The sequence below is a fragment of the Muscardinus avellanarius genome, assembly GCF_963383645.1.
Source record: "Muscardinus avellanarius genome assembly, chromosome: 18".
NCBI lineage: Eukaryota > Metazoa > Chordata > Mammalia > Rodentia > Gliridae > Muscardinus > Muscardinus avellanarius.
The window spans coordinates 43,593,631-43,717,279 of record NC_137804.1 but is presented as its reverse complement, the minus strand read 5'-3'; the positions used below and the strand labels follow the sequence as shown (position 1 = coordinate 43,717,279).

Sequence of the window (123,649 nt, the reverse complement as noted above, 5' to 3'; positions counted from 1 at the left end):
AGGCTGTCCGTAAACCCAGATTCTCCTGCCTCGGTCTCCCAAATGCTGGGATGACAAGCGTGCGCCCCATGCCCTCTTTATTTTGAAACAGGGTCTTACTAAGTTATGGAGGGCCTCAGTAGCCGAGGCTGTCTGTGAACCTGCGATCCTCCTGTCTCAGCCTCCCAAATGCTGGGATTACAAGTGTGCGCCACCACAGCTGGCTCTTTATTTTTTATTTTGAAACAGGGTCTGGCTAAGTGGCCAAGGCTGTCCTGCCTGAGATCCTCCTGTCTCAGCCTCCAAGTCCTGGTGTGCCGTCACGCTCAGTGTTCACGGGACCTTTCTGGTGCTTCCATATGTTTAGACAGACAACTTCTGTTGCCTTACAGTCGCCCACACGGTCCAGCACCACGCCTGGGCTTAGCCAGGGGCAGCAGCGCGGCCCTAGAGCTGGGTGAGGAGCAGGCTAGGCAGGCGGGCTTGCGCAAGTACGCCCCAAGCTGCCTACGCATGGAATCCCGCTCGGCGCAGTTCTCAGACGCCTTCCCACCGTTAGCGGAGGCAGGGGCCCCGCAGCTCCTCACGAAGGCTTTGGCTTGAATCAAGATGAGGGGGGGGGGGGATCAAATGAGGATCAGAACATAACCCTGTTGTTAACTGACTCACGACTGTGTTTGTGTGTGTTTACCGGGGATGAACCCAGGGGTGTTCCGCCTCTAAGATACAGCCCTAGCCCTTTTTATTAATTTAATTTAAATTTTGGTGGTTCTGGGGGTGGAACCTAGGGGCTTTCTACCTCCGGGCTATACCCCATAACTCTGTATATTTTATTTGGAAACAGGGTCTCACTAAGTTGCTGAGAGCCTAAGTAGCTGAGGCTGGCTTCGAACCTGTGCGATAATGTCCTGTCTCAGCCTCCCAAGCGCGGGGATTATGAGCGTGTGCCACCACGCCCGGCCCTTTTTACTTTTTGAAACAGAGTCTTGATAGTAGCTGAGGCTGCCCTCAGACCTGTGATCCCCCTGTCTCAGCCTCTCAAGTACTGGGATTCCAGGCATGCACCACCACACCTGGCTAGAAAAGCTCATTTTATTTTTTATTTTATTTTATTTTTTGGTGGAACTGGGGGTGGAACCCAGAGGCTTTCTACCTCTGGGCTAAACTCCCAGACCTTTTTTATATTTTATTTGGAAACAGGGTCTCACTAAGTTGCTGATAGCCTCACTGAGTAGCTGAGGCTGGCTTTGAACCTGTGCGATAATGTCCTGTCTCAGCCTCCCAAGCGCGGGGATTACGAGCGTGCGCCACACGCCCGGCAGAAAAGCTCATTTTAACCTGGCCTGGTCCGTTTCTGCAGCGCTGAGCTCCTGTGCCTGGTCCCAGGCTCTCCCTTCCCTTTCTCTAGCCACGGTGTCCACTTTAGCTTCAGGAGTGCCTCGGGGCCTTTGCAATGGTGTGTCCCCTACAGGAGCTCTCCTGGGCGCCCTCCTGGGCTGGCCTCCTCCTCAGCCTCAGCCTCAGCCTCAGCTCAACGACTTCCTTTCGGACCGACCCTTCCTCTCACGCCCAGTGCAACTCATCATACCCACAATTATTTAATGTCTGCTCTTGTTTGCTCGACAAGGAAACAGATGATGTTTATTTTGCTTACTGTAATCCCTCATTACTTACAGCATATTGATTCTTGCACTCAACAAATATTTATTAACCAACGGATATGTCAGGAAGTGGGGGTGAAGAACTGCACAAGACCGACAAGATTTCTACCTGGGGGCCTAAAGGAATCGTGGTATCAGATACACATAACGTGAAAGGAGGAGGCGAGGGGATAGAAGTGAAGGGAGCCCGCCGCGGTGGTGCACACCCGAAGTCCCAGTGATTGGGAGGCTGAGACAGGAGGGTCGCAGGCTCAAGGCCAGCCTCAGCAACTTAGGCCGGTATCAACCTAGTGAGACTCTTTCAAAATAAAAACTAAAAAAGGGTTGGGGTTCAATTCCCAGCACTTTAAACAAATGCTTTGGGTCTAGGGCGGTGCGTGCGGTTCCCAAGCCTTATATCTGACACCTGCGGACCCAGGGAGGGCATTCTCCCACCCGGCTTCCCCTCGTCCCCAGCTCAGTGGGAGGCTCCCCCGCTCCTCGGAGGGCCCAGGGCCGCCTTCACTTCGGAGGCGCTGCTGGTCCTCGCAGGCTCCCTCCGCAGTGTGCGGCGCGGCCTCAGGCCAGTCTGCAGGAGGCGCTGGCTGAGGACACGTGGCCGTCTGGCCGGAGGGGCCCTCGCTCAGGGGGCTCCAATTATGCGGCTGTAAAATGAAAGCGGAGCCAAACAACATAACCAACAAACCCCAATCCTAAGAGAAACAAAAACACTGGTGACCCGGGGAGAAAGGAGTCCCCCACGCCCGCGAGACACAAGTAGCAAAACAACAGGCCAGGGAGAGACAGCAGCGAAGCGATGCTCTGGTCGCGCCGGCCTCCGGGGCCTCCGGGGCCCAGCATCTGAGGGACCTGACGCGCCGCGGGCCTGACTTTGGAGTCTGGGGGCCGTTGGGGCTCGCGGGCGGGGATCTGGGGCGCCCTTGGGGTCTGGGGGTCATGGGCTCGCGGGAGGGGATCTGGGGCGCCCTTGGGGTCTGGGGGTCCTGGGCTCGCGGGCGGGGATCTGGGGCGCCCCTGGGGTCTGGGGGTCCTGGGCTCGCGGGCGGGGATCTGGGGCGCCCCTGGGGTCTGGGGGTCCTGGGCTCGCGGGCGGGGATCTGGGGCGCCCTTGGGGTCTGGGGGTCCTGGGCTCGCGGGCGGGGATCTGGGGCGCCCTTGGGGTCTGGGGGTCCTGGGCTCGCGGGCGGGGATCTGGGGCGCCCTTGGGGTCTGGGGGTCCTGGGCTCGCGGGCGGGGATCTGGGGCGCCCCTGGGGTCTGGGGGTCCTGGGCTCGCGGGCGGGGATCTGGGGCGCCCCTGGGGTCTGGGGGTCCTGGGCTCGCGGGCGGGGATCTGGGGCGCCCTTGGGGTCTGGGGGTCCTGGGCTCGCGGGCGGGGATCTGGGGCGCCCTTGGGGTCTGGGGGTCCTGGGCTCGCGGGCGGGGATCTGGGGCGCCCTTGGGGTCTGGGGGTCATGGGCTCGCGGGCGGGGATCTGGGGCGCCCTTGGGGTCTGGGGGTCCTGGGCTCGCGGGCGGGGATCTGGGGCGCCCTTGGGGTCTGGGGGTCCTGGGCTCGCGGGCGGGGATCTGGGGCGCCCCTGGGGTCTGGGGGTCCTGGGCTCGCGGGCGGGGATCTGGGGCGCCCCTGGGGTCTGGGGGTCCTGGGCTCGCGGGCGGGGATCTGGGGCGCCCCTGGGGTCTGGGGGTCCTGGGCTCGCGGGCGGGGATCTGGGGCGCCCTTGGGGTCTGGGGGTCCTGGGCTCGCGGGCGGGGATCTGGGGCGCCCCTGGGGTCTGGGGTCCTGGGCTCGCGGGCGGGGATCTGGGGCGCCTCCGGGTCTGAGCTGGGAGGCTGCGGTGCCTGGCTGCGCCGGGCGGGGATCTGGGCCGCCGCCGGGGCCTCCGGAGCTCCGAGGCTGGGGCTGCGGGGGCCTGGGGCGCGGGGCGGGGTCCGCGCGGCGAGTCGGGGCTGCAGGGGCGCGGGGCGGGCCGCGCCTGGCCGCCGCCCTCCCCGCCCCTCCCGGCCTCGCCCGGTCCCTTCCAGCCGATCCGCGCCGCCTTTTCCCGCGGCCGCACGCGCCCAGCTGCCGGCCGCCTTGTTTACGGCCCCGCGCCCTCCCGGGCCCAGGTCGCCAGAGCTCGAGGGGCCGCGCGGCTCGCCGACCGACGATCGGGGCCGGGGGCGCGGCGAGCAGCCCCCGCCCGCCCGTCCGTCCGTCCGTCGACCCCGGCATGGCCCGCGCGCGCTGACCGGCCGCAGCATGGGCGCCGGGGGCCGGCGGGGGGCCGCGCCGCTGCTGGTGGCCGTGGGCGCGCTGCTGGTGGGCGCCGCGGGCCACCTGTTCCCCGGAGAGGGTGAGTGCGGGGGGCGGGCGGCTGACCTTGGCTTCTGCCCGCCGGCCTCGGGCCGGGAACTTTGCCCCAGTGCCCGCGGCGCCGGCCTCGCTGCCGCCCGGGCCCCCGGCCGCGCCGTGTGCGGGAGGCTGGCCGCGGGGTCCGAGCCCGGCCTCTGCACCCCGACCCGCGGGCGCCGGGCCGCCCGCCTCCTCTGCGGGACCTCGCTGGACCCCCACGGCGGCCCTCGGGCGGGAGCCGCCGCGCCCCTCCCGCAGAGAAGTAACCGAGGCCCAGGCCGGACACAAAACTCACAGCCGAGAGGGGGTTGTGAAGGCCCGGCCGGCCCGGCGCCGGGGTCTCCCTGGACCCCCAGCCCTGGCCACTGCGAGGGGCTTTGACCTTGAGTCTTGGCGAGCCCCCTGCCCTCTGGGGCTCCGGTGGGGCTGTGTGGGGACAGAGGTAAGCCCCAGCCCAGCGTGGCTTTCGGGCTCGGTAGCTGGGAACTTTCTGCGCTTGGGACAAAGACCGAAGGATCGTCCAAGCGAATGCAGCTGGAGTTTCCCACCGCACCGCAGCCCGAAGCCCTGTTTTAAACAAATCTGTTGAAGTCCGGCGGGGGGGCACGCCTGCAGTCCCAGCGCTGGGGAGGCTGAGACAGGAGGATGGCACAGGTTCGAAGCCAGCCTCAGCTACTTAGTGAGACCCTGCTTCCAAATAAAATATAAAATTGGTCTGGGAGTGTAGCCCGGAGGTAGAAAGCCCCTGGGTTCCACCCCAGCACCACCAAAAAAAAAAAAAAAAAAAAAAAAAAAAAGCAGCTGGGGTGGGGTGCAGCTTGGAAGTAGAATGCCTGAGGGTTCAGTCACTAGTATCACACACACACACACACACACACACACACACACACACACACACAATCTATATATTTCTATCTCTATCTATCTATGGAGGTCAGGTGGGGTGGCACATGCCTATAATCCCAGTATTTGGGAGGTTGAGACGGATTGCAGGTTCGAGACCAGCTTAATTTAGACTCTCAGCAACTTAGCAAGAACTTGTTTCAAAATAAAAAGGGCTGGGGTGGTGGTGGTGGTGTATCTTGGAAGTAGAATGCCCTTGGGTTTAATCCCCAGTACCAGAAAGAAAAGAAAAAACCAATCTGTTGGGTTGCTTCTGTAGAGTTCTTCATAAAAGCAAAGTAATGAAGACGAGGAAGGGGTCGGAGAGGGAGGGAGCTGCTATGGCCGTGGGGCCTAGCGATGCCCCTCGCACAGCGCTCCAGGCCTGCGCTCCTGGGCCTGGCGCACAGTTGGTGAACGGAGAGGGGCATCGGTGCAGGTTCTTGTTAAGAAAATTCAAGCTGGTTTGTTGGCTGGATGCCAGGCTGTGCGTGCGTGTGTGAATGTGCACACGTGTTCTCGTGAACACGGACATGGTTCCGACCCTTCAGTTCCTAGTGGCTTTGGTAATTAAGTGTGGGCCTGTGCTTGGGCTTTTAGGGATTAGTAAACGGGTCGACCGTTTCCTTACGTGTTTAAGTTTCCACAAAGACAAGGGCTTGTTTATTCACCACTGTACTTCTAGATCCTAGAATAGCACCTAGCGTGTAGTAGGAGCGTGGCAAATGTTTGTTCCTGGATGGGACAGGTGGCTGGCCTTCTGGGTGGATTTAGCAAATGTATCTTTATTTCTTTGTTATTGATCGGGGCTGAACCCCGTGGCATTCGGACACTGAGCTACCATCCAACCCTTTTTATTTATTGTGTTGTTGGGAATTGAACCCAGGGGCATTCTACCTCTGAGCTAAAACCCCAGCCCTGTATTATTTTTTATTTTGGAACAAGATCTCTCTGAATTGCCGAAGCTGTCCTTGAACTTGCGACCCTCTTGCCTCAGCCTCCCGAGTACTGAGATTACAGGCCTGGGCCTCTGTGCCTGGCTAAATTTACCATTCAGGGTGCTCTTTATTCTGCGTGAAGTTTGTGTGTGTTTTGTATATAACCTCGGCGTTTCCCTTCTTTTTTTTTTTTTTTTTTTTACAAATAAGAAGACAGGATGATATTTGGACCTAGAGCCGGGTGATCTGGCATTAGGCTCCTGCCTAATCTGGCCCTCGAGTGTTGGTTTCTTTTCTTTTTCTTTTTTCTTTTATCTTACTGGGGATTGAGCCTGGGGCATGCTACCTCCAAGCTACACCCCCAGCCCTTTTTATTTATTTTGAAACAGGTCTTGCTGAATTGCTGAGGCTGGACTCATATGCAATCCTCCTGTCTCAGCCTCCCAATACTGGGATTACAGGCATGCTACCATGCCTGTAACCCCAGTATTACAGGCATGTTTCTTAACAAACAGCTTTCATTTGCGTCGGAGCCTCCCTACCCCTGCTTGGGTAAAATGGTTAATAAAATCCTACCAATAAACAAGATGTGAGGCCGCTCAGAGGCGTGGGGAGGAGCAGGAAACCTTCCAGATCATCAGTTGGCTACTCGGTGGAGTGTGGAGGGACGTCAGTAAGACTTCTCACAAAGGGCTTAGCCAGACACGGTGGGGCCTGCCTGTCTTGGTATTTGGGAGGCTGAGACAGGAGGTTGTAAGTCCGAGGACCGCCTCGCCAACTTAGCAAGACTGTATATAAAATAAAAATAGGGCTGAGGGTGTGGTTGGGAGGTAGAAAGCCCCTGGTTCAAGCCCTAGGGGGGACAGACAGACAGACAGACAGACACCCCCCCCCCACGGCCACCCCTCTTCCCAGAGTTCTGAGAGGGAGGTGCACCAGCCACCGGCCTCCGTGGAGTTTTCCTGGCTGCTCTGCATGGAGACGGGCTTTCCTCTCTGTTTCTCCAGCTTGCTTGACCACGCAGAGTGAGAAAAGGCAGCGTCACCAAACGGAGCCCACAGCCGTGGGGAGGAGCCCGTGCTGGGAGAGGCTGCTGGTGGTCACTGTGATGCGACCTGGGCCGCTTTTCCTGACCTTCTCTCCCTCCTGCCCGTCCCGAGAGAGCTTGGGGTGGGGGCTCCCTGGGACCCACACCCTCACCCTCCATCTTAGACTCCCATTCCTGTTCGGTTCCAGTCGGTTTTCTCCATCTTGGCCTTGGGGCTGGCGACCCCTCAGCTGTGGGGCTGTCCTGGCACAGTGGGTACTGAGTGGCACACTTGGCCTCCTTACGCGGGCCCCACTTGTGATGAGAAGGGTCTCTGGGCATCGCCAGCTGTCTGTGTGAGGCACTTGCCCATCAGCCTGGCTCTCCACTCTCTTTGCTAAGGAGCCCTCGATGGGGAAGGGCTCTTCTCTCTTCAGCCTCTAAACACAGAATGCCAGCAGGGCACAGTGACCACGCTTGCTATCTCAGTACCTGGAAGGCTGAGACAGGAAGATTGCTGGTTTGAGGCCAGCCCTCACAACTTAGCGAGACCCTGCTTCAAAAATAGAAAAGGAGCCGGGCGTGGTGGCACACACTTGTAATCCCAGCATTTGGGAGGCTGAGATTAGAGGATCGTGGTTTGCGGCCAGCCTCAGCTACTTAGTGAGGCCCTTTGCAACTCAGTGAGACCCCGTTTCAAAATAAAGAACAAAAAATAGAGTTGGGGTGTAGTTGGGAGGTGGAATGCCCCTGGGTTTCATCTTCAGTACCACAAAAGAAGTAGGGCCATAACAAAACACACAGCACCCTGGACCCCAGTGCCCACCCTTCTTGACCTCTGGCCTTCTGACCCCAGTGCCCACCCTTCTTGACCTCTGGCCTTCTGCGGAGCCCGCGCATCCCAACTCGGACTGACACAGGCCTCTCAGGTGGCCTCAGCGGATCCCTGGGGTGTGACAGGGAGGCAGTCTTGGTCTCCTTTCGCGCTGTGCCCTGTGCCTGGCTCCTGCGTTCTACTCTGGCTCCCTCTGCTCAGGTGAGGGTGGCAACCCTCTCTTCCCAGAGCACTGGCTTGCCCTTCCCTTTTCTCAGCCCGCTGTGTTTATATCCAGCCAGATCCTTCAGATAGAATGGGACTCAGTAAACCACGCTCTGGAGCCCAGTCCAGCCACCTGTGTTTGTAAATAAAGTTTTATTGGCACCGGGCCACTCTTACCTAGGGCTGCTTTGGTGCACAAACGCAGGTTTAAATAGTTCCAGCAAAACGATGGGGGTGTAGCTCAGTGGTAGAATGTCCCAGGCAAAAAAAATAATAATAAAATAAAAAAATAAAAAAAATATACATATATATATATATATGTATAAATCTATATACATAGGCCTCTCAGGCATGTCCAGGCAGACATATATAAATTATATATAAATATATATACATAAATCGATATATAATATATATGTATATATATTATATACATATGTTCAAAGACAAAAAAATTCCCCCTTCAACCTCTTGTTCTTAAACCACCCATTTCTGTTTCAGGGTATAAATAGCATATGTCTTTTTAACCTTTTAAAAATATTTACTTGCCGGGCCGTGGCGGCGCACGCTTGTAATCCCAGCATTCGGGAGGCTGAGACTGGAGGATCATGGCTTGCGAGCAGCCTTGGCTACTTAGTGAGGCTAAGGGGGATCGCGCAGGTTCGAAGCCAGCCGCGCGTGCGCTGGCTTAAGAGACCCTGTTTCCAAATTAAAAAAAAAAGTATATAAAAAAATAGGCCTGGGAGTGTAGTCCGGAGGTAGAAGGGTTTCCAGGAACCCCAGTACCACAAAAAAAAAAAAAAAAAAAAAAAGCCGGGTGTGGTGGCGCACGCTTGTGATCCCCGCCCTTGGGAGGCGGAGACAGGAGGATCACGCAGGTTCGAAGCCAGCCTCAGCTACTTAGTGAGGCTCTCAGCAACCTAGTGAGACCCTGTTTCCAAATAAAGTATAAAATAGGTCTGGCAGTATAGCCTGGAGGTAGAAAGCCCCTGACACACACACACACACACACACACACATCGTAGGGAAACCTGAAGGCCTGGGTGTGCGTGTGGCCCCTGCCATCCGACAGGAGCGCTCAGCCTGGCCGCGCCCCCACCGTCCCCCACCCTGTGACCACCAATCTGCCTTCCACCCTGGGAGCTTTCTCGAGGTCCCAAACCAAATCTTATGATTGGATTAATAAGTTCTCAAAACTGAATTTTGATCCTCTGATTCTCAGGCTCTGTTCAGCCCCCTGCTTACTGCATTTGTACCCCGCGCCTGCCGTCGGGCCGGCTGCGGTCATCTGAGGACAAGCGAGGCCGGTCTCCTCGTGACGCCCGTGGGGGCCGGTGCCGTCCTCACAGGGCCGGGACAGCTGCTCCTGGTGGTGCGTGCGGAGCCGTGCTTCGTAAAGCGTTTTTTGCTGATGGTTTGCCTGTTTGAAATGGCCCTCAGCACAGTGCTGGAGTGTCACCGTGTGGTCCCCAGGGCAGAAGCCTCTGCGGTGTCCCTCAAGTAGAAAATGCATTGCTAGACACGGGGTGCCAGGTGTGCGGCCGTCGCCCTCGCACTTGAGGCTGAGACAGGAGGATCACATATTCGAGGCCAGCCCCAGCAACTTAACAAGACCCTCAGCAACTTAGTGAGACCTGCTTTCAAGTACAATATGAAAAGGGCCGAGGGTGTAGCTGAGGTAGAACGTCCCTGGGTTCAGTCCTCTTCAGCAGCAGCCGCAGCAACAACCAAACCCCGAAACCAGCTAACGCAGTGAGCGGCCCCCCGGTAGAGGGCTTTCGTTTGGGTTTGGGTGCTGTTGCTTTCGGTTATGAGTTCCAATTTACGGAACCCAGTGTGCGTTAAAACAGGTGCCTTTGAACAGGAGCACAGCTCTGCTGGAAACCCTGCAGGCGGAGGCAGGAGGGTCCCACCCGCGGCTCTCAGGAGCTGTCCTCAGTACCTGTCAATCAATGTTCTCGTCTGTTCTTTAGAGCAGAATGGCACATATAACGGGAGTGGGCCGCGGGTGATTTCCTATCGATGTGGTTTAAAATTTGTGATCGTTAGTCGGGCCTGTAATCCCAGTACTTGGGAGGCTCAGAGAGGAGGATCACAGGGTTGAGGACAGCCTCAGCAACCTAACAGAGCCTTGTTTCAAAATAAAAAATAAAAAGGGCTGAATGTAGCTCAGAGGTAGAATGCTCCTGGGTTCAAGCCCCAGTATAAAAAAATAAAAAAAGAATTTGGGCTTGCTTGGCATTTAGACCCCCTGGAGTGCCGCTGTCTCTGCTGGTGTCCGCTGCAGATCCATGGTCGCCTCTGGGGAAGTTTGGCCCAAGTTTCCTCCAAGAGGTCAGACCCTGCCGGGAGCGGTGCGCAAGCCTGTCATCCCCGCGACTTGGAGGCTAAGGCAGGAGGATCACAAGTCAGAGGCCGGGCTGAGTAACTTAGTGAGGCCCTGTCTCAAAATAAAAGGAAGGAGGGCGGTGGGGCAGCTCCGTGGTAGAGAACTTGCCTGGCATGTCTGAGTACCATCCCCGATTCTGCAGAGGAGGGGCAACTCCAGTTTCTTTGTGAGGGAGTGTCCTGAGACGTTTTGTCTCCGCACAGCAAGATGTGCAGGTGTGGCCGCCTGCAGGCCCGCTCACGGCGTGGAGGAGACCTTCACCTCCGCTCTGCCCCCCCCCTTGTGGGGTGCAGAAAACCAGAAACGGCACTGGTTAGGAGCATGGGAAGGGTACGAGTCACACGGGAGGCCGGGAGCCAGGAGCGGCCAGCAGGCTTGTGTCCGCTGGGGAGGCGCTAAGTGCCGCCTTCCCTCGTCCATGAACAGTGCGCGGTGTCAGTGCTGCCGGTCACGGGCCCCTCTCGGCCTCCCCAGGCCTCTCTGGGTTGCCCTCTTCTGTGCCCTCACTCCTCTCTGTCCCTGCGTCGATGAAGAGGACTTTGCAGGGCGCAGTGGTGCACACTACTTGTCCTCATACTTGGGAGACCCAGTGCTGGGGAGGCTGACGCAGGAGGATCACAGGTGCGAGGCCAGCCTCCCCAACTTAGTGAGACCCTGTTTAAAAATAAAATTGGATTACCGGGCGTGGTGGCACACACATGTAATCCCTGCGCTTGGGAAGTGGAGACAGGAGGATCGCGCAGGTTCGAAGCCAGCCTCGCTGGCTTAAGAGATCCTGTTTCCAAATAAAAATATAAAAAATAGGTGTCTGGGAGTGTAGCCCGGAGGTAGAAGGGTTTTTTTTCAGGAATCCCAGTACCACAAAAAAAAAAAAAAAAAAAAAAAAATGGAGCCGGGCGTGATGGCGCACGCTTGTAAGCCCAGTACTCGGGAAGCTGAGACTGGAGCAGTGAGGCCCTCTGCAACTTAGTGAGACCCTGTTTCAAAATAAAGAATAAAAATAGGGCTGGGGGTATAGCTCCGAGGTAGAATGCCCCTGGGTTCCATCCCTAGTTCCTCAAAAAAAAAAAAAAAAAAGTAAAAAAATCCTCCTTGAGCCCGGTGTGGTGGTGCACACTTGTAACCTCAGGACTTGGGAGGTTAAGACAGGGGGATTGCAGGTTCGAAGCCAGCCTCAGCTACTTAGTGAGGCCCTCAGCAACTTAGACTCTAAATAAAATATAAAAGTAGGGCTGGGGGTATAGCCCGGAGGTAGAAAGCCCCTGAGTTCCACTCCCAGTACCACAAATGATAATAATAAAATAAAACATCTTCCTCTGTGATGCAGAGTTTGGCTCCACACGCTGCCTCCTTGACTGCCCGCCGCGCCCAGCGCCATGCAGGGTCTCGGGTCCTGAGGTCTGGGTGGAGACCCTGCTCCCGGCCGGGCCGACGCCCTGGCCCAGGGGCCTCGCCTGCAGTCACTGTCCCGGCTGGATCGGCCGTTCCTGATTGAGTGGGTCCCCAGTGCGTGGTGGCTGCGCTTCCCGTGTTTATGATTGGTGCTGGGTTGGTCTCCCCACTAGTGCCACACTGTGGTGTGCCCCTCTCCGTGGGCCCAAAAGAAAACTTGTAAAGTTTCTTCACCATTCCAGTGGCCTCGCTACTCACCTTCACATGTACACCATGCAGAGGTCTCAGGGACCGTAGCTGGCGGCTGCTCCTCGTCCTCCTCGTCCTCCTCCTCGTCCTCGTCCTCCTCCTCGCCCTCCTCGTCCTCCTCCTCCTCGTCCTCCTCGTCCTCCTTCTCCTTCTTCAATAGGGATGGAACCCAGGGGCATTCCACCTCCGAGCTGCACCCCCTGCCCTATTTTTTATTCTTTATTTTGAAACAGGGTCTCGCTGAGTTGCAGAGGCCTCACTAAGGAGCCGAGGCTGGCCGCGAACCGCGGTCCTGTGATCTCTGCCTCTCGAGTGCTGGGATGACGAGCGTGCGCCTCCACGCTGGGCCCGGCCGACTTCTTTGTGACATTTCGCTGTTCCTCTTACCTCCTGCACACCTGCTCTTCCACTTAACAGTTGTAGGAAAGTCAAAGCCCCGAGAGGCAGTGAGGCTGAGTCTCCATTCCGTTGTTGCGTAGGTCCGCCCTTTACTCTGATGGCGGCTTGTGGCGGTTACGTAGGTGTCTCGTGCCAACCGTAATGCCACAGTCTTACTTATCTTGCCCTATCTCCCGAGCCCAGGGCGATGCCTGGCATGCAGCCAGGTTCAGCCAGTGCTTGTTGAATGAATATGGGAATGGTTTTCACATGTTGGGCGGGTGGGCTCCAGAATCTGCTTTAGAAAACAGGTGTTGAGTGCTGCCGCCCGGACAGCCTCCTTGTCTGCAGAAGCCAGCTGCGAAGTGTCGCCTCTGAGCCACCCGAGAATCCGCGGGGAGTGTGGCTTGCCAGTGTGCCTGAGTTCTGCTTCCTGAAGCCCTGCTTCTGGGAGTCGGCCCCACGCGGCCCGACCCCAGGCCCGTCACTCGGCAGAGCTTACGTCATGGCAGCGCTGCCGCTAGCCGGCAAGAAAACGCAGGTGCACCGAGGGTTAGGGCGGCGCCCACCGCCACACAGCTGGCAGGAGGCCGGGAGGGCTGCGTGCCCGGGAACTGGCGTGAGGGCCACCCAGGCCGCGGCGCGGGGCTCTGGGCAGGCCCTCCTGACATTAGGAGGGGCGGTGCTAAGGCTGGACAGAGCAGAGAGGCGGTGCCGGGGTGGCCCAGGGAGCCATGAGGGACGGCTAAGGGTGACGCCTTTGCCACCGCAGGGCTGCGGGGTTTCCAGACTCTTCTCGATGCGCTGCCCTGCGCCCAGGACGTTCCCTTTGCGGTTTCCACGGTGGAGAGGAGGCCCGCAGAGGCCGCCGAGCAGGGCGGCCCTCGAGGCAGCCTCTCCTGGAAAATGCCGTTCCCTGGGACTTCAGGACCAGCGCTGTCCAGGGTGCGCTCTGCTCTGCCGGCGACGTGCGGCGTCCACGGTGCCACGGGGCGGCCCGTCCACTCTGCGCTAGAAATCGTGTCTGGAGGGTCAGAGCCTTCAGATTTCTCCAAAGTAAATGCGCCTGAACGTCGGCGTGAACTCAGGGAGGCTGGTACTTGAGGCTCTTGGTTTCCATTCCATCCTGGCCGACACCCCCGCCCCTTCTTTCTATTTTATTTATTTTATTTAATTTATTTTTTTGGTACTGGGAATTGAACCCAGTGGCATTCTACCTCTAAGCTACACCCCTAGCCATATATATATATATATATATATATATATATATATATATATATATATAAAATTTATTATTTTTTTGCAGGCCTGGGGATGGAACCCAGGAGCATTTGACCTCTGAGCTACACCCCCTGCCCTATATTTTATTCTTTATTTTGAAACAGGGTCTCACTAAATTATGGAGGACCTCACTAAATAGCTGAGGCTGTCCACAAACCACAGTCCTCTGGTCTCAGCCTCCCGAATGCTGGGATGACAAGCGTGCGCCACCACGCCTGGGTCTAGCTCTATTTTTTGGTCTTTATTTTGAAACAGGGTCTCACTGAGTTGCAGAGGGCCTCACTAAGTTGCAGAGGCTGGCTGCGAACCGCGATCCTCCTGTCTCAGCCTCCCGAGTGATGGGATGACAAGCTTGCCCACCACGCCCGGCTACTTTTATGTCATTTTAATTCACTTAAACATTGACAAATTTAGTACTCCACTGTGTCACTAGAACAGTGTCGAGTATGTTTGGAACAACTTAGGCACAGAAGTCTATGTATGTCGTATAATGTAGGTATATAATACACCCATATTTATGAAATCTACTCATACAAAAGAGGAGCGTCTGAATCGAGGGGACTCCCAGGCACAACCCAGCCGTACCTCCAAAGCTGGGTGCAGAGCGTCCCATGCGGGGCTCCAGCGGGAACCCCGCGATGCCCAAACGCGGACTTTGACTTCCTGGGAGGTGGTGTCGCTAGGCTCTGGCCTGAGGCCCCTCTGACGCTTCTTCTCCCTGCCACAGTCTCAGGCGTCCCCATGCTCCCCTTTCCCTGTTTATAACAAAACAGAATCGCCCCCAAGTGAAACAACACCGCAGAGCATCAGAAGATGGGACCCTGGGCATAAAGTTCTTGGAGAAAACGCAGAAGGTTAAAGCCGGGCCCGAGCTGGGTGTGTGGCACACGCTTGTAATCCCAGCACTGGGGAGGCTGAGACAGGAGGATCACGATTTGAGGACAGCCTCAGAAACGTAGGCCCTTTGCAACTCAGTGAGACCCTGTTTCAAAATAAAGAATACCACGCTGGCTTAAGAGACCCTGTTTCTAAATAAAAATATAAAATAGGTCTGGGAGTGTAGATTGGAGGTGGAAGGGTTTCCAGGAACCCCAGTACCATCAAAAAAAATAATAATAGTAATATAAATAAATAAATTTTAAAAAATTAAAATAAATAAAAAATAGGACTGGGGGTGTAGTTCAGAGGTTAAGTACCCCTGGGTTCCATCTCCAGTACCATAAACAAAACAAAACAAAAACAAAAAATCAGAGACCGAGTCTAGAAGCAGTCTCCGCTCAAAGTGAAGGCACCACCTCAACCCTCTGGTACAGAAACGGGCGCTGAGGAGCCGTGTGCCAGTTTGCTGGTCAACAAAACCAGACTTGACTGCCGCTGGCTGGACATCGGCCTCTGAGCCGGGAGCTGGACCCTCAAGCCAAGCACAGGGATGGTGGGAGCCGGGAGGGCTCGCTTGTGCCTCCTGTGGACTCCAGCTGGAGCAAGAGGCAGGCCAGGGCTTGGCCAGCGTGCAGGGCCAACCGGCCCTATCAATTTTTTAATTTTGAAGTAGGGTCTTGGCAAGTTGCTGAGGCTGGCCTCTGACCTGCAGTCCTCCCTTCTCAGCCCCCCAGTACTGGATTATAGGTGTATGCTGCTGTGCCCAGCCAGGTGCTGGGTCATGGGTCTTCCCTCGATTTCAGCTCCGTCACGGGAGCTGAAGTATCATTCGGTTTCCGCCCAGAGGTATCAGGAGCCCGCAGAAGTTCCTACATCTATTTCTGGCCTCATTTCTAGCCTCCTCTGGGTATTTTCCTGGCCGGACAGTAAATTGCCCTATTGTCTGTGACTAATAGGGCAGAAGGCGTTAATGAGTTAGGGTTGGAGCCAGGAGAGAGCGGAACAGCACAGTAGTCCCCTGCTGTCCAGCAGCTGCAGCAGGCAGTGCTCCTGACAGCGCCTGGAAGTCACCCAGCTCTCGCGGAGCTTGTGACCTGTGGTTTGAGTAGACTCCGCGATTGTCCGGCAAGGACCGCAGGCAACCTCGCAGCTTCCCATCCTGCTCTGGAGAACGGCCGTGCCTTAGTCCGCTTCCCCACGGCCGCCAGTCGCGGTGCGTGTGTGGGCGGCCCCGGGCTGAACGTTTGATGTAACTGGATCAGACGCTGTGGCCCTCTGGTATCTGCTTTTTTCTTCCTTTTGTTTTCTCTTTTTCTTTTCTTTCTTTATTTCCTTGGTACTGAGGATTCAACCTAGATCATTCTACCTCTGAGTTACACCCCAGCCCATTTTATTTATTTATTTATTTATTTATTTATTTATTTATTATGTATTTATTTAATTTGCGGGTCTGGGGATGGAGCCCAGGGGCATTCGACCTCCGAGCTGCACCCTCAGCCCTATTTTTTATTCTTCATCAGAGGGTCTCACTAAGTAGCTGAGGCTGTCCGTGAACATCGATCCTCCGGTCTCAGCCTCCTCAATGCTGGGATTACAAGTGTGCACCATCACGCCTGGCTTCATTTTATTTTATATTTTATTTTATTTTATTCTATTGTGATATTGAGGATGGAATACAGGGGCCTGCTACCTCCAGGCTACACTCCCTGAATTGTTTTCTATTTTATCTGGAAACAGAGTCTCACTAAGTTGCTGAGAGCCTCACTAAGTAGCTGAGGCTGGCTTCGAACCTGCGCCATCCTGTCTCAGCCTCCCAAGCGCAGGGATTACAAGCCTGTGCCACCACGCCCTTGCTAAATTGCTGGGGCTGGCCTTGAGGCTTTAAGCCTCCTGTCTCTGCCTCCAAGACCTGGGATTACAGGCCTGTGCCGCCATGACTGTCTGAAACACAAATTTAATAGCTAAATCTGGCTGCCCTGTCTGTCTTCCCAGGACATGCGTCTCAGAGGATGGCTTTGCTCTCTGAGCCCGTTTCCTCCCCTGCAGGGGGGACGAAGCTCCTTGGGAGGCCTCCATGCCTGTCAGAGTCTCCCTCTGTGTAGCTGTTGACATGACGAGCCCAGATCTGTGTGGGCGACATGGCTGTTGAGGCTTGGCCTCCACCTCCTCGGCCCTGGAGGCTGCCTTGCTGCCGGGGCCTTGGCCTCAGGAGGAGCGGGGTGTGGGGCGCTGGGTCCCTGCTCCCTGGGTTCCAGGACCTTCTCCCAGCATCCTGTGCGTGAAGCCTTGATTTCGCTTCATCTGTTTTACACGGAACCTGACCTGAGAACATTGCTTTTTTTTTTTTTTTTTTTTTTTTCGGTACAAGGGATGGAACCCAGGGGCATCCTACCTCTGAGCTACACTCCCAGCCCTATTTTTTATTCTTTATTTTTAAACAGGGTCTCACTGAGTTGTGGAGAGCCTCACTAAGTAGCTGAGGCTGTCCACGAACCAGGATCCTCCGGTCTCAGCCTCCCGAATGCTGGGATGACAAGCGGGCACCTCCATGCCCGGCTAACGTTGCCTGCTTTCCCAGTTGTCTGCACTTGCAGTTTCTTTCCCTCTTGTGTCTTGGGGGTTGTTCTCAGGGTAGATCTTAAAGATATTTGCTACTTTTCTTGAGAATAGGCTGCCTTAGAGGTAGTGGGCGAGGGCTTGGTGTCTTGGAGAGAAAGAAGCTGAGGTTGGTGTTGTCTGCTCCAGGTTCTGAGGCTGTGCTGGGTGTGGGTGTGCGTGTGTGTGTGCGCGTGTGTGTGCCTGTGTGTGCGCGTGTGTGTGTGCGTGTGTGTGACATCCTGCTGATGCTGTCTAAAGAGTTGGTTCAAGCCAGGCCGGTGGCACATGCCTGTAATCCTAGTACTTGGGAGGCTGAGACAGGAGGATCGCAGGCTCAAGGCCAGCCTCAGCAACATTGTGTGGCTCTCAGCTTCAAATCTAAAGATAAAAACAAGATGAGGTGTAGTTTGTGGGTAGAACGCCAGGGTTCACAGCCAGCTGAGGTGACGGGCCTTGCTAGACAGGATGTAGACTAGTGTGGCGGTGCCTAGAGATGACGGTTGTTACGTGTTTAGGGAAAATCACAGCGACGCTGCTGACATAAACAAGCACCTACGACATGAAACACTGCTTACGCTCCTCCTTCCCTCGCACACACGGGGCGCGGGGACCGCCTCTTCCCTTGCACACCTGGCCTTGGGGCGCCCCTCCTTCCTCCTGTATGTGGGGACGCTCCTCCTTCCCTTGCACACCTGCCGCTTGCCCTCTGTAATCTGCTTGTCTCGGCCTTGTCAGGATAGAGGTGATGGTTTAAGGCTCTGGATGGTACTGTCAAAGCAGCTGGTTTTTTCCCCCTCTGAGAGCAGTCACCTAGGCACAGGCACGTTGTAGGGAAAGTGTTTCCTCCGGAGCTGGACCGTTTAAAATGCAGAGCCGGGTCGCATGCCGTCAACCCGGCACCGTCTCCAGTTCTCCTTTGAAAAGTTGGTCTCACACATACAGGCGCAGCACACGGTGGCTGGTGCACCGCGGGGCGGGCGGCGCCGAGGCGGTGGTGAGCGCCCCTCACCTGCGTGCAGGCCGACTGCGCGCAGAGCCTCCCCCTGCTGTCCTGGACGCGCCCCGCGATGCCCTGCTGGCAACAGCTCACCGGAATTCTTATCTCCTCGTTAAGTTCGCATGCACCGACCGACCGACCTCTGTCTCCCTCCGCCCCGCCCGCCAGGCTCTTGTAATAACCACCATTGTACTCTGTGGATGAGAACAACGGTTCTCCGTGGGAGGGAGGTCTGGTGGTATTGTCTCTCTATGCCCGGTTTATTTACGTCATGGCCTCCAAGTCCATGTTGTCACAGGTGACAGGGTTTTATCCTTTTATGGCTGAATAATATTCCATTGTTTGTATAGATCCTATTTTCTTTAAATTTTAATTGGTACGTTAGTTATACATAACAGGGATATTCAAAGTGTTACATACATATGTACACACAGCCTCTCTTGTACGTGGCACTAGAGATTGAACCCGGGTGCTCTACCTCTGAGCTCACCCCAACCCTACTATAATTAAAAAAAATTTTTTTTGGTGGTACTGGGGTTCCTGGAAACCCTTCTACCTCCGAGCTACACTCCCAGACCTATTTTTTATATTTTTATTTGGAAACAGGGTCTCTTAAGCCAGCGCGGCTGCTTCGAACCTGCGCGATCCTCCTGTCTCCGCCTCCCAAGTGCGGGGATTACAAGTGTGCGCCACCATGCCCGGCTGTTTTGTTTTGTTTTTTTTTTTTTTTTAAATTTTGAAACAAGCCTAAGTTGCTGAGGCTGGCCGTGAGCCTGAATCCTCCTGTCTCAGCCTCCCAAGTGCTGGGCTCTCGGGAGTGCCCCACTCCCGGCTTGTGCACATCTTCCCGCGTTCCTCTGCACCCCGCGCTCTCCTCCTCCCTCTCCGTACGTGCAGGTGCAATTGGTAGCGATACTTCAGACGCAGACATATTATTTGGTCTGTTTCCTGCCAGCCTTGCTGTCCCTCCTGCGGGCCCCTTTCACTAGTGACTGCCTTCCCCAGCTCTTCCCGAGCTCCCGAGCTCTCTGTAGCTTCCGCCTATGGGGCCCGAGCCTCCGAGTCTGGCCGGTCTCCCTCAGCATCTTGCCCTCCACCTGGTTTCCTGGAAACGCCATAGTTTTGTCCCGTACGGTGGAGTAAAACTCCGTCGTGTGTACAGATCACATCTTCTTTACTCATGCGCACATTGGCTTTGTGAACTGTGCTCTGACCGCGGGGGCGCGTGTCTCGCGGGGCCCGTGAGCTCACCGGCTCCTTTCTCTCTCGCTCCCACCCCCAGTGTGTCCCGGCATGGATATCCGGAACAACCTGACCAGGCTGCAGGAGCTGGAGAACTGCTCGGTGATCGAGGGACACTTGCAGATCCTCCTGATGTTCAAGACCAGGCCGGAAGACTTCCGAGACCTCAGCTTCCCCAAGCTGGCCATCATCACGGACTACCTGCTGCTCTTCCGCGTCTACGGGCTGGAGAGCCTGAAGGACCTGTTCCCCAACCTCACGGTGATCCGCGGCTCCCGCCTCTTCTTCAACTACGCGCTGGTCATCTTCGAGATGGTGCACCTGAAGGAGCTGGGGCTGTACAGCCTCATGAACATCACCCGCGGCTCCGTGCGCATCGAGAAGAACAACGAGCTGTGCTACCTGGCCACCATCGACTGGTCCCGCATCCTGGACTCCGTGGAGGACAACTACATCGTGCTCAACAAGGACGACAACGAGGAGTGCGGGGACATCTGCCCGGGGACCGCCAAGGGCAAGACCAGCTGCCCCGCCACGGTCATCAACGGGCAGTTTGTGGAGCGGTGCTGGACCCACAGTCACTGCCAGAAAGGTAGGCCGGGCGTTCCTGGCCCTCAGCCGCGCCTCCTGCTTCGTGCTCAGGGGTGCCCTGGGGCAGCCGTGGTGGTGGCGGGTGTGTTCTGCCGAGTCCCAGCTACTTTGGCTTTGCAGCTCATGTGGTTGCCATCAGAAATCCCGGTTAGCAGCCGGGCGTGGTGATACACGCCTGTAATCCTAGCACTTGGGAGACTGAGACAGGTTCGAGGTCGGCCTCAGCAACTGAGCAATATTTTATTTCAAAATAAAAGAATAAAATAGGAGCTGGTGATGGCGCACGCTTGGGATCCCAGCACAACATGTGGGAGGCTGAGACAGGAGGATTGTAGGTTTGCAGCCAGCCGCAGCTACTTAGTGAGGCCCGCTGCAACTTAGTGAGACCCTGTTTCAAAATAAAATAATAAAATTGGTTCCATTCCCCGTCGTAAGCACGCATGCGTGCACACATACACACACCAGACTACCAAATTGCAACATAACTAAAAGGAAACATGCGTATGTTTAAAAGTGCTGAAACTTTTTGTAAATGTACTTTAATTGGTGTGTTGTGGCCTCCCATCGCAGTGAAGGGCAGAGCGGTCAGACATACATGCACACAGCGCTCGGCCAGCTCCCGCCGCCCCGTCCCCATCCGGGACGTGGAGATTGGCCTTGGTGTTCCCACTTCTGCGCTCGGTGTCAATGGGAGTCCTTTCAGCCACGAATTCCCCTCCCCCACACACTGTGTCTGCTTCATCAGTTAAGTTTTACCACGGGTGCATTTGGATGAGAAGGGTTGGCATGTATTCCTTGCAAATAAGAGGTCACAAAACTGGATTTTCTTTTTTCTCTCTATTTTTTTGAACCCAGGGGCATTCTGCCTCCAGGCTACACCCCTTGTCCTTCTTATTTTTTTATTTTGAGACGGGGTCTCACTAGGTTGCTGGGGTTGGCCTTCAAGTTGCAGTTCTAGCCAGGCGTGATGGCGCACGCTTGTAATCCCCGCGCTTGGGAGGCTGAGACGAGAGGATCACACAGGTTCAAAGCCAGCCTCAGCTACTCAGTGAGGTAGAAAGCCTCTGGGTTCCACCCCAGTACCACAAAAACAACAACAACAACAACAAAAACAACTTGCGATTCTTCGGTTTCAGTCTCCCAACTACTGGGAATACAGGTGTGTGCCACTGTGCCTGGCTCAATAAAACTTTATTTACAAAAACCAGCAGTGGGCCAGATGTGGCCCAGGGCCACCTGCTGCCTCCTGTGTCTGACAGCAAAGCCCCTGTGTTCTTCTTGCTTGGGAGATGGGCAGGAATGGAAGAGCGTGGATTTGGTTTAAGAAATAGCCAACGGTTATGGCTTCTCTGATTATAGAAGATGAATTGCCCAGAGCAGATGTTTGGAAAGAGAACTGCGTCAGACGCAAAGGCCCCGGGAGGCCTCGCGCTGGCCTGCGGCCCTGTGGGCGCTCAGTAGGCAGCCTGCGGCTTCGTTTCCATCGCCTTGTCTGTGGCGGGGTGGGGCGGCTCCCAGTGTCAGGCAGGGGCGGGCGCTCTCGTCCCGGGGTTACTCTTCAGCCTCCTCTCTAGAAGTGGCACTCCGGGTTGGAGGCTGTGGCGGGCAGTGCCAGTGGCGTCTGGAAATGCGTCTGGGATGCTCCTCGGAGCGCTGGATGACGGGAGCGGGGCTCGCCTGAGTGCCCCAATGGTCTCGGGGCGCACGTGGGCGTGGGTGGGGAGCCCTTGTGTGAGGATTGTTTCTATTTGCTTTTCTTTGTTATTGGGGTTGTACCTTTTTTATTTTTTATTTTTGGTGGTACTGGGGTTCCTGGAAGCCCTTCTACCTCCGGGCTACACTCCCAGACCTCTTTTTACATTTTTATTTGGAAACAGGGTCTCCTAAGCCAGCGCGCGCGGCTGGCTTCGAACCTGCGCGATCCTCCTGTCTCCGCCTCCCAAGCGCAGGGATGACAAGCGTGCGCCACCACGCCCGGCTTAGGGGTTGTACCTTTTTATTTTTTTATTTTTCATGCTGGGGGTTGAAACCTGGGGCGTTGTACCTCCGAGCTACACTTCAAGGCTTTTAAAAGTTTTTTTTAAATCTTGAGATGGAGTTCTGCTAAGTCGCGGAGGGTCTTGCTCAAGTGCAGAGGCTGGGCTCCAACCCGTCAGCCTCCTGCCTCAGCCTCTCAGGTCACGCGTGCGCTCACCACGCCAGCTGGGGCTGTACCCTTACAGGTGTTTATCCACCCCTTGGGCCTTCTCTTCCTGTCCATGGCTTTCTCTGTTTATCTTTCCGTGTCTCGGAGGCTGGTGAAAGTTCAGCCTGCCCACTCGCTGTTGGTGAAGGTCACTGCCCTCCTGGGTTTCTTCTCTTACCTTGTTCCGTGGTGGAAGACTTGGGATATTCTGGATAGATTTGTACCTTCCATTTGTACTTTATGCTTAGAAAATCTCTTAGCCATAAGACAATTCCTTTTCTAACTTTCTATTTTAATTTTAATTAGAATTTTTATTTTATTTTGCTGGTGGTGGTACTAGGCTCTGAGCTCTACCCCCCAGCCCTTTTATTTTTTGTTTTAAACAAAGTCTTGCTAGGTTGCTGAGAGTTTCACTAAGTTGCTGAGGCTGGCCTCGAACCATCAGCCCTTCTGTCTCAGCCTTCCAAGTAAAGCTGTACGCTACCGTGCTCACCTGCTCTGTGGTTCTTCAGTTAAAAAAAATTGTGGACGTCTGTTCTTGGCTGTACGCTTTATGCACGAGAGGACATTCAGGGCAGGGCCGTTTGCAGTGAAGCTTGGGAGCACCCAGATGACGGAGCCCCCCACCCCCGCCTGGCTAGCACTCAGCAGGGCCTCCTCACGGGAAGCTCTTGGATTGGCTGGGGGAATGAGAAGGTGGGCGTGAGCCAGGCGTGGTGACACACACCTGTGATCTCAGGATTTGGGAGGCCGAGACAAGGACCGCAGGTTTGAGGTCAGACAAGGACCGCAGGTTTGAGGTCAGCCTCAGCAATTTAGCGAGACCCTGTTTAAAAATAAAAATAGCCGGGTGTGGCGGCGCACGCTTGTCATCCCCACGTTTGGGAGGCAGAGACAGGAGGATCGCGCAGGTTCGAAGCCAGCCTCACTGGCTTAAGAGACCCTGTCTCCAAATAAAAATATAAAAAATAGGTGTTTGGGAGTGTAGCCCAAAGGTAGAAGGGTTTCCAGGAACCTCAGTACCACCACCACTAATAATAATAATAATAATAATAATAATAATAATAATAATAAATGAGCTAGGCGTGGTGGTGCACCCTTGTAATCCCAGCGTTTGGGAGGCTGAGACAGGAGGATCGCGGTTCACGGACAGCCTCAGCTACTTAGTGAGGCCCTCTGCAACTCAGTGAGACCCTGTTTCAAAACAAAGAATAAGCGGTAGGGCTGGGGTGTAGTTGGGGGTGTAGCTCGGAGGTCGAATGCCCCTGGCTCAATTCCAGTACCGTAAAGAAAAACCCAAACCACCACCACCACCAACACTAAAAACAAGTGCGAGCCACGTACTCTGCGCGGCCCCGCACCGTCCTGTGAGTCACCCGACCGCGTTCTCAGCCAGAACACCTGGAAAGCACGATGTTCTCTAGATAACGCTGCGGAGACACTGGTAAATTAAATTCCTCCGTGGCCATGTCACTGTGATCCCGGCTGAAAACAGGAAAACCTACCGTGTGCACCCGAGAGAGGGATGAGGGGACAGGGCGTGAGACGCGGCAGCGGCTCTCCTGCCTCTCGTCTCGTCTCCTCCTTTGTCAGAGATCTTGTGCAAAATCTTGGAGTGAGGGGATGGAGAGAGGGGAGGGGGACCATCCTGCTGAAACAGTTTTCCCATGGTGATCGGAGTGTTTTACAATGAAGGCGTGAGCTAGGCACAGAGGCGCACACCTGTAACCCCAGTCAATACTTGGGAGGCAGAGACAGGGATTGCAGGTGCGAGGCTAATCTCAGCAATTTAGGAGACCGTGTCTCAAAATAAAAAAATGAAATAAGGAGCCGGGCGTGGTGACGCACACTTGGAATCCCAGCATTCGGGAGGTGGGGACTGGAGGATCGTGGTTCCAGACAGCCTCAGCTACTTAGGCCCTCTGCAACTCAGTGAGACCCTGTTTCAAATAAAGAATAAAAAACAGGGTTGGGGGTGTAGTTTGGAGGTTGAATGCCCCTGGGTTCCATCCCCAGACTCGCAAAAAAAAAAAAAAAAAAAAAAGTGAAGTAAGCCTGGGGGTGTAGGTTAAGGAAAGGTAGGGTGCCCCTGGGTCTAATTCCAGCAGGAAAAAAGTTAAGTTATGGTCCCGGAGTGGACTTGGTGTTGCTGGCAAGAGCCGATGTGGTAGGGTCTGCTTCTGAGCGCTCCCATCCCTCCTCAGGACTCGTGGTAAGTCGCTGCTTGCATTTGTAAGAGGGGGGAGCGGCTGAGAGCTGCTGTGGGTGGGGAGGAGGGTGAGGGGAGCACGTTCCAGGAGTGCAGAGTGGGAGGCGCTGCGGCCTGTCATGGAGAAGAGGGAAGAGTCTGGGCCCCGTTGCAAAGGGTTGTCGCATCACTGTGACCTCCAGATGCCACCGTGAAGGTCATGCTGGAGCGGAGCTGGGCGGGTCTCCCTCAGGTGCCTGCGCAGAGCTGGAGAACGTTGAGGAAATGTGGTGGTACTCCTGTGAGCCTCCTGGGTTCAGTTACCTGTGCAAATCACAAGCCGAAAATCGTAAATGAAAGATCTCAGAAATAATAACTCATAATTTTTAAATGGTATCCAATTCTTTTTTTCTTTTTTCTTTTTCTTTTTCTTTTTGTTCGGGAGAATGAATCCAGGGGCATTCTACTTTTGAGCTACATTCCAGTCCTTCTTATTTTTAATAAAATTAATTAATTAATTATTTTTTTGCGGTACTGGAAATGGAACCCAGGGGCATTCTCCCTCTGAGCTAAACCCCCAGCCCTATTTTTTTATTCTTTATTTTGAAACAGGGTCTCACTGATCTGCAAAGGGCCTCACTAAGTAGCTGAGGCTGTCCTTGAATTGCGATCCTCCTGTCTCATCCTCTCAGATGCTGGGATTATAAGCGTGCGCCACCACATCTGGCCCTATTTTTTATTTTGAAGCAGGTTCTCAGTCTCACTAGGTGGCTGACAGCCTCGCTGAGATGCCGAGGCTGTAACTCCAACCCGCACTCCTCCTGTCTCGGCCTCTCAAGTTCTGGGATTACAGGTGTGAACCACCACGCCTGGCTCCCTATTCTGAATATCAAGATGAAACCTTGCACTGTTCTTCCTGCAACACAAACAGCCCTGGTGTGTAAGATTCTAAGATTCCTGCGCATACTCGACCTGCCTATCGGTTGTGAGCTCAGAGCTAGGTTGATCTCGCCTTTATCTGACTTAATGACGTCCCAAAGCTCGAGCACTGGGGACTGAGCTCAGAGGGGCTGTGGTTAGGGATTAACTCTCACTGGAAGTTATACAAGATAAGGAGGCGAAGAGGACCTTGGTGGGCACAAGACTGTGCCAGGAAGGGTAGACCAGTTGGCTGTGTTCTGTGGCCAGTGCCATCAGATTCGGGCGCGTGTGTGTGCGTGCGTGTGTGTGTGTGTGTGTGTGTGTGTGTGGCGGAGGGGGGGGTACTGGAGATTGAACCCAGGGGCATTATTCTGTCTCCCAGCTATACCCTCCGCCCTATTTTTAAAATTTTTATTTCCAAACAAGATCTTGCTAGGTTGTTAAGAGTCTCACTACTTGCTGAAGCTGACTTTGAACCTGTGATCCTCCTGCGTCAGCCTCCCCCAAGTACTGGGGTTACGGGCGTGCGCCACCACACCTGGCTCGTATCAAAACCTTAAAATCTTTAATGGTAACTTGCAGGCTTGCCTCGGTAGCAAGGAAGGGGGGGCAGGGAGGAGGGAGGAAAAGGGAAGGACCCGCTTCCTGGAGGGTTGGGGTGGGGAGGTCAGGGAATTCAGTTGCTCCAGTGGCTTAGGGAAGAAGCTGAGCTGGAGGTAAATCGGTGATTATGAAGAGGTCTCTCCTCTGGCTGCCAGTTACTGGTCTGACGAGTTTTTCTTTGGCTCGATGAAATTCACGGAGCAGTTATTTCCCAGTGCGTCACCAGACCCTTGGTCAGAATAAAGACCTGTCGCTTGTCCCTGGACACCTGAAACGCCCCAGGGAGGATCCGGGCTCCCCTCTCCAAGCCAGGACGCTTCGGCAGTGCGCTCCCCCCCTCCACACGCCCCCTCCTTTCCCTCTCTCTTCCCTCCTCTCCTTCTCCTCTTCCTTCCTTTTCTCCTCTTCCTCCGCCTTGGACTCTGCCAGCCCAGGCCACATGCTTACTTGCACTTAAAGATAGGCAGTGTTGAGTGGGAGACCCCCCCCCCCCCGTCACCTGCCTCGGGTGGGACTCGAGGAGCGGCAGGTCCAGATCTGGCCCTTCCTCCAACTCCAGGATTGCGACGCGGTGAGGACAGAGATCCCCTGACATGGCTTGGAGCACAGGGCAGAGGCGGGCAGCCTGGTCACCATCTTGGCCCTGGGGAGCCGATGGACAGAGCCCAGCACTATGCTGGAGGGACTTGGATAGGAAGAGCCCGTCCCAGAAGTTTCTTTGCCCCCCCTCAGCGGAGAAGGTCTTGGGTCTTTCATGACTCCAGGGATGACCAGCCGCAGGGAGGTGGCTGATGGTCCTTACGTCCTGAACTCCTCCAGGGACTCGCCCTGGAAGCTGTCACCCAAGGATCTGACAAGGGGGTAAGCTCTCTAACCCGTTTCCTACGTAGCACCACAGTGCTTGCCTGCTGGAAAACAGGGCTCTTTTCTTTGTTCGTGACTACTTTTATTGGTGCGTTATAATTTACATAGTATGAGATTCGTTGTGATATATTCACATGCGCACATCCCTGGTATTCCCCTCCCCTCCCCTTCTTGCTGGCCCTGGCTCTCCTCTCTACTGGTCTCCTGTCTACTTTCATGATACACCCCCTTTTTTTTGGTGGTGGTGCTGGGGATTGAACTTAGAGGCATTCTACCTTTGAGCTACAGCCTGAACCCCATTTCATTTTGCTTTTGTGGTTGGTGCTGAAGATTGAACCCAGGAGCCTTCTACCTCCGAGCTGTACCCCAGCCCTATTTTTTAATTCTTTATTTTGAAACAGGGTTGCACTAAGTTGCAGAGGGCCTCACTAAGTAGCCGAGGCTGGCCACAAACCTCCATCCTTCTGTGCTGGGATTACAAGCCTGTGCCACCACGCCCAGCTTCATTTTTTATTTTGGTGGTCCTGGGGGTGGAGCCCCGGGGCTTTTCTACCTCCGGGTTATACTCCCAGACCTATTTTTATACTTTATTTGGAAACAGGGTCTCACTGAGTTGCCGAGAGCCTCACTAAGCAGCTGAGGCTGGCTTCGAACCTGTGTGATCCTCCTGTCTCAGCCTCCCAAGCGCGGGGATTACAAGCGTGCCCACCACGCCCGGCTCCTCATTTTTGATTTTGAAACAGAGTTTCACGAAGTTGCCCAGGTGGGCCTGAAACCTGCATCCTTCTGTCTCGACCTCCTGAATACTGGAGTTACAGATGAACACCACACTTGGTGCCCCCCATCCTCTGAGCCATTTTTCCTCTGTCTTCCACATTTGAGAGAAAACTCATGACCCTTGGCTTCCTGAGACTGGCAGATACTGCGTAGCAACACTCTCTGGTCCCATCTGTTTTCTTACAGATGACGTGATTGGTTCTTCTTTGTGGAGGAATAGAATTCCTCTGAGTGTAGACACCGCACTTTCTTGATCCATTTTGTTGATGGGGCCGTCCCGGGACACGGCTTCTGTGATTGCGCCACTGTGGGCAGGGGTGTGGCCAACAGGACTCTTCTTCTAGACACTTTGTTGGCCGTGAGGATGGTAAAGCAAAGAAATTAGACGGCATCTCATGAGACCTGCAGAGCGGGACACGTTTGACTCAGCTGCTCAAGGGTCGTGTTTTATTTTATTTATTATTATTATTTGTGGTACTGGGGTGGAACCCAGGGGCCTTCTACCTCCGGGCTACACTCCCAGACCTGTTTTCTATTTTATTTGGAAACAGGGTCTCACTAAGATGCTGAGAGCCTCACCAAATAGCTGAGGCTGGCTTTGAACCTGTGCGATCCTCCTGTCTCAGCCTCCCAAGCGCGGGGGTTCCAAGTGTATGCCACCATGCCTGGCTCAAGAGTTATTTAAGGTTTTTTTTTTGCTATTAGGGATGTAACCTGGGGGCGTTCTACCTCTGAGTTATACTCCCAGACCTCTTTTAAATTAAATTGTTAGCTTGCTGGGGCTGGCCTTAAACTTGTGATTCTCCTGTCTCAGCCTCCCAAGCTCAAAAATGATTTTTGTAAGTGAGGGGGATGTAAGGGTTGTTTTCAAAGCTATTTTATAAGGGTTAGGAAAAAGCCAGGTGTTTATCTTAGGATTCGGTTGTTAGAAGGTGAGCGGGGTGGACGAAGGCAGCAGTGTCAGCAGCATCCGTCCTTGAACTCCGGGGGCGTAATCCGTCTTGCTCACCTCCAGTTGGAGGCCATTGGTCCATCTGGAAAGGACCTCCAAGGTGTGGGTACTCCCTTCCCCTGGCCTCCTCGCCAGCTCTCAGGGAGGAAGGATTAGTCTGTACTCTGTTGCTCCAGCGAGTTCCCCGTCTGGCGCTTTGTGAAGGACAGAGGTCCTGCAGCTCACAGTCCTGCAGGCGGAGGCTCAAGTGTGTGGACCTGGCGCCTCCCATCAGGGCCGCGGCATCACAGGGTGGGCTTGAGAGGGAGAGGTCTCATGATGAGACAGGAGGCAGGGACAGGGAGGGGCCGGAACTCGGACGGCGTGTCTGACACACAGGGCAGATCCTGGAGCTGCCCCGCTAGGAGAGTTGCCGGCACATGGCGGGGTTCCGGGGCACCGCCACGTCTCAGCATGCGGGCTGGGGAAGAGGGTCCCCACCTCGCTCACCCAGGGGGTAGCGCATCCAGCCCGGCTGGACTCGCAGAGAGAGCATCCGGCCCGGCGTGGAGCTCGCGGATGAAGGGGGCGTGCGGCCCGTTAGCTGGTGGCAGAGCGCGCCTCCAGCCTGGCTCAGCCCCCAGCCCCTGGCAGTGCGCCCAGCTCGGCATCCACTGTTGCGCGCGAGGCTGAAGGCCTGGGTTCCAGCCCTGCGCCCGTCGCGCCCTCGGACGAGTTGTTTAGCTTTCTAAACTGCCGTTTCGCCCTCTTATGAGGGAGCTGGCCTCAAAAGTTCTTCTCCACTCTCACCCAGAGCCCTTCTTTGGGAAAATCCCTTTCTTCTTTCTTTCCGGTTTGCTCTGCTCTCCCCCAGATGGAAGTTAGAGCACCGAATGCATCTCCAACCCCGGCACCCTGCGAGGTCTGGAATGGAGGAAGGGGTGTCCCGGGGAAGGGGAGCTTGGCAAGGAGTCTAGGAGAGGCGAGAGGAGCCAGCACGCGAAGCAGGTTCCCTGGGCCGGGGCGGCCGGACTGTGGGCGGCCGAGGAAGAGGAATGCGCCAGCTCCTGCCTGCCTCCTTCTGGAGAACAGTGACTGTGTCTTTCAGCATAAATAAAATAGAACAGGGCTGAGTGGAGAGTGGGACTCGTGACGGCCGGGGCGGCGGAGCCAGTTAGGCCGAGTCTGTCTTCTAGCTCAGTGTTGGAGCCTGTCAACTCAAAACTGGTATGAACAGAAATCTACTTGGATTAAACATGGAGCAGGAGGTGGTTTCCTGGGACGACACAGGGCTTTCTCAGGAAACTTGTATCAGCAAGCGTCTGCTGTGTAACAAAACACCTTGAAAGGTAATAGCTTCACACAACAGTTGTTTGTTTATGTATGTATGTGCCTATGTGTGTATTTGGTTCTGGGGATTGAACCCTAGGATTTCTACCTTTGAGCTACACCCCCAGCCCTTTTTATTTTTTAGTTTGAAGCAGAGTCTTACTCTCAGCTACAGCCCCAACCCTTTTTCTTTTTTATATTGGGGATGGAACCCAGGGGCATTCTACCTCTGAGCTACACCCCCAGCCCTATTTTTTCTTTTTGGGTGGTACTGGGGTTCCTGGAAGCCCTTCTACTTCCGGGCTACACTCCCAGACCTATTTTTATATTTTTATTTGGAAACAGGGTCTCCTAAGCCAGCGCGCGCGGCTGGCTTCGAACCTGCGCGATCCTCCTGTCTCTGCCTCCCAAGCGCGGGGATTACAAGCATGCGCCACCACGCCCGGCTCCCCAGTCCTATTTTTTTAATTCTTTATTCTGAAACAGGGTCTCACTGAGTTGCGAAGGGCCACACTAAGTAGCTGAGGCTGTCTGCGAACCGCGATCCTTATCTCAGCCTCCTGAATGCTGGGATGACAAGCGCCCAAACCTATTTTATTTGGAAACAAGTTCTTGTAAATTGCTAAGGATGGCCTTGAACCTGCGATCCTCCTGTTTCAGGCTCCCAAGTCCTGGGATTACAGGTGTGCGCCTGCTTCATCACTAACAGTAAATATTTAACAACGGTGTTACCTGACGCCATATGTAGTAGATGTGCCGATGCAGGCCATCCTCGCGTTCTTGTGTAAGCCCTCCTGGTTGTGTGACTTCCTCCCAGCACGGCGCTGGATGCGGTCCGCCGGCGTGTTTTGCTGGGCCTCTGGACTTACGCCGTCTGTGCTCATGAGTGAGGCTGCGCTGCGTTCCCGTTGGTTCTGTTTCGCAATCCCTCATTGGGCTTTGTTATCACATGTCTAATCACAGGAGGCACACCAGGCAGCTCTCCGCTTAAACGCTCCAGAACCAGCGGTTCCTGAACCCGCGAGTGTTTGTGGGGAAATTTCATGGTGCTATGATCTGTCTGGACAGGAATTCTTGGACAATTTTCGAATTTTTCATACGAGGTGGTTAGAGAATCTGGTCTAAAATAAATAGATGCTCCTAACCTCTGTTAAGATCTTTTGAGTCAACTTTTGTGATGTGAATTTTCTTGGCAATCATTTCCTTGAGTTTTTCAGATTTTTTTTTTTTTTGGGTGGTACTGGGGATGGAACCCAGTGGGCATTTGACCTCCAAGATACACCCTCAGCCCTATTTATTATTCTTCTTTTGTTGTGGTACCGGGGGTGGAACCCAGGGGCTTTTCTACTCCCAGACCTATTTTATACTTTATTTGGAAACAGGGTCTCGCTAAGTTGCTGAGAGCCTCACTACGTAGCTGAGGCTGGCTTCGAACCCGTGCGATCCTCCTGTCTCAGCCTCCCAAGCGCGGGGATTACAAGCGTGCGCCCCCACGCCCGGCTAGTTTTGCAGATTTAACAGCAGGCCTCTGTGCTTGCCATAATCAGGTGTGTGTGTTTGTTTATTATTTGTTTATTTTTGGAACTGGGGATTGAGCCCTAGGATGTTTTACCTTTGAGCTACACCCCCAGCCTTTTTAAAATTAATTAATTAATTAATTAATTAATTTATTTTTGGTGGTACTGGGGTTCCTGGAAGCCCTTCTCCCTCCGGGCTACACTCCCAGACCTGTTTTTACATTTTTATTTGGAAACAGGGTCTCCTAAGCCAGCGCGCGGCTGGCTTGGAACCTGCGCGATCCTCCTGTCTCTGCCTCCCAAGCGCGGGGATGACAAGCGTGCGCCACCACGCCCGGCCTATTTTTATTTTTTTAATTTTAAAGCATCATCTCACTAAACTACTGAAAGTCTGCTAACTTGCCCGTGCTGGCCTCAAACCGCAATGCTTCTTTCCCAGCCTCTTGGATCGCGGGCTCCCGGCGTGCAGCACGCCGGCTCACAATCTGGCTCATCTATTCTCTTACCATGACCTGGGTTTGACCGTTTTGCTCATTATTTTCAGAAAAGCAAATGTTGGATTTATCAGCTTCTTTTTTTTTTCAGTTTGGTTGCAGCTGCTATAATCTTAGTTCTTTTCATTTTAAGGTTATTTGGAGCCATACATTTTTGTTTTTTCATTCGTTTGAAATGTTTTAGGGGTCTTATCATATACATAAATCCTTTATGGAATAAATTGGGGAAATGAAATAATAAAAAATCCAATTTCATTCTTTTAGTACAGTCAAAGCATTTTTCCTTTTCCTTCTTTCTCTCTCTCTCTCTTTTTTTTTGTACTAGAGATTGATCCCAAGGGCATTCTACCTCCTAGCTACCACCAGCCCCATCTTACTTTTTATTTTGAAACAGGTCCTTAGTTGCTGAGGCTGGCCTCAGTCTTGCAATCCTCCTGTTTCAGCCTCCCAAGTACTGGGATGACAAGGTGTGCGCCACCACGTCCGGCTCAATGAAAGCTTTTAAGACCATGAATCAGCCGGGCGTGGTGGCGCAGGCTTGTCATCCCCACGCTTGGGAGGCTGAGACAGGAGGATCGCACAGGTTCGAAGCCAGCCTCAGCTGCTTAGTGAGGCTCTCAGCAACTTAGTGAGACCCTGTTTCAAAAATAAAATATAAAATAGGTCTGGGAGTGTAGCCCGGAGGTAGAAAGCCTCTGGGTTCCACCCGCAGTAACACACACACACACACACAAAAAAAACATGAATCACCCTCGAGTGTAGCTTTGGCTCCTCTCATAGGTTTTGGCTATGAAGTTTTCTTGTTTCTAATAATATTGATAATATTGTTATTTTATTGTTATAATTATTTATTTTTCTTGTTATTTTCTTGTTATTATAATATTGTTATTTTATTGTTATTTTATCTTAGTGATAATATTGCTATTTTATTTTGTAATATTGGGGATTGGACTCAGGGCTGTGTGAATTCCTACCACTGACCTATACTCCTAGCCCTTTTTATTTTTTACCTTGAGAGGCTGGCCTCAAACTTGTGGTCCTCCTGCCTCAGCCTCCCAGTAGTTAGGCTGGGCTTATTAGCTTTAATCCTTGTCATATAGAAGAAGCTCTCGAATATCTTTCAGCCAGTTCACATAAACCCTCCGAGGTCTGCCCGGAGCCGTGGGTTCTGTGGCCGCTTCGCCTCAGCTGAGAGGGGCTGGGGAGAAGCGCGGGTTTGCCCGGAGCCACGCACAGGGAGCGGGAAGGCCTGGAATTCCACCCTTGTTTTGATTCCAAACCACGCGCCTTTTAGACTACGCTACGCGCCTCTCCAGTTGAGTGGGTTTTAATGACTAGTTGTTAGGGTATTTTTTTTAAGTTAACTTTCATTTTAATGGGTTGTTTTAATTTCCAGTTGACGGGGCTTTAAGAGATTTCTTCGTGACCTGTTTTGGACTGCGGCCCCAACCTGCGGGCTGCAGTTCTCTGCAGCTGCAGTTTCTCGTGGCTTCTGACAGCCGAGCGCAGCTGCTCGCCGGCTTCTGTCACTGCTCGCGGGAGCCGGGGGAGCAGGTGGCTCCGGCCAGAGCTGGGTCTTCCGCTCTGCGAGGACAGACTTCCTCTGGCAAAATGTGTCTCCTTGAACCTGGCTCGGTGCACATACCTGTGATCCCAGGACTTGGGAGGCTGAGACAGGGGCATTGCAGGTTTGAGGACAGCCTCAGTAGCTTGGTGAGACCCCCGCAACTGATGAAGACCCCGATTCAAAATGAAGAAGAAAGCGGGCTGGAGGTGTGACCTGGAGGTAGAACATCCCAGGTCCAGTCTCCAGCTATGCGCAGGCATGTGTGCGTCCTGTCTCCCTGGAAGAATGCTCTAGAAACGGCCTTCCCCTCGAAAGGACTGGCCTCCCTGCCTCCCCCAGGCAACCAGAATCTGGTTCCTAAAGGACTTGCTTTCTCTGACTCCGTGCTGCTCCGTGCCTCTGCCCGGGGAGAGCCCGCCCGCGCCCCTGTGACCTGCGGGCCGCCTGCCATGTCCCCGGCCTCCTTCCACTCCCGGGCCTCGCTCTCAGCGCGAGGGGCCAGTGTGACCGCGCTGGCATCGGGCAGACCGAGCTTTCCAGCCGGGCCGTGATTCGGTTCTTTTCGTGGGTCTGTGTCACGTTGCAGCGATTACAGTGGTAGTTTGGGTCTGCAGTCTAATAAGGGCTGTAACATGCGTCTGGAGTCTGTGCTCCCTGTCTGTTTCATTGTTCATGACTAAGGGTAGTGTTGGGCTAGGAAACAGGTTTGCCAACTTCCGCCCAGAGGGTCCGGCCTGTTTCCTCAAATCTCATTTTCTTGGGACTGGCCGTCCGTAGCCAGAGGCGGAAAGCAAAGATTCCTCTTCAGATACCTTTTCTTATTTATTTATTGGTTCTGGGGACTGACCTCAGGGGCATTCTACCTCTGAGATACACCCCTGGCCCTTTTTATGTGTTCTTTTGAAACAGGGTCTCTGAGTTGCTGAGGGGCTCGCTACCTTGCTGAGGCTGGCCTCGAACCTGCGATCCGCCCATCTCGGCCTCCCAAGTACTCTGGGGCGAAGGTGTGCGCCCCCACGCCCGGCCGACCCGTGGCTTCTCAAAGTCGAAGCCACGTCTTCCAAACACAGACGCGCCAGTTTGTGTCCTGGGATCTGTGAAAGGAATGAGCCTCTGATCCCGCAGGTGACGCTGGCGTTGCGATCTCCTTCCTCGGCCTGGCTCTGCCAAGACCCCCGTAGCAGGTTTAATGCGCTGCGTGGGTGGCCATTTTGAAGCGTTTTCCAGTTTGTCGTTGGTATGTATAGATGCTGCGATAAAAACTTATTTATTTTTGCTGACTTTCAAGATGGTTTTCAACCTCTCCTGTTCAGCCCTATTGAGATAGAATGTGCAGACAATAAAGCATAGATGCTGTAAGTGGCGCCCTTTTTAATTTTTGTTTTGAAATAGGGTCTCCCCAAGTTGCCGAGGCTGGCCTCGAACCTGTGATCCTCCTGTCTCAGCCTCCTGAGTACTGGGTTTACCTGCGTGCGCTGCTGAGCCCGCTGGAGCTTCTGAACCTGCACCGTGGAGCGTTGTGACCCACCCCACATGACTCCCCGTGGTGTCCCTCCCTTGGCGCCCCTCCTGGGCCGCCGGCTGCCTGTTGACTTGCCTGTGTCTTCCGGGGGTGTGGGAATCGTCGCGGTGGGGAGCACGAAGCTATTTGGTCAAATATATATATATATATATATATATATATATATATATATATATATATATATATATTTATTTATTTATTTTGCGGGTCTGGGGATGGAACCCAGGGGCATTTGACCTCCAAGCTACACCCCCTGCCCTATTTTTTATTCTTTATTTTAAAACCAGGTCTCACTGAGTTGCAGAGGGCCTCACTAACTAGCTGAGGCTGTCCACGAAACCCGATCCTCCGGTCTCAGCCTCCCGAATGCTGGGATGACAAGCGTGCGCCACCACGCCCGGCCTGTTTGGTCAATTTTATGAAATCCCGTGAGTGTGTGAGCTGACACCTGCCCGGGCTCCTGACCTCCAGCCTGATTTTTTTTTTTTTTTAATAGAACAAAGTACAGGTTGCGTAACCTGCCTGAGGTGGCCGCGGTGGGATGCACGTGCCGGTGTCGAGGCCGTGGGGTCCTTGGTGTGCGCGTTGGGTCTCGGGAAGTCTCCTCCGGCGTGATTCAGGGGGCCCCTCCCTCCCTCTGCTTTGGATGTCACGTGGAGGCGGTGATCGGTTACCAGTGCCCTGGGCCTCTCAGCCGAGCCCTCGGTGAAGTTGAGTGGTTTGGCATGCCCGTGCCCAGCTTTTAATTTTTTAAACAGGGTCTTGCTAATCTGCTCAGTTTGGCCTCAAACCTGAGACCCTCCTGCCTTGCCCTCCCAAGTACTGGTATTGCAGGTGTGCACCCTCACGCCTGGCTTTAAGTTTTTCATTTAAAGTTTTTGAGCTGGGCATGTTGGCACACATCTGTAATCCTAGTCCTCGGGAGGCTGAGACAGGAGGGCCGCAGGTTTGAGACCAGTTGGTTACATCCTCAGCAACTTAGTGAGACCCTGTTCCAAAAACAAAAAATAGCCGGGCGTGGTGGCGCACGCTTGTAATCCCCGCGCTTGGGAGGCTGAGACAGGAGGATCACGCAGGTTCGAAGCCAGCCTCAGCTACTTAGTGAGGCTCTCAGCAACTTAGTGAGACCCTGTTTCCAAAATAAAATATAAATGGGTCTGGGAGTATAGCCCGGAGGTAGAAAGCCTCTGGGTTCCACCCCCAGAACCACCCAAAATAAATAAATAAATAAAATAAAAAAATAAAAAGCGAACAGTTGCTTTCTGGGAGTCTGGGTTCCTACGTGTAGAAGGTGAGAAGATCTCAGCTTCCTCAGGAGGTGCCGTGATGCTTGCCTGGGAGAGTGCACGTGAAACGTTCAGCGTGTAGTAAGCTCTGCTCTAAAGCCAGGACTTATGGGTCAGTTTACGGAGTGTGAAAAAGAAAGCCGTTAAACGTAAGCCATATTTAAAGATAGCTCTCCAGCTGGGTGCGGTGACGCACACATGTGATCCCAGTACTTGGGAGGCTGAGACGGGAGGGTCGTGGCTTTGAGGCCAGCCTCAGCAATCCAAATAAAAACTAAAACAGGGCTGGGGTGTAGCTTAGAGGTAGAATGTCCCTGGGTTCAATCCCAATACAAAAATAAATAAGTGAACGAATGAATGAATAAATTCATTCATTAATAAGTATAGTTTTCGTATTTGTTCTGTTAAGAGTAAAACACAACGGACTCGCACATTTCGCACATGCCTTTCGGCCGTTGATGCTGTAGCCCTAAGCCCTTGGCTTCAGGGCTTGATTGGAAGTTTCTGGAAAGCTGCAGCTGCTGAGGCCGGCCGCGAACCGTGATCCTCCCGGCTCAGCCTCTCCAGTGCTGGGTGACGCACAGCTCCGCGGGGTCTCGTGCAGCGCACTTCGTGCCTTTGTGTTTCTGCGTTGCGCCTCATGGCGAGATGCAGTGTGACAGACACAGGCGCCCGCGGCCCTGGCCTGTCCCCCGCAGCCCAGTGACTGGGGTCCCCGGGCTTGTGTGAGGGTCTGGGTCTGACCCTCGCAGCTGCGGACCCCTGTGGATGTGGACCTGTGTTTCCAGCAGCCGTTCGGGGCGAGTTCACCTTACTTCTCTCTGGAGAGTTCTCCGCCATCTTTGTACAGGGAACGCCCATCTGTGTGTTTGGCTGTAGAGCCGCGGAGGCGGCCCACACGCCGGCGGTTATTGCGGCTTTCCTGGGAGCTGGGATGGAGCTCGCCGCCTGCAGCGCCTGGCCGGTGCCCTGGGTTGATGGTTTGCGCTGGGCGGGGTCTGCTGTTCGGCCACTTATTCTAAAGTATCTCAACCTTGGCCTGTATTTTGGCCTTCACAGTGAACAGAGTTGTGAAATGGCCGTAAAAGTGTCTTCTGGAATAATCCTTCCTTCCCGTTTTTCCAAAGCACCCTAGTTTTGTTTATTTTTCCAAAAATTTAGAAAATGTAGCCAAGTTCCAAGAAAGAAAAAAGAGAGGAAAAAAAAAACAAAAACAAAAACCAAACGAACAGACCCAGGGGCCTCTGTGGTTCTGTTGTGGGCGCCAAGTGTGTCACTTGTGAGCAGCCACCTCGCGGTGGAGGCGGGTCCTGCGTGCTGCGGGTCCCTCCTGTCTTCCCAAGGGCTCTCCTACCTCGGGAATGAGTATGACTTTTCTTCAGATGCAGTCTGTCGTGCTTGAGGCATTGTTGTTAGGCCGGCTGCTTTCTATTTATCACTCCATCGCTCTCTCCTGCCACTGACCAAAACACCCACGCACCTTGCCATCCAACCACCAGGAGCCCAGCGACACCCTGTTTCAAAACGAAAAGGGATGGGGGGTGTAACTCAGAAGTAGAATGTCCCTGGGCTCAATCCTCAGTACACAAATTACATTTTAAAAAGGTGGTAACAAGCCGGGCGTGGTGGCGCACACTTGTAATCTCAGCATTTGGGAGGCTGAGACAGGAGGATCACGGTTCGCGGCCAGCCTCAGCTACTTAGTGAGGCCCTTTGCAACTCAGACCCTGTTTCAAAATAAAGAATGAAAAATAGGTCTTGGGGTGTAGCTCGGAGGTAGAATGCCCCTGGGTTCCATCCCAAGTTACTGAGGGAAAAAAATGGGTCGTAGGGGAAGAATTTGGACACAGACACATGTATACATAGAAGACCAAAGAGAGAGGGCAGCTGTCTACAAATCACCCACCTACCTACCTATCCAAACTTCCATCTGTGTATCCATCCATCATCCACCCACCCACCTGTCCATCCATCTGCCCATCCATCCACCCACCTGTCCATCCGTCCATCCATCATCCACCCACCCACCCACCCACCCACCTGTCCAGCCATCCACCCACCTGTCCATCCTTCCATCCATCCATCTGTTCATCCATCCATTCACCTATCCATCCATCCATCCATCCATCCATCCATCCATCCATCCATCCATCCACCTACCCACCCACCCATCCACCTGTCCATCCATCCATCCACCTGTCCATCCTTCCATCCATCCATCCACCCATCCACCTGTCCATCCATCTGCCCATCCATCCATCCATCCATCTATCTGTCTATCCATCCATCTGTCCATCCTTCCATCCATCCATCTGCCTATCCATCCATCCATCCACCTGTCCATCCATCTGCCCATCCATCCATCCATCCATCCATCCATCCATCCATCCATCCATCCATCTGTCTATCCATCCATCTGTCCATCCTTCCATCCATCCATCTGCCTATCCATCCATCCATCCACCTGTCCATCCATCTGCCCATCCATCCATCCATCCATCCATCCATCCATCCATCCATCTGTCTATCCATCCATCTGTCCATCCGTCTATCCATCCATCTGTCCATCCTTCCATCCATCCATCTGCCCATCCATCCATCCATCCACCCGTCCATCCGTCCATCCGTCCATCCTTCCATCCATCCGTCCATCCATCCCCCATCCACCCCCACCCCGTCATCTCTCCACCTCTGCACTCATCGCCATCCGTCTGTCCAAGTCCCCATCTAATATGAGCGATGTCTGTTGTGCAAAGGCGGAAGTGGTCATCGTCCAGGGGGCAGGGCCTCTGCTGCTCACCGCCACCTTCTGAGCCTCAGGTCCGCAGCCTCGCGCGCACCCCTCGGCTTTCCGGCGCTGCTTTCTCACCGCCGCAGGTCAGCATGGTTTGCGGCCTTTGCCAACCTTGGAGTCATCCTCGCTGCTGACGTTGCTGCTGCAGGAACCTCCAGGCCGGTGCTGGATGGCGGCCCGGACCGGCCGCACCCACGCTCTTGCCGGGTGCGACTGCTTGACCGCAGAGGGTAATTCCATCATCGTTAACATCGCCGCCTTCCTGGTTTTAGCCTTACTTAGCAAATGAGGTGTGATTGTGAACTCTCGACTGTCTCATAGAGCCGAGATACACAAATGACATTTGTCCGTTTCTGAGGACAGTTTTGTTAAGCTGTTAGCTGTTAAAGTAGCTTTTACGCCACTACCTGGCTTTCAGGCGGAGCTTAATGGTAACTCATTGTCCCTGCCAGATCTTTTTTTTTTTTGATAATGGAAATTGAACCCAGGAACATTCTAGTTCCAAGCTATGCCCTAGCCCTTTTTTATTTTGAAACAGGTCTCACTAAGTAGCTGAGAGTCTGCTTGCTGAGTTGCCGAGGCTGTCTTCAAACCTGTCCTCCTGTCTCAGCCTCCCAAGTACTGGCATTGAAGGTGTGTGCACCCGTCTGCTCATCACCTGCCATGTCTTGATCTCATTATGGGCTGGCTTCCCACGAGGGTCCCGTGGGCTCCCGGGACTCACTGAACTGAAGGTGGCTTCAAAACCCCTCAGTGCACACTCCCCAGATGAAAGTGTCCTCTGTGAGCGCGGCCCCGGGGCCCATGTCGGGGGCGGTGTCTCACGCCCTCGGAGGCCCATGTCGGGGACGGTGTCTGGATGTTTTTTTGGTGCCGCTGCCCTGTCTCTGTGTTGAAATGACCTTAGGGTGAAGGCACTGGCGTCAGACTTGTTTCTGGTGTGTTAAGAAACAACAATAGTAGCCGGGCGTGGTGGCGCACACTTGTAATCCCCACATTTGGGAGGCTGAGACAGGAGGATCGCGGTTCGTGCACAGCCTCAGCTATTTAGTGAGGCCCCTTGCAATTCAGTGAGATCCGGTTTCAAAATAAAGAAAAAAAATAGGGCTGGTGGTATAGCTCAGAGGTAGAAGCCCCTGGGTTCCATCCCCAGTACCGGAAAAAAGAAAAACAAAAAAAACCAATAGTAACCGAGCTTGGTGACGCATGCCTTCATTGCAATACTCGGGAGGCTGAGCTAGGAGGATCACAGGTTTGAGGCCAGCCTCAGCAACTTAGTGAGACAGTTAACAACTTGGCTAGACCGTTTCAAAATGAAAAGCACCTTTCAGGATACAGTGCCAGCCGCTGGTGGTACACGCTGGCTTTCAGCAAAACAGAACAAGGACTTGCGTTTCTGCCGCGCGCACATTCGCTCGGCGCCGCCGGCTCCCCCGTCCTAGCTGCCTCCAGCCCGCAGCCCTGTGGGGTGCAGGCTGATGGGGAAATTATTTTGCAACTGACAAGAGGATGTGCAATGTCTGCTGGTCTCTTGGTGAAAGGGGAGGCCCACAGGAGTTGCTCTCAGCTGGCTGGAATTGTGCAAAACCCAAGCGCGCGCGGTCGCTCGGCTCCGGCACCTGTGCCCGCAGCTCTTGGACCCGGAGCTGCAGCGGCAGAATGGAGCGGTTCATTTTTCACACCAAGCCCGTGAGAAATAGGTGAAAACCCATGTGCCGGGGAGCAAGTTGTTCTAGAAGCTTCCTCCTTGACCCCTGCACAGCAAAAGCCCCCGGGCCCCCAGAAGGGATCCCACACGCCTGCCGTCGCGGTGCTTGGCAGGCGGGGACAGGAGGGTCGTGGGTGAGAGGCCCCAGCAACGGAGCAAGGCCGCGATTCAAAGTAAAAACGAGAAGGTGGTTGGAGTGGCCCTTGTTTGTGTGCCGTGGGGAGCGTTGGGACCCGCAGGTGTGGGTGAAGGGGGTTAGGACAGGACATTCCCAGGGGGCCTGGCGGCGCCTCCGTCATCTCAGACTGCAGGCTGCGTTCCACCAGCAACGAAGGGCCAGACCGTTGTTGTTACTTTTATTTTTAGTCCTTGGTACTGGGGATTGAACCCAGTGGCGTTCTGCCTCCTCCCAGGAGTGCCCTCCCTACACCTTCTAATATTTTACTTTGAAACAGGGCCTCACAAGCTGCCGAGGCTGGCCTCCAAGCCGCCATCCCGTCTCAGCCTCCCAAGCCCTGGCTGACAGGCGTGCACCACCCTGCCTGGCCTCGGCAGCCTTCAAGGCAGCAGTCACCTCTGGACAGGCCCTCTGCAAGGACGTCGCCATCTTTTCCCCCAGAGCAGGGGTGGGCGAGCCCCTTCAGATGGAGAAGCCAGCGGCTGGTGGGGGCGCTGGGGCCAAGGCCGGGACAGATGAGAAGCGGCTCAGGGCTGGTTAGGAGCGGGAGCCATCTGAGCCGGCGGGGGAGCCAGATGTTGGTGCGGAGCGTTCTCCCTCCCCGGCCCCCCAGGCCCTTCACCTGACACCCCCAGCTGACCACCTGCCCTCCACCCGCCTGGGCTCCGACTCAGGACTCGGCCAGAGGGGTCCTGCGGAAAACCCAGCAATGAGTACTTATGAAGCGCATCTAACTGTACGCCATGTGGGGCTCGGTGATAACGCACGTGTGCACAGTGCCGCTTGGTTTCGCCAGGTCGTATGCGAGTGTGCGAGTGAGTGTGAGTGTGCGTGGGGGGTGCTGGGGCTCAAAGCCAGGGCCTTTTCACCTCTGAGCTACGCCCCCATCCCTGTTTTTATTTTTTAATTTGAAACAGGGTCTCACTAAGTTGCTGAGGCTGGCCTCCAGCCTTCAGTCCTCCTGTTTCAGCCACCCGAGTGCTGGGATTGCAGGCACGTGGCGCTGTACCTGACTTTGGCCAGGTCTTCTATGTGCTAAGTGGACGTTACTGTTAGTCTCCGGTTCTAGCAAGAAAGTGGGTGTGGGAGGGCCATGCAGTTGAATCACCTGCAGAAAGTGGTGCAGCCAGGAATTGGGTTGAAACTCAGGACAGTAGCTGTGTGGAGCCGTGCACACCTCTAATCCCAAGACTCGGAAGGCTGAGACAGGAGGGCTGCAGGTTGAAGGCCAGCCTCAGTAGCTTAGTGAGACCCCGTTTCAAAAATATACATACATATAGCCAGGCGTGGTGGCGCACACTTGTAATCCCAGTACTTGGGAAGCCGAGACAGGAGGATCACACAGGTTGCAGACAGCCTCAGCTACTTAGTGAGGCCCTTTGCAACTCAGTGAGACCCTGTTTCCAAATAAAGTATAAAATTGGTCTGGAAGAGCCGGGTGTGGTGGTGCACGCTTGTAATCCCCGTGCTTGGGAGGCGGAGACAGGAGGATCGTGCAGGTTAGAAGCCATCCTTGCTGGCTTAAGAGACTCTGTTTAAAAAAAAAAAAAAAAAAAAAATATATATATATATATATATATATATATATATATATTTATATTAGATCTGGGAGTGTAGCCCAGAGGTAGAAGGCTCCTGGGTTCCATCCCCAGTACCACCAAAAAAAAAAAAAAAAAAAAAAAAAAGGTCTGGAAGTATAGCCTGGAGGTAGAAAAGCCCCTGGGTTCCAACCCTAGTACCACAAAATAAATGAAAAAATAAATAGGGCTGGGGTGTTGCTCAGAGGTAGAATGCCTCCGAATTCAATCCCCAGCTCCAAGACACACACACACACACACACACACACTGAGACTCAGCATAGTGTGACGCTGGAACCATGCAGTTGTTTTTACTTTGGGTGGCGGTGCGGGGATGGAGCCCAAGGCCCCGTGAGCTCGGTGGCGCCGGCGTGGGCTTTCTCCCTACACCCCTCGTCGGGAGTCCCTCTCAGCCTTGCAGGCCATCGGGCCTCTGCCCTGCAGCCTATAGCAGCTGACCACGGCGGGTGTGTTTCAAAACAGCTGCATTTACCTGTGATCCCAGCATGGGGAGGCGGAGATGCGGGGTCAGGCACCTCAGTAACTCAGCCAGGCACGCTTTCACAATAAAACCCAACAAAGGCTGGGGTGTAAGTAGGAGGTAGAATGCTTCTGGGTCGAACCCGAGTACCACATGCACAGGAAGATTGAAAATGGGTGGCGAGCAGGGAGGGCAGGAGGAGGCCTCGGCTGGGACGCAGACCCGTGCGCCTGGCTGGAGCCTTCACTGCCCTAACCTGGGGTCTGCCTGGGGCAGACCTCACTGTCCCGTGACCCACAGCCGGCCTGGTCCTAGACCACTTTCCCGAGGCAACTCGGGAAGCATCTCGCTCCGCGATCTCCCCTTTGTCACTGTGCCAAAAGCAGCCGTGGCGGCGCCTGTCCGGCGGCGGTGCCCTCCTCCCCGCGGCCTTTGCCCTAGAGCTCCTGTGCCGCTCAGAGTCCTGGGGCGGCGGGTAGCGGCTCCCTCCGCCCTCGACTTCCCTGAGCAGCCTGCTTCTTTCTTGGCTCGTCCGTTGGTGAGCTCTCTCTCCCACTGCAAGGCAGGAATCTTTTTTTCTTGTATTGAAAATTGAACTCAGAGTCCAGTCTTTTTAATTTTTTATTTTGAAACAGGGTCTCATTGGGTTGCTGGGGGGCTCGCTAAGTTGCTTAATGCTGGCTTAGAGCCTGCCATCCCGCCGTCTCGGTCTCCCAAGTACCGGGATCCCGGGTGTGCGGCTGTCCTGGCCTCCCCGACTGTGGATGCCGAGGTGACCGGGGCAGGAGCGGCTGAGACACATGGAGGGAACTGGCAGCCTCTCCGGCGCCAGGTTTCCTTCTAATTCCTGGAGACTTAGCTGAGGGAGGGATGTTAGCTTTGTGGATTTTCTATTTCTGTGTGTGTGTGTGTGTGTGTGTGTGTGTGTGTGTGTGTGTTGCTGGAGATTGAACAGGGGCATTCTACCTTAGAGCTACACACCCAAACCTATTTTTTATTCTTTATTTTGAAACGGGGTCTCAGTAGGTTGCAGAGGCCTCACTAAGTAGCCGAGGCTGGCTGAGAACCGGGATCCTCCTGTCTCCGCCTCCCGAGCGCTGAGATGACAAGCGTGCGCCGACTTCTGTTTTTCTTTTATTCATCTATTGCGGCACTAGATATTGGACCCAGGGTCACTCTGGTGTCGAGTTGTGTGCCCAGGCCTTTTGCTTTCTCATGCTGAGACAGGGCTGCTCTAAGTTGCTGAGGCTGGCCTCCAACATGAAATCCTCCTGCCTCAGCCTCCCCATTTGTGGGCACGGCAGGCATGCACCTGCTGTGCCTGGCTCTTTTTTTTTTTTTTTTTTTGCTTTTGTTTGTTTGTTTGTTTTTTTGGTGGTACTGGGGTTCCTGGAAGCCCTTCTACCTCCGGGCTACACTCCCAGACCTATTTTTACATTTTTATTTGGAAACAGGGTCTCCTAAGCCAGCGCGCGCGGCTGGCTTCGAACCTGCGCGATCCTCCTGTCTCTGCCTCCCAAGCGCGGGGATTACAAGCGTGTGCCACCACGCCCGGCCCTTGTTTGTTTAAAAGAAAGAAAAAAATTGTGAGAACTGTTATGCAATTTTGCTACTGGAACATTTTGTGGCTGGAGGCGAGTGCTGAGGAAGGAGAGTGACCTGTTGGGTCCTGGTGCCCAGGATGTCCAGGTCCTAAACCTATGATTATTTTTGGGGGGTGCTGGGAGTGGAACCCAGGGGTCTTCTACCTTTGGGCTATGACTCCAGTCCTATTTTACTTTGTATTTTCAAAAAAGGTCCCCCTAAGTTGCTGAGAGCCTCACTAAGTAGCTGAGGCTGGCCAGGAACCTGCAATCCTCCCGTCTCCCTGTCTTCCCGAGTACTGGGATTACTGACACGAACCACCATGTGGGCTCTAATCCTGTTCTTTGAGAGGGCACTTCGCTTCATACACCAGGAGGCTCTGAGCAGCCACGGCTGAGTTAAGGATTTTGCAATGGGGAGATTGTCTTGGATCATCTGGGAGGCCCCAGGTCATCACAGATGCTTTTAGGGAAAGAGGGAGGTGATGTAATCCTAGGACTTGGAAGGCTGAGACAGGAGGATGGCAAGTTTGAGGCCAGCCTCAGCAACTTAGTAAGACTCTCAGCAACTTAGTGAGGGCCTGTCTCAATAAATAAACAAACAAATAAATAAAAAACAAAATAGGGCTGGGGGTATAGCTCAGAGGTGGAGTACCCCCAGATTCAATCCCTAGTAACATAGAAAAGTAAAAACAAACAAACAAACAAACAAACAAACAAACAAACAAAAAAATATATATATATAAAAGCCAGGTGCAGAGATGGATACCTGTAATCCCAGTACTCAGGAGGCAGAGGCGGGAGGATGGCAAATTCAAGGCCAGCCTCAGCAGTTTGGTGAGTTCTTGCCTGACATTGAAAATGAAGAGGGCTGGGGTGCAGCCCAGGGGTAGAGCATCTCTGGGTTCGACTCCTGATACCAGAAACAAAACAAAAGTGTGGTCATGCGCTGCAGCAGCCACCGGCAGGGCAGTGGAGGGAACCGGGCCCTTGGCCTGGAAGCTGCTGTGTGCGACCTGGGCCGGGGCTGTGGGTGCTGGACAGGGAGCAGGGACACGCGGGCTTGGGGTCCTCGCTGGCTGCTCTGGGGGGCTGGCAGGGTCTTCCTTGGACTGTGGCCTAGCAGTCCTGCAGGAGCCTGCGCCCCAGAGCCCCGGCCCAGGCGCGTCCCGCTGCTCACCTGCCGCCTCCTTCTGTTCTGCCCCCTCATTTCCAGTCACCTCTTAGACACAGCTGGTGCACTCCAGGCACCCCAGTACTTGGGAGGTGAGACGGGAGAACGCAGGTTTGAGGTCCTTGCTGTGTGACCTTGGCAGTTGCTGGACATCTGTTTCCTTTCTATACACAGAGGGGCAGCTGGGCCCAAAGGCACATCTTGTCATCCCAGCTACTCGGGGATTGAGTCAGGAGTTCAAGGCCTGCCTGGGCAGCGTAGCGAGCGTCTGCCTGCCTGCCTGTCTCTTTTTCTCTTGGGATTCACCTCAGCTTCGATCTGCCTTTGAGCCACATCCCCGGCCCTTTTGATTGTGACTTTGAATTGTCTCGCTAAGTTGCCTGTCTTGGCCTCCGGAGTCCGCTTACGTCTTCATCCTGGTAGACGGGGCTGGCAGCAGGTGGACGGTCTGCTCAGTGACCTCGGGAAGGCTTCTGACTTCCTCCTGCAGTGCTAACAGCGGGCTCCCTCCGCCCAGGCACGGGGCCGTGTCCCGAGGCGCCGCCAGCGGGGAGGGCTTCTTTGTTTGGCACATTTCTGGAGGGCAGGCAGAGGGGGATCTGAACCCAGCTTCTTCAGTGAGTGCTCAAGTCTTCAAGGAGACTTTCGAAGGAGCCAGGCCGCTCCAGGGAGAAAGGAGGTCTTCACTTTCCCCTGGGCGGGCTGTGTCATGAACTGACTCTCACCCCTACAGATGAGTAAGTAGCTTGATACAAAGAGAAGCGCTCATTACATGGCCTCCCTTAAAAGCCATTTGTTAGGGAACTGATTTATAGAGACCCGGCCAGGCTGTAAAGAACTGATCTGTGTGGCTGTTTACTTTAGAGAAGTTCAAATGTTAGTTTTCTTATATATTAGCTATTGCTTCCTTAAAAACATCACTTTGCCGGGCGTGGTGGCACATGTTTGTGGTGCCAGCTTTTGGGAGGCAGAGACAGGATCGCAGTTCGCGGCCATCCTCAGCTACTTAGCGGGGCTTTGCAACTCAGTGAGACCCTATTTCAAAATAAAGAATAAAAAAAAAAGTATGGCTAGGGGTGTAGCTCGGAGGTAGAATGCTCCTGGGTTCCATCTCCAGTACTGAAAAAAACAAAAACAAGGAAAACCTGCCAGGGTGAGCTGGGCGTGGTGCGCGCACATCTGTCATCCCAGTACTTGGGAGGCTGAGACAGGAGGCTCGCAGGTTCAAGGCCAGCCTCAGGAACTGAGACCCTGTTTCAAAATAAAAAACTGCAAAGGGCTGGGGAAGTAGCTCGGAGGCAGAATGCCCCTGGGTTCAATCCCCAGTACCAAACATCAAAACAAAACAAAACCAACAAAATGAATAAAAATGGCGGCAGGGAGAGGGACAGAGCTGGCCGTGAAGTCGCTCGAGCAGCAGGCAGAGGCAGCCCTTCGCTTCTGCTCTTGTCCCGCTGCACGCCTCTGTCTGTCTCTTTGTGAGCTGAGCTGTTCACAGTGCTGCTTTTCTTCATGGGTAACTTCAGCAGCCCGGGCGTTGGGCTGTGGACTATGCCATGTTCAGGGTGCGCAAACCTTGTGCCTCTTTGCTGCTGAAATCACCTCCCTGCGATAGATACTCTTGATTCTTGGAGAATCCGAGTGGGAGCCGGGCATGGCTGCCAGGCCTGTCGTCCCAGCGGCTCGGGAGGCTGCAGTGTGAGGCCAGCCCAGGCCACTTAGTGAAACCCATCTCAAAATTAAAATAAATACATACATAAATAAATAAGGAAAGAAAGAAAGAAAGAAAGAAAGAAAGAAAGAAGAAAGAAAGAAAACGTGGGAAGGGCAGGAGGTGCAGCTCAGTGACAGCACACCCTGGTTCAATCCCCAGTACTGGGGCAGAAAAAAGTCCTGAAAGGGAAATCTATCCTGCACATTTCTTGCTAAGAAAGCGAGAGGAAAATGGACACTGCTAGCAAATCTTTGCAGCTGCACTTGGAGGCACACCTGGAACCCCATACTTGGGAGGCTGAGTCCAGGATCGCAGGCCTGCGGCGGGCTTCTGCAAGACTCAGCAACTTAGTGAGACCCTGTCTCAAAATAAAAAATAAGTCTAAGGGTTTGGCTTAGCTCAGATATAGAACACCCTGGGTTCAATCTCTAATTCCCCCCCCCACACACACCTTTTCATATTTCACAGAGGGTGGGTCTTATAGTGCCCTGCAGAAGTTTAAAGGCTCCTCAGGGTTTGTCCCAAGCCTCTTGTAAGAAGACCCTGCTGGAAGAGGACCCTCATGGCTGGCCTGGGACCCCCTTGCATTGCAGGAGCTCACCACGGGGCTGGGCTGAAGAGGGGTACAGAGAAGCAAATGAAAACATCTCTTGATTCTGCCCGGCTTCGGGCTGGAGGCGAGCTCAGCGCTTGCGGGGCCTTGGGCAGGCACACCCACGGTGGGCCGGTGGGTGGGGCAGCGGACCCTGAGCCGGGCCCAGGCCGGGGCTCTGGGATGGCTGCGCAGTGGCTGCCCGGGCAGGGGACACCAGAGCCCCAAGCCTATGGGTCAAGGCCAGTTGGGCGCCGGCCACGCCCTGCTGTTTCCTCTCCACCCACGCTCACAACCTCCCACGAGGACAGTTCTCATCCGCAGGTGATTCTGGAGATGTCTGGGGACACCTAGGTGTTACGATTAAGGGGTTCTAGTGGCAGGTAGTGGGTGAAGGCCGGGATGCTGCCCAGGACAGCGGCCACGGGAGATGAGCTGGCGGCAGGGCCCACGGAGCCCGAGGCCAGGAGCCACCTCCGCCCGCGGCGGTGCTGGAGCCAGCCGCCCGCGTCTCTCTTCGCCTCAGCCTGCCACGTGGGAAACCGCCCAGAGCTGCCAGGTGTGGACCTGGCAAGGGTAAGGGAGAAGGGGGCCAGCCCTCCCCTTCCTGCCCAGACGCTCTGAAGCCCCTTCAGAGCTCTGGCTGTGGGCTCAGGCCCAGGCAGCTCCCCGTCGATAAGCCTTGTGGATTGTTCCAGGCTGCGTGGACAGGGTGCTTCCTGCTCTGCGGCCACCCGGCAGCTGTTCATCGTGGGAAAGGAGGCACCTGCTCCCTCCTTTGCCCTGACCCTTTGAAAATGTAGGTGTGTGTGTTGTGGTTCACAGGGGTCACTGGATTGGGTACTTTGCCATTGTTGCTAGTCAATTTAATTTGTTACTCATAATAAAATCCGGAACTCACCTGGCCCAGACCCCGGGCCATTAAGAGTGTGTACAGGAACGCGTGTTCTTTGCAGAGACCTGCTCCCTGGAAAAGCTGCGGGCGGAATGAAGTCCTTGTGTGGAGTAGGAGGGCCGCTGGACAGGGTCACCTCCGGGAAACCAGACTTAGGTCACTGCGCAATGGACAGTGAGTTTATCCCAAGGCAACGGTTTCCAGAATTACTTGGTGTTATCAAGAATAGTCTGACCAAGGTCCTTGGGTAGAACTTTAGGTACAGTATTTAAGGAAGCATCCCCTAAACTCAAGAGTATTCCAATACTATAGTTTTAAAACTCGTGTGTCTGTGTGTGTGTGTGTGTGTGTGTGTGTGTGTGTGTGTGTTGGGTGTATGTGGGGTGGTGCTGGGCACTGAACTCAGGGGTATTCTACCTCTGAGCTACACCACTAACTCTATTTTTTATTTTGAAACAGGGTTTCACTAAGTTGCTGAGGCTGGCCTTGAACCTGTGATCCTCCTGTCTCAGCCTCCCAAGTACTGGGGTTACAGGTCTGTAATGCTGTATTTTAAAAAATTGTGTGTGTGTTTGTGTGTGTGTGTGCGCGCGTGCATGCATGTGTGCATACACGCGCACACACATGCTAAGAAACCCAGTCTGGGCCACATATGTGCTACACACGCTCTTCAACTGAGCTGCACCCTAGTCCTAATGCTGTGAATCTCCTGACTCTTGTAATAACGTATAATTACAATGCTCCAATAAGAAACAAAAGGAGCCGGGCGTGGTGGTGCACGCTTGTAATCCCAGCATTCGGGAGGCTGAGACCGGAGGATTGCGGTTCGAGGCCAGCCTCAGCTACTTAGTGAGGCCTTCTGCAACTCAGTGAGACCCTTCTAAAAATAAAGAATAAAACACAGGGCTGGGGTGCGCCTCAGAGGTTGAATGTCCCTGGTTCCATCCCCAGTACCACACAAAAAAAGGGAAAAAACAAAATAATGTATATGAACCAGAGAGGGCATCTGGCGTGGTAACCAATGCATGGTCGTCCCGAGTCGGCGGCAGCCTTGGTGTTGCCAGATCTCCCGGTGTTTCCGTTACCGTCTCTGCTCGGGGCGTTGTTCCTGCCGTCGCCGTCGTGGCTTTCCCGCCATCGTCCCGGTGTTGGTGATGCGTGTCACGCAGAACGGTGGATCTCACAGTGGCAGATTCATGCAAGCTTACAACCATTCTCTTCTCCAGTATTTGATTTTACCCTTAGTAATGTTTATGAAATAACGAATGATTCAGTACTCTCTAAAAAAAATCAGAGTGAATTCCCAGACACCCACAATGTGCACAATTTTGATAATTTATGCATTATGGACTTTTGGGCCTCAGTTTTGATTTTTAAAAACATTACATGAAGCCTGGTATGGTGGCACATGCTTGCAATCTCCGCGCTTGGGAGTTGGAGACAGGAGGATCATGAAGGTTCGAAGCTAGTCTCGCTGGCTTAAGAGACCCTGTTTCCAAATAAAAATATAAAATAGGTCTGGGTGTGTAGCCTGGAGATAGAAGGGTTCCATCCCCAGTACCACCAACCAACCAACCAACCAACCAACAAACCATGAAAATAGCCAGGTGTGGTGGCACACATCTGTAATTCCCGTACTCGGGAAGCTGAGACAGGAGGTTTGCAGGTTTGAGGCCAGCTCAGTAACTTAGACCCTCAGCAACTTGGTGAGATCTTATTTCAAAATAAAAAGAGACAAGGGCTGGGGTGTGGCTTGGAGGTAGATCGCCTCTGAGTTCAGTCTCCAGCACCACACACACAGCAGCAAAAACGCATGAGACCCATACTCATGTGTGGAAAGAACAAGCCTCGCTCCCTGCTCTGTGCAGAAACGGTTTCCCTCGGCAGCACCTCTTCAGCGTGTTCGCGGCTCGTTTTCAGCGGCCACTTCCAGCCTTGGCTGTCATTCACAGCAGCGCGTGTTTTTTTCCCTCTGCGCGGCGCCTGCCCGGCCCCTGCAGCCGGAGCCCTCGTCCTCCAGAGCGGAATGGCGGATGAAGCGTTTGTAGGGCCGGGCCGGGGGCAGGTGTTCTGCGTGGGTTTCCTCTTAGATTCCTGTCCTATGTGTCACTAGGATGCACTGGTGTGCTGCGCCCCACCTGTGGTGACTTGGAGGAACGCACCTGTCTTGCTGTGGCAGAATGGGCCGTATCTCATGGTGTAGATCCTAATAGGACGTTGACCCCTGACGTCTCCCTTGGCCCAGTCAGCCATCTGCTTTGTTTTTGTTTTGTTTTTTTAATACTGAGGATTGAACCCAGAGGCATCCTACCCCCCCCACCCCCCCGCGGTACTGGGGATGGAACCCAGGGCATTCTACCTCCGAGCTACACCACTTGCCCTATTTTTTATTCTTTATTTTGAAACAGGGTCTCGTTGAGTTGCAAAGGGCCTCACTAAGTAGCTGAAGCTGTCTGTCTGTGAATCGGGATCCTCCTGTCTCAGCCTCCCGAATGCTGGGATGACAAGCGTGCGCCACCACGCCTGGCGAGGCATTCTACTTCTGAGCTACGCCTCCAGCCTTTTTTGTTTTGAAGCCGGGTGTTGCTAAGTTGCTGAGGGTTTGGCCAAGTTGCTGAGGCTGGTCTCCGTCCCGGGGTCCTCCTGCCTCAGCCTCCTGAGGATGGGGCGACAGGTGTGCACGGTGCAGCCCTGGTTCCCTCACTTCCTCGCCCAGTGGCTGGCTCCTGGCCTAGATGGGGCATCGGTGTCAGTGGAGCCGGTGTTGAAGAAGTGCTGGGTCTGCACCGGCCTCGGCCCGAGGAGCGAGAGGAGAGACACAGCGTCTGCTACCCAGGTGTGGCGCGCAGCAGATACAGCAGCGCAGGGGCACCAGACGAGGTGGGAGGTGCGAGGCGACCTCTCTTCAGAGAGGGCCTGGGGAGCCATCTGCGGTGGCGCTAGAGCAGAGACCGGGACGTGGAGGGAAAGCTCCCGAGAGAAGCAGGGTCCTGAGGTGGGAAGCTTCAGGACGAGATTTTAAGGAGCAGAGGGTCACTGTCCAGCTCTTCTGTGCACAGACTCTGGGGAGCTGCCGGCCTGCGCCACCGCTTCGCTCCCTAGTCGTCCTTGCCTGGCACTTGCCATAGAAAGAGACACTGTAAGTTTTTATTGCGATTCACTTAAATCTGTGTCCGGAACTTGAACCATCAGCGAGGCGGGCCGCGTTGCCTGGTGGGCGCTATGAGGTTAAAAGCGGGGAGGGGTGAGCGGCGGGTACTGATCTCAGAGGAAGGTTCCCCTGCGCTGGTTTCCATCCCCTTAAACATGAATTGGCTCAGGAGCTCACAGCGCAGAGGTAGGGAGGGCCTACGAAGCAGGTGGCCTAGGGAGTCTCCACTGTAGGCTCGGGGAGGTTAGGACACGTGGCACACACCTCCCAGCACCAGGGAGCGACCGGTTCCTCCCCACCTGTGACCACTGACCACTGAGACCCAGAAGCAGCTGGGGTTCTAGGAGGAAGAGCCCCGCACCTGCCCTCCAGCCCTCCCCTGGGCTCTCCAGGGAGGGCGGGGCTAAGATAGCCCGTCCTGTTTCCATGGCGATGCCCTGCAGGGTGCTCACAGGGCTGGAGAATTGTTCTCTGAAGCAAGTCAAGGTCATGATAGTGTGTGTGTGTGTGTGTGTGTGTGTGTGTGTGTGTGAGAGAGAGAGAGAGAGAGAGAGAGAGAGAGAAAGAGAGAGAGGGGCAGACAGACAGACCCCGTTTTTTCCAAAGCAAAGTTTCTATTTAGGTATCTGCTGTTTAATTTTCCAAGGTTTTTTTTTTTTTTTCCTTTTGGTTGCTAAGGAAAGTGGTTAAGTTTTATCTTTGCATCCTGTGTAGCTCTAGAAATAATGGGTAGCTGCGGGCTGAGGGTTTCCAGGAAAGAGATAGGAGGGAAATTTGGAGGCCTTTGATCTTTCGACTTCAAAGGGGGCAGCTCAGTGGAGGAGAAGTGGACTGTCCAGCGGCAGGCTTGAGGCCCTTGCACAGGGGATTGTGGTCTTTTCTTCAGACCACTTCCGAGAAGCACAAGTTTGTGAATCAAAGTCCGCAGTGGTTTTCTAGGGGTACGAGGGCAGGAAAGGAGAGGGGTAGGACTTCATTTTATTTGTTGATTAACGGTTGTGGCACTGGGGATTGAACCCAAAGGCATTCTACCTCTGAGCCACACCCCAGTCCCCCTTTTCCCCCCTATTATTTATTTTGAAATAGGGTCTAAGTTGCTGAAGGCCTTGCTAAGTCGCTGAGGCTGGCCTCAAACCTGTGACCCCCTGGCTCAGCCTCCCATGCCTGGGATGACAGGTGCACACCACTGCTTCTGGCTCAGTCCTTCCTTCGGACCCCTTTCTGGTCCTGGTGGTTCTCCCAGCCGGTGGGAGGCTCAGCTGAGCGGCTGAGTGTGCGGGACACAGCTTCCCTTGTCTGTAGAAGGGCCTCCCGCCCTTGGCTCCCGCGTACCACTCCCGGCGTGTGGCCCTGAACTGCGCCTCCTGCTCTGGGTTTTTGCTCATTTGTTTTTGTTTGAGCCCAGATTCACTGGAACCTCACGTTTGTGACTCTCCAGCATCCCATAATCACAGGTCTTGGGGAGGAATGTGCTCAAAAGCCCTCAAATTATGGTTTTCTCTGGAGGCTGTTAAGTCGCGATTTCTGAGAGGGAAATTGGGCATTTTGTGTTTTCCCTTTCAAGCGTGAGCGTTCTGCTACTGCGGGTGAGCCCATCTAGAAATTTCCAAGTGGCTGCAAAGGGCACGTGGGTGTCTTTGGGAACTGTGGTCATTCTACGATGTGGTGTTAGGACTCCAGACAAGAGCATGTTGTGGGTTGTATTTAGACCCCTTGGCAGTTCTTTGGATGGTTCCTTTTGAGAAGACACAAGTGGGATGCTGTGGACAGTGGGAGAGACGCTGCTGCGGTCGGAATGGACCTGTGGAGGCGTCTGCTGTGGCCAGGCTTTCTGGGCTCGATGGGGGGTCCTGGGTGGGGGACAGTCGGGGCCATTCCCACCTTGCTGGACTCCTGGACTCCTGACCCAGAGTCCTAATGTTTACTGAATGGAGAGAGCTTAGTGTAGAGATGGAGTTCCAGAGTAGGTTACAGTTCTGGTTAGTGGAAATACCAAGGTTGTATCCCACATATGGACAAATAAAGTCGTGCACAGGAGTGGGGATGGACAGTTTCCCCAAGAATGCCTCAAGCCAAGGAAACTAAAGGTTTGCAGTGCATACTTGAAACCTGGCCCTTGATACATCCCACCCCCTCTCTGTTCCCCCGGAGGCCCGGAGGTCGTCAGCTCTCTTCTGTGGACGCTGTTGCTGTTGCTGCTGCCGTGTCGCGTGGTCCCAGCCAGGGGCCAGGTCCTGTGCTGAGCACACGCTCAGCATCATTCCATGTCACCTGATATGCAACTCAGCCCAAGTACCTTTGTGGCCCCCCACGCACCCGAGGGAGACAAGAGGACAGGGACGTGCAGGGACCAGGAGGTATGTGCATCTGCTCCAAACCCGACTCCAAACCTGGCTCCATTGACCTGGTGCCCCACACCCGGCGATTAACGCTGCAGTCTGATGAAGCAGCCTCAAGACGCTGAGTGTGGTGCGCACACCTGCCATCCCAGGACTCAGGAGGCCGAGGTAGGAGGATCGCAGGTTCGAGGACAGCCTTGGTAACCTAGAGACCCTGTGTCAGGGTGGGGGAGTGTGCACCGGTGGGAGCCGAGCCTGCCGATTGAGATCGTGCAGAATTTCTTTGGCCCCATCCTCCATTCCCATCACAGCTGGCTGCTGAGGGACGGGAAAAGGTGTTTGGTCGGGCATCTTTCCTTAGCTCGTTTGCGTGACAGACTGAGAGGAAAAGGGGAGGAGGCCGACTATTGCCATTTGACTCTCTCCTCTCTCTCTACTGTTGAATGTAAGAAAGAACACGTTGGCTTTTACAGATTCACTTTCTGAGGAAATGAACAACCCCAGAGTGTTTCCTGGAGCAGGGTCACAGTTTGTAACTAAATGCTCTTGGGCTCTGTGTGCCTGTTCCTCTATCTCCTTTGGTATTGGTCAGCTTTTGGTGGTGGTGACCCAAATCCCCGACAAACACAACTTAGAGAGAGAAAGGGTTATTTGGTCAGGCGTTCGAGGTCCGGTCCATGGCTGGCCGGCTCCTAGGCAGAAACATCATGGCAGCAGGACAGCTGCGGTGGAGGAGAGCGCTCAGCTCGTGACCGCTGGGAAGCAGGGGTGGCGAGTGGGGAAGGAGCCGGGACAGACATAGTCCCCAGGGCCCCAGTGATCTACCTCCCCAGCCCGCAGTTTCCCCCAAGAACTGTATTCAGACCAGAAACCCAGCTGTGGACGTACGCACGGTGCGGTTATCTCACCTCTGCATGTTTCTGCGTTTCCGGCACGTGTTCTGGGGTTGCTCCACACCCAAGCCCCAGCACGGCTCCAGGTGGCGCGACCGTGGGTCGCGGGCACTAGTGTGCCTGGCCCTGAAGCCAGGGCCTGCCTCTGTGCAGAAGCTTAGACCTCTGGGTGGAAGGGCTTGGGGGATGCTGCAGTGCAGGCACAGCGTGTGTTCTACAAGCCAAGTGTGCGTCGGAACACGGCTCTCTGCTAAGGCAGCCTGTCCCTCACGCTGGGGAGAGCCCCACGGCCAATTCCAAGGCGCAGAGGGAGGCAGCCTGCCTGTGGAGAGGTGCGGCTGGGAGCGCGAGGGTGCACCCGTTGCCGCGCTTGGCTGGAGTCGCGCAGTGTCCCTGTGGCCAGCTTACTGTCCATTGGGATGTAGTTAACCTGTCCCCCTCTCAGACGGCGTCGTCTGATTGGAGCATTCCCTTGGTTTATTCTCCATGTGGCGTATTCCCAAGTATGCCGGGTCGCTCAGCAGCAGAGACAGAGTGGGGCCGGGAGGTTCCAGGCGTGGGGCTGTTTACGCAGGTTCGTGCAGAGCCGTGGAATGAATCTGAGGATCCAGAGGCCAAAGGAAGACACATTCACTATATCCAGCTGAGATACAGATGGCTGGGACGTGGGCCCCCGTGCCATCCTAGAACGTCCCTGTCGTCTGTCTGAGCAGAGCCGTGGGGAATGCCCCGGGAGCACAAAGCCACGAGGCTCCTGACCAGGAGAGACCCGAGCCTCTGTCTCCAACAGGAACTGAGAGAGCCACCCGGCCTGAGGGCCGGCTCCGTGGAAGATGCGCCAGGAAGCCGTCTGCTCTCTGTCCTGTGGAATTTGAAGTCGGTAGATTTTCACTGTGACTCTTGTATTGGAGATGGAACCCAGAGACCGTCTGGCTCCAGGTCACATCTCTAGTCGTTTTTGTTTTGGAATAGGTCTAAGTTGCGGGGCCTTGCCAAGTTGGTGAGCCTCTCTCCCACCAATTATCCTTCTGTGTCAGCCTCCCAAGCACTGGGATTACAGGCATGTGCCACCATGCCCAGCTTTATTTTGAAACAGTCTAAGTTGCTGAGGGCCTTGCTAAATTGGTGAGGCTGGCCTCAAACCCGTGGTCCTCCTGTCTCAGTCCCACATGTCGAGATTACAGGTGTGTGGCACCGTAATGACTTACGGTTCTATTTGCTGGTGTCTCTGCAGAAGTTCATCAGAGCGTTCTGATGTTTGTTTTTGTCCTTTAGGACCTGACACATCTTTCTCCATTCCTGTCCCTAACCTTAAACGTCGGTAGCATATGTGCACAGCAGCCCCTGTCAGTGGCATTTGTTGACTTGTATGATTCCGAGGCTTGCTTGTTATTAAAAAGCCATCGGTCATGTGAGTGGAACCTTTTATGGTTGAGATCGTCCCCAGGAAAACTCCTTGTAACTCAGACCTTGTGGAGTTGCCGACTTACGACCTAAGACCCTCTCTTTCCTTATTCCTGCTTCCTGCTTTCCGCTGGGGTAGCTGTCCGCTCTCTCTTTCCCAACACTAGAAGGTGTCATGCCTTAACTACAAAGTGACACAGAAGCTTAGATGTGTAGCTAAACTCAAGCAGAGAAAGAGAAGCAAAGAATTCAGGGCACGAGGCATCCGCAAGGAGAAAAGGCAAGCGGACTCTTCTTGTTTTATTGTGGTGCCAGGGGACCCCAGGGCCTCGCTCCTGCGAGGCAAGCGCTCACCACTAGGCTACATCCCCAGCCCCTTTTGCAATATTTGAAGGGACAGCGCTTAATGAAGGTTGGCTAGATTAAAAGCACACTTCAGAAGAAATTGTTGGAACCGCAAAAAGAGAAAATGAGAAACCTGGGGTGCAGAGACCCCAACATAGCCTTGATCATGTAGATAAGACTCAATTAGGCAACAAGGAGTCTGAATAATAAGGTTAATGAGATTGTGGTAACAGATACGGACCCAGCTTTGCACTTTGCAAACAATACGCATTTTAAAGTGCTCTTCAAGTACTTAGAAAAATTAGTCATGTGTTAAAACTTTATTTTTTGGTGGCATCGAGGGTTAAACCCCGGGGTGCTCTAGCGCTGAGCTATACCCAAGCCCTATTTTATGATTTTGAAGCAGAATCTCTCTCTAATTTGCTGAGGCTGTCTCAAACCTGCAGTCCCTCTGCTCAGACTCCCCAGTACTGGGATTATGGGTGTGTAGCACTCCGCCTGGCTCGTATGTAGACGATTTAAAAACAATCATGATGGGAGTTTTCTCTGGACAAATGCAGACCTTTAAGTGACTATGTAGGGAAATGACAAAAATGAGAAGATGTGTAATGAAACCAATCTATGCCAGAAGAATGAAATAATAAAGTGGCCGGGGAGGGCTGACCAGAAAACAGACCGATTCCAGAGCTGCTTTCTAGACCTGTATTGTCCAGCCCCAGAACACATGAAAATTAAGTTAAAACTCATTTCCTTGGCCACACCAGCCAGGTTTCCAGTCCTACTAATTATAAAACCGGACAACGTACAGATAAAGATTTAAAAAAATTTTTTTTCTCTTGGACAGCGCTACTTTAGAAGGAGGAATCAGTGTAAGAAAAAGTGGGAGAACAGATATGACATATCAAATTAAGAATGAGAACACAGATGTAACTTAATATCCACTAAAATATAATACTTTTGGAAACATTATCAAAATGATCAAAATAATAATTTGCTACTTAAGCACTTATTTAGGTTGTTTCCCACTGCAAGAAATAAGGGCTCTGAATTTGCCCCTGAGAACAGATATGCCTGCATATCCTAAGTGGTACCCTGTCATCATCCTTACTTTTTTTTTTTTGGTGGTACTGGGGGTGGAACCCAGAGGCTTTCTACCTCCGGGCTATACTCCCAGACCTTTTGTATATTTTATTTGGAAACAGGGTCTCACTAAGTTGCTGAGAGCCTCACTGAGTAGCTGAGGCTGGCTTCGAACCCGTGCGATCCTCCTGTCTCCGCCTCCCAAGCACGGGGATTACAAGTGTGCACCACCAGGGGATTACAAGTGTGCACCAGCACGCCCGGCATCATCCTTACTTCCTAAAAGCCTGCACAATGTATATTGACTCAAGTAGCAGAAAAACATGAACAAGGTAACAACTTTAAAGTAGTCACTTGTACAGTTAGTTGCTTAAAATGTATTTGTATTATATTGGCCGGGCGTGGTGGCACAGCTTGTAATCCCTGCACTTGGGAGTCAGGGTCTCCTAAGCCAGCGCGCGCTGGCTTAGGAGACCCTGTTTCCAAATAAAAATATAAAATAGGTCTGGGAGTGTAGCCCGGAGGTAGAAGGGCTTCCAGGAACCCCAGTACTACCAAAAAAAAATGTATTTGTATTATATACATAAATGAGGAAACACTTTCAGCATGTGCAAAGTAAACAGGGGTCTTGGCGCCTTTGCAGAAGGGGTTTTTTTAGAGCGGGCTAGGGTGACCTAATTATGCCGTAGCAACCAGACAGTTTTGTGCAGATGCTTGGCATTCTAGCCTTGTTGTCCGTACACTCCATACCTCCAAGCCAGATTGTCTTGTCACAGCCTCTACCTCCACCCCACCCCAGGGGTCTACCTTCAAGCTACACCCTCAGCCTAGTTTAGTTTTTATTTTGAAACAAGGTCTCACCACGTTGCTGAGGGGCTCAAGAGGTTGCTGAGGCTGGTCTCAATCCTATGATCCTCCTGTCTGAGCCTCCCTAATAGTAGGAGCAGAGGTGAGCACCACGCCCAGCCACAGCACCCATCTTTCCTCTCCTGTCCTGAGTTGTGTCTAGCTCCCAAGGTGGAACTTGGGTGTCACCCTCGGTCCCAGCAACTCCACCTCCCGAGGGCTGCAGGTGCCAGCCTCTTCCTCTCCCGTGCCTCCTGCCTTCTTCACCTACCCACCCTCTTGGGGCGAAGTCCAGGCTCCCTGGCTCCCACCTTTCCTCCTGGCCAGATCCTCCCCCTGCTCTCCCTGGACTTTGCCCTTCACCAAGCTGGACTGTTTATAGGTCTCTGCAGACAGCCCAGATGGCTGTCACACCCCTCTCCCAATGGAGGGGTGAAGTTGCAGACACCTAACGCACCTGACACCCCCATGATGTATTACGCACCTGTGTGCATGGCTGAGATGCAGCAATAAACAAGACAAAGTCTTCTGATGTGAGGGCTTAGATGTCATTTTTGTGAAGGGTGGGGCTTTAATATTTTTGCATCCCTGGTACCTGGATGGGGCCAGCTGGGGGAGAGAAGAGGTGGACTGATATTACCAAGCGTCCCCCAGGAGACCTGGGTGTGAATTCTGGCTGAGCTGGCACTGACGAGGTAGCCATTCTGTGCCTAAGTTTATCCTTCTTTATTTTTTTTGGTGGTACTGGGGGTGGAACCCAGGAGCTTCTACCTCCGGGCTATACTCCCAGACTTATTTTATACTTTATTTGGAAACAGGGTCTCACTAAGTAGCTGAGGCTGGCTTCGAACCCGCGCAATCCTCCTGTCTCAGCTCCCCAGCGCGGGGATGACAAGCGTGCCCACCACGCCCAGCTGTTTATCCTTCTTTAATGTGGATGGTCGTTTTATAGTAGAATTAAGCCAGGCGTGGCAGCATACACCTGTAATACACTTGGAAGACTGAGACAGGAGGGTTGTAGGTTTGAGGCCAGTTTCAGCAACTTAGCGAGACCCTATTTCAAAATAAAAGGACTGGGTATAGCTCGGAGGTAGAATGCCCGAGTTCAGGCTCTAGTTTTAAACAACAAGACTGTGTGTGTGGTGTACTGGGGATCGAACCTAGGTGTATTCCACCCCCAAGCTACACCCGCAGCTCTTTTTGTTTCTTGATTTTGAAACAAGGTCTCTCTAGGTTGCCAAGGGGCTCATTAAATTGTCCAGGCTGTCTTTGAACCTGGGATCCTCCAGTCTCAGCCTCCCAAGAACTGGAATTACAGGAGTGCACCACCACCATTGCCCCTGACAGAAAGACCTTATTCATCTATGTGGGTTGAACACTGCATGCTGTAAACAGAATATACATATACACACACATTCTAAAGTGCATCTACATGCAGGTGAAAGGTTGTTAGGGAGATAAGGCCTACTCCTTCCTCAGTTTGTTGGAATCACAAAAGTAGGTAGAAGGCAAAATCGACATCTTCAAATGCACAAGAGCACACTGTCAGGAGAGCGCCCCGGAAGGCACTTGTTAAGAATGACCCACAGTATGAGGAGCATGAGCCTTGTCTCGGAGTGCAAGGTGGCAAGATAGTGGTCCTTCAGGCGCCCTCCCACCCGGGGTCTTCGCTGTCTAGTCCTGGGGCCTTTGCCGTGGGGTCCCAGGAGCTTTGCCATGAGGTTCGCCCTGGGGTCCTGGCCGTGGGGTCCCGGGGTTTTCGCCCTGGGTTCAGGGGTCTTCACCATAGGGTCCCGGGGGTCTTCGCCCTGGGGTCCGGCGTCTTCGCCATAGGGTTCCGGGGTCTCTGCGTGGGGTCCCGGGGTCTTCGCCGTGGAGTCCCGGGGTCATCGCCGTGGGGTCCGGGGTCTTCACCCTGGAGTCCCGGGGTCTTCGCCCTGGGGTCCCGGGTCTTCGCCCTGGGGTCCGGGGTCTTCGCCCTGGAGTCCCGGGGTCTTCGCCCTGGGGTCCGGGGTCTTCGCCCTGGGGTCCCGGGGTCTTCGCCCTGGGGTCCGGGGTCTTCGCCCTGGGGTCCCGGGGTCTTCGCCCTGGGGTCCGGGGTCTTCGCCCTGGAGTCCCGGGGTCTTCGCCCTGGGGTCCGGGGTCTTCGCCCTGGGGTCCGGGGTCTTCGCCCTGGGGTCCCGGGGTCTTCGCCCTGGGGTCCCGGGGTCTTCGCCCTGGGGTCCGGGGTCTTCGCCCTGGGGTCCGGGGTCTTCGCCCTGGGGTCCCGGGGTCTTCGCCCTGGGGTCCGGGGTCTTCGCCCTGGGGTCCCGGGGTCTTCGCCCTGGGGTCCGGGGTCTTCGCCCTGGAGTCCCGGGGTCTTCGCCCTGGGGTCCCGGGGTCTTCGCCCTGGGGTCCGGGGTCTTCGCCCTGGGGTCCGGGGTCTTCGCCCTGGGGTCCCGGGGTCTTCGCCCTGGGGTCCCGGGGTCTTCGCCCTGGGGTCCCGGGTCTTCGCCCTGGGGTCCGGGGTCTTCGCCCTGGGGTCCCGGGTCTTCGCCCTGGGGTCCGGGGTCTTCACCCTGGGGTCCCGGGGTCTTCGCCCTGGGGTCCGGGGTCTTCGCCCTGGAGTCCCGGGGTCTTCGCCCTGGAGTCCCGGGGTCTTCGCCCTGGGGTCCCGGGGTCTTCACCCTGGGGTCCGGGGTCTTCGCCCTGGAGTCCCGGGGTCTTCGCCCTGGGGTCCCGGGGTCTTCGCCCTGGGGTCCCGGGGTCTTCGCCCTGGAGTCCCGGGGTCTTCGCCCTGGGGTCCCGGGGTCTTCGCCCTGGGGTCCCGGGGTCTTCGCCGTGGGGTCCCGGGGTCTTCGCCGTGGGGTCCGGGGTCTTCGCCCTGGGGTCCCGGGGTCTTCGCCCTGGGGTCCCGGGGTCTTCGCCCTGGGGTCCCGGGGTCTTCACCCTGGGGTCCCGGGGTCTTCGCCCTGGGGTCCGGGGTCTTCGCCCTGGGGTCCCGGGGTCTTCGCCCTGGGGTCCGGGGTCTTCACCCTGGAGTCCCGGGGTCTTCGCCCTGGGGTCCGGGGTCTTCGCCCTGGGGTCCCGGGGTCTTCGCCTTGGGGTCCGGGGTCTTCGCCCTGGGGTCCCGGGGTCTTCGCCGTGGGGTCTTGGGGAGCGCCGCCCTCTCGGGCCCTCCCAGCCCGGCGGCGCTGCCACGCGGTGACCGGTCCCGGCACACACAGGGCCGGCTCCTGTTCTTTAACTTTTCTGTCTCCCACAGCCCCGCGGCGCAGGCCCGCCCTGCACTCCCGGGAAGCCCTGGGAGCGCCCGGCTCGACGCCGCAGCCCGCGGCGGCCACTGCCCCGAGCGCGGGTCTGGCCAGCGGGGCCGGCGGGGGCGGGGCCGGCGCCGGGCAGCGCCCGCGCCCATTGGCCGAGCGCGAGGGCGGCGCTGCGGCTGCGCCAGTGCCCGGCCCGGACTCCGCGGAGCGGAGCCAGCGCAGCGCGCCTGCTTTGTGTGCGCGGCCAGCCTAGGCCCGCCTCCCGTGGGCACAGTCCCGGGACCGACCAATCCTGAGGCTGCTCTAGCGAGGGGCCCCGCCCCCGCCCCTTCCTGGCCTCTGCGTGCCTCGCATTTCCCCACGGAGCGCAGAGCTGGCTCTGGGCCCGCCCCGTGGAGGGGCACGCGCGCGCACTGGCGCGCACTCACGCCACTCACACACGAAAGCGGCCAATCCTGGGGCTGCTCCACCGGGAGGCCCGTATATCTCCAAAGAGCTTCGCAGTCGCGCCCTGAGCCGTATTGTCCTAGAAGGCCAGGGGGCGCCTGGGCCTCAAGGCCACAGGCTCCTGCGGACGAGCTGCTGACCGCCCCTTTGTCAGAAGTCCAGGCTCTGCCCCTACCCCGCCATTAAATCATTGACTAGATTCCTGGGGAGGAATTTGGCTCTGGGAACTCGAGCCTCTGAGGTCAGGGTCGGGGGCCAGCGGCGGGAGACAAGGCTTTGAACGGCACAAAGTGTATTACTTTAAGGAGTTATAAAATTCACACCGAGCCAGAGCCCAGGGGCCGGGTCTGAGTGTGCCCGCGCCATGACGCAACTGTTCCGTTTGGAAATTTCTGGAAAGCAGTAATTTTTGGAATAATAAATCTTGAGTGTTATTTTTTATGGCCGACTTTGAAAAGGAATGTAACAAAATGTTACCAGCGTGTGTCTTATTGTGGAAATACTTACCCGTGGTTTTCGTGTTTTGTTTTGCTTTCGCCATATAGCAGCTTAAGAACCACCAAACGGGTTTAAGCTTCAGAAAGGAGCAAAGGAAACTAAAGGCCGAATCTGCTCAAAATTGGTTCTTTATTTTGATGTAGTGTTTCAAGTTTACAGAAAAGCCGCACAGATTGCACCCGGAATCACGAACTGTTTACCTCTGAGCCTATTCGGTTGATTATTTCTGTAATATACCTACGCACCAGCACCGCCCGCACCCCCAGAGTCCATCGCAGTTACTATGCTCCTTAAGGTTTTTACATCATCGCAGCTACTATGCTCCTTAAGGTTTTTAGTGGATTTCCCCAAGAACAAGAAGTTTCCCTTACGCAATAACAGTCCAAAAATCAGAAAATCCACAAGGATAAGATATTTTAATACAGTCTCATAACCCTCCCCAGCTGCCCCAGTACTGTCCTTCACGAATACAGTTTTTCACTGGCCCAAGTTTCAGTCTGGGTTCACACTTTGTAGTTGTTCTGTGTCTTTAATGTCTGTAGTTGCTTAGTTTTTTGTCTTCTGCAACACTGATAATGTTGAAAACCACAGGCCAGTTATTTTATGGAAAGAAAAGTAAGCCGATGTGTCCTTTCCAGGCATTTGTCTGGAAGCAGTGTTGCTCTTACTAACATTGGCAATGCTGCTGGAAACAGTTGTCTTTTTGTGTGTGTGTGTGGCACAGGGGGTGAAACCCAGGGGCTTTCTACCTCCAAGCTACACCCCCAGCCCTATTTTTTTTTTCCATTCTTTATTTTGAAACAGGGTCTCACTGAGTTTCAAAGGGCCTAACTAGCTGAGGCTGGCCGCGAACCTATGATCCTCCGGTCTCAGCCTCCCAAGTGCTGGGATGACAAGGCTGCCCACTATGTCCAGCCTGAAACAGTTTTTGACCCGAGTTCTTAAGAAGCAATCTACTGCACAGTTCAGTAGGATGCAGAACAGGTATTCATTTGAACAAGAAGTCCATATACACGTTTTACTCTCGCTACCCACTGCACGGACATTTTTTATTTCCTTTTTCTCTCCCCCTGCACCATGCACAGGGAGGTGGCTGGTGGGAGTGAGGCTGGTGCTGGACCCAAGTTCCTGAGGCCAGGGGTGCCTTTTCTGTGCCCCCGCTGTTCGGTGCTCATTCGATGCTGGGGCAGGTTCCTTGTGCTGACAGGTGTCTATAACAGCATCGTGGCTCTGCTGGGTATCCCAAACATATTTTTAGGATGAATGAAAACAAAACAAGGGTTACAAGTGTGCGCCACGCCCGGCTCTACCCTGCCATGTTTTGGTACATGTATACGCTGTGTGGTGTGTATTCAGGGTAAACACAGCTGTCTGTCTCCTCGGGCTGGGGTCGAGCACTTACTAACATAGGTAAGACCCCAACTTCTATGTCCAGCAATACAAAAATAAGTAAATAAATAAAACACAGCTATCTTCTCAAACACTTGTCATTGCATTATGGGGAAAACTTTCAAAATCTTTTCTTTCAGCTTTTTGAAAAGCACAGTGTGTTCTTTTAATCTGTAGTCACACTGTGCAGTAGCACTCTGGAACCACTTGACTCTGTGCGTGTGAGAGGGAGGGAGGGAGGGAGGGAGGGAGATATTTTACTTCTGAGCTACACACTGCAAATCTATTTTTTAATTTTTAAACAAAGTCTCACTAAGTTGCTGATGCTGGCTTCAAACTTGGAACCTCCAGTCTCCACTTCCCAAGTACTAGGATACAGGCATTTGCCACTATACCTCCCTCCTTTCTTCCCCTCTTCCTCTCCTCCCTCCCTCCCCTCCCTCCTCCCCTCTTTCCCTCCCTCCTCCCCTTTCCCTCCCTCCTCCCCTCTTTCCCTCCCTCCTCCCCTTTCCCTCCCTCCTCCCCTCTTTCCCTCCCTCCTCCCCTCCCTCCTCCCCTCTTTCCCTCCCTCCTCCCCTCCCTCCTCCCCTCTTTCCCTCCCTCCTCCCCTCTTTCCCTCCCTCCTCCCCTCTTTCCCTCCACCTCCCCTCCCTCCTCCCCTCTTTCCCTCCCTCCTCCCCTCTTTCCCTCCCTCCTCCCCTCTTTCCCTCCCTCCTCCCCTCTTTCCCTCCCTCCTCCCCTCTTTCCCTCCCTCCTCCCCTCTTTCCCTCCATCCTCCCCTCCCTCCTCCCCTCTTTCCCTCCCTCCTCCCCTCTTTCCCTCCATCCTCCCCTCTCTCCTCTCTTCTCTCCCCCCTCCCCTACCTCCTCTCCTTCCTGCCTCCTCCCCTCCCTCCTTTCTTGTGTAGCTGGGGATGGACCCAGGACCTCTGCTTGCCAGGGAAGCACTAACCACCACCACATCCCTGGTCCCCCTCGTACTCCTGTCTCACGCTAACTCTATCTCTAGATCCACATTTCCTCATCTCCCTGCTTGGTCCCCTCTGGCCTTTGGAAAGCACCAGTTCTGCGTGCGTGTGCGTGTGCGTGTGCGTGTGTGTGTGTGTGTGAGACGTAACACCTGCCCCGTTCCCCGGGGTCCCGTAGCCGGCCGTCCCCAGCCGCAGCCCCTGTGGTCCCTGGACGGGCTCCGTAGCTGCTCTGCTCCGTCTTTCCCAGATCGTGCTCTAAATGGACGTCCTTTGGAGCGCCTGGTAGTCGGTGCCTGTCTTTGGTTGCAGTGCTGGGCGCCTTGCTCCGCACTGTCTAGGCTGGAAGACTTATGTGTTTGGGAAGTGTTTTATTAGGCCTTTGATGACGTTTTTTATGAATGAAAGGCTAATTCTCGGACACGGCCCCAGCCCAGGAAATGGGCCTTTCCTGTTCTCACAAGCTCCCTGCCAGACAGCCGCGCCGGGGCCCTCGGTCATTGTCTGCCTTCTAACTGCTTCCTCGCTTGGCCCGCAGCCTCAGATCCCAGACAGGCCGGTGTGTGGGAGTGACCACAGTGGGGGACACGCTTGACCCTCGACACCCTCGCGGCCATGTGCTCCACCAGCTGCGGCCAAAGCGGCAGGGGCACAGCCGCACGCACTGGACTCGGACAGACACTTCCTTCTTGCCATTATTCCGTAAACAGGAAAGTGGGAGTTATTCCCGAGCTTGGTAGAGCACTGCATCTTTACGTGATCTAGAGGCAGTTGGAGGTCCACGGAGGCTGCCCGCCTGCGGGCTCTGTGCAGATGCCCTGCGTGTCATACTGAGTGTTCGCAGGGTGTCTTGGGATTAATCCCCAAAGATCGCAAAGGAAAAAACTACTACTACTGACCCCAGGAGCTAACTTCTATGAAGCCTAAACTGTGTCTATCAAAGAAACTGTTACCCCCCCCCCACCCGTCATCCTATTTTTGCTTTGTTTTGTTTTTGGTACTGGGGGTTCAGCCCAGGGGCACACAACCTATGAGCTGTACCCCCAGCTCTTCTTTACTTTTGTTTTGAAATAGGGTCTCAGTAAGTTCCTGAGGCCGTCTCCAAACCTGCGATCCTCCTGTCTCAGCCTCCCGAGGACTGGGATTACAGGCGTATACCACCTCGCCTGGTTCGTATAATCCTGTTTAGTTCTTGCAGCTGCTTAAAAAACCACATAAGGGATTCTTGCTTTATCTCATTTTATAGCGGAGAAAACCAAGGTTACTGTCAGGGTTTTTTTGTGTTTGTCCTGGGAATTGAACCCAGGGCATTCTCTCTCTGAGCTACACCTCAGCCCTTTTTAATTTGGATTCTGAAACAGGGTTTTGCTAAGTTGCTGAGGCTGGTCTCAAACCTGCGATCCTCCTGTCTCAGCCTCCTAAGTACTGGGTTATAGGTGTGAGCCTCCACACCTGGCCCCCACTCCTGCCCTTATTCCAGCTGTGCACCAACGCGGGCGCACTCGGGATTTGGTGTGCCATCTTGCTGTGTGTGCGTCGCGGCTTGTGTAGGTCATGTGCTGGGAGTTCTGTGTGCGCTATTGAGCCACCGACTGAAAATGGACTTGCTCACAGTTCTTTCTCTTGCCTTCTCCTGTGGGTAGGTGTCTCTGGAGCGCAGTGGGGAACCTGCGCTGGGCCAGCTGGGTGACTGGAGCAGAGTCGACTCTGACCTCCAGCACTCTCCTCTAGAAAAAGTTGGAAAGACCCCCGAATACTTTCCAAGAGTAAAAATGCGGTGAGCACGACAGCCTGTCACCCCAGCTTCTCAGGAGGCTGAGACGGGAGACGCTCAGACTGGAAGCCATCCCGAGCGGGTTACTGAGACGCTGCCTTGAAATGAAGTGCGATGGGGACTGAATGTAATATAAGTGGGTGAAATGGGGTGTAGTTCAGTGCTTAGGAGCCCGGCTCAGTCCCTAGTGTCACACCCCCCCAAAAACAGAGCCTGAGAACTTGGCTGAATAAGGACAAGCTCAGCGGTATCAAACAGAGCCCGCCTGGGCCAGGGCCTGCGCTGCCATCGCAGCCCCCCAACCCACTCCGGCTCCCCTGTTCCCCTCCACGCTGCAGTGGGAATGTCACCTCTTGCCCACAGCCTGTGTGACACACCTGTGCCTTTACACGGTGAGCGTGCTCCTCCAGTGGACCCTGCGCATGGTCCGCCCCCGCCCCGGCCCCGGCCCAGCTCCACAGTGTCCGTGGAAGCAGTCAGGGTTCTGGCGGGAGGGAGGGGACACTTACTTAACTGTCCAGTACCTCAGTTTCCCCATTTGGAGAAGTTGAAAATCATAGTGTATCTACTTCTAGACAGAGACATCGTTAAACATTGAAGTGAGCCAGCTGCGGTGGCTCGTACCTGCCATCCCAGCGACTTGGGAGGCTGAGGCAGGAGGATTACGAACTTGAGGCCTGCCTGGGCCACTTGGTGAGACCCTGTCTTAAAGTAAGAAGGGCTGGAGCTGGGCCTGCTGGCATACACTGATAATCTTGGTACTCGGGAAGCTGAGACAGGTTGGAGACCAGTATGCAGTAATTTTGTGAGACCTCGCTTCAAAAAAAAAAGATCTGGGGGTGTAGCTCAGAGGTGGAATGCCCCTGAGTTTAATCCCCAGTAAAACACAGGCGTGCGTGCGTGCACACACACACACACACACACACACACACACACGCACAGCCGGGATTAGCTCAGTGGCAGAGTGCACCTGGGTTCAGTCCTCAAGTACTGCATAAACCAATAAAATTATGCAAACCTACAATTAAACAAATTAGGTTAAAAAAAAAAAAACAAAGCCCAAAACTCTCAAAACTCACGCCGAGGCAGTAATCCTGCTGCTTTCATTTTGCTCCGCATCTTTGAGGTTATTTGCTACTCTCTGGCAGACAGAGAGCCTCTGTCCGGAGAGGCTCTTTGGTGGCTGCTACCGTGTGTCTTCCTAGTCTGAAACTGAAGGGGCGGCTGCTGTCAGTTAGGGCCTCCCTGCCCCGGGCCCTGGTTTGGGGTTTAAGTGTCAGGAGGGCGCTGTGGACACGGGGCTGCTTTGTCACCACTGTCATTTGCTCGGCTTCCACTCCCCGGTCAAGAATCGCCGCGTGTGCATCTGCAAATCGGCCAGAGCCGTTGATGAGCCGTCTGCTTCCTCTCTCCAGTGTGCCCGACCATCTGCAAGTCCCACGGCTGCACGGCGGAGGGCCTCTGCTGCCACAGCGAGTGCCTGGGCAACTGCTCCGAGCCCGATGACCCCACCAAGTGCGTGGCCTGCCGCAACTTCTACCTGGACGGCAGGTGCGTGGAGACCTGCCCGCCGCCCTACTACCACTTCCAAGACTGGCGCTGTGTGAACTTCAGCTTCTGCCAGGACCTGCACAACAGATGCAAGCACTCTCGGAGGCAAGGCTGCCACCAGTACGTCATTCACGACAACAAGTGCATCCCGGAGTGTCCGTCTGGGTACACCATGAACTCCAGCAAGTGAGTCCCGGCGTGGGCCTGGGGAGGCGGCGGAGGGGGGCCAGGGTGATGTGAGACCCTGAGCCAGGCGCCTCCTCACGCAGGCTGTGCAAAGCCAGAGCGCACCGGGGGGTGACGGACGGCCTGTCTGGAGCTGCAAGCCTGGGTCTCTTAGAAGCTACTTTTGCTCCTGCTTTGGTCCTGGGCTTTGGTGCAAGTGTCAGTGAGCGTTATCTCTAAAAGACTAGCTAAATAGTTTGAGTGTCTTCTACACGCCTTTTTGTTTGCGGGAAAACTTCAAGGTAAGCCAGGTGTGGTGGTGCATGCTTGTAATCCCAGTATTTGGGAGGCTGAGACCAGCCTTGGCAACTTAATGAAATCCCGTTTCAAAATAGAAACTAACTCCTGGGAGAGGTTGCACGTGCTTGTAATCCTGGTACTTTGGAGGCTGAGACAGGAAGATTGCAGGTTCAAAGCCAGCCTCGGCAGCTTAATGAGATATTATTTCCAAATAAAAAATAAAATGGGTCTGGGGTATAGTTCAGAGGTAGAAGGCCCCAGGGTTCCATCCCCAGTAACACACACACACACACACACACACACACCCCAAACATAAACTAAACCCAAAACAAATAGAAACTAAAATAGGCCTTAGGATGTAGCTCACAGGTAGAATGCCCGTGTTCAATCTCTAGTAAAAAACAAAAATAAAAACAAACAAACAAAAACCCCTCAAACACATAAAAAACCCCGACAGTGTAACTTTATTTTTTATGTCTGTCCCTGACCTGGAGCTGGGGGTGGGACCAGTTAGCCCCACTGTCTGAGGAGCAGGAGCCTCCTGCCGCATCTGCAGGGCTTCGCTGCTCTGTGGAGACTCAGGCAGCCCGTTTCCTACCGTTTGGACCAGAATAGCAGAGTTCTCTCTCTTTGGCAGTAAGTTAGATTTCTTACAATCAACAGACTTTGCCTTCACATTAGCTTCTTAGATGAGGTATTTCAGTGTCTGGGGCCATAACCACGTTTAAAAAAAATCTGTTTCCTGGTTTTTGGGTTGAGGGTTAAAAAAAAACCCAACACCATAAAACAACACAAAAACAAATCAGAAACATGCGTGTCAAGGAGCCTTGAGCTGACCTGCTCACCTAAGACTCTCTTCAGACTTGAGAATAAGCCAAGTGAGAATGTTTTGGTGGGAAATTTTATTTCCCTGGGTGGAGAGCACTAGAAGAAAAACAATCTTTATTTCAGTTCTTATGAACTTTTCTCTCAGTGTTTATGAAGCCTGAAAGTACAATATGTTTTGTTTTATTCATTTTTGATAAAACATCAAGTGGTTTTGCTGACCAAAAATAGACTTCCATAAATCACCTTTGCCTGCTGGACAGAGCTCTTTTTTCTTTTCTTTTTTTTTTTTTTTTTTTGGCCAGTTTAACAGTGAGGTTGGGAAGTGAGCTTATTCCTTTTGATTCATGTGTGTTTTATTTTTACATTTGAAATAAAGAGTGGGTAATAATAGCTTCTGGTGAGTTGTTTGTTTAAAAGACATTGGCGTTAAATAAAAGGCCTTTTCCTCCATCACCATTTCTAAGTCTTGAGAAGTAAAACAACTTCCTTCGATATTTTCATTGATGGTAGTTAAAGCGGGGCGGAGGGTCAGCTCAGTGTCGGAGCACTGACTAGCACGTGTGAGACCCTGGGTTTCATCTCCAGCATGCAGAGGGAAGAAACCCACAGGGAAGCCTCTGACCAGTCAGGCGAGAGCCGCACACTTGCCGTCCCAGCACGGGGAGGCTGAGACAGGAGGCTCACAGGATCAAGGCCAGCCCAGCAACTTAGTGAGAACTTGTTTAAAAAAAAAATTAATAGGGCTGAGGGTGAAGCTTGGAGGTAGACTGCTTTGGGTTCAATCTCTGGTATAAAAATTAAATTAATTAATTAACTAATTAATTACAAAAGGGCTGGGGTGTAGCTCAGAGATTAAACGCTCCTGTGTTTCACCCCCAGCATCACCCCACCCCGTTCTTTTACTTCTGAAGCTCTTGTTTTATGGAGGACTTGGTGGGGCCATTGTATCATCCAGTGTGGTTTGATATCAAAGGGGCCAGAGATGTTTTTCCATTCTGGGTGGCTTATCTGGGAGGCAGGCCTTGATATTTTCAGAGCAGAGTTCTGGGAGCTCCATGGGTCCTTGCAAACCCTCACCCTGCATGGCTGCCCCAGGTGCTGGCAGGTCTGGGGGTCCACCTCCCTGAGGCCCGGGTGCGCTGGAGCGCCTGTGGGGAGGCGCTCATCCCAGACGCTCTTCTGGCCCCTGTCCTTCCTGCTCTCCCGAGGCTCAGCTCCTGCCATACCCTCCAGTCTGGGACACTTTTATTTTTATTTTCACTACTTTTTTTTATTGCTGCACCGCAGTTATACGTCACAGTGGGATCAGGGTGAGAGAAACACGCGCAGCCTGTGATGATGCCCTGCTGCCACTTAGGCCCCTCCGCGCCTGTTAGCGGGGTCGTAGCGACGGCCTCACGAGTGGCCAGAGCCGCTGGACTGCGCCCTCCTCCAGCCCCCACGGCCCTCCTGGGGTCTCCCCTCGCTCACCAGAAGCCCCTTTGCTTCCTGCTTTCTCTCTGGCTTCCACATACGAGACGAAGCATATGACCTTGACTTTCTGAGACGGGCTGATCACTTTGTGTAAGATTCTCCAGCTCTTCTCTTCTCCTGCAGATGACGTCGTTTTGTTCTTGATGGCCGAGTAAAATTTCATCGTGTTTATTTTTCCAAAAGCATTAAGTTAGGATACCATAGTGATACAAGCAAATGCATGTTTATAGCAGTGTAACTCACCATAACCAAAATATGGAAGCAGCCTGGTACCTGTCGACAGATGGACAGACAAGGGAATGAGGCACAAACCTTTTTTTTTTGGTACATGGGTGGAACCCAGGGGCATTCTGCCTCCAAACTACACCCCAGTCCTTCTTATTTGTTTCGAAACTGGGTCTCACTAAGTTGCAGAGTCTTGTTAAGTTGCTGAGGCTGGCCTCGAATCTGCGATCTTTCTGTCTCAGCCTCCCAAGTACTGGGATTGCAGTCCTGCATCACCATGCCCAGCAGGCACAAACACCTTTTTTTTTTTTTTGCGGTACTAGGGATGGAACCCAGGGGCAGTGTACCTCCGAGCTACACCCCCAGCCCTATTTTTTTGTCATTTTATTTTTGAAACAGGGTCTCACTGAGTTGCGAAGGGCCTTGCTAAATAGCCGGGGCTATCCGTGAACCGCGATCCTACGGTCTCCACCTCCTGAATGCTGGGATTACAAGCGTGCGCCACCACACCCGGCCTGGCACGAACACTTTTAACAGTCACTCTGTTTGCCGGGCGTGGTGGCGCATGCTTGTAATCCCCGTGCTTGGGAGGCAGAGACAGGAGGATCGCGCAGGTTCGAAGCCAGCCGCGTACGCTGGCTTAGGAGACCCTGTTTCCAAAAATAAAATAGGTCTGGGAGTGTAGCCCGGAGGTAGAAGGGCTTCCAGGAACCCCAGTACCACCAAACAAAACAAAAAACAAACAAACAAAAAAACAACAGTCACTCTGCCTATCTTTCTGTGTTCATACTCGCAACACTGGCTAAAGGGAACCTTTTCTTTGCATGTTGGAGATGAAACCAGGAGCCCCACACACACTGGGCGAGTGCTAACCACTGAGCTCCACCCCCAGCCCTAAGGGGGGGACTTTAAAAACTCCAGCTGGTTGTGGTGGCGCATGCCTGTTGTCCCAGTATCTGGGAGACTGAGAGGGACCACAGGTTTGAGGCCAGCCTCACCAACTTAGCGAGACCTGCATTTGCTCTTGCTGTGTAACAAATCACTCCAGTGCTTAGTGGTTCCAAACAACTTGGGAAGACCCTATTTTAATTTAAAAAGGGCTGGGGGTGTAGCACAGGAGTAAAATGCTGCTCACTTCAGTTCTCAGATTCCTAGTGTCAAAACTAAAGCACAAACCAAGAAAACCCACCATTCGATCATGTTGAAACCCTCTGGTGGCCTCAGAGACTCTCAGACAAGACCCAGAGGCCTTGCCCCGCGGCTCTGCCAGGCTCTGTTTCATGCTGTTCCTGCCACCGCCAGAGTCTCTGGGTGGGCTTTCCCTGCACTCAGCCCTGGTCCTCCTTCCCCTCCCCTTCCTCCTGCGGCTCCCCCTTCAGATCCTTGGATGATGGCGTCCTGGTGTCCTCCAGGTTACAGTTTCTAAGTCACCTGCTTGGAGAGAGCTGCCCTGTCTGCCTGCCCCTTCTGAACTAGACATCTGCCCAGCTCTCTGGCACACAACTCTCTTTGTGTTGTTTTATGTTTCTGGTACTAGGATTGAACCCAAGGATATTCTATCTTTGAGCTACCTTACTGGCCCTTTCTATTTTTTATTTTATATTTTATTGTGGTACTGGGTTCCTGGAAACCCTTCTACCTTTGGGTTATACTCCCAGACCTATTTTATATTTTTATTTGGAAACAGGGTCTCATAAGCCCGTGCGTCTGGCTTCAAACCTGTACGATCCTCCTGTCTCCGCCTCCCAAGCATGGGGATTACAAGTGTGCGCCACCATGCCTGGCTCTATTTTTTATTTTGAAACAGGGTCTTGCCAGTTACTGAGGGCCTTGCCAAGTTGCCAGGCTAGCCTAGAACCTGCGATCCTCCTGTCTCAGCCTCCCAGGTACTGGGATTATAGGCCTGCACCACCATGCCCAGCTCCTAATTCATTTTTAACTCTTCTTTATCTGACATTTCTGTTATCAATTCATTTATCCCCCTCTTGCTGGATTGTAACACACAGGACACCCCATGTTTTGTCAGCTTTTTGTTGTGTCCAAAATACCCAAGAACAACAACCTAGAGGAGGAAAAGCTTATTTGGCTTAGATTTAGGTGGTTCTGTTCATGGTCAGCCACCTCCATGGCAGGGCAGAGGAGGGCTGCAGCTCATGGCAGCCGGCAGGCAGAGAGAGAGAGAGGGGGGGGGGAGAGAGAGAGAGAGAGATACAGACAGACAGACAGACAGACAGACAGACAGACACAGAGACAGAGACAAGGGCCCAGGGACAGATATGGCTCCCAGCACTGTGCCCATGATGACCCACCTCCTCTGGCCACAGCATGCCGCCTGTAGCAGCACCCAGTACACCCCCTGGGAGTATCAGTCCATCAGTGGACTTACCCATTGTTGAGGCTAGGGATTTAATTATTTCACCTCTGAGCGCTCTGCATTTCCAGCTCGTGAGCCTTTGCAGGGACACCTCACATCCACGAAGGGTCAGCGGGCCCCAACTGTGCTGCCCCGGGAGCTGACGTCAGGTGGCCGCACCTCTGGGGTGCGTGCTGTGCACCGTGCTGTGTCCTGAGTCGTGTCTCTCTCTTCTCTCTCTTTCTCTCTTCTGCCCTCAGCTTGGTGTGCACTCCGTGCCTGGGCCCCTGTCCCAAGGTTTGTCATATCCTGGAAGGAGAAAAGACCATCGACTCCGTGACATCCGCCCAGGAGCTCCGAGGCTGCACCGTCATCAACGGGAGCCTGATCATTAACATTCGAGGCGGCAGTGAGTGTTGGGCCTGGGCGGTGGGCTGCCTGCGGGCTCTATAGCACACTCCCAAGGTCACCTCCGGAGGCAGTGAGTGCTGGACCGGGCGGCGGCTGCCTGCGGCTTCTGCCGCACACTCCCAAGGTCACCTCAGGAGCACCTTCGGCCCTGTTGTGAGCAGAATCACGCTGGGACTTTGCTCCTAAACCTAAAACGAAGAGCTCTGTGGGTCCCTAGCCCCCGCTGCCTCTGAAATTCCTGTTTTCCAAGTCTGGAGTTAGGGTGCCAGGAATCTGCTTTTTTCTTATTTTATGTTTTGATACTGGGGCTTGGACTCAGACCTACACCCCTACCCCTATATTATTTTTATTTTGAAACAGGGTCACCCTGTCATGGTGGCGCACGCTTATAATCCCAGTACTTGGGAGGCTGAAACGGGAAGATTATAGGAAGATCACTGTTTTGAAGCCAGCCTCAGCAACTTAGTGAGACCCTGTCTCCAAATAATAAAATAAAAAGGGCTGGGGCTGTAGCTCCGAGGCGGATGCCCCTGCGTTCAGTCCCCAGGACCACACGAGAGGGGTCTCAGAGGTCGATGAGTCTCACTTCTTGCTCAGGATCTCTTCAAACCTCTGACCCTCCTCTCTCAGCCTCCCAAGTGCTGGGATTATCGGCACCTGTCGCTATGCCTGGCTAAGAAACTGCATTTTTAACAAGTAGGCAATTTGCCTTGTTATAGACTTGCAGACCGTGTTCTCAGAATGTTTTCAGGCCAAGAGGCATTCCCTTATGATTGATTTATTCAGTCGCGTTTGCATGCTTGGAGCCAGTAAGGCAGACTTGCTGTGATGGGTTCCTGTCGCGCCACCCAGTGCACCCCCTGGGAGTTTCAGTTCATCAGTGGACTTACCATTGATGAGGGTAGGAAGATCAGCCGACAGAGCAGGGACAAGCACCTGCTTCCTGCCCAGGACCACGTGACGAGCTGAGTGTGGCCTCTCATGATCCGAGGAGATGGTACACAAAGCCCACAGACCCCATAGAACCCACAGACACACTTCCTCTCCTGGACTTCAGATCGTTTGCAATGAGAACCACTGGTAGACTGTACTGATTAGGGGGGATAGGGAGAAAAATGTCTGCATACCCTCACTACAGATGTAATTTTCACACACATACACAGGTTTTTTTTTCTGGTACTGGGGATTGAACCCCAGGACATTCTACCTCTGAGCTACACCCCCAGCCCTTCTTAAAAAAATATTTATTTTGAAACAGGGTCTTGATAAGTTGCCCAGGGTCTTACGAAGTTGCTGCGGCTGGCTTCGAACCTGCAGCCTTCCCGTCTCAGCCTCTCAAGTACTGTGATTACAGGTGTCCCCACAGCGCCTGGTTTCCCAGGCACATTTTTGATATTTTTGACTCTGTTGGTTGAGCCCATGAATTTGGGACTCATGAATGTGGAGTGTCAACTATATTTAGTTTTGTGGGCTGGATAATCTCAGTCACAACTAAGCTCCGCTTTAGTATCAAAAGAGCTGCAGACACAGGCCAACAAATGGCTCTGGCTCTGTTCCAATAAAACTTTATTTATAAAACAGGCTGAACGGAGCCAAGGGGCTGTCATTTGCCTACCTCTGAAACAGAGAATAAAGGGATTTGCTATTTTAGGAAGGAAGCCAGGGCCAGGCATCGTGGTACATGCCTGTAAACCCAGTACTTGAGAAGCTGAGACAGTAGAATTGCAGGTTCAAGGCCAGCCTCAGCAACTTAGTGAGCGCTGGTCTCAAAATAAATAAGTAAGTAAATAAATAAATAAATAAGTAAATAAATAAATAAATAAATAAATAAATAAAAGGGGCTGCCGGTGTAGCTTCAAGGTAGAATGCCCCTGAGTTTAATCCCCAGTAGGAGAGAGGGGGCGGGGGGAAGGAAGTGGGGAAGGAAGACGAGGTGGTGATGGCATAAGCCAGGCAAGTATAGAGACTATAATTCCTGGCAAAGAGGTGGCAGCCAGTGCAGGGCAGGGCACGTCCGGCGCTTTAGCGGACGGTCAGGACTTGGGGATGTCTTCCGAGCGCCACAGGTGTTATGAGTGCTGCTTGCAGTTGGTCAGCGAGCTTCTTGCCGGGGAGCCAGAGGGATATTAAGCCATTTCCGTAGCTACTCATGCGCTTTCCTCTCCTTTCCACAGACAACTTGGCGGCCGAGCTGGAGGCCAACCTCGGCCTCGTTGAGGAGATCTCGGGGTACCTGAAGATCCGCCGCTCCTACGCCCTGGTCTCGCTCTCCTTCTTCCGGAAGCTGCGTCTGATCCGCGGGGAGACTCTGGAGATAGGGTATGCGGCCAGGTTCTTTGTCTGTGGACCAAAAGCTAACTTGGAAGCTTGTGAATTAGAGAAATGTGGGGATTTTTAAATCCAGACCAAACAGAACAACAAGGCAGCTGTCAGGCGAGAGCGCCTGGCGGAGTGTTGGGAGGAGGCGTTTGTCTCGCGATCGCCGGGGCCCGCGCGGCCCGGGCATGTCGTGCGTCTTGCCGTCATTCCTGGAAAAGCCCGGGGAGGAGAACAGCCTGATTTTGTGCCCTCCAGAGGTACTGGCTGGGATTTGCTAAATGGGGGAGCCACCCAGGGTCTGACCGAGCCCCCTCGCTGAGGTTTCTCGTACCCGACAGACCGCGCTGGCCCTTGTTGGGACACTCGTCTCTGGCCTGTGGATCCTCCCTTCGTGGCTGACCGCCCAGCCTCCCTGGATTTCCTATTTCCTCCCCATTTCCCTCCCAGGCCCTGCCTTCTTCATGTGATTTTGAGAACCTCCAGCCCCCACATTGCTCTTTTTTTTTTTTTTTTTTTTTTCAGATCTGGGGATGGAACCCAGGGCCATTCGACCTCTGAGCTACACCCCCTGCCCTATTTTTTATTCTTTATTTTGAAACAGGGTCTCGCTGAGTTTGAGAGGGCCTCACTAAGTAGCTGAAGCTGTTCACAAACCGTGATCCTCCAGTCTCAGCCTCCCGAATGCTGGGATTACAAGCATGCCCACCACGCCTGGCTCGTGTGGCTCCTTTTGACCCACGCCTGTCTCTCTAGCGGTGCCCAGGTGACCTCTCGGCACCCCTTCTCGCCCCACTCTGGTCTTGGACCCTCTGTACTCCTTGTGGTCACAGAGTGACTGCCACATCCTCTGAGGATGAGGACATGGGGGTGGGACAGAAGGACATACAAAGAACAAAACCAAAATCCTGCCTGGACCCTCCACACTCTTACCCTAACCTCGGTTTCTACTTCTACCTTGCTTTGGTGCTGGGGATGGAGTTGAAGGGCACTGCACCTCTGAGCCACACCTAGAGCTCTTCCCTTTTAACTTTTTATTTGAACAGCGTCTTGCTAAGTTCCTGAGTGCCTCACTGTATTTTTAAGGCTGGCTGTGGGTTTGCAGTGCCCTCGACTCAGCCTCCCGAGTGCTGGGATGACCGGTGTGCACCTCCGCACCCGGCTTTTCTTTCTCTCCTTTTCTTTCTTTTTTGGAACCCAGGGGCACTCTACCCCTGATATAAAGGGCTCCCTCTGCCTGCTGAGGAGGGCACGGGCTCCTGGCCTTGGTCTGGGGGACAGTGCACTAGAGGGCTGGCCCAGTGGCACTTCCCGGGGCCTTCTGTACCTGTTGGCCAAGGCAGGCTGTTTTGCCCTTTCCTGGGCCCACCTCAGGACTGTCTGCCTCTTCAGTCTTTCCTTCCTGAAAAATCCAGTCTCAGCCGGGCGTGGCGGTGCACACTTGTCATCCCAGCACTCGGGAGGCTGAGACAGGAGGATTGCAGGTTCGCAGACAGCCTCAGCTACTACTTAGTAAGGCCCTCTGCAACTCAGTGAGACCCTGTTCCAAAATAAAGAATAAAAAAATAGGGCTGGGATGTAGCTCAGAGGTAGAATGCCCCTGGGTTTCACCCACAGTACCAAAAAAAAAAAAAAAAAAAAATCCAGTCTCAGCACATCACACTCTCCTCCCCTTCTCCAAAACTGAGCTCAGATACCTTCCTGGCCTCCATTTCCCTTAGCGTCCTCATTCAACCCATGTATTTTTAAAAATTTTTATGTAACTTTTAAAATTGATCCTGGGGATTGAGGCCAAGGGCATTCTGCATCTGAGCCGCAGCCTTTTATAGTCTTTTTTTTTTTTTTACCTTTTAATGTGAAATAGGGTCTCACAAAGCTGCTGAGGTTGGTCTCCAACCTGCAAGCTTTCTGTCTCAGCCTCCCAGGTTTGGGGATTACAGGTGTGCACCACCACGCCAGCCCCACTCAACAGGAGTTACTGAGGTGCCACGCAGGCGGTCGGGCCTGGGCGGCGGCGGCGGCTGCCCTGCTGCGTCGGCCTCAGGCATCTCGGAGTGGACCAGGAGGAGCTGTCTGGTGATCAGGGCGTGTGCTTGTTTCTGTAGGAACTATTCTTTTTACGCCTTGGACAACCAAAACCTACGGCAGCTCTGGGACTGGAGTAAGCATAACCTCACCATCACTCAGGGGAAACTCTTCTTCCACTACAATCCCAAGCTCTGCTTGGCAGAAATCCACAAGATGGAAGAAGTTTCCGGAACCAAGGGGCGGCAGGAGAGGAACGACATCGCCCTGAAGACCAACGGGGACCAGGCCTCCTGTGAGTGTCACCACCCCTGCTGCTGGTTGGCGGCCAGATGCTGTGCCGCCACGCTGCCCACAGGGGGCGCCATCGCCCAGGGGAGCCACAGCTCACTGCTTTACTGGGTTTTTTGTTTGTTTGTTTGTTTGTTTGTTTGTTTTTTGGTGGTACTGGGGTTCCTGGAAGCCCTTCTATCTCCGGGCTACACTCCCAGACCTCTTTTTACATTTTTATTTGGAAACAGGGTCTCCTAAGCCAGAGCCGCGGCTGGCTTCGAACCTGCGCGATCCTCCTGTCTCCACCTCCCAAGCGCGGGGATTACAAGCGTGCGCCACCACGCCCGGCTTTATTTTATATTTTGAAATACTCTCTTGGTAAGTTGTTGACGATCTTGCTAGGTTGTTGAGGCTGGTCTTGAACCTACAATCCTCCAAGAACTGGGATTACAGGCGTGCGCCACTGCACCCAGGTACTGATGTGCCCTTTAGAGGCCGTGTGAAGCTCAGAGGAATTCCCAGTGATGACTGGGTGCAGAAGAATCTTCTTGCATTGGATAGAAAGGGCCAGGTCCCTTCCCAGCCCAGCCTGAGGCTGAGGCTGAGCGGGAGGAGCCAGGTGAAGCAGGGACGTTGCAGGCCCTGCTGCACCTGGGGGCTGTCATCTGACTGGCATTTTCCCGGGGAGTCAGCTCCTTAGAGCAAAATATTGTCCCAACATCAGGAATGGAGCGTAGGAGATAGTTTGCATCCAAGGAGAGAGAATCCATCAGCGGTGTCTTTCCAAAGCTGAATGAGAGCTGGATGTGGTGGTGCAGGCCTGTCATCCCCATACTTGGGAAGCTGAGACAGGAGAATTGCAGGTTTGAGGCCAGCCACAGCAGTTTAGCAAGACCCTGGCAACTTCATGAGATCCTGCTTCAAAAAATAAACAAATAAATAAATAAAATGGGGCTAGATGTAGCTTGGAGGTAGATGCCCTGGTTCAGTCCCAAGTACCACAAAAATTAAAGCAAACTAGACGACCTGTGGTCTGTCTGACTTCACTTGTCGTGCGCTGATCTGTACATGACTTTCACCTTGACGCACAGGCAGCCCTGAGTCTGGACAAATGCCACTTTACAAGTCCTTCTCTCCAGAAGGACGGGCCAGTCCTCCTCGCCGACTTGGCACGGACTGTGGTTATCCAGTCGACTACTGGCTATTTGGTTGAGTATCAGGCAACTAATTGGCTTGAGGTGGGGGCCAAGCTGCACAACCATCCGGTGCCCTGCAATCACCACACCGTCCACACTCAGCCAGACCAGCCCAGGAATAGCAGGCGGACACCTTTGGTCTGAGATTAACGATTCAATCTGAGATAGCTTGTTTTTTTTTTATACCTTTCTAGGTGAGAATGAATTGCTTAAATTTTCTTTCATCAAGACATCTTTTGACAAGATCCTGCTGAGGTGGGAGCCATACTGGCCCCCTGACTTCCGGGACCTCTTGGGGTTCATGCTGTTCTACAAAGAGGCGTGAGTGTGGGTGGCGGTTGGGGGTGGCAGGTGGAGTGGTGCTGGGTACTGGGCTTTGCCCTCCGGGGCCCTCGGGGCCATACTGGATACATTTCCTTATCACTGATGATACACATAGTCAACACCATCCCATTTATCAGATGCCTGAAACAGAAGCAGTTTTCCTTTGGAGGTCATTTCTTTCTCTTCTTTTCCTTCCTTCCTTCTCCTCCCCTCCTTATTTCCTTCCTTCCTTTTCTCTATCCCTCCCTTCCTCCCTGCCTGCCTGCCTGCCTGCCTACACACCTGCCTACCTACCTATGAGGTCTTGCTGTGCTGCCCAAGCTGGCCTCAAAGTTCTGGGCTCAAGTGATCTTCCTGCCTCAGTCTCCTGAGGAGTTGGGACTGCAGGCATGCGCCGCTGTGCTGAGCTAGAGGTCTGGACTTGCCAAATTCCTGGAGGAGTATTCCATATTGCTACTGACCTGTACACATCAGATACCTGATAGGTACATGGGCTCCCTGGAAACCCTTCAACCTCTGGGCTACACTCTCAGACATATATATATATATATATATATATATATATATATATATATATATATATTTTTTTTTTTTTTTTAATTTGAAAACAGGGTATCCTAAGCCAGTGAGGCTGGCTTCAAACCTGCGCGATCCTCCTGTCTCCACCTCCCAAGCGCAGGGATTACAAGCGTGGGCCACCATGCCCAGCCAACCTAATGAGGTTTAAAAATAAAATAGCCTGGCATGGCGGCGCATGCTTGTAATCCCAGCGCTTGGGAGGCTGAAACAGGAGGATTGCATAGATTCGAAGCCAGCCTCAGCTACTTAGTGAAGCTCTCAGCAACTTAGGGAGACCCTGTTTCCAAATAAAGTATAAAAATAGGTCTGGGAGTATAGCTCAGAGATAGAAAAGCCTCTGGGTTCTAACCCCAGTACCACACACACACACAAAACAAAAAACAAAAAACAAAAAACAAAACCCTATTTTTTGTAGTACTGGGATCAAACTCAATGTCATTGTACTTCTGAACTACACCCCCAGCCCTTTTTAAATTTTTATTTTTATTTTGAAACAGGGTTTTGCTAAGTTGTTTAGGATTTTGCTACATTGCTGAGGCTGGCCTGGAACCTGTGATCCTTCTGTCTCAGCCTCCCAAGTACTGGGATTACAGACTTACTTCTAATCCATTTAACCCCCCCCCCCAATTTTTCTTATTGTGGAAAAATAGGTACTGCAAGCCAGGTGTGGTGGTACACATCTGTAATTCTAGTACTGGAGAGGCTGGGGCAGGAGGATGGCAGGTTCCAGGCCAGCCTCAGTAACACAGTTATACCCTATTTTACATTTAAAAAGATGAGAGGGTGTTGCTCAGTGGTAGAGTGACCCTGGGCTTAATCCTAAGTAATACCACCAAAAAATATATATGTAAGCCAGACATGGTGGTGCATGCCTGTAATCCCAGTACTTGGGAGGCTCAGGGAGGGGATCATAGATTTAAAGCTTGCCTCAACAACTTAGCCAGACCCTGTTTCAAAATAAAAAATACAGAAGGTTGGGGTATAGCTCAGAGGTAGTATGCATCCTGTGTTCAATATCCAGTACCAAAGAAAGTCTCTCTCTCTATCTCTGTCTCTCCCCATATTTATATGTTTTGTAAGTTATATATGTTTAGACACACACACACACACACACACACACACACACACACACACACACTTCTAATGCACTGATTAGGCCACCTCACCAACGCGACGTTCTGTAGGTCTAGGTCTTGGTGGTTCACCCTTGGGATCGTGTGGCTGCCTGGGAGCTCCAGCCCAGCGGCACCGGAGAGTACCGACTAGCCCAGGAGAAGATCAGCGTTAAGATTCAAAGTCTGATTCCACTGAGTGCATATCACTTTACACCATCCTAAACTGAAAAATTGCAGTCGGTCTATCATAAGTCAGGGAACATCGTTGTTATAAATCGAGGTGTCAGGATTGGCAGTTGCCTCCTCTTCTGCTGTTCCCTTGTGTTTTCCCTGTAGTATAGGGTCGTTGGTAAACAAGCAGCAGGCCATGGGCATCGTGCCCCATCTCCATGTTGCTCTGAGTATAGCCACGCCATGGTAACACACCCCATTTTGTCTCGAAAGCCCTTATCAGAACGTGACGGAGTTTGATGGGCAGGATGCGTGTGGCTCCAACAGCTGGACTGTGGTGGACATTGACCCACCCCAGAGATCGAACGACGCCAAGCCACAGCACCACCCCGGGTGGCTGATGCGCGGTCTCAAGCCCTGGACCCAGTACGCCATCTTTGTCAAGACCTTGGTCACCTTCTCTGATGAACGCCGGACCTACGGGGCCAAGAGTGACATCATCTACGTTCAGACAGATGCCACCAGTACGTGTTTCCTGTGAACAGGAATGTGCTCACGGATCAGACATCTTGCCTTTACTGGCCCTGTGAGATGGGCTTTGTGTGGTGTTCAGGAAGCAGCAACCCAAGAACCCACATCGAGGGGCTTATATAGCCTGTCCCTTCTCTGCAGTTTCTTTTTTTTTTTTTCTTCCTTTCTTTCTTTTGGTGCTAGGGATTAAGCCCAGGGACATCTACCCCTGAGCTACAGCCCCAGGTCTTTGTATTTTGAAACGGGGTCTGGCTAAGTTGCTGCGGCTGGCCAGCCCTGTGAGCCTCCCAGCCTAGCCTCCTAAGTCCTGGGATCCCAGGCTTGTGCCGCCTCCAGCTGCTTGCTCCTGCTTTCTGTAACCTGCCCACCCAGTTCTGCCTAACAGCTCGGCACTCTTCTTCCTCACGGTTTCCTGTCTCTCTTTTCAGATCCTTCAGTCCCCCTGGACCCCATCTCGGTCTCTAATTCCTCATCCCAGATTATTTTGAAATGGAAGCCCCCCTCAGACCCCAATGGCAACATCACGCACTACCTGGTTTATTGGGAAAGGCAGGCGGAGGACAGCGAGCTCTATGAGCTGGATTACTGCCTCAAAGGTGAGGGCAGGGGTGGTGATGGGGCCCCACATCCGGTGCCACTTCTCCAGCTCCCCAGGGTCTGTCTTCCAGTTTCCCTTCTGGTTACCCAGGGTCTCTCTCCTGGCTTCTCAGGGTCTGTCTTCCTGTTTCCCAGGGTTTTTCTCTTCTGATTTCCCCCCCAGTTTCCCAGGATCCCCCTTCTTGTCTCTTTATTGGTTTCCCAGGATGTATACAAATGCACACACACACACACACACACACATACACGTGTGCACTCCATTCTATCTTACACAAAACACATAGGCTTTCTGTGTGTGGCACTAGGGATTGAACCCAGGACGTTCTGCCTCAGTTACACCCCAATCCTCTGTACTTATTACCATCATCGGTACTTTGGGTACTGGGGGTTGTGCCCAGGATTATTGAACCTCTGAGCTATACCCAAGTTCTATTTTTATTTTTTACTTCAAAACAGGTTCTTGCTAAGCTGCTGAGGCTTTTCTGGAACTTGGGATCTCCTAATTCAGCCTCCCCAGTACTGGGCTTGGGGGCATGCACCACTGTGCCCAGCAGGTTTTTGGTCTTTAATTGATTTTCTTGGTTTTTTTTTAAACCAGTGACACATGCTTAGCCATGACCTTGGAGGAGAAGGCCCAGGGCCTGCTGGAGAGGTGGGGTCGAGGTCTGCTCTTGGCTCAGCCCCTGACCCGTGGTGAGGTTCTGGCTAAGTCGCCAAACAGTTTACTGTCTGCCTCCTTTTTGGGAGAAGGCGTGGAGGACAGACGATCTCTGGGAGCCGTCCCAGCTCTAAGATCATGTGCTATATGTGCGCCTGTGACATCATCCTGCCTGATCCCAGGACTGCAAACGTGGTTTATCTCCTCAGATGCTTAATGTAACTTGGAGCAAGCCCTTGGCTCTTCTCCAACCTGTGGGCCCTGCATTCCAGTGTCTACTGGCGACAGCAAAGCATTTCTTTTTTTTTTTTTTTCCTTTTAAACAACAACAGTTTTTGTTCTGTCCCAGTCATTTTTATTTTGAAACATGGTCTTGTACTTTGCTGAGGGCCTAAGTGGCTGAGGCTGTCCTAGAACTTATGAGCCTTATTTCTCAGCCTCCCAAGTGTTGGGATTCCAGGCATGCACCACTGCACCTGGTTTATGGTGTCAGTTTCTTTTATTTATTTATTTATTTATTTATTTATTTATTTATTTTTTTTTTTTGCCATTCTGGGGATGGAACCCAGGGGCATTTGACCTCTGAGCTATACCTTCTGTCCTAATTTTTGTTCGTTATTTTTTTATTTTTATTTTTATTTTTATTTTTATTTTTTGGTGGTACTGGGGTTCCTGGAAGCCCTTCTACCTCCAGGCTACACTCCCAGACCTATTTTTACATTTTTTTTTAAATTTGGAAACAGGGTCTCCTAAGCCAGCGCACGCGGCTGGCTTCGAACCTGCGCGATCCTCCTGTCTCTGCCTCCCAAGCGCAGGGATTACAAGCGTGCGCCACCACGCCCGGCTTGTTCTTTATTTTGAAATAGGGTCTCACTAAGTTGTGGAGGGCCTCACTAAGTAGCCGAGCCTGTCCTCGAACCGTGATCCTCTGGTCTCAGCCTCCCGAATGCTGGGATTACAAGTGTGCGCCGCCACGCCCGGCTCATGGTGTCAAGTCTCTAAGTCACGCTGACATGCTCGTCTTAGTGGACACTGTGTGGCCTTGTGGAGAGAGGTTTAGTTTTGTAAAATAGAACCTGAGCCCAGGCTCGTCCCTCCTGCTAGCCCCTCTGTGAAGGCCCCAGTGCTCTGCCTGCTCGTGTTCCCGGGAGACTTGAGGCTGTGCGTTTCCCTAGGGCTGAAGCTGCCCTCCCGGATGTGGTCCCCCCCGTTTGAGTCTGAGGATGCTCAGAAGCACAACCAGAGTGAACATGAGGACTCAGCTGGCGAATGCTGCTCCTGCCCCAAGACCGACTCGCAGATTCTGAAGGAGCTGGAGGAGTCCTCCTTCAGAAAGACCTTCGAGGACTATCTGCACAACGTGGTCTTCGTCCCCAGGTGAGGACTTGGCTCGGCCCTGGGCTGTCTTGGAGCTCATCGGGTTGGGGCTGTTATGTAGGTGATGAGGGGGCAGAGTCTGAACCGAGCCCTCTCCCGGGTGGAGGTCAGAGTCTTGTGATTTCATGGGAACCTCGACATCAAGAGTAAATAACCACAGAAAAAGCGAGAGTTTATATGACCTACTTTTGCCTTCCTGTCGGAACCACTCTTCTGGGTTCTGAAACAAATGCTGCTGGTCGACCAGGCAGATCCTGAGTCCTGTGGCTGGTGGATCGCTGCGTCTCAAACCCAGTCCACCCTCCCTCCTTTAAAATACACGTGCCTTTTCAGCCTTCTGGAACTTTCCACAGCATTATCAAAACCTGCTTACTGTGTAACAGGTTGAGCTTCCTCGGGTGACAGGAGGACTTTGACGAGGTGCATCTGGTGTCCAGAGAGGGTTTGCAGCACACATGGTGCTTTGCTTATTATTATTGATAATATTCTTACTACTATTATTATCATTATTACTAGTAGTACTGGTACTGGGAATAAAACTCAGGAGCATCCTATCTCCAAGCTAGATGCCCAGCTCTTTTATTTATTATTATTATTATTATTATTATTTATTATTATTATTATTTTTGCAGTACTGGGGATGGAACCCAGGGGCATTCCACCTCTGAGATACACCCCTGGTCCTATTTTTTAGTCTCTTTTTATTTTTTGAAACAGGGTCTCACTGAGTTGTGAAGGGCCTCACTAAGTAGCTGAGTCTGTCTGCGAACCGTGATCCTCTGGTCTCCGCCTCTGGAATGCTGGGATCACAAGTGTGTGCCACCACACCCAGCCCTACTTTTTGTTTTGAAGCGGAGTCTCTAAGTCTCTGAGAGTCTTTCTAAGTTGCTGAGGCTGGCCTCAAACCTGCAATCCTGTCTGTCTCCCAAGTACCGGGATGACAGGTGTGCCCCGCTGCGCCTGGCCGGGATGTGGCCTGGGGTGTGGGTTTGAGCTGGGTTCCTTCCTACCTGTCTGTCTTGCCCTTTTCCTCCTAAGACATCAGCCGTGACCACTCAGAAATGCCTGACACTATTTCCCATTTCCAAAGTTGGGACAGAATAAAGGTCTAAAGTAATGTTGGTTCCCGTGCCCACTAATGTTACCCAGCCAAGCAGATGTTTTTCCAGATCCATCAATATACTAACATTTCTCTCCTCTCTCCTCTCTCCCTTTCCCCTCTTTCCTCTCCTCTCTCTGCCCTACGACCGTGAGTCCAAAGGATCGTTCTGTGGTGTAGCCCAGACATCAAAGCAGTTACTGTTTTACCCATTAATAACAAAATTCTATTCTAGCATAGAATTGGGAAAGGGCCAAGTCGGGTATGGTCAGAGACCGTGCGTTTTAACATCTTCCTTCTGGGTTTGGGGGTACATGTCTGCAATCCCAGTACAGGCTGAGATAGCAGGTTCAAGGTCGATCTCAGCAACTTTATGATACTCTGTGTCAAAATAAAAAATAAATAGGTCTGAGGATGTAGCTGAGAGGTAGAACTCCCTCAGTTCAGTCTCTGGTACGAATAAATTAAAAATGGAGGAATAAAAAATAAGTAAATAAACAAACTTGACATCCAAGGATCCCAGCAGACCAAGTCTCTGGGCATATTTCCTCTGAATTTCCTCTCTTTCTTGCTGAAACTCTTGCACCTGATAGGAAGGTGAATCATTCCCACCAGGCAGACATGCGAAGTCAAGGGCAGGGCACTTAGATTTTGTCTTCGGTTACTGTAACAAGAGGCTGGGAACTTTATAAGAAAAGAGGCTGTTTCACTGACAGTTTTGGAGGCCGAAAATCCAAGAGCAGGTGTCCCCATTGACGGGGCCCCTGGCTGCGTCTATCATGGGGATTGGCACCTGCCTGGCAGGTGAATTTGAGAGAGGTCACCTGGTGGGACAGGGAGCCAGGGACAGGTGTGGGTGGAGCCAGGAAGCGACCCTGTGAGGCCCACCTCTTGAAGGTCCATCACTGCGCTGAGCATAAAACAGTGTGAGAGACAGAAACAGACGCACACATACCCAGATTGACCTTTCCAGACTGCGGTGGTGGTCCTGCTCCGGGATCCCAGCCCCTGGCTATCAGGGTCAAGTGGCTGGTCTCCTGGCGCCATCTGTCCTCAACCTGGTTGATTTTGTTTTCACAGAAAAACCTCTTCAGGCAGTGGTTCCGAGGACCCTAGGTACGACTCACCTGAGGGGCACCTGCGTGGCCTCCTCGGCTGCTGGTGCAGGGGTTGGGCCGGGTGGGTGGGGCACGAGGGGGCCAGGAGATCTCCGCCTCCGGCCTCTTGCATGTGATGGCTGCTGGGCTGAGATCGATGCTCCACAAATCACCAATAAAATGTCTTCACTGGGAAATGCAATCTGGGCACAAATGTGGGGAAAATCTTAACTCACATATCCTTCCCGAAGCACAGAATCAGGGAGCACCTCCTGGGCATGTCCCCTGCCTCGGTTTCCCCATGTGTGTGCTCCCTGGACGTCTTTCCACACCTGCTCTGTGTGTGTCTGTGCAGGGCTGAGCCACGAGCTCTGCTCCCTGCAGCTCCGCCCAGCAGCTCCGCCTGGCTGTGGGACTGACCGAGACAGCAGAATGCCTTCACTTGGGGTGGCGTAGCACAGAGAGAGACTGTCACAGAGTTACACTTAGGAGAGTCAGGAATATTTCCCTCCAATTTGCATTTCATTTAAAACTCAGTGGCAGCTGGGCGTGGTGGCGCACGCTTGTAATCCCCGCGCTTGGGAGGCTGAGACAGGAGGATCGCACAGGTTTGAAGCCAGCCTCAGCTACTTAGTGAGGCTCTCAGCAACTTAGTGAGACCCTGTTTCCAAATAAAATATTAAAAAAAAAAAGGTCTGGGAGTATAGCCCGGAGGTAGAAAGCCTCTGGGTTCCACCCCTAGTACCACCACCACCAAAAAAAACCAAAAAACAAAAAACAAAAAAAATAACTCAGTGACAGTCTACCTTCAAGCTAGACTCCCAACACTTTAAACGTTTGTTTGTTTGAACCCAGGGGCACTCTACCTCGAACTACACCTCCAGCCCTATTTTATTTTGGAATCGTGTCTCACTGGGTAGATGAAAGTCTCATTACTTGCTGAGGCTGTCCTTAAACCAAAACCCTCCTATCTCAACCTTCCAAATACTGGGATTACAAGCACGTACCACCATGCCCAACTCATTTTAAATATTAAAAATAAATTTGGAACAGGTCTCTTTAAGTTACGGAGGGCCGTGCCAAACTGCTGAGGCTGGTCTCAAACCTACAGTCCTCTTGCCTCCGCCCCTGAGTATCTGGGGTCACAGGCATGCACCACCATGTTCTCTTGTTTTAATTGTGGTAAATATATGCACAGAAAAATTTGCCATCATGATCCTTTTTTTGTGCGTGTGTGTGGCACTGGGTTTGAACCCAGGGGCATTCTACCACTGAGCCATATCCCATCCTTTTTTAGTTTTATTTTGAGAGAGGGTTTTGCTACACCGTCCTTTGTGTGTGTGTTTGTGTGTGTGTGTGTGTGTTTGTGTGTTGCACTGGTTTTTTTTTTTGTGGGTCTGGGGATGGAACCCAGGGGCATTTGACCTCCGAGTTACACCCCCTGCCCTATTTTTTATTCTTTATTTTGAAACCGGGTCTCACTGAGTTGCAAAGGGCCTCACTAAGTAGCTGAGGTTGTCTGCGAACCGCGATCCTCTGGTCTCAGCCTCCCAAATGCTGGGATTACAAGCGTGCGCCACCACGCCCAGCTGTTGCTGGGTTTGAACCCAGGGGCACCTACCACTGAGCCACATCCCAGCCCTTTTTATTTTTTATTTTGCGAGAGGGCTTTGCTACATGCAGAGACTGGTCCCCAACCTGGGATCCTCTTGTTTCAATCTCCCAAGTACTGGGATTACCCAGACAGAATTTCTTAATCACATCTCTTATTGATACTTGAGACTAGATCCTACTCTGGGGCGGAGCCATCCTGGGCACCATGGGATGTTGTGAACCCAGCTGCTCACTTCATGCCAGCCATGTGGCCACCCCGGCTAAGCGGTGGCACCAAGAAGGCCTCCACAGGTTACACAGCCTGGGTGGGGCGGGGCCAGCACTGCTGAGGCCGGTCTAGCCAGACTCCTGGCACTCAGGTGTCCCGGCAGAGCGAGTGGAGGGCTCCGCGGATGCTCTCTATAGGGGCCCTTCGTTATCATGGGCTCTTTTCTTTGGATATAATCGTTTTGGTTTGCAGGTGCACCTTGTAGGTATTACAGGATCCGTTTCAGATTTGCAATAGAGGAAATACACCAGTTAAGCAGGTCACACAGTTGGTTTCCCATTGCATGTAAAAGCTATGTTCACACACTGCACTGTAGACTATTTATTTATTTATTTATTTATTTATTTATTTATTTATTGTGTGTGTGTGTGTGTGTGTGTGTGTGTGTGAGAGAGAGAGAGAGAGAGAGAGAGAGAGAGAGAGAGAGAGAGAGATTGCAATTGAGCCCACAGGCATTCTATTTCTGAGCCCTATTTTATTTTTTATTTGGAAACAGGGTCTCGGTAAGCAGAGGGCCTAAGTTGTTGTGGCTGACCTCAAACCTGCAATCCTCCTGTTTCAGCCTCCCAAGTACTAGGATTACAGGTGTGCACCACCACAACTGGCTATTGTAGTGTGCAATAGCATTATGCTTTAAAAGTACCTGAATTATTATTTTGTTATTATATTTGTTATTATTTTTATTATTGTTGTTGTATGGATTGAACCCAGGGAGATTCTCTTAGCTACATACCCAGCCTTTTTTACTTTTTATTTTGAAACATGGTCTTGCTAAGTTGCTGAGGCTAGACTTCAACCTTCAATCATCTTGTGTTGATGCACACCTGTAATCTCAGTACTTGGGAGACTGAGACAGGAGGATCGCAGGTTCAAGACCAGCCTCCGCAACTTAGTGAGACCCTGTTTCAAAATAAGATATAAAATAGGACTTGGATTGTAGCTTGGAGATAAAATATCCCTGAGTTCAATCCCTAGCACTATATACAAAGAAGAAAGAAAGAAAGAAAGAAAGAAAGAAAGAAAGAAAGAAAGAAAACCAACCACGAAACCTTTGAAGTGAGTAAGCATCTGAGGAAAGCAGGTGTACTATACGTAATCCCAAAGCTAGAAGGAACAGTAGCAGTAATTAGAACATAAGAAAGGAAGGCTGGGCGTGGTGGTGCACACTTGTAATCCCAGTGCTTGGGAGGCTGTGACAAGATCACAGCTTTGCGGCCAGCCTTCAGCAACTTGATGAGACTGTTTCAAAATAAAAAATAAGCGGGGCGTGGTGGCACATGCTTGTAATCCCAGCACTCAGGAGGCTGAGTCAGGAGGATCGTGGTTCATGGACAACCTCAGCTACTTAGTGAGGCCCTCTGCAACTCAGTGAGACCCTGTTTCAAAAAAATAATAATAATAAATAAATTTTAAAAAGTAGGACTGGGAGTGTAGCTTGGAGGTACAATGCCCCTGAGTTCCATCCCCAGTACTGCAATAAAATAAAATTAAAATAATAAATAATTGCTGGGCCTGGTGGTGCACGCTTGTAATCCCTGCACTTGGGAGGCGGAGACGGAGGATTGCGCAGGTTCGAAGCCAGCCGCACTGGTTTAAGAGACTTGTTTCCAAATAAAAATACAAAAATGGGTCTGGGAGTGTAGCCCGGAAGTAGAAGGGCTTCTAGGAACCCCAGTACCACCAATAAATAAATAAATAAATAAATAAATAAATAAATAAATAAAATAGGGTTGGGAACATAACTTGGAGATAGTATGCCCTGAGTTCAATGCCTAGAAGCACGCATGTGCGCACACACACGTGATAGGGAAAAGGTCCCTTTTATAATTGCCATAAAACTTTAGTATACCTGATGGTAATCCCATCTAAAATTACCAACAGAAGAAACATTAAAGATTTTTACCGGTATATAAAAGTTTACAAATGCATGTGATCATTTAAAGGAAGTTCACTGGCAATAGGAAAAGGGTCGGCTGTCCAGTACGATGGATAAGGGTTAAGGTCCTGAGACTTTAGTGTCTAAGGGACTCCAGATCGAAATGTGAGCAAACAGTCAAGAGCGGCAGCAAGGGAGGTGCTGGAGACCGAGGCAGAGGATGCGGAGGGACACCTGTTCAGGAAAGAGCTCGCCTGCAGCCAAATAAAGAGATGCAAGAAAAGTTCCTTTCAGTCTCTTTGCCTGAAACTCCGGAAGCCACAGTCACCCTCCAGGAGATCCAGTTTCTAAATAACACTGTAGCCATATGTACTAAGAATATGGTTTGGTGGTGCACACCTGTAATCCCAGTATTTGGAAGGCCGAGAGGGGAGGGTTGTAGGTTCGAGGCCAGCCTCCCAACTTAGTGAGACTTTCAGCAACCTAATGAGACCATGTTTGAAAATAAAAAGGTCTGGATGTGTACTCAGAAGTAGAATGCCCCTGGGTACAGTCCCCAGTACCCCGCCCACCCCACAATATGGTTTCTAGATAACAACGAAGTCCTATATAGAAGTTGAAGGGTTTTCATCTTTTTTAATCTAGTGATATTTTCTTCTAGAAATATACTTTCAGGAACTACTAAGATAACCAGACAGTGTAGAAAGCAATATAAATATAGTTGCTAACAACAACTTGGTAATACTTTTTGGGGGTGTTGATACCGAGGGTCAAACTCAGGGCCTCATGCACCCTGCTGCACCACTGAGTTTTACCCTGCCCCCTGGGAAATGCTCATATTTAAAAAAAAAAAAAAAAAAGGAATTCAGGCATGGTGGTATACAACTGTAACCCCAGTCATGGGAATCTGAAGAAGGAGACACAGGCTCAAAGTCAGCCTCAGCAACTCAGCAAGACCCTGTTTCCAAATAAAAAATGAAAAGGGCTGGGGGTGTAGCTCAGAGGCTGGATGGCCCTGGGTCCCATCCTTAGTTGCCACCTCCCCGATTAAATAAATAACAAGATAGGGAGGCGATTGTATGGCTCATTCACTAAATAGACTATTTTGTAGCCAATAAGTGTTTTCCAAATGTTTTTCAGGGAACATTTGCTCTTTTTGTAACAAAATGGAAAACCTTAACACACACACACACACACACACACACACACACACACACAGCACCAGCCTGAAATCCTGTTTTACTTAAGACATGTTTTATGTTTAATGGACACATTTAGCACATGCTCCAACATAACAAGTAGGCCACATGACTGGCTTCATCCTCACAACGGCTACACAGATTGTTTATGAGACAAACATCTCACGGGAAGCAGTGGATAGTGGAGTCAGGAGGAATTTTTCACTTTTACTTTTTTGTACTACTGAGTATTAACTCAGAGACATACCCCCAATAGCTATACCCTATTTTTGATTTTTTTATTTTGAAACAGGGTCTTGCTAAGTTGTTACGCCTGGTATCAAATCTGCAATCTTCCTGTCTCAGCTTCCCAAGTATGAGGATTACAGGTGTGTGTCACTGCACCCTGCTCTCCAACCTTTGATAATTTTTTTATTTTATTATTTTTTATTTACCAGTGATGGAACTCAGGGGCATTCTATCTCTGAGCTATACCCCAACCCTATTTTATTTTTTTATTTTGTTAAGTTACTGAGGCTAGCCTCAAACCTGTGATCCTCCTAGTTCAGCGTCCCAAGCACTGGGATTACAGGTGTGGGCCAGCACGCTCAGCTCTGGCATCTTATTTTTTTAACACCAACCCTGGCGGTCAATTTCTCTGCAAATTGGAAGCCTGGAATCAAGCTTGTGGGGGCATCAGCGTATGGTTATTACTGAGGGTGCAGGACTGCCTGGCCCTCACTAGTCAATAGCCAAGGTCATCTGGAAAGCTGCTCCTGGGTGTAATTCCTGGAAATCTGCATTTTAATCCACGTTACCCCTGCACCTCCCTGCACCCTTTTAATTAAGCCTGCGGGGTCCAGTGCCATTTCATTTTACGATGGCAGCTGCGTAACCAGACAGGTGCCACTGTTGTTCCAGGCCGTCTCGGAGACGCAGGTCCCTTGGTACTGTGGAGAACGTGACGGAGGTTGTGCCCACCATCCCAGCTCTCCCCAACATCTCCACCAGTGCGCCCACCGTGCAGGAAGAGCACAAGCCCTTTGAGAAGGTGGTGAACCGGGAGTCGCTGGTCATCTCGGGCCTGCGCCACTTCACCGGCTACCGCATCGAGCTGCAGGCGTGCAACCAGGACTCGCCCGAGGAGCGCTGCAGCGTGGCCGCCTACGTCAGCGCACGGACCATGCCTGAAGGTGGGCAGGCCTCCTGGGGAGCCACTGGTGTGAACACGCCGACATTCGTTGGGTTTGTGGGTGGGCGTTGTTTGTTTTGAGATGGGTTCTTGTGTTGCCCAAGCTGGCCCCAAACTCCAGCAACCCTCCTGCCTCAGCCTCCCTCTCAAGTAGCTGGGCCACAGGCACATACCACCAAGCCCACACTCTTATCTTTTCAATGACAAGAGTCACACACAGCCAGTACATATGTCTAGAAAGTACAAGTAATAAGAAAAATGTAGTAAAGTTAAGCCAGGCACGGTGGTGTACATCTGTAATCCCACCTATGTAGGAGGCTGTGGCAGGAGGATTCCAGGTCGGAGGCCAGGCTGTGACAGATACATAGACACCTTCTGCTCTGATTTTCAACATGGTGAGGGAAGTGGTATAGGAGGGAAATAACCCTTTGCTTATTCCAAACTGCCCTGTGACACGAGTTCTACACATCTGTTCTGAGTAGCGGGCTCACGCTTGTCAAGCTGGTGATGGGGGAGGGACTTACTGCACACGCGACGTCTCAGCTCTAGCTGCTGCCTCTTACAGCCAAGGCGGATGACATTGTCGGCCCTGTGACCCATGAGATCTTCGAGAACAATGTTGTTCACCTAATGTGGCAAGAGCCGAAGGAGCCCAACGGGCTCGTCGTCCTGTATGAAGTGAGCTACCGGCGATACGGCGACGAGGTAGGGGCGAGGACTTTCAGGGCTCCCTCTGTTAAATCCTGGCCCGAATGCTTCCCTCCTTTTGCTGTGTTATTAGAACCCCAGGGCTCCCGGGCGTGGTGGGCACGCTTGCCATCCCCGCGCTTGGGAGGCGGAGACAGGAGGATCGCGCGGGTTCGAAGCCAGCCTCAGCTACTTAGTGAGGCTCTCGGCAACTTAGTGAGACCCTGTTTCCAAATAAAATATAAAATAGGTCTGGGAGTATAGCCCGGAGGTAGAAAGCCTCTGGGTTCCGCCCCCAGTACCACCAAAAAAAAAAAAAAAAGTGTAGAAAAGAACCCCATGGCTCTCCAGGGAGATGGAGGAGACACGCCAAACACATACATGTCTCTTCAGTTTCTGCTTCTCAGCCCTGCCCTCCAAGTCGGGTGACGGCTGCTCACCTTTGTGCTCCTCCTGGCAAGACCGGAGACTCATTGCCCTGTAGAGGGATTTATCCGAGCCTGGGGATGAATGACTTAACACCTGAATGTGTGACTTTTTGCCTGGATGAGTTGATGGGTGAAAGCAGAGGAACACAGGAGATACCCATGTTCATAGCAGCGCAGTTTACAATACCAAGTTATGAACCAGTTTCGGTGTCCATCAACACATGGATTGTTACAAAACTGTATATACACACAGTAGAGTTTTACTCAGAAAGGAGGCAAAATCCTGCCATTGGCAGGTAAATGGATGAAACTAAAGAATATTGTACTAAATCTCCAAAAAAAATGAGTACATATATGTTTTCTCTTTTTTTTTTTTTTTTTTTGGTACTGGAGGTAGAACCCAGAGGCTTTCTACCTCCGGGCTATACTCCCAGACCTATTTTACATTTTATTTGGAAACAGGGTCTCCCTAAGTTGCTGAGAGCCTCACTAAGTAGCTGAGGCTGGCTTCGAACCCGCGCGAAACTCCTGTCTCAGCCTCCCAGGCGCGGGGATGACAAGCGTGCGCCCCCACGGCCGGCTCAGGTTTTCTCTTATATGTAGAAGTTAGAGAGAGATTTGGAAATGAGGGTAACATTGTGTAGAGTGCAGAGATTCCAAATGGAATAATCGAGGGGTTTAGGGATGGGAGGGGAGAGGATGAAGACATAGCAACACAGTTGAACGGTTGAGACGATGCTATGAATGTGTAGAAAATGACCTGTTCCAATCTTAGACAGGCACTGGGAGGGAGGGGCCCGGTGGGAAGGGCACCCAGAGGTGTGTGTGCGTCCTCTGTCACCCCACACCTCAACATGGTGTACAATCACAGTGCACGCACGTACACACACACACACACACACACACACACACCAATGTGAAAAACCGCGACAGTGTCTGAGCTCTCCTGAGGGCTCACTCTTTGCCCCATGCATGTTAAGCGCTTGACACTCAGGATCCCACTTTTTATATCTTACCACATGTGCAGTGTTGTAAGAAGTGCCATTGTTTGTATGAGCCACTCAGAAACGAAAAGATATGGACAGTTCTAACTGCAAGATGATTTTTTTTTTTTTTTTTTTTTGGTACTGGGGATGGAACCCAGAGGCTTTCTACCTCCGGGCTATACTCCCAGACCTTTTTAATATTTTATTTGGTAAGAGAGTCTCACTAAGTTGCTGAGAGCCTCACTAAATAGCTGAGGCTGGCTTCAAACCCGTGCGATCCTCCTGTTTCATGCAAGATGAATTTTAATTCCAGAAATGTCAGAATTGCCAGGTGTGATGGCGCACACCACTCAGCCCTTGGGAGGCTGAGACAGGAGGATGGCAAGTTTGAGGCCAGCCTCAGCAACTTAGAAAGTCCCTAAATAACTTAGCAAAATCCTGTTTCAAAATTAAAAATATAAGCCGGGCGTGGTGGCACACACTTCTAATCCCAGTACTTGTGAGGCTGAGACAGGAGGATTCCGGGTTCACGGCCAGCCTCAGCTATTTAGTGAGGTACTCCACAACTTATTGAGACCCTGTTTCAAAATAAAAAATAGGGCTGGGGGTGTAACTCAAAGGTAGAATGCCCCTGAGTTCAATCCCTGGTACCACAAATTAATTAATCAATTAAAAAAAATAGGGCTGAGCTGGGCATTGTAGTGCATCCTTATAATCCCAGCGTTTGGGAGACTGAGACAGGAAGGTCTGGGTTCGTAGCCAGCCTCAGCTACTTAGTGAGGCCTTGTTTCAAAATAAAGAATAAAAAATAGGGCTGGAGGTGTAACTTGAAGGTATAATGCCCCTGGGTTCCACCCCCAGTACCACACACACAAAAGAAATAAATAAAAAGAAATAAATAATAGGGCTGAGACATAACTCAGAGGCAGAATGCCCTTCTGTTCAATCCCCAGTACCAAGAAAAAAAAAATAGAACCTCAGATTCTCTTTCAAACTATAATAAATAACTATAATAAATAACTCCTGATATCCCCTGGCCAGCCTCCTGAGGCTTCTGGGGACAGAGTCGCTGCCCAAGGGCTAGAAGAACAGTCATTCAAACCCAAGACTGGTTTCCAATCTAAGAATGAGTCATTCTTTTCTGGATAAGTAGCGGTGCTTGGCTTTGTGGCCAGACCCTGTTGCCGGCACTTGACCGCAGCGTGGTGTCAGGACTGCGTGGGTACACGTGGACAGATGGATGTGGTTCTGTGCGAGCGAACTTCATTTACCAGAATGGGTGTGCTGGGTGCAGTCTGTGGACTGGAGTTTGCTCATACCTAGCAAAACTGTCTGCACCCCTGGAACTTTGGGAGAGAGCCCTCCGTGACCAGGCGGGCCTCTCTCCGTGGACCCCAGGGGCCACGTGTACCCTTGGCACCCAGATATCCCACTGTGCCCATGACGCAGAGGCAGCACCTGCACGGCAGGGCCTGCAGGCCAGGCCTGCTCTGTGTGCGTGAGCCGCAGGAGCCTGGAAAAGAACCGAGATGAAGAGAGAGACAGTGTGAGGAAACAGAAATGCCCTGCTGGGTGTAGTCAGCGTTTGTCGCTGTCACCAAAATACCCGGCCAGAGCAACGCAGAGGTAGAAAACTTTATTTTGGGCTCACGGTTTCAGAGTCTTTGGTCTGCTGGTCCAAGGCAGAAGCATGTGGGGGTTATGGTCTGGTAGAGGAAGGCTTCTCCAGGTATGGAACTAGGGAACCAAAAGGCGGGGAGGGGGGAGGAGGGAGGGGAGAGGGGACGGGGACGGGGGAGGAACCAGGTCCCTTTCTCATATGCAATTGCTTCCTCCTCTTCCTTTTTGGTACTGGGGATTGAACCCAGAGGCATTCTACCTCTGTGCTACACCCCCAGCCCTGTTCTGCTTTTATTTAGAAACTAAGTCGCCGAGGGTCTCGTTGCTGAGGCTGGCCTCAAACCTACGATCCTCCTGCCTCAGGCTCTCCAGCACTGGGATCACAGGTTCCACTGGGCTTCTCTGCCCAGTTCTAGATTTTTCTGTCCTATTTTCTCCTTGCTCTGCACCCCGTGGGAGTCTGGGTGAACCAGCAGCATTTGAGAGCACGTGTCCCCTTTGTCCCAGAGAGCAGCTATCTTTGGCTATTTGCTTTTCCTCCCTCCTACTTGGTGACTCATTGGACTTGGGAGAACCTTTGGACCAGAGCGCACCCACCGCCCGCCAGCGGGCTCATTTGTTTTCTTGCCGATGTCGTCACATGCTAAGCATGAAGGACTTTAAATTTCCTTCCCTTCCCCGCCCTCCTCCTTCTAAAAATCTCCAGCTTGGCTGTCCACAGGCACGATCTGCTTTGGAACTGTTTTGGAAAGTTTTCTGAGTTTTGGCCTCTCACTGACAGGTCTTGCCCAAGCCTCCCGTCTCTCCTAATAAGTTCTGGGCTTATCTCTAGTGACATTTTATCACAGGCTGTGCCCCTTTATTTATGTTGTTTTTCGAACACAGTTAGGTGTATTCCAGTGCTTCTTATGATGATGGAAGAAATCCTGAAAAGGCCGGGCGTGATGGCACCCACCTTCAAGCCTAGGATTTGGAGGCTGAGACAGGAAGATCTCAAGTTCAAGGCCAATGGCAGCAACTTAGGAAGACCCCATCTCAAGATAAAAAATGGAATAGGGCTGGGGCTACGGCTCAAAGGTAGAATGCCCCTGGGTTCCAGTCCTAGTACAAAAAAAGAAAAATTAGAAAAAAACCAGAAGAAGAATAATCGAGATGTTAATCAGAGGGTACAGAGTCTCAGTTGGAAGGAATAATTTCTGAGATCCGGCGTGTTGAATGGTGACTATAGTTAATAATACATATTTCAGAGTTACTCCGAGACAGAGGTGTAGAGAAAGAGGGCGGTTGTTTAGCGGATACCAGCGTACAGTTGTGTAGGAGGAGTACCTTAGTGTTCTGTAGCACAGTAAGGTGAATATAGTTACAGCAATTTGTTGCATACCTTTTAAGACTGAAAGGGAGGGGTTTGAAGGTTCCTAAGACAAAGAAATGTTTAAGGAGACAGCAGTGCTCGTGACTCTGGTCTAACACATCGTGTGTGGGTATGAAATCCTAGCCTTAGACCTCACACGCATGTGCAAGGCCTGCAGTGTGCTTTAAGAACTCAGAGGCAGGTGTCCCAGTTACTGGGGAGGCTAGGCAGGAGGGTCGCGGGTTTGAGGCCCGCCTGAGCGACTTCGTGAGACCCGGTTTCAACGTAAAAGTAAAAAGGGCTGGGATGTGGCTCAGCGCTAGAGCTCTTGGCTCACATAGCAAGGCCCCGGGTTCCATTTCTGACCCTGAAAAAAAACTCTGCTAAACATATTACATTTAATAATACGTTTAAGGTATTCTCATTGCAAGAAATTATAAGAATGTGAAGAGACGTGTTATTATCCTGTCTTAATCATTCCATAATGTGTACATTTATCATAACATCGTATTATCCATAAATACATGCTACTATTAGTCAATTAAAATAAAATAGCCAGGCATGATATTGTGTGCTTGAAATTCCAGTATTTGGGAGATCTTGTCTAAAAGTAAAAAATAAAAATGGCTGGGGATGTAGCTCAGTGGTACAGTACTCCTGGGTCCAGTCCCCAGGTACGCACGCATGCATGCATACTATATATATACCCAGGGGCATTCAACCTCCGAGCTTCACCCCCTGCCCTATTTTTTATTCTTTATTTTGAGACAGGGTCTCACTAAGTTGTGGAGGGCCTCACTAAGTAGCTGAGGCTGTCCACAAACCGTGATCCTCCAGTCTCAGCCTCCCGAATGCTGGGATTGCAAGCGTGTGCGCCACCACGCCCGACTCAATAAAATAATATTTAATGACGTGAAAATTATACAAAGTCCAGCTTTCAGTGTCCTCATAAGTGTGTGTGTGTGTGTGTGTGTGTGTGTGTGTGTGTGTGTAACTGGGGGATTGGGGATTGAACCCAGGGACTGAGGGACATTCTACCTCTAAGTTATATTTATAGCCCTATTTCATGATTTATTATTTATTTATTTATTTATTTATTTATTTATTTTTGCGGGTCTGGGGATGGAACCCAGAGGCATTCGACCTCCGAGCTACACCCCCTGCCCTATTTTTTATTCTTTATTTTGAAACCAGGTCTCACTGAGTTGCAGAGGGCCTCACTAAGTAGCTGAGGCTGTCCGTGAACCGCGATCCTCCTGTCTCAGCCTCCCAATGCTAGGATTACAAGTGTGCGCCACCACGCCCGGCTTTTCATGATTTATTTTGAAACGAGGTCTCCTAAGTTGCTGAGGGACTTGTTAAGCTACCGATGCTGGTTTCAAACCCGCAACCCTCCTGTCTCAGCCTCCCGAGTACTGGATCACAGATGTGCCCCACTGCAGGCTGCTTGCGGTCATTCTGATTGCCTTTTCGCCCCTGGCGTCATCTCTGAGGAGGGTCCTGGCTCTGACGTCCCGCCACAGATGTGCCAGCTCAGCCAGCCCCTTTGCCCTTGCTCCTAGGAGCTGCATCTCTGCGTCTCCAGGAAGCACTTCGCCATGGAGAGGGGCTGCAGGCTGCGCGGGCTGCCGCCTGGGAACTACAGCGTGCGTGTCCGAGCCACCTCCCTGGCAGGCAACGGCTCCTGGACAGAAGCCACCTATTTCTATGTGACGGATTATCGTAAGTCTCTGTGACAGACTCAGGTGGGTGGGTCTGTGCTGGGCACTGTGGGCAGGGCAGGGCAGCCAGAGAGCTACCGGTGCGGCCTGCCTTGTGCCTGGGTCCACTTGCTGCTGCTGTGTGACCGAGACTCCATGCTCGCCCTCTCTGGGCCTGCGCCTTCGCATCTGCACTGCTCACGGCCGGAGTCCTAGGGTAGTTCTGCATCTGGATGCAGCCAACCATGGGCTGAATATATTAGAAAAAAATTATGTGCATACTCAGCATGGACAGATTTCTTTTCTTGTCATTATTCTCTGACCAATACAGTAATACCTACTTTCATCACATTTATGGTGTGCCAGGTAGAGATGATTAAAAGTTTATGGGCCGGGCGTGGTGGCGCATGCTTGTAATCCCAGCATTTGGGAGGCTGAGACAGGAGGATCGAGGTTCACAGCCAGTTGCAGATACTTAGGCCCTTTGCAACTCAGTGAGACCCTGTTTCAAAACAAAGAATAAAAAATAGGGCTGGGGGTGCAACCTGGAGGTAGAATGCCCCCGGGTTCCATCCCCAGTACTGCAAAAATTAAAAAAAAATCTACAGGAAAATGTGTGTGGGTTCTATGGAGACACCGTGCCATTTATAGAAGGGTCCATGGATTTTGGTGTCTGTAGAATCCTGAAACCAAACCACATTGGACCCTCAGGGACAACTGTGGGGGGGGGGATAACCAGGAGGCGGAGCGAGTGTCCAGCGACGTTCTTCTCCGGCACGCGTAGCTCCGGTGCTAGTGTCTCTGCCCTTGTGGAGAGCTGGCTCGTGGCCTCCAGTGCAGGGCAGAGACCCCACTCCACCCTGGGTACCACAAAGCGCCTCCAGCACGAAGTGCTTCTGTGAGCTACCCTTGGGCAAACCGGGCTCCTGCAGGGTGAGGAGGAGGGGACAGACGGGTGACCGGGTCGTGCGTCCTGGAGATCGTAACATCCTGGCCAAGACCGTGAGGAATGTATACCGGAAGGCAAGGGAGGAGACCTGTTCAGCCTGTCTTGTGGTGGAAACCCAGCCAGAGACCAGGATGAGGAGGGAAGCGTAGACCAGGAGGGCCTTGGGAGCAAGGCGTGTGATGGAGCATGTGCTGTCTGGCTGGATCCACGCACCAGGCAGCACAGGGGCCAGAAGCAGGCAGGGATGCTTCTGGGTTAAGGCAGAGGAGAGCCGCTCAGCTCGTGGCAGCTGGAAAGTGGAGGGAGAGAAAGAGAGACGGGGCACCTGTCATCCCCACGGCCACACCCCAGTGACCCGCCTCCCCAGCAACCCCACGCCTGCCACAGTTACCGCCCAGCAAGTCACGCATTAAGATTCTCAAGAGAGCACTAGAGTCATGTAGAAGCGGGCATGGTGGCTCACACCTTTAAGTACAGTACTTGGGAGGCTGAGACAGGAGGATTGCAGGTTTGAAGCCAGCCTCAGCAACTTAACCAGGCCCTTAGCAACTTAGTGTGACCCTGTTTCAAAATAAAAAATAAAACAGAGCTTGGGGGTGTAGTGCAGAGGTAGAATGCCCCTGGGTTCAATCGCAGAACTAAAAAAAAAAAAAACCAAAAAACAGTAAGTGTAGAGTCCCTCCTAGCACGGGGCCCTGAGGGGCACAACCTGGAATTCAGTGTTGTGAAGCCGTCGGGGTTGGGAAGTGAGAGGCCTGGACGGGCAGTGGCCAAGGGCAGGAGCTTCTGGAACACAGAATTCCGAGTTCTTGCTCAGACCCACTGAGCCAGTGATGTCCAGGACTGCGGGAAAAGAAGGGTTAGAGAGGGCAAGGGCATGCTGACCCTAGAATGTGGTGTGTGTGTTTGTTGTTGTTTCTTGTTTTTGTTTTTTAGTGCTGAGACTTGACTGCAGGGGCATTCTACCTCTGAGCTACACCTCCAGGCTGTTTTACTTTTTATTTTGAAACAAGGTCTCACTAAGTTGTTTAGAGTCTCACCAAGTTGCTGAGGCTGGCCTCAAACCTGTGATCCTACTGTCTCACCCTCCCAAGCCCAAGTTCTGGGATGACAGGCACGCACCATTCCTCCTGCTAAAATGTGGCGTGTGATGTGAAGTTTGGCATGGAGATGTTTTGATGTGCGCCATGTAATAACCACGTCGCTCTCTTTCAGTAGATGTCCCCTCCAACATCGCAAAAATCATCATTGGTCCGCTCATCTTTGTCTTCCTGTTCAGCGTAGTGATTGGCAGTATCTATCTCTTCCTGAGAAAGAGGTCAGTGTGGTGTTGCACTGGTGAGGGGTTGACAGCTGGCTCTCTTGGGGGAAATGTGCTATTGATACAGGTCCAGGTATAGCTTAGTTTATATAAACTATACCAATATGTAATGTATCACATGCAAATCACAGCTGACAATCATAATATACTATGCTCTTTTCCTGTGGTGCTGGGTATGGAACCCAGGGCATTCTACCTCTGAGCTACACCCAGCCCTGTTTTTTTATTTTGAAAAAGTATCTTGCTAAGTTGTGGAGGGGCTCAGTAAGTTGCTGAGGCTGGCCACGAACCTCTTGTCTCAGTCTTCCAAATACCGGGATTACAAGTGTGCACCACCAGGCCCTACAGTACTCGTTTTGTGTGCAGCTGGTACTGGGATTGAATCCAGGAGTGTTCCTCCTTTTAGCTACCTCCACAGTCCTTTTTATTTTTTATGTTAAACAGTGTCTCACTAAGGTACTGAGGCTGGCCTTGAACCTGTGATCCTCCTGTCTCAGCCTCCCAAGTACTGGGATGACAGGTGTGTGCCACCATGATCCCCAGTTGATCTCCACTGAATGCTCTTGTTGATTTTTGGGTCCAAATCTTTGTTTCCACACCAATGTATGTGGTTGTGATTGGTGAAAGCTATCATTCCAACATAAATGTTGATTTTCTGTTTACATAAAAAGTGAAAGCAAAAATGAAATGAGGCACGTCCGTCCGTCATGATGTGGACGCTGCCTTTGCTGAGTCTGATGCTTTGTAAGAGGCAGGGGCCATGTCTGAGTGTTTGGTGTGCAAGGTCACAGCTACAGAAACGACACTGACTTAAATCAGCTTTTTTTTTGGTGCGGGGGACTGAACCCAGGGGTGCTGTACCTCTGAGCTACTCCTATAGCCATATTTTCTACTTTTCATTTTGAAGCAGGGTCTCACTAAGTTCCAGAGGGCCTCACTGAGTTGTTGAGGCTGGCCTGAACCTGCATTCCTCCTGCCTCAGCATCCTGAATTTCTGGGATTATAGGTATATACTACTGAATCTGTGTTCTTAATAACACTTTTCCTACATGTTCTCAAGCTTGGATAAATAGGGAAGATGGTCCCTTCGAGACTGTAATGTACGTGTTCCACTGTGGCCAGTCCTGAGACCCGCGGAGTGTGCCCTCTTTCCAGTGTGTCTCCTCTCTCTCCCCAGGCAGCCGGATGGGCCGATGGGACCCCTGTATGCTTCTTCAAACCCCGAGTACCTCAGCGCCAGTGACGGTGAGTCTGTCCCCTTCCTGGGGGTGTCTGGAAGCTGCCACCTGGGTTCCTTTAGTCACCACCAAGCCGAGGCTTGCTTGACGCCCCAGAAGGGTGAGAACAGGCCCCTGAACGTGCCGGCCAGCGCTGGCTGCAGAAACTCCACTGCTGAGCGCCTTCGGACACCTGCTGCCAGTCGCCCACTGGAGGGGATGGTAAAGCCAGTCCGGGGCCTTTGGCTGCGGGCGAGAGGCTAACAACGGGTGTCATGGCCTTGGGGAGTGCGCAGCGATAGCAGATGCTGAGGGTCCACCCTTTCTGTCCAAGCTGGGAGGTGTGAATTAGAAGCTAAAAGGGGAAACCAAGAGAAGATAAGAATCAGGAATAGGACGGTACTCGTGGTTGCCAGGACAGCAGAGGGATCCATCCACTGTTGGCAGCAGCTTCGAGGCGGGGGATGAGACGTGATGCTGATGGTGGACGTGTAGAGCCAACACCTGCACTGGCCTTGAGAATCAAAGGGCAGCCAGTGACCCCTGTGCAGAAGGCATGACTGTTCTGTAAGGGTGGAGGCATACTTGGGCATGGTGGTGCATGCCTGCAATCCCAGCGCTTGGGAAGCTGAGGCAGGAGGCATCCTGTTTCAAAACAAAAACAGAAAGGGCTAGGGTATATCTTGGAGGTAGGACGTCCTGTGTTCAATTTCCAGCGCCACAAACAACAACAACAAATCAACAAATAAAAACAAACAGCCTGAGAGGTGCAGGCATTGGTCGCACAAGTAAACGCTCTGTGCAGCAAAATCAAAGCTCCACTTTGGAGGCCTGAGTGCAGTTGGCCGGCAGGCTGTGCCTTGTGACAGCCTCGCCCGGGTCGGTCTGGCGACCAGCAGGATGCGTGGGCGCAGGGAGTGTCCGAGCCCCCCTCCCTCCGCCGGTCTCAGGCTCCAGCAGGCCAGTGGGCAGCGCCCCGTGCGCTACAGCAAGAGAGGCCAAGGTACAGGCGCCAGCGCACCCAGACCTTTGTGATTCCCGAGACCAAATAAAACCACCAGACCTCTTCCTGGTCCAAGGGGCGGGGACTTAGGGCTCACCTCCCACCCCCTTTTTGGGGTTTGGGATTGAACTCAGGGGCGTTTTACCTCCAGGCTATACCCTGGTTTGCTGAGGGCCTCGGTAGGTCGCCCAGGCCGGTCTTGACCATTCAACCTTCTGTCTCAGCCTCTTAACTGTTGGTGTTACAGTCGTGCACCACCCTTTATGGGGATGATTACCACGTGTTGTGGCTCCCCCTGTATGACAACCTGTGCCCCCACCCCCTTGGCACTTTGCAAGAGCAGCGGCTCCAGTGGGCAGTGGCTTGGTGCACGGAGGACTTGAAATCAGACAGGAGAACGGGTGCGGCTCAGCTCAGCGCCCGCGGGCCGCGCCATGCCGTGGGGCAGCACCTGCCCTGCTCCTGGCCACACGCCTGGTGCCTGGCAGAGTCCTGGGCCAGGGTGGATGAGCGCTTGCAGGGCGCTCAGGCAAGGGCTCTGGGTGGGAGGGGCTGGCCCCAGGGGGTCCGCTGAGAACGCCGTGTAGACAAGTGAGTAGTCTTCCCCTGTTCTGTGTATGTGCCGGATGAGTGGGAGGTGCCCCGAGAGAAGATCACCCTCCTGCGGGAGCTGGGGCAGGGCTCCTTCGGCATGGTGTATGAGGGCAACGCCAAGGACATCATCAAGGGTGAGGCGGAGACCCGCGTGGCCGTGAAGACCGTCAACGAGGCAGCCAGTCTCCGTGAGCGCATCGAGTTCCTCAACGAGGCCTCGGTGATGAAGGGCTTCACCTGCCACCACGTGGTGAGTGCCCCCGTGACCGGTGTTCCAGGCTGTGTAGAATGCTGAGGACGCAGGGTTGGGGGCCCTGCCTCTCCCCACCCTGCAGATGTCTGTGGAGGCTCCTCCATCCCTGTCCCGTCCTCTCCCAACTCACCTGGAACCAATTCTAGCACTGCCCTGTCGCTTTCTAGAACCTTCCGCCATTTTCTGGAATCTGCTATTACTTTCTAGAATCTTCCATAATTTTTCAGAACCTTTCATTCCTTTATGAATGCTTCTATTGCTTTCCAGAATTTTCCACTGCTATCTGGAATATTCCATTTCTTTTTTTCCTCTCAGGCTCTTTTGTGATCTTTCTTCACATGGAGGTCCATGTCTTCCTTTGTGTTCTTCACGTGGAGGTCCATGACTTGTCCATCTTTGTGCCCTGGTTTTTTTCATCCTTACCACGCATGCTTATGGGGCACCTAACCTACTTTCTTGCCTCAGAGAAGCAACAGATTCCTGTCCCCAGGAAACTTTCAGTATGGCAGGTGGTAGAGGTAGAGCCCAAACCCAATATAGATATGTTTTTGCGATGCTGGGGATTTAACTGAGGCATTCTACCTCTGAGCTACACTCCCAACCCTTTTTTATTTTTTTGTTTTGAAACTGTCTCACTAGGTTGCTGAGGCTGGCCTTGAACCTGAGATCTTCCTGTCTCAGCCTCCCAAGTACTGGGATCATAAATGTGCACCACCATGCCCAGCCGAATATTTTAATGATCTGCTAGGGGAAAATGCTATGGAAAAATGAAAAAGGAGGGAGTGGAGGGCTGGGGGTATTTGAGTGAAGACTTAAAGGATGTGGGGGACTGAGCCATGTGGACATGGACAGGAGCAGCCAGCACAGAGGTCCAGGGGAAGAAGGTGCACGGCGCACTCGGGACCCAGAGGGTGGTTTGCCTGGAGCGTTCCTGTGCGGGCGGGGCCCTAGCTGTGGGCCCCCCTGCAGTAGACTGCGCTCCGTCCAGACACAGTGTGCTGTAGGGGCCAGATGGAGGGACTCGGGCAAGTCCTCCGTGTTCCAAGAGCCCTGTGCTTCCTCTGCAGGTGCGCCTCCTGGGGGTGGTGTCCAAGGGCCAGCCGACCCTGGTGGTGATGGAGCTGATGGCTCACGGGGACCTGAAGAGTTACCTCCGTTCTCTGAGGCCGGAGGCTGAGGTGAGCTGCCGGGAGGCCCCGCGGGGCTCGCGCTGCTGTCTGTGAGTCAGAGTACTGCTGGTCCTGACCCCGTGTCTCCACTGTAGAATAACCCAGGCCGGCCTCCCCCCACCCTGCAAGAGATGATTCAGATGGCGGCCGAGATCGCCGATGGCATGGCGTACTTGAATGCCAAGAAGTTTGTGCACCGGGACTTGGCAGCTCGAAACTGCATGGTCGCTCACGACTTCACCGTCAAAATCGGAGGTGTGTCTTGGAGGGTTCCTCTGCTTTGATGTGCATGGCTCAAGCTGGGTTTGGTTTCAGGAGGAGGTTTTCTCTAATGGGTTGTAAAGTCTATTTTTTTGCTGTACTAGTGATCGAATCCAAGAGCATTCTGCCTTCAGGCTATATCCCCAGCCCTATTTTTTATTCTTTATTTTTATTTATTTATTTATTTTTTTGTTTGCAGTACTGAGGATGGAACCCAGAGTCATTCTACCTCCAAGTTATACCCCCAGCCCCTTTTGAGTCTTTTTATTTAAATTTTTAAATTTTTTGTGTGTGGGTCTGGGGATGGAACCCAGAGGCATTTGGCCTCCGAACTATACCTCCTGCCCAATTTTTTATTCTTTATTTTGAACAGGGTCTCACTGAGTTGCAGAGGGCCTCACTAAGTCGCTGAGGCTGTCCGCGAACCGCTATCCTCCGGTCTCAGCCTCCCGAATGCTGGGATTATAAGCCTGCGCCACCACGCCTGGCTAGTCTTTTTATTTTTGAAACAGGGTCTCACTGAGTTGCGAAGGGCCTCACTAAGTAGCCGAAGCTGGCTGCGAGCCTGTGAGCCTCCTGTCTCAGCCTCCCAATACTGGAATTAGCGTGCGCCACCACGCCCAGCTCCCAGCTTGCAGTCTTTGCATTCCCCAGCAGTGTGGTCCCATGTGGGCACTTAGATTTAAATTCATTTCAATTAAGTAAAGGTTCAATCTGTCAGAAGCCACCTGAACCTGAGGGCTGCCGCTTTGGACAGTGGAGACACAGGCCACATCTGTCACCATGGGACGTGCGAGTGGAAAGGGCTGCTCTAGGGAGCAGCTCTCATTAGAGAAGCCGTGTAAGGAAAGCTGGAAAGAGAGCACTGCAAATAGAGTCTGAGCTGAGCACAGGGCCCATGCCTGCCACCCAGGGCTTGGGGATCTGAGACAGGAGGGTCACAGGTTCAAGGCCAGTCTTGGCAACTTAGTGAGACCCTGTTTCAAAATTTAAAAAAAAAAAAAAGCCGGGCGTGGTGGCTCATGCTTGTAATCCCAGTACTTGGGAGGCTGAGGTAGGAGGACCGCACAGGTTCGAAGCCAGCCTCAGCTATTTAGTGAGGCTCTCAGCAACTTAGTGAGACCCTGTTTCGAAATTTAAAAATATAGCCGGGTGTGGTGGCGCATGCTTGTAATCCCCGCGCTTGGAGGCGGAGACAGGAAGATCGCGCAGGTTTAAAGCCGGCTGCGCTGGCTTAAGAGACCCTGTTTCCAAAGATAAAAAAAAAAAAGTATAAAAATAGGTCTGGGAGTGTAGCCCAGAGGTAGAAGGGCTTCCAGGAACCCCAGTACCACCAAAAAAAAAAAATAAAAATAGAAACAAAAAATATAAAATAGGTCGGGGATATAGCCCGAAGGTAGAGCCCCCTGGGTTCCCTGGGTAGAAACCCCAGGAACACACACACACACACACACACACACACACACACAACAGGCTGGGAGTATGGCTTGGAGGTACCCCTGGGTTTAGTCTGTAGTACCAAAATAAAGCCTAATTCTGGATTTCCAAGAAGTGGTATAGGTGGCAGGGCTCTATCCAATGGGAACAAATGGTTGGCTGTTCAAGGTAAAATATTCAGTTTAGGGTACAGATGGGAAGGGATCCCCTGTTGGGAATAGAGTTCCCAGGCTTAGAGTCAGAATGGCGCTTTTTGACCCACGGTGCCCCCTCTTCTTCCCGTTGAAATGGTGGCCCATGCTCTTCCTCCACGTCCCCACTAACACCGAGTCTATCTCCCTGGGTTCACCGCCTAGGTGACACACAGCTCGGGGCAGCGAACCCTGTAAGGATTCTCCTCTGCAGGGGCGTAGTCAAGGTAGCAGACACCAGGCCACAGGCTCACAGTTAAAAATGTGTGACATGTCTGTTGTCAGACTTTGGGATGACCAGAGACATCTATGAAACGGATTACTACCGGAAGGGTGGCAAGGGCCTGCTTCCAGTGCGGTGGATGGCGCCAGAGTCCCTGAAGGATGGGGTCTTCACGGCTTCTTCCGACATGTGGTGAGTTGGGCATGGACTGGCAGGCAGTCGGGCCCGGCGAATTCCAGGGCCCGGCTGGTGTGATGGGCAGGGGGGGCTGAGGGAAGCCTGTCTCTCTCGTATCTCTCCATCAAAGGAACGAAGTGACCATTTGCGGATGCTTGTGCAGCTTCTCGGGCACTCCCGGAGTCTCATCTTGTAGGAATCTATGAGTTGTGATGTGAATTGTTTTGATAGTAGGTCGGTCAGTTCTAATAGATGAAAAGGTGTGTGCAAATGTGTGAGAGTGTGTGTGCCCGCATGCGTGCACGTGTTTAATGGCCTCTTGGCTAACTGCTGGCGACTGTCACCGGCAGGTCCTTCGGCGTGGTCCTCTGGGAGATCACCAGCTTGGCGGAACAGCCCTACCAAGGCCTGTCTAATGAACAGGTGCTGAAATTCGTCATGGATGGAGGGCATCTGGATAAGCCTGACAACTGCCCAGACACCGTGTAAGTGCAGACAAGGCTGAAAGCTGCCCTTCCCGCGCCCACGTGCACAGTGGGCATGCATGCCATGTGCTGTCACATGCCCGCGCACCCCACACCCTTCAGTCTTGATAGCGTTTGCCCACTGTATTCTGTATCATGCACGTGTGCCTGCATGTGTGCTTGTTTGCATATTACGTCTTCACATGCGTGTTGGTTTGCATGTCGTATGTGTGCATGCCTGCGTGTTTGCACATCCTATCTCTGCGCACACAAATATTTGCCGTTTTGTCATTACAGCCTTGCACGTTGTCGCGTGTTACTGTTGCATGCGCACTAGGTTTGCATAGCCTGTGTCTTTTCTTTTTGTACTGGGGATTGGACCCAGGGGCATTCTACCTCTGAGCCACACCCTCCAACCCTTTTTTATTTTTTATTTTGAAACAAGGTCTTGCTGAGTTGCTAAGGCTGGTCTCCAGCCTGAGCTCCTCGTGTCTCAGCCTCCCACGTACTGGGATGGCAGGTGTGCCCGCCATGCCCAGCTGCGGGCCCTGTGCCTCCCATACGTGCTCGCTGCAAGTCATCGCTCTTCGTGTCTGCGTTTGTGCTTGTCTTTCTTGTCTTTACGGTTTTGTTTTGTTGCATATTACATCTTAGAATGGTTGTTTAAGAAACCCATGACAGTGGTTAACTTGGGAAAAGAAAACTAGGGGACTAGGCTTGGAAAGACATACCTTTTTTCCTTTATACTTTTAAATATTTTGTCAGGCAAATATATATCCTGCAGAAAATAATGTTTTTTTGTTGCATTGTAATTGTACATGAGCACGAGATTAGCAGTAATTCGTTCACGTACGCACACAGCGTCTGGCCTGCTTCCCTCCCTCCCTCCCGATTGTCCTCTGCTATTCTACGGTCTCCTAACTTCTCACAAGGCAGTTTCTTTCTTATCTCCTCACTAGCTTCCACGTATGAGAGAAAACATACGGCCCTTCATATTCAGACTTGCTGGTCTCTCTGCCTGCTGTCCTCAGTTCCATCCAATTTCTTGCAAATGACATAATTTTGTTTGTCTTTATGCTGGGATCACATGGTCAACACACACGTCATGGAACATTTGGAAAACTGTCCAGCCTTACTAGTGGTCCCATAAATATAGAATAAAGAAAGAAAAGTATTAGCTTCTAAAATTAGCAAAAGAAAAAAAGAAAGCTGGGTATGGCGGCACACATTTGTAATCCCAGTACTTAGGAGGCTGACACAGGAGGATGGCGGGTTTCTGGCCAGCCTCAGCAACTTAGGCCTTCTGCAACTTAGTGAGACCCTGTTTCAAAATAAATAAAGAATAAAAAATAGGGCTGGAGATGTAGCTCAAAGGTAGAATGTCCCCGGGTTTAATCTTCAGTCCTACGAAGAAAAAAAAAAAAAAAAAAAAAGAAAGGAAAATAAACAAAGTAAGAAAAAGGTTTTAATTTTTAGTGCTGCCAGTGATGTTGCTAGGTAACCATTAAATTGAACTGATGTAAATATCCATTGGTATGCGACCTGCTAAATACATTGATAAAATTAATATGAGTTAGCATTTGAGATTTCAAACAATGCTCATAAAAATTTGTTATAACTCAGTGGATAAGGGAAAAAGTATTGTCTGTTATTAGTATTATCTATTATGATACTAATTATATAATAGATATTATGTTATCTTTTAAAAGTATCTATTGTAGTTGAAGGAGACTTGCGATTGAGGTACACTTTGTATTTTGGGAGTATTTTTTGGAATAAGCACTCATGGAGTTTTAGAAGCATTTCCTCTATGAGTGCTTAAAAGCTCTTTATCAGTAGTTATTAAGATTTTGCAATTCTGATCATTTATGGAAGGAGGTCATTTTACTGCTTCCTCCCACAAAGAATAAGACATCAATTTAGATAAACTTGTATGACAAAATGTATAAAGCAGAGTTATGTGAAGGTCCTTTCCTAGCCATGTCTGTTCATGGCTGGCTTTAGTTTTCTGATCAGGGATGTCAGGTAGACCCTATGGCAGGGGCTTAGTCTTTTCCTAAGAAGGGATATGTTGTAAAAATTTCCAGTTTTGTGGGCTTTCTGTGAAAGCTACTTAGCTCTGGTGGTCATTGCTTGAAGGTCGCCTCCAGCAATATATAACTGAATGTGTATGACCATGTACCAATAAAACTTTGTTTATAAACACTATGGGGGCCAGATTTCACCTAAGGGTTGAAATTTGCCAGTTTCTGCACTAGAAGTCACAATGTGGAAAGAAAGAGTCAACATGGAAACCACTAGCCCTGGACTCTTGTGAGTGTTTGGGCTGAGTGAAGAGGTGGTCTGCAGGTCCCAGGACAATCCCATAAGGAGGCAAGGCTCTGCGTATTGCTGGACACTAGTGTGACCCCTTGGGGCAGATATTGTGTAGTCCCCAGGAAGGGGCCGATTTGTGACCTCGAGCCCCTCCTGCCTCCCTCCAGAGAGGAAGGGCTGGACCTGTGGTTACATCCACCCCATGCTGGCTTCCTGTGTTCAAACTGCATCTGCCAGGGTTTGAGCATGCCAACTGTTGCGGGAATAGGTTGCGGGGAGGGGGGAGAGTGTGTGGTGTGTGTGTGTGGAGAAGTAATCCCCCCACCACCACCACACAGACAGACACACAGAAAAACCGTGGATTCTTGTCCTAAGCTAAGAATAAGAATTCATCGCTTGGACAGCTGCTGAAGATTTAAAGAAGTTTATTAAAAAGATAGAAATATAGAGATAGTTACAGCCCTGTGCCGCAGAGGGGCACAGGGGGCAATTCGAATGAAAATGCCAACGAACTCCAGTTTACTGAGTTTTTATCCTGTCTAAGTCCAGCAGGTCCCTCTGATTTTTGGAGATCATGTTACCCCTTATCTCCAACCCCGGCTCTGCTTCTGTTACCTCTCCAGCCGAATTTATGGCCTAACGGGGGAGACATCTCTGTCTCCAAACACAGGCTCAGATTTCTGGCCTGAGGGGGAGGCATCTCTGTCTCCAGACACAGGCTTTTACCTTTCGTCTTCTCCCCCAAAATGTGTTAAATTGTTCTTAGGAATGCAAGGACATGTTAGCTAACCCTGGCTTTCTTAGTGAAGAAGATATATTTTAAAATTGGACATCTTCCCCAGTATTGACACATTAATACATTTTAAACCCTCTTCCCAATACCAGTACACCAACCCTGCAGGATCTTTAAGCCTGGCCTTGCCAGTGGGCACAGGGAACTCTTTCCAGGAAGTCCCAGGCAGGAATAAAACCGTAAAAGATGCAACAGTTGCTGGAGGGTGGGGACCAGGGCTGTGTAAAGTGACAAGCCATATTCAGCCTCATTTGGAAACGAGATGGCCCTTTGAGCTTACTCTCCAAAACCATCTTCTAGCACCTCCCCCAAATTGCCATTGCCGGCTGCATGTGTGGCACCCCTGACCCGGGCGCTTGCCATCTCTGGTGTCACCTGCAGGGCCCAGGGAGGGGGTGCTGGCCGGCCGACTCACCCGATTTCCTCTGTCTCTCCCGCAGCACTGAGCTGATGCGCATGTGCTGGCAGTTCAACCCCAAGATGCGGCCCACCTTCCTGGAGGTGGTGAGCATGCTCAAGGACGACCTGCACCCTAGCTTCCCGGAAGTGTCCTTCTTCCACAGCGAGGAGAACAAGCCTCCTGAGAGCGAGGAGCTGGAGCTGGAGTTGGAGGACATGGAGAATGTGCCCTTGGACCGGTCCTCGCACTGTCAGAGGGAGGATGCGGGCGGCCGGGAGGGAGGGGCCGCGCTGGGCGTCAAGCGGAACTATGAAGAACATATCCCATACACCCACATGAACGGAGGCAAGAAGAATGGGCGGATTCTGACCCTGCCTCGGTCCAACCCCTCCTAACGGGGCCACCTGGGGAAGGGCTCTCGATTTCACTTTCCTCTGGTTTGACCGCCTCCAGACAGCTCAGGATTCTCACAACGCTACCCCAACATCCGGTGGAGCTCAGAAGTCCTCGACGTTTCTATTCATCCTCTGGCCTGAAACACACGGGCGCGCTTGCCAACTCGACTGGTCGTCCTAAGATTTAACTGTGAAGCCAGAGGGAAAGGAGCTGCCGCCTCTCCCTATCCTCCGTTCCCACCGGGATCATCATGGCCGTCTGCTGCTCAGTGTCGTCATCCTCCTCCTCCCCTCCGCCTTCCCTCCTCCTAGTAGAGCGAAAGAAAGCATTGGTTTTTACAGAGATTTCTTTTCTTTTTTTCTGCTGGTGTCTGAGCTACAGTATAAAAGAAAAAACTCATTTGTGGAACAAAAATTGGAATGAACAGAAAAACAAAACTTTGTTCCAGAAGACCCCAACTTTCTTCACAGGACGGGCTTTCCTCATCCAGGCGGAAGGATTTTATTTTTCTTGTTCACCAGATTAGTTCCTCAAATTGACCAATAGCTGCTGCTTTCATACTTTTAAGGGTGGGCAGTCTCAATTGGAGTGCTGGTGTGTGCAGGTTAGAGACTGCTGGTGTGTGCGTGTGCACAGTGGTTGTGCCAAGCTTATGTCTTGGAAACTGGCTTGCAAAAGTTTTTCTGTTTGCAGTGTGAACACTTACGACCCCACTCTCCTCGCTTACCTCCTGGGGGACTGTGCCCTCCACAGTCTGCTCAGGTCAGATATCTCACCTCAGGTGTCTTCTCCCTTATCTTTGGTGAAAAAAAAAATGTTTTCCAGGAGCCACAGGAGGAACATTAGTTTGGGGTGATCATCATGGATCTTTGGAAGACCAGACAAAGCCACAATAGAAAGAGAAAAAGATGAAGGAAAAGGAAAACCGAGATGGCAGAGTTTCGAGAATATATTTGTAACATATGTAGTTGTTGAGAAATCTCCTGTGTTAGCCTCCTAAATTATTGACTTTCCTGCAGGAGTTCGGGTGGGTCTGCATGTCTGGGGAGAGGGAGAGAGGCTTTGCTGGCCTCATGGTTTGGTCTTAAAGGCGTCTGTCTTCTGGGGATGAAGCCACATTAGCTGCTAATTCTTTTGGACATTGTGAGGCCACTTGGAGTGTGTGGGAAACTGGGTTGTATGGTCGGTCTGGTTTGGAGATGAAGGTTGGCTGGAGGTTCCCTGCTCGGATAAACTGGTAGCTACCAGGAGCCGAGCCACCTTTGGGAACACCTGTGTCCATCATTTGGTTCTCTGTGTGACCTTACCCCTGTGATATTTCTTCTCATGGGCATCTACCTTCCTCAGTTATTATTGCGAACACAGAAAAATCAGATCCCAAAGACCAACATCATGGATGGACTTTGAGAACACTGAGCAATATACAAGGAGATGCCTTGTTGGTCCTTCTCTGCCCTTGGGGCACCGAGTTTTCTCAGTACCAATGTCCCAGAGCTGCTCTGTGCCCAGGGACTTCGGCTGGGCCAGATGTGGTACCTGAGCTTTCTCAGGTGATTATGACGTTGCAATCCCTAAGAGACTAAAGTTTGGAGGAGAAACCATCAAAGACCTTTCACCACTGAGAACTTATGAATGGGTGTGAATCCAGTTTCTTCTCTATGTGAAAAGAACCATAGCTGCTCAAGAAAAGAACATGGTGAACTCACTGCCGGGGCTCACCAAAATCAACCCACAGGTTATACCTGCGTGCGTTTTCTCACACATGTTTTGGTTGCTACCTTCTCCTCTTTTAAGAATTGCGGGACCGAGTGGGGCATGGTGGCCCACCCCTGTAATCCCAGTACTTGGGAGGCTGAGACAGGAAGATTGCTGGTTCAAGGCTAGCCTTGGCAATTTAGTGAGACCCTGTTTTGTTTCAAAAAAAAAAAAAATAGAAAGGGCTGGGGGTGTAGCTCAGAGGTAGAATGCTCTTGAGTTCATCCCTAGTACCAAAACACAAAAGAGATGGGACAGAGATACAATGGTAACTTCCAAGCCCTCTCGATTCTGGATTATGAACACAGGTAAACACAAGTTGCAGTTCCCCATGCTCTCTTATTTATATGATTCAAGAAATTACAGCATATAAAATACTGCTGGTGAGCCTCAGTGATTGGAACCAGAAGCAAGAGTACAGAAATCATTTTTGCCAAAATCAGTTTGCAAGTAGAAGTGAATCTTTACGTAAATTAGAGACATGACAGAGAACTAAGTGTTTCTTTTCATAGTAAATTTGTAGTGATGACATACTATGCTAGTGGCAATTTTCACATTTTTCTAATTCTGAAATGTTTTCTTATATCAGTGGGAAAAGTATTTATTTTAATATATAAAATCACTCTAAAAATCACTTTCATAAAAAAACACACCCAGTGCATGTAAATTTCTATCGAGGAAAAATAAACAGGTGAATGTGGGTAATGTTTTTTTTTTTCAGCACAGCCTACCTCAGCATACTCTTAGGATGTGGTTCCTTAGTGGACATCTTTGAGACTTCAGAATTCTGCCTGGATCCAGTTTGCATCAGGAAAAAAGGTGTATCAGGTGACTCTGAATGCCAGGGACCAGTAGGAATTTGGGGGGAGGTTGTTGAGATGGAGAAATTTTGTCCTTCATGTGAACATAAATCTTTTGTCTTGGCTGGTAATACTCTTAAGTGAATTTAAACCTTCATTAAAAAAATTTCTCCATCTATTGACATCAGGCTTCCCAAACATAAACAAGTTTCAGGCCATCAGACTGTATTTGATGTATGGGTTGCCTGGTGTACTTCCTGTTTGTAAGAGGTGGGTGTCCTGCTATGCTGAGACAGTGACAAGCTTTGGCCTAAGCCAGGATCCCCACTGTCCCACTGAATCCCACGATGGTCCTCTGGTGGTTCGTTCCCACTCCTTTCAGATTGATAATGTGATCATACTCCTTGGGGGGAGACCAAATCTCGACTCCTCACACACAGACACCTAATGCGGTCTTTCCTTTTGGTCTCCGAGTGGGAAGGAGGCGTTTTGGGCAGTCCCAGTGCAGAGCCCATCAGAGTGTACAACAAAATCTTGAATACCCTTGTGTTGGGGCTTGGGCGATCTCCAGCTGATACTGTTTGACCTCGTGGGGCTTTGAAAACTCATGCCAGAGAGGAGTTGTCAGAGTCACCAAACTCACCGCTCTTGTTCTTTTAGGGTCCACCTTTGCAGACTCACTTTCTCCCACCTGTCCTGGAAAGGGGTACCGGGCCCATCTTGTGTAAATTGGACTTTACCGATTTTGTTTTGCTGCCTACTGCAGCGGTGTAAAGAACCAGCATCTGCTGGGTGGTAAACGTCCTTTGGATGCCAGCAAATGTTGAGTTGGTAACAGTAGAACATTTGGCCCTAGAAGAACATGGTGATCCTGGGGGTTTACAGTGGTGGACTAGAAAAAAGAACAAAACTGGCTTAGGCTGGAACTTCTTGTTGTTTTTTTAAAGATATCTCATTGTTACAAACATTTCCCCCCCCCCTTGATGTGTAGAATCCATGCAATAGTTTCTTCTTTTAGGAGGAGAATACCAAGCACATCACTTTCTCCCTGGGTTAGTGATGACAAGCACATACCAGAAAGTACTTATATTCTGGGAGCTGTCCAGGTTGCTGACCTGTCATTTGAGGCGTGTGGGAGGGAGAGCACTGCTAGTTCTCTGGGTATAGGCTGAGCACAATTGAATTACATGTGGACATTGGTGCAAAGGTCACACATCCAGTGTTGTGACTCTGAGGAACTCCATCAACATACGACGGGCCAGCATTTCACTGTATCCCACCAGACCACACAGCCCAGTATGGGATGTGCTTGTGGGTTGGGAGCCGTTTGCCCGTAGCCCTCCACAGCACCCATCAGTGGGCAGTGTCGTTACCAGGGCATGGCCTATGCTGGGCAAATGAATGGATATGCCGTGGTCCCATCAGTAGTTATTTTTCTACTTCATGGTGGGTATAAATTTAGGATTTGGTGTCTTTTGGGTACCACTAGTCCTTGTAGGCTCTTCAGAAGTTATGGTTTTGCTGTGGGTAGGGAAAAGGGAGAATGCTAATTTTTACATAAATGGTAAAAAAAATAGTGTCATTGCAGAAAATCTTCCAGAATAGTCTTCAGAATACACCAGAATTTAAACCAGAAGTGAGGCCAGGAATGGGAAGAAAAGATAATTCCTTGTTCTTTGGAACACATATACACACAAAGTACAATGGACCTTCAGGGGCTGTGACTGAAGGTAAATTGTCCTTAGGAGTCGCTAAGAAATGAAGGGAAGCAATGAGTTTTCCAGCTCACTTTCAGATTTTTATACCAGTCAAGATCCAGAACCAGCTTCCAGCCAAATTTTTATGTGGGTGTGGGCCATAAACATTCTTATTAAAAAAAAAAAAAACAGCCAGATCATTAATCTGGGGCTCTCAATGGAGAAGGAAGGAATAGCCCACGATGAGCGCATCCGCGCACATCTTCAGGAGTGGCTTGTGTGGTCTTAGACTGTGCATCGATGTGCTGTCTTTGCCCCTTTGTGTGCCTGGGTGGCGCTGGCCCTGTGTGTCGGCAGCACAGGATCAAATGTGCCGCAGCTTTTGCAGAAAGTGACTCAAACACAAAACCCACCCAAAGCTCAATTTTTTTCAATGTTTTCCTACAAGAGCCAAGTAGCACCATGTACAGTATATGCCTTTTTGGGTTGAGGGTGGACAGGGAATATCAAAATTGTTTTGCATGTAAGATACGGGATAATTGTTTATATTAAAATTCTGAATAAATTATCTGAGAATACTCTTGTTTTTGTGTGGCTGAACTCTGGGATTTGGTCTTGGGGTATGCTGGGTTAGGGGAAACCTTGGAAAGTTGTCTACTCTGACAGGAGACACATTGCTAGAGTCTTCAGCGCACAAAGATGGGGTTGAGTAATTCCGACTGGCAGAGCAGTCTGACTCTTGCACTGTCCCCACACCAGCCTGCAGGTTGCTGCTTCCTCAGGACCTTGTGACCCAAGGCTTCACTCCAGCACTCCAAGGAGCTTGCTCATTGACAGTGTGCTGCGGACTTATGTGTTAAGCCGTTTATTTTATATTTATTTGTATATATACTTTTGGAACAGAAGATTGAAACCGGAGGCACTTTATCTCTGAGTTACACTCCCAGTCCTTTTTAATTAAAAAAAAAAGTTTAGAAACAGGATCTTGCAGCTGGGCGTGGTGGCGCACGCTTGTCATCCCAGCACTTGGGAGGCTGAAACAGGAGGATCGCGGTTCCTGGACAGCCTCAGCTACTTAGTGAGGCCCTCTGCGACTCAGTGAGACCCTGTTTCAAAATAAAGAATAAAAAATAGGGCAGGGGGTGGAGCTCGGAGGTAGAATGACCATGGGTTCTGTCCCTAGTACTGCAAAAAAAAAAAAAAAAAAAAAAGAAAGAAGAAAGAAAGATAGGGCTGGGTAGCCAGGCGTGGTGGCCCACACTTGTAATCCCCGCGCTTGGGAGGCTGAGACAGGAGGATCGCGCAGGTTCGAAGCCAGCCTCAGCTACTTAGTGAGGCTCTCTGCAACTTAGCGAGACCCTGTTTCCAAATAAAATAGAAAATAGGTCTGGGAGTATAGCCCAGAGGTAGAAAGCCAATAAAGACCTGTCTCCAAGGGGGGCAGGTAGGCCATAGATAAAAAAGATGATTCTAGGCAGCCTTGAGCTGAGTCAGAGTGCTAGTGATGAGGAGATAAACTCTCTTTAACTCCTTGTGTGGTTTTGAATGAGTCACATAATTTTACATGCTAGTTTTTGCTGCATAACAAACATCCCCAGAACTTAATGGCTTAAGATGAGATTGTGTGTGTGTGTGTGTGTGTGTGTGTGTGTGTGTGTGTTGCTAAGGAGTGAATCTAGGGGTGTTCTATCTCTGAGCCTTATTTTATTTTATTTTATTTTTAGTTTGAAACAGGTTCTTGTTAAGAAGCTGAGGCTCTCACTAAGTTGTTGAGCTTGACCTGGAACCTGTGATTCTCCTGCTCCGCCTACCAAGTCCTGGGATGACAGGCCACCATACTGACTCAGTTTCCTCATTTTTTTTTTTTTTTTTGGTGGTACTGGGGGTGGAACCCAGGGGTTTTCTACCTCTGGGCTATACTCCCAGATCTTTTTTCTATTTTATTTGGAAACAGGGTCTCACTAAGTTGCTGAGAGCCTCACTGAGTAGCTGAGCCTGGCTTCGAACCTGCGCCATCCTGTCTCAGCCTCCCAAGCACGGGGATTACAAGCGTGCACCACCACGCCTGGCTAGTTTCCTCGTTTTTTAAAGGAGACAATTGTTGACCCTCTCTTCTAGAATTACTGTGGAGTGGAATCTTGTAAGACTGAGGAAGGCATTAACACAGACCTTGGCACATAGGGTAAGCTCACGAGTACATGCAGCTTTGCTTTGTTTTTGGTAAATGCGCATTTCTGAGCCTTGGCGGATGAGCCCAGGTGTGTGGAGTCATTTCATGACAAAGAACACTCAGGGCAAGGCTGTGCTTTGTAGCTGCGGGACTCAAGTCTTGGGGTGCTGAAGGCACATCGCAAGATCCCTTGGGGATGGTGATTGTGTGTGTGTGTGTGTGTGTGTGTGTGTGTGTGTGTGTGTGTGTGTGTGACTGGGGATTGAACCCAGGGGATTTCAACCTCCGAGCTTCTATTTTTGTTTTGAAAGGTCTTGTTAGGTTGCCGAGGATGCCCATGCTGGGCCAGTCCCTCTTCAGTGTGGGTAGAATGTGACTTGCTCCTGACAGGGATACCAGCAGAATGATGGATTAGTCATTCCCCAGGCCACGTTACAATCCATGCTGATGTCACAGCAGACTGGCATGAGGATTCTTCTGGTGGCCTTGAAGGGTATGGGCTCCTGTTGGAAGTCTGAAGACCTGATGGCCGCCTCCAGCCAAAGGCCAGTGTGATTAAATGGTCAGCCAGGCATGGGGTGCACACCTGCCATCCCAGGTAGAGGAGACAGAAGTGTCACAGGTTTGAGACCAGCCTCAGCAACTTAGTGAGACCCTTTTTCAAAATAACAAAAAAAGGGGAGGGGTAATGGTGGTGGCTGGGGATATAGAGGTAGAATGCCCTTGGGTTTAATCTCCAGCGTCAGATACATAAAAAGAACAAAAAGTTATGTCATTTGCTGGTAAATAATGGCAAATGGACTGAGTGAAATTAGCCAGACTCAGAAAGTCAAGGGTTATATGTTTTCTCAGATGTGAAATCTAGAAAGAATAAAGGAATTATTTTTGTGTGTATGTGGTACTGGGGATGGAACCCAGGGGCATTCTACCTCCAAGCTATACCCCTAGTCCTATTTTTGTTTCTTTATTTTGAAACAGGGTCTCACTGAGTTGCAAAGGTCCTCACTAAGCAGTAGCTGAGGCTGTGCGTGAATCGCGATCCTTCTGTCTCAACTTCCCAGATGCTGGGATTACTGGGATTACAGGGTGTGCCACCACGCCTGGCTAAAATAAAGGGATTTTAAAAAGGGACCCCAACTGGGTGTGGTGGGCACACCCATAACCCTAGTGCTTGGGGGCTGAGACAAGAGCATCACCAGCAACTCAGCAAGACTGTTTCTAAATAAAAAATGAACTAGGGCTAGGGGTGTAGCTCAGGGGTAGAAGTCCCTGGGTTCAATCCTCAGCAACACACACACACACACACACACACACACACACACACACACACACACCGGCCATTCACTGTGGCCCTCACCTCTAATCCCAGTACTTGAGGCAGGAGGGTCACAGGTTTGTGGTCAGCCTCAGCAACTTAGTGAGACCTTGTTTCAAAATCCAGAATAAAAAGGGTGAGGTGCAGCCTGAAAGTACAAGCGTCCTCCCTTCAACCCCCAGCATGGGGCTGGGGGAGGGAGCCACCAAGCGGAGGCCAGGAAAGCAGGGTAGATGGGGGAGGCCAGGGCAGGGGAGGGATTACGGACGCGTGTGGCCACAACACGTGGAATAATTACGCAGCGATAACAATTACCGTGTACACAACACAGCAGGAGAAAGACATCCTGGGCAGACTCTGGGAGGCCGTGGCGCCGCCGTTCGTGCTCTGTGTGAGTGTGGTCACTCGCACAGTTCTAGAAACCGTTCTCGTCTAAGTTTCCCAAGTTCAGGGTCTAAGGTTCAAAACAATCTTGCATCCCTGATTTAAGTATTGCAGTTACGTCAGAATGCCCATGTCTATTTTGGGGTCATGTTAGAATTTATTTCTTTAGTTTCCCCCAGAGATGACTTCCTTTTTGCCAATCTTCTCTGCTCAGCGCTGTTCTAGATTGCACTGCGCTGTGCTCTGCTCTGTCCTCGGTTCACTCGATACAGGGACACTGCGCGGACTCTGTGTGTGTGCGTGTGATGGGGCTCGAAGCCGGGGCATTCTACCTCTGAACTACACTTGCCATCCTACTTTTTATTTGGAAATGGGACGTCACTAAGTTGCTGAGACTGGCCTTGAACCTGAGATCCTCCTGTCTCAGCCTCCGAAGTACTGGGATTACAGGTGTGCGCCACCACACCAGGCTTGAATGCACTATTAATAATTTTTCTTTTTTGTGGTGGGGGTGGAACCCAGGGGCTTTTCTACTCCCAGACCTATTTTATACTTTATTTGGAAACAGGGTCTCACTAAGTTGCTGAGAGCCTCACTACGTAGCTGAGGCTGGCTTCGAACCCGCGCGATCCTCCTGTCTCAGCCTCCCAAGCGCTGGGATTACAAGCGTGCGCCACCACGCCCGGCTATTTTTCATTTTTATTACTAGGTGCTGGGTATTGAACCCAGAAATTTATATCCCTGAGCTACACCCCACCCCTTTTTACTTTAAAACAGGATCTCACTAAGTTGCTGAGGGTATTGCTAAGTTGCTGAGGCTGGCCTCAAACCTGTGATCCTCATGTCTTAGCCTCCCAAGCACTGCTGTGGGCTACTGAGAGCTGAGGCCAGCCCCTGAACCCAGCGATCAGTCGCAGGTAGGAGGTACTGCAGACAAGGCGCTAGGAGTGCAACATCATACCTAGCTATTTATTTTTATTTTTTGGTATTGGGGATTGGCCCAGGACACATTTTCCCTCCAAGATACACCCAGCGCTCGCTCTCTCTCTCTCTCTCTCTCTCTCTCTCTCTCTTTCTCTCTCTCTCTCTTTTTTTATATAAGCAGGGTCTCTCTAAGTGGCAACGGTTGGATTCCGGCCTGTGAGCCTTCTGCCTCAGTCTCCCCAAGGCAGCAGTGATGTCTGCACCACCTTTCCCAGCAGCACTTTTTTTCTACTTTTATTTTGTTACTGTTTCATAAAAGTTACAAAAAGTATTCTGGCACATGACCTTGGACTGCAAGTTGATAAAAGAAATTAGAATTTTATTTGGCATTTTTTAGATCTGGCTTGGGGAGCCCTCTGGTTAACTGACATATATATTAAAAGGGAACAATTCCTCCTTTTAAACCAGTCTGATTCTCAAGAAGTATCAGTGTGGGCAGATTCAAGTAGAAAAGGACCCCTCAACCCCCACCTACCTTTTGGCTAATGGATTTAGGGTGGTGAACACTGCCATCTTCAGGGCACATGTTGGAACAACGAGAAATGGCGTCCTACTTGGCTTTGTTGTTAGCCTTTGGATGAATGAATCAAAACAGACACTCCTAATTCAAAGAGACTAGAAGGACCACAGAGTTATGACAGGGGAATGCTTTAGGATTTGCTTGCTTTCATTCTCTCATGTTTTTTACTCATAGCAGGATGCT

General features: G+C 52.1%; 1 protein-coding gene across 2 annotated transcripts; it reads left to right on the top strand.

Annotated features, from left to right (window-relative positions):
* Positions 1-3,880: 3,880 nt before the first annotated feature.
* On the top strand, positions 3,881-113,840 carry INSR (insulin receptor; the record flags this gene model as incomplete). Of its 2 annotated transcripts, XM_080715911.1 has the most annotated exons (22): positions 3,881-3,974; positions 19,305-19,856; positions 68,529-68,850; positions 74,269-74,417; positions 76,594-76,738; positions 78,841-79,055; positions 80,424-80,550; positions 82,692-82,942; positions 83,378-83,545; positions 85,380-85,581; positions 87,761-87,796; positions 93,635-93,906; positions 94,471-94,610; positions 100,540-100,699; positions 102,842-102,948; positions 104,129-104,192; positions 105,767-106,011; positions 107,082-107,192; positions 107,279-107,438; positions 109,358-109,487; positions 109,823-109,957; positions 113,486-113,840. In XM_080715911.1, 22 exons carry the CDS (start codon positions 3,881-3,883, stop codon positions 113,838-113,840), a joined length of 4,140 nt encoding a protein of 1,379 aa, XP_080572037.1. The 2 variants fall into 2 exon arrangements, with proteins under 2 accessions (XP_080572037.1, XP_080572038.1); XM_080715912.1 differs by lacking the exon at positions 87,761-87,796.
* Between the last annotated feature and the right edge of the window lie 9,809 nt (positions 113,841-123,649).